Source organism: Vulpes lagopus, chromosome 8, assembly GCF_018345385.1.
Source record: "Vulpes lagopus strain Blue_001 chromosome 8, ASM1834538v1, whole genome shotgun sequence".
NCBI classification, from domain to species: domain Eukaryota; kingdom Metazoa; phylum Chordata; class Mammalia; order Carnivora; family Canidae; genus Vulpes; species Vulpes lagopus.
In genome coordinates this window covers 25,235,889-25,380,067 of record NC_054831.1, presented here as the reverse complement: position 1 = coordinate 25,380,067, position 144,179 = coordinate 25,235,889, and the positions used below count along the sequence as shown (strand labels likewise).

Sequence of the window (144,179 nt, the reverse complement as noted above, 5' to 3'; positions counted from 1 at the left end):
TTTAGAGAAGATGGATCAAAGGAAGCTTGGCTACTTCTAGGGACATACCCCTAACGATGTCAGCCAGCACGGGGGTTGGCACTGGGGCACAGTTACAGAGGCCTGATGCAGAGGGGACCACAAAATAGTAGGTGATAAGTGCGTGCCCTTGAACTTTGTTAACTATGTGATGTTAAGCAAGTTCCTCAGCCTCTAGTCTGGAGTTCAGTTTCCTCATCTATAAAACAAGGACAGTAACAGTGAGTACTCATCACCGTGGGGATTTCTGCAAATGATATGGCCAGAACTAGGCTAAAAGCTTTCCAGGGTATGTATTCAGTATATATTAACTATTCTACGGGTTACAACTAAGCCATAAAATGGCCTTCCCCAGTGTTAACAACTTCTGATGACATAAGAGAGATGAAGGGAAAGCCAGAAATATTAACCACTGTTTTCAATTTCACTAGTGCAAATCACATAGTGATTTGCAGGCCAGAGGCTGGTGCAACAGAAGTAAATCCAGCTGTGCTTTGGCAGATTTCATGCCAGGGGAGCACATCTATGAGCAGAAAAGCAGGTGTATATTCACCCCCTCCCTGTCCTGTTCCTTTTAAGTGGATGCATCAGGCTACATCAGTGGGCCCTAGGTAGGCGCCTTCATTGAGAGCTCAGTTATTCACAGCGTAAGAGTCTGGGCCGCCAAATAAAGATGACAACAGAAAATAACACAGAGCTTTATTTTCATAAATAAAGCTGTCCTACTTTCTTATAGCTGTTGCTAACAGCCTGACAGTGTCTCTACAACCCTCGATTCCTGTGCTGCTCAACATACCAACAGTCAAATATATCACCTTGAGGAGGAAGTAAGTGGCTTTTTCCTAAAGCCCCCTAGGCACAACGGGAAGGTGGCCAATTCCCCGGTCCCTCTCCTCCTCTGACCCTTCTCCAGGGGTCTCCACCCCATGGAAAAGGATCCAGGCAGGAGGCTCAATCAGAGCACTGCTCTCATGTGCTACTCCATCCTCTAGGAGAACAAAGAAAAAAAAATTCTGTTTTCCTGTGTCTTAAACAGAGAGACTTACAATCAACCAAGTTTTCAAACACAAAACCAAGCACCTGCAAAGTAACATTGAAGCATAGCTGCTTTCCATGTGCTTTCGCATCACCCCACTGGGTTTTTCCCTTTACTGTCGTCATCAGGATTTTTCTCATCTTTCCCAATGGCAGCATTAGATAGCAAGAATTAACCAAAACTAGAGAAGGAAAAAATGGAACCCTGCAGAAACCGCCTTCAACCTAACTCCAGCGAGATGGCTAGCAGCACTACTGACTCCATCCCCCTGACCCACCCTGCTCTCAAACTCCTGAACTCAGACCCAAACGCCGACAACACCTGCTTTCTTGACATTAAGGAATCACGGCCCCTTGAGGGCAAGGTTCTGTGAAGAAGGGCTGGAGCATGCTAGGAGAGCTGGGCCTGCTCTTGCTCGTTGGGTGGCAGCCTGGGCTGGCACTGAGGGCACCACCAGGTCAGCCTCTGGAAACCACCTGGAGGCCCGAATGCGTCTTTCATGACCGGATGCCCGACGGGACACTGCTCTTTCTGGTAGATCTGCGTGTGCTGCTGTTTGCCCTGGAACTTGCCCTGAAGCCAGTCTGCACTGAACTCCACCACGTGATCCACGAGGGCCTCAAGATGCCGAGGACTGAGGAGTGAACCAAGAGAAAGGGGATTGATCCCGGCTCTGTACAAGGCTTCATTCTTAATGATGTTCCCTGGGAGGAAGCAGGGAGAGGACAAGGGAAGGAAGAACAACACATCCATGATAAGCCCAGTCCACAAAGTCAACAAACTTCTGAAGCTGGTATGGCGGCAGCAGGAGAGATCCCTCAGAGGACCCAGAACCAACTCTACCATGGCCTGGCAAGTGGGCAAGTCACGTACTCTCAGTCAACTTCCCTGTCTGCCAAGTGAGTTTGCTAATACTTACTTACCTTGCAGGTTGTTGTGAAGGTAAAACCATGGACCATGTTACAGCGAAGAGGTTATCAAAACAGGCTATGGAACCTGACCGCCTGCATTTGAACCCCTGCTCAATCGGATCCTAGCCATGTGACCCTGGCAAGTTCCTTAGCTTCTATAAGCTTCACACTCCTCATCTGTAAAATGGGGATCGGTTACCTGGCTTTTGTGAGCAGTAAATGAGAATCCTCTCTCTCTCTCTCTCTCTCTCTCTCGCACACACTGACTGACACACACACACGCTGAGCACTGCGGCTGGTAACCACTCAGTAAATATTAGCTGTTATTATTTAAAATGTCAAGCCTAATGCCTGAAATATAAAGTATTAGAAAGTATTATTTCACTATTTGTCTACTACTGCCTCGTTCTTGGTGAAGCCAGCCTTGATCCCTCCTCCTTCCAGAATCAATAACTCTCTTCAAAACGCTCCAATGGCACACTTTCTTTAACCTCTACTAGGCATTTGTCATAATCTATCTGAAGTTGCAGTGAAATGAGCTCATGCTTGCCGGGCCATTAATAATCTCCTGGAGGAGAGAAGCTGAACTTGGTAGAATGCAAATGTTCAGCATGTGCAGGATAATGGATGAAGGACATCACCGCTCTTTGCAAGGGCTTCATAATCACACCCCTAGTCACACACACACACGTTTCTCTTCAGTTCCCTGGCAAACTACGTGGATTCGTATCTCACCTGCACCACTTAGCAGCAATGTGTCCTTTGCTTTGGTTTATTCATGTGAATAAAGGGAAAACTAACAAGTAGCTATTCTACAGACTAGCAGTTATAAAACCAGGTACCTGGCATGTTAGTCACTTGAAAGATGTCGGCTGTTCTTACTATTGTTAGTAACAATAACTACTTAAGAGAGCATTAGCTCCTGCTTATAAATATCCCACAGGCTACTCCTGAAGGCCTCTTTCTCCCTCAGGGTGCATGGGCTCCCACAGGTCTTAATGTGAAAATGCAAGGCCACCATCTGGCAAGCCCCTGGGCCTCCTCCCTGCTGCTGAGGGGAGTGGATATGAGGTGATTTTGTCACCAGCAGCTCACTCAACTGACTCAGTAGCCAGTCACAGAAGCACTTAGTCCTCTGTGGAGATAGTAGTAAGAGCAGTCAGGTCTTAGAATTCAGCTAGTTAGCTGTTCTAGTTTTCAAATTGCTCAGCTCTTTTCTTCACCTGAAAATGCTCATGGTTTCATTGCTCAGGACATCTGAACAGAGAGGGAACCTGCTTCTTCACTCATGGCTTTTAAGATCCTGATGGAGGCCTGAGGCATCTGTGCTTTGCCAGCAGGCAGCTCCATCTGCTAGATGCCCTGTTAGCAAATGCACTGCTCTCCCTCAGCAAATTGCACAGTGTCCCGTTCCCTGAAGACACTGACTGAGTAATCAGGTACCTCCTGTGTGCCAGGCACTGCACCAGGCACGAGAGGATTCAAAAAGAAAGAAGACATGACTCCTGCCCTTTAGGAAGTTATGCTATGGTGTGGCCATGGGCAGACTCCAGCTGATAATATAATTAGGATGTAAATTCGGAAGCCAAGAGAAAAACCAGAAATTGTCTAACCTAACTTTCTCAGTCAAACCTGAAAGAAGTGAAGCTAAGGCGAGTAAGTGATTGCCGCAAGGAGACCTGAGGTGGGTCTCATCCCTTTCTCATCAGTTATACCTAAGCCTGAGAAGTATCTTTGGTCCAATAGTGTATAGCAGACAGGCTGCTCCCGTCCCAGGGCTTCCAAGGCTTGTCCTCGATGGAACTTTTCAGACAAGATGTCAGAGGTGGGTTGGACCAAGGCCGAAGATCTCCAGGACATCTGACAATTATAAAATGCCAGGAAGCTGCCACCGCTAAGGTACAAGACCAACCTGGAAAGAAAGAAAAGATTCTAAGTACAGGTAATTGAGGGGATACGTACACACAGGTCCCACTCTAACGTCAAAGTTAACCCAGGGAAGCCAAGACTCCAAAGGAGAAAAGGGATGGCTCTGCCAGAATCATAAAAATCTCAGGGCTACATGCAGTAATTAAAAGAAAACATATGTATAGCTCCAACTTTCTGATCATAGCCATACAGGTTCACTGAAGATAACATGACGCACAGAAGTCTTAAAGCCCAGGAGGTGTGGCTACTTGCACAAAAGCAGTTTTTTAGGAAAGACAGAGAAATGGATGCCAAAGAGGCACCACTCCCAGTCCAGGCAAGATTTACCAAGACATACATACCCCTACATATATGCCCATGACTTCCTGAATTCCAAGGACACAGGAAAAACTTTGAACTTTGATAAAGAAATAATGGGTTACTGTGTAAGGGTAGATAACCAGACCAGACCCCACATCTGAGGCAGAATGGAAGATACATCCATGTATCTGACCTGGATGCTATTCTGATGTGGAAGTAAAAGGGCAACTTCGTTTACTTATTTTTTTAATTATATTTATTTATTTGAGAGGGAGTGTGTGTGTGTGTGTGTGTGTGTGTATGTGTGTATGTGTGTGAGAGAGAGAGAGAGATGGGGGGGTGGGGAGAGCAGCAGGGCAGGGACCAGCATATTCTATGTTGAGCATGGAGCCTGAGTCAGGGCTATATCCCACAACCTGAAATCACGACCTGAGTTGAAATCGAGAATTGAGCACTTAACTGACTGAGCCCCCCAGGTGCTCACCTGGAAGGACAACTTTAGAGGAAAAGGATTCAGAGGCACATCTACCACAGTCTCTGAGGTTTACTCAAGGAAAAATACATGCCCCACAGAAATGAGGTCAGCAGGGACCTCAAGCCGAGGGAACAGGGAAAGGAAAGGACAGAAGGGCAGCCCTAGGCTACATGTTTATTGTGAGAGATCTAAAGAGACCGTACAAGAGCACAGCTGAGAACTGTAATGTGTTAGGAAGGCATTCTTGAATCAGAAGCTACCTATGCTGACCGCCAGAAGCAAGTGAGGTGCCATGTGATCACTAAGGAGCTGAGAGGCACTTGGAGCTCCTAAAAGGCTGGGTTACCTCAGTGCTGATCTGCGGACAACCAGAGAATGAGGAGGAGGATGACAATGAGCCCATCTGAGGTCTGGGTGAGGGGGAGATTGCCTTGCTGAAAACATATGGTCAGAGCACTGACTCTAGGCAGATAAAGCAGGTTGAAGATGACATGCAACACCTTCTTGAGCAGATGAATGAACTCACTGGTATTAAAGAATCTGACACTGGCCTGGCCCCACCTCACTCTTGTGATTTGGCTACAGAAAAGTGAACACTGCAGAGTGAACAGCTTCTGCAGGCTGTGAGGTGCACAGAGATGATCAGCGCTGATTTGGAGGACCCAAAGTGCATTATCAACGTGAAGCACATGGCTACATTTGTGGTGGACCTCAGTGATCAAGTAGCACCTACCAACATTGAAGAAGGGAAGAGAGTTGGTATGGATGGAAATAAGTATCAAATTCACATTCCACTGCCTCCTAAGATTGACGCAATGGTTATCATGATGCAGGTGGAGGAAAAACCTAATGTCACATGCAGTGATGTGGCTGGCTCTAAGGAAGAGATTCAGAAACTTTGGTAGTTGAAACCCCATTACTTCATCCAGGGAGGTTTGTTAACCTTGACATTGAGCCTCCCAAGGGTGTGCTAATCTTTGGTCCATGGGTATAGGCAAAACACTCTGTGCTTGGTCAGTGGCTAACAGGACTGGTGCTTCTTCGTTCGAGTTATGGGATGTGAACTTGTACAGAAGTATGTCTGTGAACAGGGCAATCGAATGGTTCATGAACTCTCTGAAATGCCCAGAACAAAACAAGCCTGCCTTATCTCTTTTATGAAATTGATGCTAGTGGAGGGGCTCATTTTGATGCTGCTGCTGAAGGAGACAATGAAGTACAAAGAACGATGCTGGAACTGATCAATCAAATGGAGAGTTTTATCCTTGAGGCAACATTAAAGTGCTGATGGCCACTACCAGACCTGACATTTTGCATCCAGCACTGATAAGGCCAGGGAAAATGGATAGAAAGACTACATTTAGCTTACCTGATCTAGAGGGTTGGACTCCCATTTTTAAGATTCATGCTCGTTCTGTGAGTGTCGAAAGAGATATCAAATTTGAGTTGTTAGCATGACTGGGTCCAAATAGATCTGGTGCTAAGCTTAGAAGCATCTGCACAGGGGTGGAAGGGGAGGTGGGCGGGGGGTGGGGGTGACTGGGTGACGGGCACTGAGGGGGGCACTTGATGGGATGAGCACTGGGTGTTATTCTATATGTTGGCAAATTGAACACCAATAAAAAAATAAATTTATATATATATATAAAAAAAAGAAGCATCTGCACGGAGCTGGTATGCTTGCCATCAGGGAATGGTGAAAAATCGCTACTGAGGATGATTCCATGGAGGCTATAAATAAGTCTTATGCCAAATTCAGTGCTACTCCCTGCTCTATGACATACAACTGAACTCTGAAAGCTTTGATGGAAACGTTTTTTTTAAAGATTTTATTTATTTATTCATGAGAGAGAGAGAGAGAGAGACAGAGACAGAGACACAGGCAAAGGGAGAAGCAGGCTCTATGCAGGGAGCCTGATATGGTACTCGATCCTGGGTCTCCAGGATCATGCCCTGGGCTGAAGGTGGCACTAAACCTGCTGAGCCACCGGGGCTGCCCAAAAACACTTCTTTTAACTAGAATCTTAACCTTACTAAATAGACTTGTTAGTAACCATTGCATGCACAAAAATAAACGGTTTCAAAATTGAATAAAAACAAAGAGGAAAAAAAAAACAAAGAGGATACCCACATTAATGTGTTTTTAATATTAATTAATTACAGATAATTAATAATAATATATAGTTAACAATCTAGAACTAAAATTCTGAACTATCTCAGCAAACACAAAATATGGGGTGAACAGGACAGAAAAGAAGTAGTGAAGTAGAAATATTTCCAAGGGGATCCCTGGGTGGCGCAGCGGTTTAGCACCTGCCTTTGACCCAGGGCGCGATCCTGGAGACCCGGGATCGAATCCCACATCGGGCTCCCAGTGCATGGAGCCTGCTTCTCCCTCTGCCTATGTCTCTGCCTCTCTCTCTCTCTCTCTCTCTCTCTCTGTGACTATCATAAATAAATAAAAATTAAACAAAAAAAGAAATATTTCCAAGGTGTCCTCTCCAAAGGATGAAAGAAAGAGAGCAAAAAACCAGATTCAGTAAGAAGGGAAACATGTTACTAATGTTATTAAACATTTGGTCACTGTTAATGAAGAAAAAATACAGGTCTAATTTAAAGGGAACATTATGACCAACAGAAAGAAGATGAATAGCAGTACTTGCAATCAACAGGAGTAAAAAAATAAAAAAAAAATTTAAAAGAAACTTGAGAAACTCAACAGAAAAAAAAACAAACAAGGTATAATAAAATGGCAAATGGAAGAAAATCCAAACACCATAGTTACCCTATTTCAAAACAGAGTGTTTTGGTTTGACTTTAAAGAGATACAAAAGCTCAATACACTCTGTTCATAAGAAATATATCTAAAGTAAGTGAAAAAGCACACTCTAAGTGGAAAAAAAACAAGTAGGGGACCAACCAAGCACTGAGTGTCATTATGACTATCAAGAAAAGCAGAATTCAGAGAGTCCAAGATGGCAGAGGAATAGGAGACCTTAGTTTTGTCTGGTCCCAGGAACTCAGCTAGATAGCTATCAAATCATTCTGAACACCTGTGAACTCAACCAGAGATATAAAAAAAGAATCCTTCTATCAGAAAAATTAGACTTTAAACCAAAGACTGTAATAAGAGATGAGGAAAGACACTATGTCATAATTAAAGGGTCCACCCAAAAAGAAGATCGAACAATTGTAAATATTTATGCCCCTAACATGCGAGCATCCAATTACATAAGCCAATTAATAACAAAATAAAAGAAACACATGAACAATACAATAATAGCAGGGGACTTTAACACCCTACTCACTGCAATGGACAGATTATCAAAGCAGAAGATCAACAAGGAAACGAGGGCTTTGAATGATACACTGGACCAGATGGATTTCACAGATTCAGAGCATTCCATCCTAAAGCAACAGAGTACACATTCTTCTCCAGCACACGTGGAAAATTCTCCAGAACAGACTACATACTGGGTCACAAATCAGGTCTTAACTAGTACCAAAAGACTGTGATCGTTCCCTGAATATTTTCAGACTATGATGTTTTGAAACCAGAACTCAATCACAAGAGAAAATTTGGGGACACCCGGGTGCCTCAGTGGTTCAGCATCTGCCTTCAGCTCAGGGCCTGATCCCGGGATCCAGGATCAAGCCTGCTTCTCCATCTGCCTATGTCTCTGCCTATTTCTCTCTCTCATGAATAAATAAAATCTTTTTTTTTTTTAAAGAGAAAAACTGGGATCCCTGGGTGGCTCAGTGGTTTAGCACCTGCCTTTGGCCCAGGGCACGGTCCTGGAGTCCTGGGATCGAGTCCCGTGTCAGGCTCCCGGCATGGAGCCTGCTTAATCCCTCTGCCTGTGTCTCTGCCTCGTTCTCGCTCTCTCTCTATGTCTACCATAAATAAATAAATAAAAGATCTTTAGAAATAGCCTTCAATACTGTTTTAAAAAAAGAGAGAGAGAAATTTGGAAAGAACTTAAATACATGGAGGCTAAAGAGCATCCTACTGAAGAACGAATGGGGGGGCCCCTGGGTGGCTCAGTGGTTGACCATCTGCCTTTGGCTCAGGGGATGATCCCAGGGTTCTGGAATTGAGTCCTGCATCAGGCTTCTCACAGAGAGCCTGCTTCTTCCTCTCCCTATGTCTCTCTCCATCTCTCTCTGCATGTCTCATGGATAAATAAATAAAATCTTTTTTAAAAAAGATAAAGAATGAATGGGTCAACTGGGAAATCAAAGAGGAATTTTAAAAATTCATGGAAACAAATGAAAATGAAAGCAGAACTGTTCAAACATTTGGGATGCAGCAATGGTGGTCCTCAGAGGGAAGTATATAGCAATACAAGCCTTTCTAAAGAAACAACAGTTTCAAATATACAAACTAACCTTACACCTAAAGGAGCTAGAGAAAGAAGCAAATAAAGCCTAAACCAAGCAGAAGAGAATAAAGATTAGAGCAGAAATCAATAAAATAGAAACCAAAAGAATAGTAGAACAGATCAATGAAACTAAGAGTTGGTTCTCTGAAAGAATTAAGATTGATAAACTGCTGGCCAAACTTATCAAAAAGAGAAAGGACCTAAATAAATAAAATCATGAATGAAAGGGGAGAAATCACCACCAACACTGAAGAAACACAAACAATTATAACAACATATTATAAGCAACTATATGCCAACAAATTAGGCAATCTGGAAGAAATGGATGCATTCCTAGAAATGTATAAACAAAACTGAAACAGGAAGAAATAGAAAACCTGAAAAGACCCATAACCAGCAAAGAAATTGAATCAGTAATCAAAAATCTCCCAAAAAACAAGAGTCCAGGGCCAGATGGCCTCTTAGCAGAATTCTACCAAACATTTAAAGAAGAATTAATACCCATTCTTCTGAAACTGTTTCAAAAAATAGAAACGGAAGGAAAACTTCCAAACTTTTTTTTTAAGATTTTTATTTATTAAAAAAAATTTTTTAAATAAAAAAATAAAAAGATTTTGATTTATTTATTCATGACAGACACAAAGAGAGAGGCAAAGACACAGGCAGAGGGAGAAGTAGGCCCCATGCAGGGAGCCTGACGTGGGACTCGATCCCGGGTCTCCAGGATCACACCCCGGGCCAAAAGCGGCGCCAAATCGCTGGGCCATTGGGGTTGCCCTTCCAAACTCTTCCTATGAGGCCAGCATTACCTTGATCTCAAAACTAGACAAAGACCCCATCAAAAAGGAGGATTACAGACCAATATCCCTGATGAACATAGATGCAAAAATTCCCACCAAGACACTAGCCAATAGGATCCAACAGTATATTAAAAGGATTATTCACCACAACCAAGTGGAATATGTTCCTGGGCTGCAAGGGTGGTACAATATCTGCAGATCAATAATTGCAATACACTACATTAATAAAAGAAAGGACAAGAACCATATGATCTTCTCAATAGATGAAGAAAAAGCATTTCACAAAATTCAGCATTCTTTCTGGATTAAAACTCTTCACAGTCTAAGAATGAGGGAACATACCTCAGCATCATAAAAGCCATATATGAAAAGCCCACAGCAAAATCATTCTCAGTGGGGAAAAACTGAGAGCTTTTCCCCTAAGGTCAGGAACAGAAGGGATGTTCACTATCACCACTACTGATCAACACAGTACTAGAAGTCCTGGCCTCAGCAATTAGACAACAAAAAGAAATAAAAGGCATCCAAATCAGCAAAGAAGAGCTGAAACTCTCACTCTTCACAGATGACATGACACTGTATATGGAAAATCCAAAAGACTCCAGCCTAAAATGGCCAGAACTTATACAGGAATTCAGCAAAGTGGCAGGATATAAAATCAACGCACAGGAAACAGTGGCATATCTACACACTAACAAATGAGACAGAAGAAAGAGAAATTAAAGAGACAATCCCATTTACAATTGAACCCAAAACAATAAGATATCTAGGAATAAACCTAATCAAAGAGACAAAGGATCTGTATTCAGAAAACTACAGAACACTCATGAAGGAAATTGAGAAAGACACAAAGAAATGGAAAAATGTTGCATGCTCATACATGAGAAGAACAAATATTATTAAAATGTCTATGCTACCTAGTGCAATCTACACATTCAATGCAATACCTATCAAAATACCAGCAACATTATTCCCAGAGCTGGAACAAATAATCCTAATATTTGTATGGAACTAAAAAGACCCCAAATAGTCCAAGGAATGTTGAAAAGGAAAACAAAACCGGCATCGCAATTCAGGACTTTAAGCTACATTACAAAGCTGTGATCATGGTTCTGGCACAAAAACAGACACACAGATCAATGGAACAGAATAGAGAACCCAGAAATGGGACCCTCAACTCTATGGTCAACTAATCTTAGACAAAGCAGAAAAGAATATCCACTGGAAAAAAGACAGCCTCTTCAACAAATACTGTTGGGAAAATTGGACAGCCACATACAGAATGAAACTAGACCATTTCCTTACACCATATACAAAAATAGACTCAAAAATGAACGAATGTGAGACAGGAATCCATCAAAATCCTAGAGGAGAACACAGGCAGCAACTTCTATGACCCTGGCCATGGCAACTTCTTGCTAGACATGTTTCCAAAGGCAAGGGAAACAAAGGGAAAAATCAACGATTGGGACTTCATCAAGATAAAAAACTTCTACACAGCAAAGGGAACAGTAAAAAAAACTCAAGATAATCAACAGAATGGGAGAAGATATTTGCAAATGACGTATCAGATAAAGAGCTAGTATCCAAAATCTGTAAAGAACTTAACAATTCAACACCCAAAGAACAAATAATCCAATCAAGAAATGGGCAGAAGACATAAACAGTTCTCCAAAGAAGACATACAATGGCCAATGGACACACGAAAAAATGCTCCACATCACTTGGCATCAGGAAAATACAAATCAAAACTACTATGAGATACCACCTCACACCAGTCAGAATGGCTAAAAATAACAAGTCAGGAAACAGATGTTGGTGAGGGACAGGGAACCCTCTTACACTTGGTGGGATTGCAAGCTGGTGCAGCGACTCTGGGAAAATAGTATGGAGGTTCCTCAAAAAGTTGAAAATAGAGCTGTCCTATAACCTAGCAATTGCACTACTGGGAATTTATCCCAAAGATACAAATATAGTGATCTGAAGGGCCACCTGCACCCCAATGTTTATAGCAGCTATGTCCACAATAGCCAAACTATGGAAAGAGCCCAGATGTCCATCAACAGATGAATGGACAAAGATGTGGCTTATTTACATACACTGGAATATTACTCAGCCATCAAAAAAATGAAATCTTGCCATTTGCAACAACGTGAATGGAACTAGAGAGTATTATGCTAAGTTATATAAGTCCATCAGAGAAAGACAATTACATGATTTCACTCATATGTGGAATTTAAGAAACAAAACAGAGGATTATAGGGCAAGAGAGGGAAAAATAAAACAAGATGAAATCAGAGAGGGAGACAACCACAAGAGACTCTTAATCATAGGAAACAAACTGAGGGTCCCTGGAGGGTAGCGGGTGATGGGACAGGGTAACTGGATGATGTAATGAGCATTGGGTATTATATAAGACTGATGAAATCAGTGAACTCTACCTCTGAAACCAATAATATGTTAATTAACTGAAATTAAAGGAAAAAAAAGAAAAGCAGAATTCAAGACAAAGGCAAATAGAGAGTATGCTATTATTTTATTTTACTTTATTGTTTTGAGAATGAGACAGAGAAAAAGAGAGGGAGAGGTGGAGGGAAGGGGCAGAGGGAGAGGAGAGAAGAGAGAATCTTAAGCAGACTCCATGCTCAGTATGGAGCCTGATGTGGGGCTCGAACTCACGAGCCTGAGATCATGACCTGAGCCCAAATCAAGACCCTTAACTGACTGAGCCACCCAGGCTCTCCGAGGGTGTATTGTTATTTAATAATAACACTACAAAGAACCTGTGAGAGTCAGAGGCCTTGATGCTTTGGACAACAGGATAGCAAACACATGAACACATAGAAAGGCAAGGAGGAACTTCCTAAAACCACAATCACCCTAGAGGATTTTAATGCTCCTCTTCCCACGTTTGACATATTAAATAAACAAAAAATAAGTAAGGATGGGGAGAATTTGCATGAGCAAAGCAATAAAGCAATAACTTGTTCTTAACAGTTACATAATGTTTTACTTTTCATGAACATAACATACTATATCTTCATTTATGTACACAAAATATAAGCAAAGATCAATGATGTGTTTGGCTGCAAATTTTAATAGATGCCCAAAGTAGAAAACTTACAGGCTTGATATCCTGATCACAATCCAATAAAAAAATGACAACAAAACAAAATGATGACCCCACTGAAACATTTGGAAAATCAGAAAATACTCTTCCCATATAGAGTATATAAAACTAATATCATTTGTTTGAAAGATCAACAAAGCTGATAAAACTTTGGTAGGACTAAGAAAAAAAGGGGGGTAGGTGACAAAGGAAAATAAAAAACATGAAGAAGAAAAAAAAGGCAGATATAACTTCACAAGAATATATTTAAAAAATAAGAGAATGATGTGTATTAACTCTGGGACAATAAATTTGAAAACCCAGTTAGGGATGAGGCTTGTTAGTGAAGAGCATTTCCATTGCCCTGACTGGTGACTAATTCAGCCCATGAGCCAGCTTCATGCCATGAGAGGTTTGCTGAGAGTTTCTGAGAAAGCTCTCCTTGCTCATCTGAACTTCAAGAAATGACCTTCTCTTCCCCTCTTCTCTCTTCCTGTGTGGACATAAAGCCTGGACTACAAGGGCCTCTTGCTGCTGGTCTAAGGACGAGACCAACATGTGGATAAATGCACAGACAAGATAATCACAAGCACGTGAAGCCCATAGCTGGGAACTGAGTCAACACCAATGCCCACTGTCAATCAAAACTTCCCATTATGTGAGCCAAAAAATCTCCTCCCCACTCAATCCAGTCTGAGTTGTTTTTACAGTCCCAAAGCATCTTACCAGCCCTATGTCATACCATAAATAAACACTATAGTTCTGAACATAAAGATATGTAATTATGGAACTTTAGAAAATGGAAGAGTAGTGTGACTTTTAGGTAGAAGGGGCCTTCTTTGGCAAGAGGAGAAACCTTAAGAACTATCAAGAAAACTATGGACCAATGACCCCACAAAAATGTAAAGTCCCAAGGGGTGGGAGGATGGACAAAATAGGTACAGAGGATTAAGAGGTAAAGACTTGCAGTTCTAAAATAAGTAAGTCACAGAAATGAAAAGTACAGTATAGGGAATATAGTCAATAATACTGTAATAACATTGTTTGGTGATAGATGATGACTACATTTATCATCGTGAACACTGAGTAATGTCTAGAATTGTTGAATCATTTCGTTCTACACCTGAAACTGACATAACCTTGATGTCAACTATACTTCAATAGATATTTTTATTTAATTATTTATTCATGAGAGACACAGAGAGAGAGAAAGAGAAAGGCAGAGACACAGGCAGAGGGAGAAGCAGGCTCCATGCAGGGAGCCTGACGTGGGACTTGATCCTGGGTCTCCAAGATCATGCCCTGGGCTGAAGGCAGCGCTAAACCACTGAGCCACCCGGGCTGCCTGAGATATTTTTAAAAATTGTTTAGATTTATTTTAGAGAGCAGGAGTGCATGAATGGGGGGAGGGGCAGAGGGTAAGAATCTACAGGTGACTCCCCACTGAACATGGAGCCAGATATGATGCAGGGCTCCATCCCACAATCCATAAGATCATGACCTGAGCCAAAACCAGGAGTCCGACCCTTCATCGACTAAGCCACCTAAGCACTCCTAAAAAATTTTTAAATCTTGAATGCCAAAAAGCATAAACATTATCAAAAGACACAGGTAGGCTTGAAACAATACTGGCACTACATATCACAAAGGTTAACACATAATATACAAAGCCACTACAAATTGATTAAAAAGTATACAAATAATTCAAAACTAGTTAAGAATTCAGCTAAAGGGACATCTGCATGGCTCAGCGGTTGAGCGCCTGCCTTTGGCCCAGGGCGTGATCCTAGAGTCCCAGGATCAAGTCCGGCATCAGGCTCCCTGCATGGAGCCTGCTTCTCCCTCTGCCTGTATCTCTCTCTGCCTCTCCGTGTGTGTCTCTCTTATGAATAAATAAAATCTTTAAAAAAAATTCAGCTAAGTGAGCACTTCTCCAAGGCCATGAGAATGTTTATTCTCAGTGACCAGCAACGACTCCTGGGGGAAAATCTGCACTGAGGAAATAATCCTGAACATGGATGGGGTTTTACACACCAAGATATTCTTCCCACCATTCAACGGATTAAAATGGGGACAATTCTGTCCCTAAATTCAGAGTGCACTAGTCAAGCCATAAAATGTCCCATGCTTATTGGGAAAGTTCTTCCCTTTTCTAAGCTGTCCCAATACACTTCCACCCACTCTGAGCACAGACCTATAGGTGGCCAGCGAGGTGTCTTCTGTCTCTGAGGAAGAGGGCTGCTGCAGAGCTCACCTGAGTGAGCCCACAGAGCCCAGCCCCCGACCAGCACATGGGACCCGAGTGAAAACCCACAGGCCCTGCAGAGCCATGACCCACAGCATGTTCAACCACGCCATTACCTCGGAATGGGGTCCCGCCAGTCACCCCTCTTGTTTGCTTTCTTTGCTCTGGAGAACTCGTTCACCCAAATGCTGCCAAATAAACCGAAGCTGACCTGCAGCCACCTCTCAGCACCTCCTCCAGCAGAAGTGTCTCCCTGCAAACACTCCAAACCACTGTCTCCACTGGGAATGACAAGCTCCAGGGGCTGAGAGGACTCGTTAGAGATGTTCTGGCTGCTGGGCCTCAAGGCCTGCTTTTGGTCCTCGTCCTCTTCCTCCCTCTCTCCTTTTTGTAGAGGCTCAGGCAGTGAGACATTGCCAAGGGACCCAAGTTCTTCATCTGGATCAAATCTAAGGAATAATTTCTTTCCATGGACCTAGAAAAAAAAAAACCGAACACGATCTAAGTCTTTGCTATGGACTTGTGGCCACCTCCCCTCACACCACCAACCGCCTAATCTGTATGTTGAAACTTAACCCACAATGTGATGGTATCTGGAGGTGGCACCTCCAGGAGGTAATTAGGTCATGAGGGTGAAGTCTTCCTAAAAGGGATTAGTGTCCCTATAGAAGAGATCCCAGAAAGTGCCCTTGCCCCGGCATCATGTGAAGACAGCAAGAAGATGGCTATGAACCAGGAAGCAGGTTCTCACCAGACACCAAAACTGCCAGGTTGTCTCATCTTGGATTTCTATTCTCTGGAACTGTGGGATATAAATTTCTCTTGTTTATAAACCACCTACCTACCTAGTCTGTGCTATCCTGTTACAGTAGTCTGAATGGATGAAGACAGCCTTACAGATCCAGAAAAGGGAAGACTAGAAGTATATGCAGATATTAGGCCTAATGCAAACTTATCCCTTCTTGCCTCTTCCATGAAGCTCCCCAAGTTGAGTATTTTGGATCTGGCTTTGCTCTTAGCTGCAGTGATACGAGTGGTTAGCACATGGTTTTCAAAGTGATTGAAAGCAGGGATCCCTGGGTGACTCAGCGGTTTGGTGCCTGCCTTTGGCCCAGGGCGCGATCCTGGAGTCCCGGGATCGAGTCCCACGTCAGGCTCCTGGCATGGAGCCTGCTTCTTCCTTTGCCTGTGTCTCTGTCTCTGTCTATCGTGAATAAATAAATAAAATCTTTTTTAAAAAAAGTGATTGAAAGCTAGAAGAATTAGATTAGCAGTAACATAGGTCCATGCTAGACAGCAGGACCACCCTAGAATGACTGAGAAGATATGCTGCCAATGTTTTCACAGATTAGCTAAGAAATAAATACAAATTGTCATCCTTGTATTTTTTTAAAATTTTATTTATTTATTCATGATAGGCACAGAGAGAGAGAGAGAGAGGCAGAGGCACAAGCAGAGGGAGAAGCAGGCTCCTTGTGGGGAGCCTGATGCGGGACTCGATCCTAGGACCCCAGGATCATGATCTGAGCCAAAGGCAGATGCTCAACCACTGAGCCACCCAGGCGTCCCTAGTCCTCTTATTTAATTCATAATACTTTTCCTTTGTTAGGAATAATTAGCACACAGCGATGCACACCATACACAAACTGGCAGCAGTAAAATTCTGTAGAAGGAGCTTGGTGCCCGATGACCTCGTGTTCTCCCATATATCCTGGACCACCTCCTCAGGACTTCACGCTATGTCAATGGGCAGAGGCAAAAACCAAAGCTCCAGACATGAAGAAACTGCTCTTCTGAATCTGTCATAATTAAACACAATTCCAAATACAGAAACTGGAGAACCAACGAGGAAAGACACAGAAGAGACAGGCCAGAAAAACGGGTGGTAGAGGGTAGAACCAATCTTTTCCCTGCTTCATTAGCCTAGGTTGCTCATTCTATCTCCATTCGCCTGTGACTGCTTCACAAATCTGAAATGCCCTTTCTTTTCCTTCTGGTCCACCTAAATCTTTCATCCTTCAAGGTCCAACTCAAATCTTACCTCCTCCATGAAACCTTTTACTTCAGGCCACAAGGACCTCTTCTCTGCTGAGGCCCTCCAATGGGCATTATATGCTTCCCCCCTTCCCATTCAATTACCTAACAGGCTTCCCCGTTGGAGAGAGAGGTCTTCCTTTCCAAATTCAACTCAGATCCTTAGGAGGTAGAGGCACAGAGAAGGGAGCACAGTGATGAGAACTTACCAACCACATGCGAGACAGTTCTCTGTCCCTCAGGGTTCTCGGGGTCCCACAACACCAATTTCTGTGTCGGTTTACTAGGAACCAGTTCGCAGTTCCATCTCGAGGCTCCCTATCCACACATTCTTCTGTCCACTCAGCCATTCCGTAAATATTCTCTGAGAGCCAGATCTGGGACAGGCACGGGCTAAGGTTCCAGAGATGAAAGGATCCAATCCTACCCCTGTAAACCTTTCAGTAATCTGGTCAGAGTCCAAAAGCTCTCATGGGAGGAGCGCAGATCTGGAGGTCAGGTGGCCTGGGATCCAGCTAGCCCATATCAGGCTGACATATCAACTTGGGTGGAGTGTTCTCCCTCTCTGATTCTCTATCTCCAAATGTAGAAAATATAAGTGAAGGTCTAGGGGATCCCTGGGTGGCTCAGTGGTTTAGCGCCTGCCTTCAGCCCGGGGTGTGATCCTGGAGTCCTGGGATTGAGTCCAGCGTCGGGCTCCCTGCATAGAGTATGCTTCTCCCTCTGCCTGTGTCTCTGCCTCTCTCTCTGTCTCTCATGAATAAATAAATAAAATTAAAAAAAAATAAGTAAAGGTCTAGAAGATCTCTTTTCAGTTCTAACCAAGAAGGTTTTATAACCCACAAGATGTGTTTGAAGGACAAGGTGGAAAAAAGAGGATTAACCTTTATTGAGCACCTATGTCAGCCATAAAGTCTATTTAACACAATTTTAACTGCTAAGCAATTTATCTCCATTTTACAATTGTAGAAACTCCAACTAAGAGATTAAGTAATTTGCTTAGGAGCACACAGCAAAGCAAAGGAGCTAATTTACTTTTTCTATAGCTTATTACCATATATATGCTTCCTAAGAGCCGGCACTCAGCTAAGTGTTGGGCATACAATACTATGAGGGCTCAGGCCCTGCCTTGTCAGTCTGTCTCCTCTGCTCAACCAGTAGGACCAATTCAGCAATAAAGATCCAATAGAGGGAAGTACAGGGTGCCCTGCAAGCACAGAGAAGTCTCTCCCCACCCTTAGAAATCTCTTAACACGTGGGCATGTTTTTTGAGGGATGCTTATGGATGGGAAACTGGCCAGGCTTCTCGGAGGATGTAATGGCAAGGCTGACGATGACGACGAGGAATTACCAGTCACATGAAGGGACAGGAATGGGGGCAGAGGTGGGGGAAAAAAGGAAGATCTGCCCAAATGGGGGTGGGGGGTGGGGAATGTGTCAAAACCGTGGGCAAGAAGGATTGGTTGAGGAGCCCTGGGTAGTTCACCATGACTCGAAGAGTGATTTGGGATAGGGTAAGAAGCATGCTTCCAGAAGGAGGCACAAGTCAGACCACAGTAGCCCTGGAGGCAATTCTGACTCATGCTCAAGGTGTAGATGAGCCGACCTGAATCTAGATCAGAAGGCTAAGTGCCTTCCTTACCTCCTTGCTCGTTCCCAACCAGAGGCATACATCAGTCAGCTGGACCCTGGGTGACCAGAATCACTACACTCTGAATCTGAATCTCTAGCTCATGTGTGCACAGTATACATTTTAGAGTTCCACAGGCCACTGAGATGCCCACTTCTGGCTGAGAAACATCAGACCTAAAGAGGAGGAGCTGCGTGGGGTCCTAGCATGGTTGTCCTGGGCTCAAGGAAGTGCTAGTTTAAAATTCTTGAGAGAAGTTCTAAGGGAAGTCACAGGATGTGCTGATGGAGCCAGCCCATTTACAGGAGGTAGCAAACAAGCCCCGATGAACTCACCTGGGCATCCTGGAGCCACAGGAACTGAAAGCTGGCAGGATTCAGCTTCTTACTGCTGCCCCCTGTCTTGACCACCTGCTGCCCCACAAAGGGGGAGACCAAGTGGTGAAACTTCCTCACAGATGGTCCTTCCGGCATCCCTGCAGGCAGCTATGGGGAAAAGAAGCCACTGACTGAGCTAGTTTTTCTCTGGCATTTCTGGTGGGTGCAAAGTTCCAAACTTTTGAGCAGCTATTTTTTGCCATTGACTTGAAAAGTATATATGGTCACAGAGGGAGTGTGGCTGAGAAGAGGGGTCAGATCAAAGAGATGGACCAGCTATGGCAGGGTGTGGCCCCGTTTCCCAGCAATGGTTTCCCTTTCTGGCCCCTCTCACGTTTCTCCATGCAGAAAACACTTATTAAGCACTGACAGCATGCTAAGGCATCATGTCATGGGAGCCCCCTTCTTTGACGTTGCAGCAGCCTGAATGGGAGCTGGCCTTTGGTACTTACCACCTGCACCCCGAGTTGGGCCCCAAACTCGCCTCCAAGCTTTCTTCATACCCCCGCCCCTACTTCAGCCATACCAATCATTCCAGCCTATTACTGCTGATTTATCAGCAGCACTTTAGAGGAGAAATGGTGATGGAAGAGAAGAGTGTAAGGGACACAGAGACACAGATGTAGATCTCGTCTTCCCAGGAACACCCCACCAGGAGGGGCACCGTGTATGTGACGACAAGGCAGAGCTCAGAACTATGACAAGTGCAGACACGGGGTCATGTTAGTTCAGAGCAGGGAGAGGCCACGTCCAGCTTAACTGCAGATAATTATCCCTGGTAACTGATAACAGCTGAGGTTGTTTTAACCTTGATGTATGGCTATCTGTGACCCTCATCTCTCCCTGCCCCAAATCAAACAAGTTCACTAAGAGTTTATGTATAAAGCATTCAGATGTTGGAGTCTGAATGGCCTGAGCCCTGGCTTCTCACAGCTAGATGTCCCCCCGGGCCTGCCCCTTACCCAAGGTACACTACTTAGCCACCTGTTTCCTCACCTGCACAGGACTGTAATTTACGATGAAAACGCAAAGAACTAAGTAGGTACCTGGCAGAGTGGTTACTACTGTAGTTTAACAATTCTAAAAGACAATTAAAAATCTCCAAAATGGAGATCTTACTATATCCACGCTTTCTCACAGTCGAATTAGCAGCACATTCAATAACGTGTATTTTACGGGGGATGGTGCTTTATTTTCGCTAAAGGGTAGTGCTGTTTCTCCTTATCAGACCTTCAAGACATTGTCGAGGCTATCCTGACAAAAGTGTTGGGTTGCAAGACTTGCCTGACTTCAGGGGCCTTAACCTCAACCAGCTAGCTCTCAGTGGCCGCCCAGGTCATCTCCAACTGAGGAAGCTTCTGGAAAACCTTTCATCCGAAATGCATCTAACCCTTGAAATCTCTTAACGCGTGGGCATGTTCTTTTGAGGGATGCTTATGGATGGGAAACTGGGCAGCGAGCTGTCTTTGCCACAGCCTTAAGGGAGTGGAGGCAGATTTGAGGACACAGATTTGAGGGGGGCGTCTTGCCTAGTCTCAAGCCCCCTCCCTCCAGGGCTCGCGGGTTCGCGGCTCCCCAGCGGACCACACTGGAAGCGGCCGAGGAGAGGGGCTTCCGAGCGAGCGTCTTCCTCTCTGGGGTTAATCACTCACTCCCGGAGGGAGGCTCTACCCTGGCGGCTTTCTGCCCCTTTCTCTAGGTGGGGCGGGGAGATGCAGGGTGCGGAGACAGGGCCCCAGGGGAGCCTCCCCGGGGTAAATGCAGGGAGGTACACGGTAAACAAGCCACCCAAAACACGCGCCTGGGGTGCAGTTCCGTAAGGGATGCTTCCAGCTGCCGGTCACAGCGCGGTCCCGGCGCAGGCCGCGGGGAAGCGGGCACTCCCGAGCGCGGGGGCTGCGCGCACCGCCTCCCCGGCGGCTCCCCACCGCGCGGGCCACGGAGGGGCGGAGGCTGCACTCACCGACTTCGGGCCCGCGCCCCTCGACACCCCCAGCGCTGCGGCGAGGCCCGCACGTCGCCTCGGGCGCAGGGCGCAGCGCGGTCTCGGCCGCCGTCCGCGCACGGCTGCGCAGGGATGGACGCGGGAAGGTCCCGGGAACGCGCAGCGGGGATAGGTCGGGAGGTGGGCAGGGGAGGGGAGGCGCGGGGCTCCTCCTCCCGGGGGAAGGGCTTGGCCGGGGGGGTTCCGCCGGGGCGCGGGGTAGAGCGGGGCTCCGCCCCTGGGGCGGGACGGGGCGCGCGGGGGCGGGGCCGCGGGCGTGGGGGGCGGGACGGGGCGGGGGGCGGGGCCTCGAGGGGGCGGGGCGTGGGGCGAGGGCAGAGCGGGGCTCCGCCCCCGGGGCGGGACGGGGCGCGTGGGGGGCGGGGCCGCTGGCGTGGGGGGCGGGGCCTCGAGGGGGCGGGGCGTGGGGCGAGAGCAGAGCGGGGCTCCGCCCCCGGGGCGGGACGGGGCGCGGGGGCGGGGCCTCGAAGGGGCGGGGCGACGAGGGGGCGGGGGCTCGCTCTGGCTTGGGAGGACGCGAGGCTGCTCCCCAGGAGGTCGCTGAAGGCAGGGCTGGGGCCGCGTGTCAGGCATAAAGGCCGAGAGAAAGTGGGAGAAAAAGGGCTGACACAGGGATCCAGCACGTGGAGGAGACGAAGAATCCGACTTGGGAAAGTTTATCCTCTTAGGAAGGCAGGCGGTTATAGAAAAGAGTGAAGTTCCCGAATAGGAGAACTTTGGGTGCTTGGGGCGAGGTCTTTGAGTTGATTTGGAAGGCTTCCAAGCTCAGGTCATTTTGGAAAGGAAACAGGTTGTCAAGAAGTTCTCATGAAATATTTGAACAGTGGGGTCTTTCCCTTTGTATTATTTGAACAGTGTTACTTGATTTTGCCATAAGCAAATTTTGCTTTAAAAATAGTGTTTAAATTTTTGTTTCATAGCGTAATAAAGATAAAACGGTAGGCTCTTTAAAAAAAAATAAATATGTTCCATTGTTAGTTCTCCAAAGAGAGTGGGGAGCCAGCACTTTCCAAGAAGACAACAGGGAAGTTTGGGGAAGTGCCAGCCCAGGTGTTCTGGAAACTGTCCAGGATAGCAGGCAGTCCTGAGAAGGACGTGGCCAGCAGAGGAGACAGGCTGTGTCCTGCTGATCAGGAGGCAGCAGTACAGGTGGCCTTATACTAAAGGAATAGGGCAGGAAGTGAGGGGAGGAAGGCTAGGAAAGCTTGGGATACTGATGTTCCTCAGCACAGCGGGACCCTGAAGACAAAGGGGATGAGGTTTGCAGATGCTGAGTTTCCAGGACAGATCCCCTGAGAACCTTCTAGTGTCCCTCTTCCTATAGTTGGCCTCTTCTGGAGAATAACATCCCCACCAAGATGTCCCTGGACATCCCCTACCTGCTGTAGGGATTAGGTGTACACAAATGGTAGCTTCTGGAGCTCCTTAAGTCCCCATTCTCTAGACCCTGGCTGAGCTGGGAAGGAAGCCAGAGCCACAATCGTTGTCTCACCTCTTGAAATGAATGCCTGATGCCTAAGAAGGCTCTGCTGAGGCCAAAAGACTATAGAGTTAAGAAACCAAATGATTCACAGCTTCACTTTCTCATTTATAATTACAGCTACTTGCTGAGCACATACTATGCAGGTCAAGTAGCTGCTCAACGGCACTGCTGTAAGGTCTTTGATATACTGCCTCTTTGTTAGCTATGGGAAGACAAGCAAGCCAATCTCTCTGAAGCTATTCATATTTGAGATACATATGGCTTTATTATGGAAATATAAAGCAGGGTTTCTTAAACTTTAATATGCCTATGAATCCCCTGAGAATCTTATTTATTTATTTTTTTTAAATTTTTTTTATTTATTATTTATGATGGTCACACAGAGAGAGGGGGGGGGGCAGAGACATAGGCAGAGGGAGAGGCAGGCTCCATGCACCGGGAGCCTGATGTGGGATTCGATCCCGGGTCTCCAGGATCGCGCCCTGGGCCAAAGGCAAGCGCTAAACCGCTGCGCCACCCAGGGATCCCGAGAATCTTATTTAAATAAAGATCCTGACTCAGGTTTCTAGCAGGCGGCCCAAGATTTTGCCTTTCCCACAAGCTCCCAGATGCTGCTGGTCCAGAGACCACACTTGGAGCAGCAAGGACTTAGAGCACAGTGCTTAAGCGCTCAATCATAAATATTCTTTGAAAGAATGATTAAATGAGATATTAGATGCAAAACACTCATAAACTGTAAAGTGCTGTGCAAGTGTATGTAATCCTCATTCTAAGAAAATAAGACTGGGGAAGGAGAACCTCCTTAAAGAGACACTCTATAGAAGAGCAGTGAAGAATACTGCTTCTGCATCAGATGACAGGGGTCCAAATCCCACCACTTAGGGGGCAGAACTTCGGCAAGTAATTTACCTCTCTGTATCTCAGTTTCTTCATCTGTAAAATGGAGTGAAATGCCTACCTCACTGGGCTACTGTGGGATTTACTGAAATGATTCACATAAATCTCTTGGCACTGGGCCTGGCATAGAGTTTGATATGTTTTAGTTGTTACCAGTTGTCTCCTGGATTGGGGTCAACCCCACAGCCCACAGGAGCCTGGGTCTTGGCCATGGAACCAATTCCTCTCTCTTCCTTTCTGCTCCCCGATTTCTTCAACAAGATTAAGTTTACAGTGATCATGAAAATCGATTAAAATACAGCTACCTTGGGCGGCCTGGGATGCTCAGTGGTTTGGCGCTGCCTTCAGCCCTGGGCCTTATCCTGGGGACCTGGGATCAAGTCCCACGTCGGGCTCCCTGCATGGAGCCTGCTTCTCCCTCTGCCTGTGTCTCTGCCTCTCTCTCTGTGTCTCTCATGAATAAATAAATAAAATAAAATAAATACAGCGACCTCATGGGGCACCTGGGAGGCTCAGTGGTTGAGCATCTGCCTTTGGCTCAGGGCGTGATCCCAGGGTCCTGGGATCAAGTCCCACATCGGGCTTCCCACCAGGAGCCTGTTTCTCCCTCTGCCTATGTCTCTGCCTCCCTCTCTTGTGTCTCTCATGAATAAATAAAAATCTTTTAAAAATAAATAAAGTACAGCTATCTCAAAGACAGAAAAAAAAAAAGGAAGTGAAGGAGAAAACCAGTAGTATCTGGTGAGGAATCCTATTGCCAATAAGAGAGTTTGGGGAATTTGAACCATAGTAAGGGGATTTTATATGTCTCTACAGGCATACTAGGTCTGTGACCTTCAGTGAGTTACTTAAAATCCATGAGCTGTAACTTCTTCATGTTCAAAACATCACTGTGAGGATATATACATTTCAATGTGGATATATAAAGCTGCTAGTGGAGTCTGACATGCAGTAGTGCTCAATCCACAGTAGGTACTTTTTTTCCTCAAGATTTATTTATTTTTTCATGATAGACGTAGAGAGAGAGAGACAGAAAGAGGCAGAAACACAGGAGGAGGGATAAACAGGCTCCAAGCCGGGAGCCCGATGCGGGACTCCATTCCAGGGCTCCAGGATCGCGCCCTGGGCCAAAGGCAGGCACTAAACCGCTGAGCCATCCAGGGGTCCCCAGAAGGTACTTTTTAATTTTTTATTTATTTTTAATTTTTTAAATTTATTTTATTTATTTATGACAGGCACACAGTGAGAGAGAGGCAGAGACACAGGCAGAGGGAGAAGCAGGCTCCACGCACCGGGAGCCCGACGTGGGACTGGATTCCGGGTCTCCAGGATCGCGCCCTGAGCCAAAGGCAGGCGCCAAACCGCTGAGCCGCTGAGCCACCCAGGGATCCCCAGTAGGTACTTTTTTTAGCAGAATTTCCAGGAGGCCACAGGACAGTGGGAGGACGCTGGTGCCCCCACATGGTGAGTGCATTAACTGCAAGGGCAGGACCTGGATGCCACTCTCAGAGCCTCCCTTGAGGGTAGTGTTGGGAGTGTCTCTTCCTCATGCCAGCTCCATGGCTTTAGGCCAGTTCCCTCAACAGTGGAGGGACAGGAGGATTGGACCAGATGATCCCTGAGAACCCTCATGATCTGTGAGTCAGGCATGGTCTCCCAATCCAAGTATCCTTTTTCCTAATGGGGTTTGGTTTTCTTACAGTTTGACTCTCCCAGGCCAGCTATTGGAAACCTTAGCAATACTAACTTCCTCAGATCCTCAGCAGCTTGTGTCTGGTAACCCCAATGTATGACCCAAGACTCCAGACCGATATCCTGGAGTTCCAGGAAGAAGCTACCTGGAATTCCTCAGTCCTGTCCTTGTGCAAACAGCTGGATTTTAGGCTGAGGACCTCCTGGGAGCCTGGAGCAGTACCAGCCCTGATACCTGCCCGGGATTGTTCGATTGCTTGACTTCATAGCTTAAATGGGAAGGTTTACTCTGAGCTTATTTGTCCTACCAAGTGACAGGACACCTAGATGGAGCTGACCTGGTCAGTTTAATCAACAGAGCCTGGCAGCACTGACTAAACCAGAGTCTTGAGAGCAGTTCTTAACCTAGGGTGTATGGAGAGGTTTCCAGAGCTCATAAAACCCCTAAAATGGTCAATAGTGTGCAAAATCTCAGGGTATGGGTACCTTTCTAGGGAAGCGGATCTTTTATTTATTAAATATATTTTCAGAGGTGTCTGTGACCCCTAAAAACCACTGCCCCAAATTGCAGAAATGACTTACTTAGAATGTTCTCTATGCAGGACCCTGCAGGAAGCCTCAAAAGTGTGTTCCAGTTCCGCAAACTGTGATCCCTCTCAAACCTCTTCATTGGAGCTGGGTACTGGGCATAGACACCAATGTCGTTTGATGGATTTAAAAAAACTCACAGGAACTAATGCATAGCATGCTTTCCTCTGCAGCGTGGCAGCCACAGAAGACCTGAAATTGTTTCCCATTCCCCTGCTTCGTTTGCTGGAATCACCTTTCAGAGTCTACAGAACATTCCTCAATAGCTCTTCACTGATGACAAATTCCTACCCTTATAAGGGGCATTTAGAAAGGACTGGTGACAAATATTGGTCAGGTGATGTAATTCTACTTGGGGCCCCAAACTAAAGAAGCAATATGCCCGCTTCTCTTAGGTTGATATAAGCAGGTTCTGGATGGCATCTAAAGGGAGTTCCAACATATGTTTTTGCAGTGGCTGCAACATTAGAATAAGTAGTCTCCAAGGTGGCTATTTTGTGAGACAATATTGAATGTATAGCTTCTGAAACATTTTTAAAGCTCATTATTTAGGTCACCAAAAAAGGGCACAGTTTTCCACTTAAAGAACATCAATCTGGAGTCTCCAGAAGGAGCATTTCCAAATATTGGGAGCCATACCAAGAAAAGTATGTAAGATTGAAAGAGAGGTGGGGCACATAGGTGGCACAGTAAATTAAACGTCTGCTTTTGGCTCAGGTCATGATCTCAAGGTCTTGGGATGGAGCCCCCTGTCATGCTCCCCCCTTGGTGCAGAGTCACTTCTCCCTCCCCCTCTGCCCCTCTCTTACTTGTGCTCTTTCTCTCAAATAAATAAAATCTTAAAAAAAAAAAAAAAAAGATTGAGAGAGTTGAGCCATTTTCTTATTTCAGAGCTGTTGGCCCAAAGTCCCGGATGCTAGATCTAATTCAGTGTGTCTCTGGGGAATGATGTCTTTGTGTCTTTTTCCAGCCATCCTCACAACATGACAAAAGACAATATAGCTTGTGTTCCTTGTGTGGTACCAGATCTGGCAAGGACAATTTCAGATTATTGGAGCTATCATGACTGCGTAAAACTCAAAGGGTTTTGAGATCCCTTAGGTCCAAAACATTTTATAGATACAGATACTGAGATGAAGAGCATTTTGATGAACTGCCCCAACTCATGCTGCTAGGCAGCAGCCAGATCTGAACTACAGTTCTTAAATCTTGGATTCCATCTTTGACTTCCAGTCTGGTAGACTTTTTTGTCTATCATGTACAGGACACTGGTCCCCTTCTAGAGCCCCTGGGGCCCAGAAGTTCACTCAATAGGAACCCACAAGCCATTTTTAAATGGTCAAATATCTCCAAGGTAACCATCCATCTACTTGCCATACCAAGACCATAAAGCAAACTAAATTAAATGTCTTTGCCTTGGGTGGGAACTCAATCAGCTCAGTGTATCAACTATCCGGTACTTGTTAGCAGAGATTAGTTGTTACATTTTTGTTCTTTTTAAAATGGAGGTGTCACTTACATGTGGCTCCGATTTTGATCTAAGAAAAATGATAAATAATTTTTAAAATAAAACAATTTCCAAACGTGAGAATTATGGCAGGGGACTTTGGCCGTGATAAGGCCGGATGATATTAGGGAAATCTGCAAGGTGAGCCGTACCAGGAAACTGCCATCAAGGATGTCACAGAGCCAGGGGGGAAATAGATTGAAAGTATTTCCCACCCACATTGCTACGGCAATGTTGGGGGATTCTTTGAATAATACAGCAACACCTTCAGGATGAAAACACATTGTTCAGCACAGAGGCCTGGTCCTATGCCTATTGAGGATTCTGTTATTTCAGTCTTTTCTTATCACATCTGTCCCCCATCCCAACTCAAACATCTCAGATAATCAAGAACCCTAGAAATAATAGATATTGTCAATTTTTTATTTTCTTGAGGTCTAAAGGAAAAGAACAAGGGAGGAATGATAAATCTAATTTTTTTACATCTCTAATTAGAATTCATTTCATTTGAGCAAATCCATCTTAAAGAAAAGGCCACAAAAGAGACTACAGTCATTGTAAGGGGGGTCTAGTAGTATTGTTTACTAGAACTATTGAGCTGCTTCTGAATTAATTCCTTGCAATCAGAGATTCACTGTTTCAAACCTGCCACTGCTCAGTGATTAGAACAACAGATGCCTCTATTTAAAAACCTTTTGTAAACCCAGGGTGGAGGCCTTCACATCTTGGTTTCTCAGGTGAAACAAGGCCACCATAGCTGTACAACAGAAGGCAATCACCAAAGAGTGGGGAGAGGAAGGGATGAAGTGTGCACATGTGTGTGTGTATGTGTCTGTCTGTCTGTGTGGAAGGGAGGTGGAAGCAGAGGGGTCTCATTTATCACTCGGGAGGAGAAGCTCCCTTTTTGTGTCTATCTGACCTCCCAACCGGGAGGCTGGAACCACTTCTACAGCCTGAGCTCAAGAGTTCTGAGTGCCTTGAAGGCTTTTTCTGAACTCCTCTGTCCCTGGTGACCCCCCGCACCACTGTCAATCACTACTGTAAAATTGAGCCCACCCCCTCCCAGCTTCAGCCAGAAGAGTGAACAAGCAATCCACAAACCTAAAGAAAACCGGACTTTGAAAAACAAGCTCTAACATCCTCTTCACTTGGATTATTAATTTCTCCCCTGTTACTGAATAGTCTGTTTGCAAGCACCATGCCACAGCTCCTGGAGGGAAGAGAAAAATCATCCTGGAGCCAGCGTGGTTTAGAATAGCAGCATGTCCCAGGAGGCTGCAGGGCAGAGGCCTCCATGGCTGAAATGAGAGAAGCGTCCAAGGGCAGAGAGACCTTGAGAGTTCAGGTTCCACTTCCCAGGCTAAACTTTGAAACTCTGAGGTTGATCCTTGGTTATGGGATGACACATATTTGTGTTGTTACAAAGAGATGGCATTTTGGAGCAAGGCAAGGATGTGACCTAAGGAGTAGCCCCCAATGTCAGAAAAGGATTAAAAAGCCAAAAAACAATCACCTCCACTCCAAAAGCAGCTTTCCAAATGGCTATTTCTCATGCAGGCAGTTCAACTGTGTCAAGCTCTGGAGGCTGGAGGGGTGGAAGGTTCAACCAAATAACCCATACCCTGCTTCATTAGGTGCATGTTCAGTGAATATAAACGTGTATTCACTGTTGTCATCCCAAGGCAAATATAATTGCAGCTAAATGTGTTACAACTCATTCCCTAAAGGCATTCAAAAATGCTCTCCAACTGTTTCATTTAAACTGTGCTTCAAAAGGTGTTGGCATAGCAAGAAGTGAGACGGAAGGAATGTGAAGCATTTCTTAACTTGGACACATACATTGTCTGCTTCACTCACTACATCAGGCCAGACTTTGATTCTAATGATGCCATCATCGCTTATGCCCCCTACAATCCTTCGACACTGGCCACTCCCCAACCCTCTGGGAATTGCATCTTTTAGAATATCCTATTTAATAGCAACTTGTCCCCTTCTGAGGCGGGATGTGATTTGGGGAAGCAACCAAATCCAGTGTGCAAGGAGGCTGAATCAAGCTTGATTATACCATCTGGGCTGAAGCCCAACATGACTATACGGAATGAGGATGATGTGAGGTGTATGTAATTCTGTTCTGAAAGCCATTCCTAAAGGGAAGTGGCGAATGTCTTTGGCAAAGACTTCATCATCAGAAAACATGTACTTCCAAAGCCAGCATAAACCCTGGTAGGTTTTATTTATGTTTTTGGACCTCCTTTGTTACTTGCAGTTGTTAGTTATCTGCTACGTGTCCTTCAGGATGGTAGCTTCATTTAGTAGGTTTAACTATTTCTTAGCAAATCTAAAAGCTTTTCTGATTTTACATAAAATTATGGTTGCCATAGGTTTTTTCCTTATGTGCCCAGAAATAATAGGAGTGCTGTGAAAAGTCAAAGGGCACCAGTTGCCTGTGGGTTTGGCAAAAGCCAATTGAGAGCAGCAGGAAGCCACGGTGAACAGTTCTGAATGGGAGCAGGTTTGCTTGTCTGGGTCCCATCCCACAGGTACTGAGTCAGAGGGTGGACTCAGAACCACTGTCCCCACTCCCACCCCACTTTTAAAATGGAGCAATTAAGCAATTCTGTAGCATAAGCAGGTGAAGACAAACAGATAAAGGAGAAGTGTTCATCTCCTCTCTAGAAGCTTGTTTGGATCAAACCATAAGGGAGAAGTGGAAGACGGCAAGAACAGGGTGATCTTAAACCAATACACATTTTAAACCAGGGGGGCAAAAATAAATAAATAAATAAATAAATAAATAAATAAATAAATAAATAAAATAAAAAATAAAATAAACCAGGTGGGCTGGACAGACCACTGCCCTGTGATCTGCCTCATGCCCCAGCCCTGCTGGCCCTGAAGGAAGCTCTAGAATGCCCCTTCAGTAGGCAACAACTGTTGAGCCACAGGAACTTTAGTTAATAGCTGACCCAACCCTCTCTTAGGAAACGAAGGTCGAGAGGTTACCTGTCAAGGTCGCAAACTACTCAGTAGCAGGGCCAGGATAAGTGTTCTTTTCACTAGCCACCATCACATACAGAGGGAGTCTTGGCCAACTCATAAATGACTAAAGGGAGAAAACGATTTTATGCAGCCTGTGAGCAGATCGGCAAAAGGGCTTCCATGGCTTAAGACAGCCTTGCAAGGGCAGCATCAAACCTCCCAATAATGACCTCTGAGGGAGGAGAAAGAAAAGAGGAGTACGGATAAATTTATTAGTTAAATACTGATTTTACAGCCATTTCACCTTAAGACAATGTTAACAGGTTTGTGGGTTAGGGAAGGTATATGAGGGTGGCCTTCATGGAAGAAAGCAATGTAAATGATGATTAAAACAGAATCTTGGTTTAAAAATATTCTCTGCTACAGCCAGTAGGATTTGGGGATCGGGAGCTGAGTATCTGGGTGGGGGAGGATGTAGTAGGGCCACAGTCAGCTATAGGTCTGTTGATGATGAGGACCAGGAAGGAGGAGTCTCAGTGAGCCCCCACATCACCGGCAGAGATGGCAGCATGGAGAGAAGGCCGATTCCAGAATAGCACAGAGCCAGGGACTCCCTTAGGGCCCCCCCTCAGTGTCTTCTCTTAGGAGTTGTCGTCTTTCCATCTGAGTTTGGTTTTGTTGTGTTTGTTTGCTTTGAATTTATGTTGCAGGATCTCTAGCTCTCTGCCTCCCGGACAAGAGACTGGGGAAAAGATGCAGGTGCAGGTGCTCCCCACCCCTGGGATGACCTCGACCTGCTGGAGGACCGAGAGGTGGTGCATCTCCGCAGACCAAGAGCCACGTCCACGAGGTCCAAGCGCAAGCAAGCCAGAATCCATGAAAAGCCCCTGCCTGGCCCCGGGGATGAGGTCCACCAGACATGCTCTCCTGAATGATCTCAAGGCTTAGAAGAGTGTCTGTCAAGCTTGCTTTAGCAGCAGAATCTTTTTTGTACTTTCTTGGGACCCGCCTGTGTGTGATGGGGTACACGAAGGATTTGGGGGGACAGCTGTGGGGGAGGCTGCTGTGTGGCTCAACTGCCAAGCTCTTGTTTTGCAGAGGGAGAGACATGTTCAAGCTGAAGGCAGAGCTGAATCACTCATCAGCAGCAGGGATTTTTATTTTCAGATGCCTGGGGGGCGCAGGGTGAGAAGGGGCTGGAGGTTCGAGCCGTGAGCCCGGGGAAAGAAACTTGGGAGAGGCAAAGTTGCCAGGTCATGATTTTGCCACACCATGCAGTGGGTGAGGCGGCCCTTTCCTTCACCTCCCCATGAGGCTTCAGGAACAGCAGGGCTACACCCAATGTTTCCGGAGTCAAGATTCAGTACTGAGGAATGCAAGGGGGTACCAAGCCTGAAGGGGGAGTGCTGGACGGGGTAGCAGCGGCCCGGAGGGGCTGTTTGCATCCACATGCATGTCACACAGATGTCCTGGTTCAGGCTGGACTGGGGGTCCCAGCACCTTGCCCCCTCCACCCACCCTCTGATCCCCAGTGCGGGGAACACCACAGAAAAACCAGCCCCTTAGGCCCCAGTTGTAGAAAGTTAGGGCAGAAGGATGGCTGTGTCTTGTGGGGGAGGAGTGAGGTGGAAAACTAGAAACAAGTCTCCTTCTCCGCATAAGGGACTTAAATGTGCTCCTCGTGAAGGGTGGTTTCTTTCAGATCAGAGTTTGGGCTCTTTCCAGTAGCCCACTCTTGTAAAGGCATCCGGTAAAATCCAACACCCACATCCCCTAACCGAAATGTCAACTTCAAGTTTCTTCCCAGTTGTTCTTCTGGAGTCATTCCCCGACAGAGCAGGCTGGCTCCCGGGAGCCCAGAGCCTCATCCCTGCCGTCCTCCAAGTCCCAAGTCCGTGCAGGAATCTGAGGAGGGAAGGAGGTGACATTATGCAGTGATTATGTCCCCGTGACTGTCAGCCAAGGCCAGGCTGTTCCAAGGGTCCTGCTTGGAGCTGGCCTGTGGCGACTGGCTGACAGAAGATGTGTAGCCTTGTGGGGAGAGCTTCAGGGCCGAGAGGACTGGGTGGATGGAGGGCCCGTGGCCAGACATCGCACTGACTGAGAATGTCTGAAAGCAAAAAGCACAAGATGAGCTCAAGGGAATCACTCCTGAGGGCTCAGGATGGAGGTCTGGGCTGGAGAGGGGAGCACCATTACACAGGTGTCCCCGCTCCCGCCCCCAGGAAAGGGAGGAGGGGAGGGGGCTTGAGGACAAGGTAGCGTTAAGACATCAAGCAACACAGAGAAGTGTTTTTCCTAACCTCTGTGCTGTGGGATGTAAAGGGTCTGTGGGATTCATTTGCTTCTCTGAGCACTGGGACCCCATAGGTGTGTGGATATTCTGGTTTCTCAGAAGGCTCTGATGGCTACATGAGACATTTGCTATGATCTTATCACTATCAGATCTCCATGCACAGCCAGCTCTCCTGGCTTTATGGAACCAGCTTCTTTACCCTGACAGTAAAAACCCTTTATGGAAGCACCAGGATGGCTCAATTGGTTAGGCATCTGCCTTTGGCTCAGGTCATGATCCCGGGGTCCTGAGATGGAGCCCTGCACCGGGCTCCCTACTCAGTGGGAAGCCTGCTTCTCCCTCTGCCTCTGCCCCTTGGCTCCTGCTCTCTCTCACATACTCTTTCTCTATCTCAAATAAATAAATAAATAAAATCTTTGGAAAAAAAAAAAAGCTCTTTAGGATACAGCCTCCTTCAAGCACATGTGGCAGAACAGATCAGAATTAACTGGAAACAGTAACCAACCTTGGGACTATCCTAATCCCAAATATGGGAGCCAAAGAGGGAAGGGGTCGGGGAGTAGGAATGCCATCATATTCGGAAGAGGCAAAGGACGGTACTGCTGACCCATCTTCTGGACACATGATGGAAGCCAGACCTGTAGCTGACCCTCATTAAATGGCACCTTGCCTGTGACCTCCTCACCACCCCACTGCACCTACCCACTCTACCCTCTACAGTTTTCATACCTTTTCCCCAGCCAGGAGGGTCTTCTTCCTTCCCTTCCTCCTGTTGAAATCTTTCTATCCTTCAAAGCCAAGGTCAAGCCACCTCTCACTTGGGAGGCAGACTTGCCTAGAAAGCCCACGTGCCACCTTCTGCAGCCTGCTCCAGCTGTACCACCCTCCCCCAATGCACACAGTTTGATTCAGCTTGCGACTATGTCATAACACGTCCCTCCCCACTCCTTCTGTCCAAAGTTCCTGGCATGGAGGAGCTACTCGACATTTGTGTGTCCTAGTTGCATGCCCAAATCATTGTGACTCCATCAGATGTTCTGAAGTAGGCCCTCATTGGAACAGTCCCCAATTTCAGGCGGGACCCCAAGGGTACCAGCAGCTCCTGCTGCCACCTGCTGGGGCCCAGCTGAAGCTTTTTTCCCATGCTGAGCCTGCCACTTGCTCCTTGACAGTGTACCCTAGTCCCCCAGGCAGTCCTATGTCCCCGCCAAGGGGGTATACCTGGGACATGGAGCTGCTGTGCCCATAGTGGGACGACAGCCCGGGCTCTGTCTTGATGGGGCGCATCTCTTCACTGCTGCTGGTGGCCGCATTGCTGGAGTTGCTGGAAGCACTGCTGGCAGGAGGAAGGCTCTCACCGCCTGAGGGACCTGGAACAAGGCAGAGTCAGGACACCCAGACTAGGGGCAAGGGCAAATGGATGGCAGTCCTTTGAGACAACCAGGGTAGGTCTATGCTAATGACTTTATTTATATTTGCTGGGGAGTGAAGCAGGGTCCTTCATCAGTGCTGGGCGATGGTTCTCAAAATGGGAAAATTAAAATACCAGAATTTCAAGGGAACTTCTTCTATTGACAGGCTTGCCACCCCTTATTCCAAACCCTTGAGACCACACGTGTTTCTGGATTCAAAAGCTTTTAGATTTTAATACTGTATATTATAGAACACTTCCAATGGAGTCTGAGACGACACCCCATAATTAAATGCATTAATTGTTGTACAGCTAAACATGTGAATCTCCACACATGGGATAAATAAAGACTATAAATAGCCTGAGTCTGTTTAGATTAGGTTTTGCTGCCAAATCTAGCTCCCTGCATTTGGAATTGTGGAGAGGGGACTGTTCACCTGAACAAATGCTTGCTCACCCTGTCACTGCAACATGTAAAGAGACGAAGTTACCTCGGGGAATGTGCTGTGCTCAGATTTTTTTTTTTTAAGATTTTATTTATTTATTCATGATAGTCACAGAGAGAGAGAGAGAGAGAGAGAGAGGCAGAGAGAGAAGCAGGCTCCATGCAGGGTGCCCTTCGTGGGATTTGATCCCGGGTCTCCAGGATCGTGCCCTGGGCCAAAGGCAGGCACCAAACCGCTGCGCCACCCAGGGATCCCTGTGCAGTGCTTAGAAAACAGTGTGTGCACAGGCAGAAAGACTGAGGACCACTGGTGTGAGACATGGACAATTTTAATGAAACATGCTGCCAAAAGGGGTAAACCGTTGTTGAATCTGGGAAAGGAGAAATGTATCTGTTTGTCATGCCTTAGATTAAAAGATAAGCTTTCCACTGGATCAGCTGATTTACTTTCTCTGCAATGGCAGCATTTTCCCCATGAAATTTTTAACTTGGTAACAGTATCAAGGCGGGGGGGAGTGCTCTTGATACAGGAGCATGAGTCGTCCTCATTCTTAATCTAGAAACTGAGAAGGCAAAGTAACATATGGGACAAAATATGGATCTGAAGTGTAAAAACTTGGGTTTTAATTCCAAGTCTAACCATTCACAGCTGTGGGACTCTAAATCATTAACCTCTCTGAGCCTCAGTTTCCTCAGTAGTAAAATGGGGATAGTGGATTGCATGGGGATCTTTAAGAACCAAGGAGATACTAATTGAAAAGCAACTTTCTAAAATGTTAAGTACTAGGGTGCCTGGGGAGCTCAGCTGGTTAAGCATCTGTCTGCCTATGGCTCAGGTCATGATCCCAGAGTCCTGGGATCTATCCCCATATCAGGCTACCTGCTCATTGGAGAGCCTGCTTCTCCCTTTCCCTCTGAACCAACTTGTGCTCGCACATGCGAGTGCACTCTCTCTCTCAAATAAATAACTCTTTAAAAATTTTTAATAAAATGATGTTAAAAAATACATGATGTTAACTGTACATTGGCTTACAAATCAAGCTGTTGTGAACAAGACTAATGGGGGTCCTGTCCTCCTAGATCCCAGTTATCTCAGGGAGAACAGAAAGGAACTGAGCTCTTGAGATGGAGGGACGATAGTGTTCCTTTTTCTTTCTGGCCCTCAACCCATCCAGCTGGCCTACTACCACCTTTGCAACTGGCAGTAATCATGCAACTTGAATTGTACCTGCTTCAAAAGCGCCTAAAATGTTGTATGCCGGTGTTACTTTTCACCAGGTTTTCATTCTGTCCTGAATACCTGGGGTTGGACAATGCTATCATACCTCAGTAGCCTGGGCTGGCCCACCTAATGAAGAATACATGATTTTCACATACTCCAAGGGCCACTGAGTTATTTAGATAATTACACACAATTCTTTTCCTCACCTGCTGGTGTCTTAGATTTATTAAGGTTCTTGGGCTTCCGTTTTCTGGTTTGAATCCCCTCTTTCCGCATTGCAAGAGGCCTTGGAACCTAGAGGGTTAAAAGTCAACATATATGGTTTTCTACCTTGTACATAATCTGCTACAGTATTTAAATATGCACACACACTATGTGAAGGAAACATCTAAGCAATTCCTCTACACACCTTGGGGCTGGGACTGAATCAGCCCCTGGAACTCCTGCTGAGAAAGAAATCAAATATGTATTGAGCTCCTATACCACATGCTGTGTGTTACACTCACCCTGGAGAAATGGAGGCTTAAAGACACTGTTCCTTCCCTCCAGAGCTTCACATTCGACTGGGAAAGACAGACAAGCAGGAAACAACCAGACTCATAAGTGATGTGGGAGAATGGAGAAGAACCACTAAACTCTGTCCTGGGCTGGGTGGGAGGGGAAGTGGCACATGACCATATCAAGGAAGGCTTTGCTCAGGAGGTGATGCCTAAGTCGTGGGAGGTTGTCAAGTAGACAAGGGGCAGGCATTTCAGGCAGCAGGAACAATATTTGCAAAAGCCTTTAGTTTAGCAAAATAAGGACACTATAAAAATGGAAAAGGAGTGCTATTAATAAATATGCCAAGAAAATAGGCATTAACTGGGACAGTCCCAGTGAATTGAGATGTCAAGTCAAGAGGAGCTTTGCACTGCTCCAACTCTGGTTAGAGCCAACCGTGGTCTTTCCACAGGTGGTGGGGACCAATAAGAGATCATGTTGGGGAGACTGCCCTATGGCCAGGTCCTGACATACACTGTCCATGGACAACACTTTAATCATACTGATGTCTCATAAATAAGCAGTGACTCTCAGGTGTCACGCTCTTGAACCATTCCCAGGTGCCTAGACAATTGTCTGGGGAGTAGGCTCACTGGGTCATCTTTCATGTATCTTTTAAATATTGTGCCTTTTCCACCACATCTGGTTTCTCTTAGGCCAGACCAACCAAATCTTTTGTCTCCTGTATGGGCCTAATAGAGGCAAAACCCGAAACACTGAAGGAAAAGTAATAACCACTCCAGAGAATTAAACATGCAATGGTTAAGAGAGAAGTGCAGCAGATCAGCTGAACTCGAACCTGCCTTCTGATCCCCTGAGGGTCAGATCCAACAGCGTTCCCACCTTTGTAGGTAAGTTTCCACTCCTTGGTCCAACCTCGGACTCTGACTATGACCCACCTGAAGCCCATCCTGACCTCAGAAGAATAGAGCCCTCATGTTTATCCCTACCAACCTCAGTACTAAAATAATCATGGCAGGGGCACCTGGGGGCACTCAGTCAGTTAAGCATCTGCCTTCAGCTCAGGTCATGATCTCAGGGTCCTGGGATTGAGTCCCACAACAGGCTTCCTGCTCAGTGAAGAGCCTACAAGAGCCTACTTCTCCTTCTCCCCCACCCTTTGTGCTCTTTCTCAAATAAATAAATGAAACCTTTTAAAAAATTAATTAAAAAATAAAACTAAAAATTTTGGTAAAATACACATTAAATTTGCCATCTTAATCCTTTGCAGTGTTAACTATATTCACATTTTTGTGCAACCACCACCACCACTGTCTCCAGAACACTTCTCATCTTGCAAAATTGAAACTCTGTACCCATTAATACTAACTCTCCATTTCCCCCTCCTCCAGCCCTTGGCAGCCACCATTCTTTCTGTCTCTATGGGTTTGATTAGTCTAGGGGCCTCCTATAAGTAGAATCATTTGAGACTTGTCCTTTTGTGATTGACTTCTTTCACTTAGCATAATGACTTCAAGGTTTATCCATCTGGTACTATGTGTCAGAATTTACTTCCCTTTAAAGGCTGAGTAGTAGTCCATTGCATGGACAGATCACATTTTGCTTACTCAACCATCGGCACTTGGGTTGCTTTCACCTTAGGCTGTTGTGAATAATGCAGCTGTGGACATAAGGACACAAATATCTGCTTTCAATCATTTTTGGAACTACACCCAGAAGTGGGATTGTGGGGGTCTTATGCTAATTCTATTTTTTAATTTTTTGAGAACACAATCTTTTTATTTTTAATTTTTATTATTTTTAAAAAGATTTTACTTATTTATTCATAAGAGACACAGAGAGAGGCAGAGGGAGAAGCAGGCTCCCCACAAGGAGCCTGATGTGGGACTTGACCCCGGATCCACACCCCAAGCCAAAGGCAGATGCTCAACCACTGAGCCACCCAGGCATCCTGAGAACATAATCTTTTTAATACCTGCTAAATATTCCTTTCTTGGTTTCTTCCATCATTCCCCTATTGAAGAACAAGAGTTTCTTTAACCATTTTCCTACTGAAGGTTTTTTTTCCTCCATTTTCTTATTACAGTGATTCACCAACATCCTTGATACACTTTTTTTTGCAGAAAGAAGTGTATTTTCTTATGAATGTTCATAACTATATTTTTTGGCTGCTTTTCTGTCTATAACAAGAAAACATGGTACACTTCTCATGGTGAACACTGAATAATCTACAGAACCTTTGAATCACTAGGGCACTGGGGTGGCTCAGTCCACTGAGTCTGACTCTTGGTTTCACCTCAGGCATGATCTCAGGGTCATGAGATCGAGCCCTGCGTCAGGTTTCACACTCAGCGTGGAGTCTGCTTAAGACTCTCTCTCCCTCTCCCTTTGCTCCTCCATCCCCCTCAAATAAATTTAAAAAAGAGAATTGCTTAATCACTGTATTGTATATCTGAAATTAATACAACACCGTGTGTTAACTACACTGAAATATTAAAAACTTAAAAAAAAAAAAAAGGAAGGAAACATGAAGAGTCATGAGACTAAGTTAGTAACACCCCTTCCACCTGACTGCCATCAATGGGGCAACTGCAGGACCAGTCTGTTATGTTTCTCACATTTTAAAACATTCTCAAACTGTGTGCACACGTACATATCTATACGTTTATGTACTTGTTTATTCATCCATCCATCGATCCATTCATATCTGTATGCGTATTTAACACACCCTCACCCCCACAGTATGGGGTCACACTATGTATATTACTTTGCAATGTGCTTTTTTGCTACTCCAGGTCAAGATACATGCTCTTAGTATTTTTTAAATTTCTGCACAACATTCCACATCATACTATTACCATAGTTTAGTCAACCATTCCTTTTTTTTTAAATTTTTATTTATTTTTTTTAGTCAACCATTCCTTTATGAGATTTTATGATTTCTTCTAGTTTTTGCCACTACAAATACTGCAGCAATAAACAGTTCAAACATCATTACATACCGATTCTTTTATGGTTTTATAGGCTAGTTTCCCAAAGGCAGAGCTGCTAAATCAAAAGATATGTGTGTTTTTTATCCTTAATAAGTACTGCCAGGTTAAGTTCCTAACAAATACTTGCAGTAATTCACATGAAAATCGATAACATATGAGAATATTCCCCCAAATCCATAGCAGCATTTAAGCACCTGAGCTTGGATTTCCAGCCTCTAAGAATGTAGAAATAAACTAGTATTGTTTATAAGCTACTCAGTCTGTGGTATTTTGTTACAACTGCCCAAACAGACTAATACAGCCTGTAAGGTCCCTTCCAAATCTAAGAATCTTTGCTAAGAAGGAAACAATGAGGGGCATGTGAGTGGCTAAGTTAAGTGTCTGCCTTCAGGTCAGGTCATGATCCCAGGGTCCTGGGATTCAGGGGGAAGCCTGCTTCTCCCTCTCCCTCTGCCTGCCCTCCCCCTGCTTGTGTGCTAGCTTGTGCTCTCTTCTTTTTCTCTGTCAAATAAAATCTTTAAAAAAGAAGAAAGAAAGAAAGAATGAATTTGAATTTGAATTTGTAAATGGGAAGGCAGGTGAGGCTCTTCCCCTTCCTGCTAAGGGTTACTTACACCATGGAGCTTCATGTAGAGGCCGCAGGCATTGCACACTGGCTCACCCTCAGCATTGCGGCGCCACAGAGTGGTGGTGGTGGTCTGGCAGTTGGCACAGGACAGGCCCACTCGGCGGGAGGCGGACTGCAACAGAGAAGACAGACTCATCAAGTCCAAGTAGAAGGCAAGTGCTGCAGCTTTTACTTCACTGGGAGCTCCGAGGGGCTGGCCCACCATAAATGGTTGGCAAAGTCAGCTGTAAGAGCCCTGAATAAGAATCTCAGAGCAGCTGAGGTGCCGGAGTCTCCCTTCACCTAAGCCACTCCTGGGGGTGAATGAGAACAAGGATTTCAGCAGCAGGAGAAGTAGAGTGAATTCTAGTCCTAACTGGCATTGGTGGCATTATCAGTCATTCATTAGACGAAGGGCCCTGGAGGCAGGAAAGCTTTTTTCCAAAGTAGAAAAAATGTAGGCTTCAGGTACCAAACAAGGTACCTGAAGCCAAGAATCATTGGAGAATCATTGTATTCAAGTGTCATCAAAAGCTGGATGGGCCTTGGGACCTCAAGAACCGTAAGCATCAGAATTTAATCCCTCTGTTCCTCTCTCCCTAGTATACATGAAAGCTAGTTTGTTTTAGTCAAAATTAAACTATACTAGAAAAGAACACAGGGCCAAGAACCAAAAACCCCATTAGAAACTCTTTCCCAGCCATAGGGCTCAACACACTGCTTAATCTCCCCACTGGGCTTTGGGTTTTATTAACTGATCAGTTGAAAACAGGGTAAAGAAGAGTTTCCCTTCTCCATGGGGTTGATGTGAAAACAGGCGATGTCCAAGGCAAGCTGGACTGGGAACCAGGAAGCCTGGACTCTGGTTCTAGACAGGAGATTCAGTATCCATGTGACGACCATGGGCAAGGCTGTTAGCTTTGCTGAGCCTCACTTTTCCCTTCTGCATAATGAAGGGGTTAAACCAGATTGTCTAGAACATCCTATAGCTCAAGGTAACTCTGAAGCTATCAGAAATTACTGTGTTGCTACCCACCTACCCAAACCCTCCACCCACACCTTCTTTTAAAAGATGACTTGGGGGTGCCTGGGTGTCTCAGTTGGTTGAGCATCTGCCTATGGCTCAGGTCATGATCCCAGAGTCTCTGGGTGAAGCCTTGTATCCGGCTGCCTGCTCAGTGGGGCATCTGCTTCTCCCTCTGTCCCTCCCCTCTCCCCTGACTTGTGCTCTCCTATTCTCTCTCAAATAAATAAAATCTTTTTTTTTTTAAAGATGACTTAAAATCCAAAATTCAAAACCTGGAAACTTCCCACCAGAGCACAAGCCCCGAAGCCAGATGTTGAAAGGAGAGAAGGGTAGGCTTGAGCAGTCAGGGTACTTGCTTACCAGCCGGCGCTGAGGCTTGATGAGGGGCCGGTTGATGCCATTCATCTTGTGGTAGAGGCCGCAGGCATTGCACAGGTAGTGCCCCGTCCCATCACGCCTCCAGAGCGGGGTGGACATGGCCCCACAGTTGACACATTCTCTACCTTCTGAGAAGTCATCAAACATATCTACTGGGCAGAAAATAATACAGAGGATTAATTCTTTGTGCCTAGAAATCTTACATTGGAGAATCCAGAGGCCAAGGAAATAACACCTTTTCCTTGCAAGGAGTACAAGATGGATCACCGGGGGCTGCCTCCCTTTTCCTGATGCTGTCCTCAACCCCTGGAGGCTTGGCTCACATGATCGTCAGGGGAAGTGGACATTCTTAGTCTTGGGTACCCCAGACACAGTAAGGCTCTCCCAGATCACGAGAAGAGTGAAAGTTGTGCAGCAACTACCAGCAGCCTGGATTTTAGGCCCTCTCTCTCCTTCAGAGCCGGTAACCCTGAGGTTCTCAACCAAAACTGACTTCTGCCCAAAACTTCTTTCTCTCTTTTTGCCCTTCAATATTGATATTCCCTTCCCCTTTCAATAAAAATACAAAAACCAAAAAAAAAAAAAAAAAAAAAAAAAGAGAGAGAGAGAGAATGAGATTTACTCTAGGAAAATTAGAAAATAAAATGTGTGTGTGTGTGGGGTGCCTGGGTGGCTCTGTTGATTGAGCGTCTCTTTGGCTCACAGGTCATGATCCCTGGGTCCTGGGATCGAGCCCTGCAGGGATGGGCTCCCTCTCTGCTCAGTGAGGAGCCTGCTTCTCCCTCTCCTCCTCATTCATGCTCTCTCTCACTATCTGTCTCTCTCAAATAAATAAAATCTTAAAAAAAAAACAAAAGAGAAAATGTGTAAAGAAAATACAAAGTCATATGTAATCCTGTGACTCCAAGATCACCAGCGTTATTAACATTTTGTTCCATGATGTCCTTTTCAGTACTTTATATGGTGACATATGTTTTTGCCCAGTGCAGGTCAAGCTATAACATTTGGAGCCTTTTTTTTTTTTTCATGTAATGCCAAGGCATTTTTCCACCTCAGAAATTCTTCATAAACTCATTTTAGCCTAATATGTTATCCCATCATATAAATGGGCCACCCTTTATTATCATTAAACTTTTACTTAATCCCTACCCAGTTTCTGATTTTTGTTTTGTAAACACTGCTCGTTTTGTGTGCGAATCTTAGCATTTCTGCTTATTCCTTAGGATGCTCTTCTAGGAGAATTACTGAACCAAAGGAACTACAGCTTTTAAAAGTCTTTGAAATTTTCAAAGTACCCTGCAAAAAGGGCTGAAATTAATTTTCGTTCATTTTTGTCATTTCAATATATCTGTATGATATGCTGTTTCATAGTTTGACACTTTTCCTGCTTATTGGTACCTAAAATAAAGGTCCATATATTAAGCAACCGTGACTTAGAGTCACACACACTTCCATGGGCACACTGCCACCACTGACAATCTCCTGGACTCACTCACCCCCCCAACCCAACTGTTCCCCACCATCTTTATTGTCCAGGTCCATAGAATTTTAGAATTGAGAAATTTCACTCATGCCCATTTCAGCTGCCCTGGTGAGATAGGCTGGGCCAGATTTCTTATTCTCTATGATCTATATAAAGCCTGGCTCAAAACTTTCAGAAGTCTCCCTGACTCCATGTACACTGCTTCCTGTTGCAAAAAAATATTTTATATCCCATCCAGATTTTATGTCCCTAAATGCAGCTACCCTGGTGTTCAGATTATTCTTGTCCTACTACCAGAGGCAAGAGTGGATTCTTCTCTAGTAATGAGGTGGGGGATATTTGGCGAGGAGAGGTTTTTAGAGTTCTCCCTCCACCAGGACCTAACCTTGGGTTTTAAGGTCACACATTCTGCTAGTTCTATGGCCCAGCCACTAGCTCTAAAGGAACGTGGGCTGAAGAGGAGGATGGTGGGGGGCCCTCCCCTCAACTCTGGGTACACAAACAGTCATTTGCACCTGCAAACAAGTAGCTGTGTGTCCACACCGAGTCAACAATGTGCAGGTGTGAGGGGCTATTTGCTCAGGCCAGGGAGCTGAGCACACACCGGTCACAAGAGAGGCTATTTTTGCACCTGGGTCACGCTGAGAACCCTCTGGCGAGGTCACCGGCTTTCAGAGCTGCATACAAAATGACAACTCCCATTCCAGTTTGCGTCCCCGCGCCTGGGGGAGGCAAGGAATGAGCCCACACGCCACCCTCACCACCATCATAGCCACCTCCGCCTCCAAACTGGCAGATGCTGCCTTTGGTTTGGGCCACTCAACCCTGGTCCCTTTGCTAAGGTCTTCCCCAGAGGCCAGGGGAGTTCACGGAAGGACCTTCCAGCATATTGTCCTTCGGTTGGGTGTTTGCAGTAAACACTAGATGGCACTACAGCCTCAAATTTTAACCAAGACAGTATTCTAGCCTAAATCATGCTTGGGGATGGAGGACTGTTTCAGATCATGTTCCCAGTCCAAACCTAAACCTCTTATTCTAATTCTAATTCTTATTGTTGTTGTTATTATTATTATTATTGAAATATTTAAACACACTCAAAAGTGGAAGCACACTCCAGCTTCCAAAAAATTGTAGCCCGCCTTGTCCACGTATCTCTCCACCTTTCTTCTGTCTTGTATAACTGAAGAAAATCCCAGACACCTTACCATTTCATTCATAAATATTCCAGGATGTAGCTCTCACGCTCTCATCCTTTTAAAGACAGGCAAAACGGCCTCTTTCCTGTATTCTGGTTTATCTAAAGAAGCCTCCACAGACAAAAATCTTATAAGTTGTTCCTCTCTTTTGAAGGGGAGATCCCCCCTTTCTCTTCATACCATTTTATATGCAGGAGCAGAATCTTATTGAAGGAGTCATCCTGGCCTTACTGAGACCCCAACACAAAGGTTTGCCTTCGAATGTCCTTCACACTTGCCTCACAGAATAGGTTACACACTCAAGACGATTATTTTACTGGCCAGGGAAAGGCACTGGAGGTTGGCAAGTAAGTATTTGTCACCAACAAATATTTACTGAGCATCTGCTATTTATGCATTCTGATAGATGTCCCAGAAGCTAAGAGGGAACCTTATTCTCAGAAGGCCAATAACCTAGTTGGGCAAATTGAATCAAATATCAATAATGAGTAACAATACTATTCAACTCATTTTCAGAACGTACCTTAACCAAATTGGGGTTTGGATGGCAGATACTTCTCATCTAGGGTGCGAAGTGCGGAAGTCAGACCCAGATTGAAGGGTCAGTTGTTAACAGTAGCCAAAGAAACTACATAAGAAGTCAAAGCCATGCCTCCTATAGGCATCCTGTCAGATGTACCAAGTCTCTCTGCAGTCCACTGAAACTCCAAATCTACCAAGGTTTCCATGTTTTCTACCAGAATGTCTTGCCATCCTACCTACTCAAATGTTATACTCAATAAAATGTTATAAAAGTTTGAATGATTATTACAAAGACACTGTTAACAATCAAAGGAAATGTTTACCCCTCATGTTAAATGAAAAATGCAACACATAAAATGCCATATCCAGTCTTTTGACAGCTAAGGCCACCAGGAAGGAGTTTTTGTTAGGCTAGTTATTACAATGTAAACTTTTTTTTTTCTTTTCTTAAAAATGCCATTCTGGAATGTCATGGTTACCTATTTTTAAAAATCTGATAAAAATTTAAAACAAAAGCAAAAAGACTTTTGATCACCTTAAGTAGCTCCCAGTCTACTATGGGGGGATTATTTTATTCTCTTGTATCTCTCTCTCTTACACATACACACACCCCTACCTTGGATTGAAGAGAGAACGAAGTTCAAACCCTGCTGCTTAGCAGCCACTCTGCCAGAAGTGGGAGGTGATAGGCAGTGAACCCACCAGCACAAACATCTGGTAGTGTGAACCCTGGTAACAATCATCTCTTATTCCTTCATTAGAAATGCACTGGGTGGAACTTCCCAAAGGGCAAGTGAGCAGTGGCCTGAAGCCAGTTTCTAAGCCTGATTTCTAAGGGCACAGCTCTGACCTTATGAAAAGCCACACCTATCCAGTGCTGGGCATCACAGGAATTGGTCCAACCACCAATGAAGGCAGTGGGAATCCAACATTCTCGGAAGTGGGTCAGCATTACCCCACACTGGAGGAAAGACTTGTAATAATAGTTGTAAAGTACTTTGCAAATAAGAGGAAAAACTCACAACAATGGCTGTAAAGTGCTTTGTAAACACCAAATGAGATAACAATGATGGATTATTGTTAGGTTTGGAGGGGTGGAGAGGGAGTGGGAAGACCAGGGACAAATCTTGGTGCTGGGTTTTTGCAGGGGGGTGGGATAGATAAAAGACCTAGGAGATTTGGGAATCTGACCTTTTTGAAAAACACTGGGGTAGTGCTCAGAATTGTAAATTGTAGCTCACTCTCAGACGCGGCCAATTTGGAGACTTGCAGGCAGGGAAAGGTGGTCAGTGCATACTTATGAGATCACGAGGCTGCTGCTCATGGGAAATTGTAATTAATGATTATTTTCACAATCAGAAACAGAAAATGAATTGGGTCCTTGCTAGGAAACGGGGATCTAACTCCTCACCTCCATCTACGACTTACTGAGGAAAACATTGTTTTAAAGAGAGAAGCAAACTGAGCCTGATTTTGAGGCATCCAATGTAGTAGGGATGTTCCTAGGGATTATGGCAGATTACTGCTACCCAAGTGCCTAAAAAGAAAAATGTGGGCCAGGAGGTTGAAGGATCACACCCCTGACTTCCCCACAGAGAACTGACGCAATCAAAGGCAAAGACTCCGACCTCTGCCCTGACCTGCTCCATCCATCTTGGGAAACCCACCCACAGGCAGGGCGAAGCAAGTCCGGGCTGGTGAGAGAGGAGTTCGGCTGCCTCCACTTTGACCTCAAACTTTTTAACTGGGCTCTTCTTTCCAGCTTGTCTCTGGGCTCAGATGGGAGACCCCAAGGGCAAAGCATCCCAGTTAGGAATCAAAACTCCCTCACTTACGGAGGACTACCCTGAGCCAGCAAGACCCTGCCCATGACGGACTCCAGGACAGTGAGGGGTTTGGCTTTCACTGCCCACCTGCACGCACCCACCCGTGACTGCTCCACATTTCATTCCCCTTAGGTAAACCTGGAAGTATTTTCTGACCTTCGGAGACAGTCTTTGAAATGCTAGTCTACTGTCTTCCCCGTGTGGGCCTCACTCAAAATGAATCCCTTTCTTGTTCCATCACCACTCCACCTCTCTGCCTTTGGATTTTGTCAGCGGAGAGTGGTCAAACCTGGTCTGTTTGGGGGCCCCAGAGCTAAGTGTTCTTGCATCCCTGTGCCCTGGCTACACTGGGAGAAGGAAAAGAGGAAAAAGGAGAGGACAAAAGTAGGAGGAAGAAGGGAAAGGAATCAGAGGTTGGGGTCATGGTTGGTGACACCTGCTGGGCACTTTCCAGAGAGCTGGATTTGTCTCCAGACTGCTGGGGAGCAAGCTCAGGCTGGTGGATGTGGCTGACGTGAATGCCAGCCCACCAGCTTGGTGCTACAGAGCCTGGTTCCGCTCTGCCGTGGAGCCCCGCAGGCCTTCTATCTTTTGAGGGGCTGGCCCCTACTAGGGAAAAGTGGGTCTCGAGCCAGAGCCCATGCTGAGCCCTCTCCTTTGCCCTCAGAGGCTGACACCATCTGACCTTAGGCGCTCCACCAGTTCTGTGGAGGGTACTAGAGCCCAAATAATTGTCATGTGACTCCTCTACTGGCCCCTGTGGCAAGTGCTGGATGGAGAGACAGATAAGACAAAGCTGGGGCTAAATCCCTGCTCAAAGTTGTTTTGGTCTAACTCAAAACAGATGATGATATTATACGTGACAAATTGGGATGCCTGGGTGGCTCAGCAGTTGGGTGTCTGCCTTCAGCCCAGGGCATGATCCTGGAGCCCCAGGATCGAGTCCCACATTGGGCTCCCTGCATGGAGCCTGCTTCTCTCTCTGCCTGGGTTTCTGCCTCTCTCTCTGTGTCTCTCATGAATAAATAAAAATCTTAGAAAATAAATAAACGTGACAAATTGCAATGGCGCCTGGGTTCTATCACCTACCCCGACCCCTCCACCCTTAGCTGCACATCTTCAGTTGTCCTAGACGACTCCTCAATCCAACTGGGGAGAGAAGACACACAAACACAATGGAAATTACCCGTGCTCTGGGCAGCTAAACTATTTGATGCTACAAAGCAGAGGCCAGAGGGGCTCCAAGGCCTGGGCAGTGAGAGAGGAGGTACTTGTCCCGAGACTTCCCCAGAGCCAAAGGGGCTTCAGGAACAAAGTTCCTAGCCCCACCCATGTGTCCCGTGCTGAACCCCAGCCCTGTGTCCCATCCAAAGTTCACCAGAGATTGTGCATGGATTTCCTGACAGCCCTGGATCTGTCCTCAGGGCTGGCGCCTGGGGCACAAGAAGCAAACAAATCCTGAGGTTTCTCTGGCAGCCTGAGCCTTCGGTCTTCTGGGCCTTGTCAGGCTTGGCCTGTGACAGGGACTGCCAAAGGGATGGTGGACACAGCTCAGACTGTGTCCGGGCTGGCAGGGATTACGCACCTAATCTGAAAGCTCCTTGCAGCCACTGAAGAAGAGCGGTTGCCGCCAGGCCAGGGCCACAGTGGCCCAGCAGGGTCTGCGTCTGCCACTAAAGGCCAAACTGGCGGCACCTCACAGAGATTATCTATTACATTCTGACTGCAGTTCTCTGGGATGTGGAACACTTTAGAATTGCACGAACAAGAAACGGAAGATAATCTGTATGAAACACTGAGCGTGCTACATTTCTTAATAATCACTGAATAGTATGAGAGACCTTTACACTTTTCTCCAGGTGAATACTGTCATTATGCTGGAAATAAACTTTCACCTTCACACACATGCACATACACAAAAAACACTGGTGTTCATCTAGGGGACTGGCTTCAGGCTTAGGAGGAAAGTTAAAGAATGCGATTTAGGTTAAAAACAAAAACAAAACCCACAAGGAAGCAAGAACATTCTGAAAGGAAGGAAAAAGCACCAAAAACAAGAAGGGAGGAAGAGACAAAGAGAAAGCAAAGGGAAGAGATTGAAGAAGAAATGAGACTGGAGAAAAATATTTACAGCATGTTGCCAAGAGTTGAAACCCACCAATATGCCAAGAGAAATTACAAATAACAAAGGGAAAGATGAGACGAAGGCCCCACTAGGTGACTGGCACACTGTCATTGAAGGGATTATGGAAAAAGTCAACCATTTGTCTTTCCTTTCTGTGACCAACTGTCCCTCCCTTGTAGATCTACAAGCACCCAGATATCTGCCTCTAGTCCTTTCTGGTTTGTACTCCTAGTAGGGGCAGAGTGGGAAGTTAGCTCAGGAGGGCAGGCAAGAGAAGAAGGTTAACGTGGTCAACATGGCTCAGGAAAGATCTTGCCAAATAAACAGCAGAGCTAGAATTAGAAACCCACACTTCCTGATGAGTCTCTTAACTGGGCCCCGAATCCCAGGAGCTCCAGCTCCTGACTTCACCATTCTGTTGGGGACACCCAATCTTTTCCCCAGTAGCAGACAGTGGCAACATGAGTAGTTCAAAAATCAGTATATGAGGCAGCCCCAGTGGCTCAGCAGTTTAGCGCCGCCTTCAGCGATCCTGGAGACCCAGGATCAAGTCCCGCGTTGGGCTCCCTGCATGGAGCCTGCTTCTCCCTCTGCCTGTGTCTCTGCCTCTGTCTCTCTTTGCATCTCTCATGAATAAATAAATAAAATCTTTAAAAAAAAATCAATATATGGAAGATAGTTTAAGGGCACAATATAACATGTTAGCAGAAGTCCACAACCCACGTGTGCTCTGTTTTCCCAGCTCATCAGATCACAGAAGCATCTGAAGGCACATTTGTTTCCATGCTCTTCAGCACCCCAATTTGAGAAATGCTCCCTCCCCTTCATCTTTGTGAGGATTAGATGTTGAGAATATAATTATAGCATAAAGATTTCCCCCATGAAATGTAGGGTCACTCACTAGCTCCAGGAGAAATTTCTTGGTGTTTACAATTCAAAGTTGATTCTCAGTGATCATTTGGTCTTGGCCCTTTGGCATTGTGCAAAGTTGAGTCCATTAATGACACAGATTGCCACAATGCTATTAAAAGTTCTATGGTGGGCAACCCGGGTGGCTCAGCCGTTTAGCGCCACCTTCAGCCCAGGGCGTGATCCTGGAGACCCGGGATCAAGTCTCATGTCAGGCTCCCTGCATGGAGCCTGCTTCTCTCTCTGACTATGTCTCTGCACCGCCCCCCTTCTCTCATGAATAAATAAATAAAATCTTAAAAAAAAAAAAAAAGACTCAAGCAGGGCCCTCTCACCTTCTGGCACACATTTATAAATAAATAAATAAATAAATAAATAAATAAATAAATAAATAAATAAATAAATAAAGTTCTATGCTGTTAGGTACTGACAATATGACTTTTTTTGCCAGACCTGGAAATTAAACACTCAGACTCCCAGGAGAGAGTCACCACAGCCCCTTCCCACCTTTAAAGTAGGCAAATGAACAAAGCAAAGAAAGGAATACTCAAAGATTGTGTTATAATTTTTATTGATAAAACTTTCCCTAATGTTGATATTTTGTCCTTCTAACAGTAAATGCTTTTACAAACACTGTTTTGCCCAGTTGTCTCCTCATGCTATCTGGGCTTATCTCTCTGGGCTTTGCTTTCCCTGCCTCCTGCCTGTTACCATCCAGTGAAGGAGAAGTCTACAGAGTCTTCCCTGTGAGACCTCGGAAGAGGCCTGAGGAGTGTGAGCTAAGACCAGTTAGTGTGCAAGAGCCTGAGTCTCTACAGGCTGCTGTGTCCAGCTGGCACTGTCCTGAAGACTGACCCCCACACTAAACCCTCTCTTAAAAAAAAAAAAAAAAGATTTTATGTATTTATTTGAGAAAGAGAGAGAGAAAGAGACAAGTGGGAGGGAGGGAGGGGCAGAGGGAGAGAGAAGCAGACTCCCCACTAAGCAGGGAGCTTGACTCAGGGCTAGATTCCAGGACCATGGGATCATGATGTAAGGGCAGATGCTTAACCAACTGAGCCACCCAGGCACCCACACACACTGACCCTCTTAAATCTGGAACCACCAGCTTTCTTCTTTTCTGCCAGGGCTGACTAGGATGCCACATAATTCATCTTCCATAATGGGACACTTCTGAAGAAGAGCTGCTTATCACTAATTACTCTGGGACAACAGATTGAAAATCAGGATGTATGGCCACTCTGGGTAGAATGCTGCCTGTGAGATCTACATTACATCTCTGACACTTACTCCCTCTGTAGTCTCTATACTCCTTTCTCCCCAATATCACTGATAACTGATTTATTCCCTCCCAAAGTACATACAGAATGCAAGGAAAAGGTGTGTAAAATCACTGTAAATGCTGGATTCCCTAGTTAGCCACGGACAGCTCACAGCTGAGTTCTGGTTGGCTTCAGCTCCCTGCGTTTGGCCTTAGGCTCAGCAACATCTCAAAGAGCCCTGACTGCACATCAGCAAACTGAAAACCTTTGCCACTTTCTGGACTCTTGGTACTGAGCCCAAACTGTATCTTCCCTTCTCTACACCCTGCCTTGTTTCATGACTATGGCCATTGGTTAGCTCTGAACATCCTCATCATTGGTTCCCCTGTGCTGATTTGTCTCAATTAAAACTCTAAAGTCTCCTGGAGGGCAGGTGGCCCAGAGTCTTAAAAACTGGAAGTGATGTTTGGGTGATTCCATGAACTTTCAGGGGAAGAAACCAAGGTCCAGAGGAGGTCTGTGACTCACATGAGATTCCAGAACGTTCTGTGACCTGATCCTTGCCCTCCTGAGCACCACGCTGCTCTTAAGCTGAATCACTCTATCTGCAGCACTGGGCATACAACAGAAACTCAATGCACATTGATCAGATTTCAGCAAAATCCAGCATCCTAAAGTGTCTAATGAGTCAGCAATAATGCCAGGAGAATGGTATAAATCTGAGGGCTCTGCTTGACAGCCTGGCTATGTTCCTAGACACACATAATAATTCAACTGAGAGAGTTAACTATGCAGGGCCAGAGGTTTCTCATATGTATATAATGTGTGTATATATAATTATACATAACAGATAGAAAAATAGATACAGAAAAGAACTCCATGCTGCAGTGATAAAACTGCTAATAATACATTGGAATACACCAAAGGCACCCCCCTCTGAAATAAGGGAGAGAAATGTTTATTTCTAAGATGTTCATGGTAAAATACTGGAAACAACCCAAATGTCCATGGATAGGGAAATGAGTAAGAAAACTGAGCTGCAGTTAAAAAAAAAAAAAAAAAAAAAAAAAAAGGAAAATTTGAGTTGATTTTTAAAATAATTATATGGACTATGTTAAGATTTTCTCTTCCTGTAACACTGTTTAAATTCATTAGTTAAGCAATTAATTAAACAAGCATCTCTGTATCTGGGGAAGAGAATTGGAGGCACTGGGAATAGCAGTGCAAAGGCCCTAAGCTAGGGGGGAAATGGACAGTTAAAAATAACACCAAGAGACCACTGAGTCTGTGGTTCCATTTATATGAAATATTCAGAATGAGCAAATCCACAGACAGGACACAGAAAGTGGTTGTCAGGGGCAATGGGGATTGGGTATGGGAGTGACTGTTACTAGGTATGAGGTTCTCTCTGAAGTGATGAAAATGTTCTAAAATTCTTTGGGAGATGAATGCACAACTCCATGAATACACTAAAATCCACTGCATAGTACACTTTAAAAAAAGATTTTATTTATTCATTTGAGACAGAGAGAGAATGAGTAGGGGGGAGGGGTAGAGAAAGATGGAGAAGCAGATTCCCCACTGAGCAGGAAGCCCAATGCAGGACTCGATCCCAGGACCCTGAGACCATGACCTGAACAGAAGGCTGAGCCATCCAGGTGCCCCCTTAGTACACCTTTTATTTTATTTTTTAAGTAGGCTCCATCCCCACTATGGCGCTTGAATTTACAACCCCATGATCAAGAGCTGCATGCTCTACTGACTGAGCCAGCCAGGTGCCCCTGTATAGTATACTTTAAATGAGTGAGGTTTATAGAATGTAAAGTACCTATTAATAGTTAATAATTACAACATAACTAATAGAATATTAGAGTTTAAAAAAGCATCTTTGCCTAGGAATTGGAGGATTGGAGATGTCTACTTAATGTCTTCAACTTCCTAGGGTCATCTCATTCCAAAAACAAAGTGCCTTCTCTATCTTGGGCCCAAGTGTGTCCCCTCCCACAGGGTCAGCCCCCTCTAGGCTCTAGGTATCCACTATGGCACCAACTATTATTCCCATCCCACAGAAGGTAAGAGAAAGGTCTCTTTCCAGGGTACAGACGAGAGAGCGTGGGGATATACATGATGAGCTAATCAAAAGCTGCCAATCACACTGTGGACAAAGTCTAACACTGGTCCTGCATCCTCCAAGTCACTGGGGTGGGTCAATGTCCCTCTCTAGGCCTCCTGCCAACCTACGTCAGTCAGCCATTCAAATGTGCCTGGGAGTAGGAGTGTGGGGAAACAAGCAGTCCCCGGGCTGATGGTGAGTGTGACATGGTACAGCCTGGGGCTGGAGGGGGGGGGGGGTGTGGGGCAATTTGACAGTATCTTAACAATAGCATGGGCCATATGATCCAGAAATTCCACTTCCAGTAATTTATCCTACAGATGCACTGGCACTTGTGTAAAATGGCTCATATATGAGAATATTCATTGTGGGATTTTGTTTTTTGTTTTTGCAATAGCAGAGAACTGGAAAGCAACTTATATGTTAATCAATACGGAACCAGTTAACTCAATTAAGTACACTATGTAGCCATAAAGAATAAAGATCTTTCCTATATGAATATGGCATTCTTTCCAAAATATGCTGTGAAATATTAGAAGCAAGGTACAGAACAGTACATATGACACCTTCTTACAAAGAGGAGAAGAGGCTATACACACATTTATTTGTATATATTAATAAGCATCTATAGAAGGACAAAAAATTGATAATATTGATTGCTTCCAGGGAAACATCCTGGTGGCTCAAAGATGCTTTTGTTCATACATTCTTGTGAATCTTCTGAACACTGAAATATGTCAATTTTTTTTCCTATTTGCAACAAATAATTCTTTTGTATGTATTGGTAAGTAAATAAATAGGCCCTAACATCACCATTGTTTCATGTAGCATTACTTTTAATTTAGGGCTGGTTCTACCTAGGCCAGGTTCCGTTTTCCGATTTCACAGAAAAGCATCTTGTCACCTCCCATTTTCCAAATGGGTTCTGTCTCATGACCCACTCTTTTCCCACATGGTGCCCTAGTTCTTGTCTCTAGGGGTCCCCAGACAGACTTCCACAGGCAGGCAGGCAGGCTCAGGCTCCAGCCCCCACTGGATCTGGCTTGGCTTCTAATGCTCAATTATACACATGCACATTGCCTGTTTAGATCTTGTTCCTTTTATTATAATTAGGAAGGCTGAGCAGGAGCTTTGGCCAGACCCTCTATCAGGGCCATTTGAGTAGACTTAAACCAGGCCAGTCTAGGCCTGTTGGACTCCGAAACTCCTCTCCAGCTCGTTATAAGCTGGCAAGATAGAAAGGAAATACTGAACAAATTGCCAGACCAGCTCCCTCAGGGACCAAGACAATAGGTCTGGAGGGAAAAGGCTTTTCCTTCCAGCCCAGCGGCTGTCAAGAGGAAACAACTTCCCTTTCGCCTCCTAGAATGGCAGCAGCCAGCCAGCCAGCCAGCCAGGGAGATTTATGGAGTTATAATGTGACCTCTTTATTGCTCTGAATGCTAGGGAGGCATTTCAGGGGAGATTTACGCCTTTTAGAAGGGGAGGGAAGCAAAGGTGTAGAAACATATACATGGGGACTATTTTCCCCTCTGGGGGTTTCTTGAGGATTACTTAATCAAATCAAGGTTAAATTAAATCACCACCACTTTACATCTTCTACTAATCCACCTAGTTTTCCGGCAAGCTTTTTGCATGAAGTGTGGAATCTAAGGAGAGTCAGGAGGGCTCTGCTTTTAATTTAGTTAAGACAAAACAACACAGAAAAGCAGGATGAAGACCTTGTTCAGCAGTGCCAGGAAACTCTCTAGCAACGGACCCTGGGCTACATACATTTTGCCTGCCAATGCCTAGGATCATCTTTGTAAATGAGGGCATTAGACCAGATAATGTAGATCCTTCCTAGTTTGAAAATTATTCAGATTGATGTCAGATCAAATGTACGAATTACTGTGCACCAGTGATTTTTCTGTCAATTGCTTTTTTGAGCTGCAGAACCCTTTCTTCAAGGATAATTTTATTTGACGAAGCCCGACATAAGACATCAGAAAAGTAGAGCTAATTAGGTGAAAGGATGTCGCAGACTCTTCCCAGATCTCCCTCTACACAGTGACATTCACACACCCAGTGGCCCTGAGGAAAGTCCTCCAACAGCTAGAGGGCACAGGAGCATAGCTGCAGGAATACTACTCAGGACTGGACCAGTGATGTGAATGGGGTCCATCCATTGCTTCAGGATCACAAACCACATTGACCAAACCTAAAGCCTGGAAGCAATGAGAACCAAATCCACAAGCAATCAGAGGTGGAAATGTTTACCAACAGTACTTCTACGTCTCTTGCTCTGGTCTCCACAATTCAAAAATGGAATATTTGGGAAAGATGATTTCTAGCTCCCTACTTTTGAAATCATCCAATTTGGCACTACATTGTAACTCTTCTCATTTGTGTATTTAAAAATATATCCCCCCTAACTTAAGTTGTATAGTTTGTAACTGCTATAAAAATTCAAACACTACAGAAGGATGTCACATAAAAGATAAAAAGTCTCCACCATTACCAATATCACACTCTCTTAGAGGCAATGGTGGCCAACAATGTTTCTATTTCTTTAGACATCTTGTACCTTATTATAATTTTTTATGTTTAGAAATTTAGAAATCACATAGAAGTACCAAGAATGATATAAAAATCCCTCGTATTCCCTGTTACCATCTCTTATCCAATCACTATTTTGAATTTACAATATATCTTTCCAACTCATTTTTGTATGTTTACACACATGAATATGCACCTCTGAACATCCTAAGTTTGGTTTTGAGTTTTTTAAACTTACTTGGATGCCCTCACACTGTATATCACATTTACAAAGTTACTTTTTTAAAAATATGAGGTTTCAGGGCCACTTGGGGTGGCACAGTGATTGAGTGTCTGCCTTCAGCTCAGTGCGTGATCCAGGGGTCCTGGGATCGAGTCCTGTATCAGGCTCACCACAGGGAGCCTGCTTATCCCTCTGCCTCTCTCTCTGTGTCTCTCATGAATAAATAAATAAAACCTTTAAAATATATATATATATATATATATATATATATATATATATATATGATGTTTCAGTAATAGAGAAAAAATAAAACACTCTTAAACTCACCACTTAGGTTTGTCAATCTTAATGTTTTACCACATTGGCTTCAGATAATTTTTAAAGAGCAACAACAAAAAAACCACCGCAAATACAGTTCATTCTCATCATCCCAAGCCACTTCCTTCCTTCAGTGGAAATAACCTCTATCTTGAATGTCATTCTTATGATTCATGTGAATGTTTTTACTCTTGCAATATAGGTTTGTGTTTTTTCAAAAAAACACATAATATTTTTGCATGTTTTAGACTTCATATAAAAAATAATAAACTTCATATAAATCACATGCTATGTATCCTCCTGCAAGTTTTATTTTTTTGCCTATTATTGTTTTTGAGTTTTATGTTGATAAATGTGGAGGTACTTTGAGTTGCTTTTATAGTTTTCCATTATATTAACATATCATATTTAATTTTTCATTTCCTTATTGATGTATAGTCAGGTTGTTTTCAATTTTTATTGTAATAATGCTAAGTAGGCATCCTTGTCCATATCTGTTTATATATATAAGAAAAGTTTCTCTAGGATATATTAGACATGCTATAGACATGCTCAAAAAAATATTTATAGAACACTTATGTTTGGTTTGGGTTCTGTTTAACATTGTATCAGTCAGCTTTTGCTAGGTTATGCTATAACAAACTACCCCCAAATCCCAGTGGATTACTATTTTAAAGATTTATTTTTTGCTATTTCACATTGCAGGTCAGCTGCAAATTGGCTGAAGTTCTGTCAGACATGTGTGCTTCACTCTGGGATCCAGGCTGAAGGGACAATCTCCATCTGGGTCTTGCCAGCCTCATGGCAGAGATCAAAAAGTTATGTCAGAACCATGTCATGGCTTTTGCAACCAATGCTTGGAAGCTGTACAAGTGACTTCGAGTCACATGTCATTAATCAAAGCAGGTATCATAGGTGAGTTTATGTGGTCAGGGTGGAGGCTATAACCCTCCCCCAGGAAGCGGCTCCTGAGAATAGTGCCATTTGCCTGAACACAAATGAGGTCATACCATAAGAACTCTTCTGCAGCTTAGTTTCTTCATGGAAGCACATCTATTTGGACTTTCCTCCATATCGGTACAGATCTACCTCACTCCCTTAAGAAGATTTATTAGTTCTACATTTTAAAGGTACATAACACTTACAGGGCTCCTGGCTTGCTCAGTTGGTGGAGCATGGGGCTCTTGATCTTGGGGCTATGAGTTAGAGCCTCACGTTGGGGGTTTACTTTAAACACACACACACACACACACACACACGGTATATGCCACTTACATTCTACTCCATACTTGCTACAATTGTTTAGCTGTACTTTGATATTTGAAAGGATCCAATGCATAATGGCCATCTTTTTATACCACAGCTTCCCCTTTTCTTATGCCTTGGTTGTGTTTAGGCAGGCAATTTTTCACTACTGCACACAAGAGGGTTGTAATGAACATCACTGCATTAATTTCTGAGCCAGCACCTATTTATTTTCATTTGTTCTGATTTCTGACAGGGCAACTTCTCCCTTCTTGTCTTTTTAATAAAAATTATCTAGGCTATTCTTGTACAATGACTCTTCCATATAAATTTGACAATCAGCTTGACAAGTTGCACTTAAGAAATCTTGGTTGGGGTGGGAGGGTGCCTGGATGGCTCGGTCAGTTAAGCCGCTGCCTGCAGCTCAGGTCATGATCCCAGGGTCCTGGGATCAAGCCTTGTGTTTCTTACTCAGTGGGGAGTCTGATTCTCCCTCTGCTCCTTCCACCCTGGGTCGTGTCTGTGCTCTCTCTCTCAAATAAATAAATAAAATCTTAAATTAAAAAAAAAAAAAGAAATCCTGTTGGGATGTTTCCTGGGACTGCATTAAATTGATGGGTTTGCTTGGGGCATTTGGAAGAAAAGCACTGCTATATTTTCCATCCAAGAACATAGTATCTTTGCCATTTAATCATGTCTTCTTTTATACCCTTTAGCAAAGTTTTGATAGCTTTCTCCATAGCACTCTTACAGATTTATTTCCCAAAGTTCATTATTCTTTCATTTGCAAATAATGAAAAAAAATCCCCCCTTCCAATCCCATTTACTTTCTCACCTGGGAAATTTACAACCTGCTGGAGATCTGAGAGACATAGATCCTCAATGTGGTCCAAATTTCTATTGTATTTGATAGTATTTCTGTAGATGCAGGTATGAGTTTTTTCCTAGCCTCACTGGATGTGAAATTTTTACTTTTGGGGATTTGGTTTGGTTTGGTTTGTTAACCTGATTCGTTGGTATTCAGGGAGATTTGGGAGAAAGCATGACTTTCCTCTGCTTCTTTCACAGGAAGGGTCCACCCCCTTCTTCTACAATATATTCTTCTCAAATCCTATTACCCGCTCCTCTCCTCTCACTAGACTTCCTAGACAAGCCCAGTGCTTCCATGCATTTACTTGGCAACTAATCACATTGATACTGAATTACCTATTTTATCCTTGTCAGGGAGAATCATTTAGATCATTCAGTGTTATTTTATTCTTTTCTACCAGACTACATTTTGCTCCTAAGCCAAATTATAAGCACATAGAGATCAGCGTATATTTCATACCTTGCTTATTGAGTTAGTTTTATTTTCTCTCTCCTTTTACACTCTAGTCTAGAAGTGGAGATTCCTTGCACCGGAGGCTATGCAGAGCTCAGCTCTCAGCCTTTCTCCCTCCCATCCAAAACACCACGGCTGAGTCTCAGTGCTCCTGGAGCATATTTGATGAACAAAGGTCTAGTAGTTGAATGCATCCTTTTACAATTTTCACTTACTTAGCAGATATCTAAGGAAACGTGTGAAGCTGCCTCAGAAAAGCAATCTGATACAACAAATGCAGGAGGGACAGTACTACCAATTATTAAATTAATACTGCTCACACCTTTTTTTTTTAAGATTTTATTTATTCATGAGAGAGAGAGAAGCAGAGCGAGAAGCAGGCTCCATACAGGAACATAACATGGGACTTGATCCCGGGTCTCCAGGATCACGCGCTGGGCTGAAGGCGGCGCCAAACCGCTGAGCCACCCAGGCTGCCAGCCCCTGCTTACACCTTTGAAGAAGGAAATAGAATGAGGTCTTGAGGAGAGAGAAGTTTTAGTTTACTCTCTATTTACTAAGATTTGCACTGTCTCTTTATTTTTTATTTTCAATTGTGGTAAAATATACATAATATTAAAGTACCATTTATTTTTTTTCATTTAACTATTTTTAAGTGTATAATAGTGTTAAGTATATTCATATTGTTATGCAACCCATCTCCAGAACTCCTTAATCTTGCTAAACTAAAACTGTACCCATTAAATAACTCCTTTCTCCCTAGTAGCCCCTGGTAACTCCCATTCTACATCCTGTCTCAATGGATTTGACTACTCTAGGTACCTCCTATAGGTGGAATCATAAGGAATTTGTCTTTTTGTTTTTGTTTTTTTTTTTAGAGAAAGAGAGAGAGCATGAGTAGGGGTGAGGCAGAGAGAGAGGGAGAGGATCTCAAGCAGACTTCCATGCTGAGTTTGGAGTCTGATGCAGGGCTCAATCTCACAACTCTGGGATAGTGACCTGAGCCAAAATCAAGAATCAGACGCTTAAACAACTGAGCCACCCAGGTGCCACAGAATTTCTCCTTTTGTGACTGGCTTATTTCACTTAGCATAATGTTCTCAAGGTTCATCCATGTTGTAGAATATGTCAGAATTTCCTTCCTTTCTGAACAAATATTTCATTGTATGTATATGCCACATTCTGTTCATCCATTCACCCACCTATGGACATCTGAGTTGTTTCCATTTTTTTAAAGATTTTATTTATTTATTCATGAGAGACCCAGAGAGAGAGGCAGAGACACAGGCAGAGGGAGAAGCAGCCTCCATGCAGGAAGCCCAATGTGGGACTCAATCCCAGAACTCCAGGATCACGCCCCAGGCCAAAGGCAGGCGCTAAACTGCTGAGCCACCCAGGGATCTCCTAAATTGCTTCCATCTTTTGGCTACTGTCTCTCTCTCTCTTTTTAGTCAATAATGTATTCACCTTTACAAATTTTTTTTAAGAAAGGAACAAATGCAGAGCTGTCCATTAAACAGTAAGATAAAACAATCAGATTTTTTTTTTTTTAAACAATCAGATCTTGACCACTATGGCTACAATTTGCTGTCCCAGCTGAGAAAATTCCACATGACAGATTCTACCTAAGACTCAGTCTTCTAGGAGAGAACTCAGAGTTGGCAGTAACTGCAGAAAAGCCAGGATGAAAGAAATATGCTGTGATGGCAAGATCCTGAGGGAAGGAAGACAACCCAAGTAGCTCAGCCCTGATAGAGCTTGTCAGGAGCACATCTGGAGACCTCAGTGTGTACAATTCACTGAAACGGGAGGGCATGCACCATCAGTGCAGCCGACACAGGGGACGGGAAGGGCACCGGCCCTGGAAGTCAGGCTGACCTGAGGCTTCCAGCCTCAGCCCCTTAGTGGCCTTGGGCACCTCAGAGCCTCAGTCTCTTCTGCTAATGGACACTGCAACTCCTGCCTGTAGGACAGTTGTTGGGAATAATAATAAAACAATGCCAGAAGAGAGCAGTGAACACCATAAGCTCTCAGGGTGTGTGCTGGGCCTTGATGCCATCACCAAATCTCTCCAAACTGCTCAGCAGCTAGTCAGGTGGACATGGCTGTAAATGGAGACCCAGGCTTCATTGCTGCCTGTGCTTCTAACCAGTTGCTGTCCTTAGTCCCTAATGGAAGGCCAGACAAAGACCCCTGTTTCTGATAACATTGGCACAAGTAATTCACTTGTTCCTATTTTTCACATTCTATTTCTATTTTTGGTAGAGTCATTAAAACACTCCCACATGTCTTCACCTGCCTGTTCCAATTCATTCATTTTTGCAAAAGAACTGGAAGCCTAGAAAGCCCATAGGGACAGTGCAGCTTCCACCAATACTCCTGGCAAGACAGTCAGATCACTTCTGCTTAGATGGACACTAGGTCCACATCACTCCTATCAGAGAGGCAAAGGCACGAAGAAACCTGGGTCCTGGCTCCAGCCTTCAGTATCAGCCAGGGATGAATGCCCAGGGAAGTGGGTTATTCCCAATAATTCCCAATATATTGGGTTATTAGAAACACCACAAAATGAACAAATAAGCAACCCCTCCTTTTCTTCATATCTTTCTCCAAAACCTCACAGTTTGGCAGCCACTATGGCTTAGATGCATTTCCTGGCAGAAATCCACAATGCAAGTGACTTGCCCCCTGCTTCTCGGCAAACACAGTTTAGCGCCATGATAATGTTAACCACGGAGGTGCTTGAATCACACCCAAGGAGAGAGTCTAGGAAAGACTCTAGGAAGCAGTTCCCGGTGGAAGGGGGTCTCACTTATTCTCAGAGATTCCCAAGGACAGACCCCATCAGGGCTTTCTCAGAGCGTGCTCTCCCTAGCAGTGCCCAGGCAACCTTTCCTTTCTGAGCACAATTCAACGTGTTTTTTTGTTAGTGGTGGTTTGTTTGGATTTTTTTTACACGTTTTGTTTAGATCTCACTGGAAGCAGACAACTGGTTCCACCTCCTTTAGGAGGATTTTTAAAAATATTCTAAAGCTATGACAAAAGTCACTCTTCAAGAATCTACAACCCCAATTTGCCTCTGCTGTTGCAAAAGGCTCCCTATGTAGAAGCAATTATTGATACTATGTTGGATGTAGGCTTTATGTCCCTAAATGCATATTAACACTGAGAATGAGGGCAAATTCTAATACAAAACTCATTTAATTAGGGGCACCTAATTAAATTAATTAGGGGAGCCCAGTGCTTGAGCATCTGCCTTTGGCTCAGGTCGTGATTTCAGGGTCCTGGGATCGAGTTCCGCACTGGGCTCCCCGCAGGGAGCCTGCTTCCCCCTCTGCCTGTGTCTCTGCTTCTCTCTCTGTGTCTCTCATTAATTAAAAAACAAAAACCTCATTTAATTCAACTCGGTAGAAACCTAACCCTGCGCAAGCTAGTCCTTTATTAGTAGATCCTACTTTAATGGTAACAGCAACCATTTATTAACGGGTGACTAATGGCTAACATTTAAAGATATGCCCTGCACGTCAAATACGATGGTTTATGAACATTATTTCCTATTACTCACAATAACACTATAAAGTAGCTTCTTTCTGCTCAATCATATGAATATAACTGGGGAATGCTGCAGGAAGAGCTAGAACTTTATTTTTATTTTTTAAAAGATTTGTTTATTCTTTAATAAATAAGGAGAGAGTCAGAGACATAGGCAGAGGGAGAAGCAGGCTCCTCGAGGGGAGGCCGATGTGGGATTCAATTTCAGGACCCCGGGATCATGCCCTGAGCTGAAGGGCAGATACTCAACCCCTGAGCCACCCAGGCCTCCCAAAAGCTAGAATTTTAAATCAAGTGCTGACTTCAGACCTTAGCCATGAGATTCTTCTGCCCCTCCTACTATCAGCTGCTGTATAGTAAAAACTTGGAAGTCCCAACAAGGAATATAAGCAAAAGTTTTGAAAATGATGAAAGAATGGCTAATGGGCTCTGCCTTCATCACAAACAGCTGGTTCGATGGTCAGCTCTTCCCCTTCCCAGCAGATCTGCCTTCTTCATCCTTCTCCCCGACTGCCCCCTCTGCCTTGCCCTGGGGAAAGGGTCCCCTTTATTAATGCCATTCCTGGAGATGTGTTTACACAGGGCAGGAAACTTAATATCAACATTCCCCGAAGGAGAGTGTCTTGTCACTTCTGTGAAGCACTTCAGGCAGGGAGAGACCAGCCTCCTACCCAAATCAAAAGGCACTTACAACCTTTAAACAGAGTCTGGAGGGAGAGTTTGTTTCTACAGAGCCTCTTTGAGTTCCTGAGCTTGTCTGTTATGATGAGGTTGAGAGGCAGTTATTCGTATACACAAAACTCTCCCTGATGCCTCAAGAGGCTCTCTAAGAAGGATCTTGCGAATCTATTCAAAGCGGGGAAGAGGGAACACAGTGGATTCGGGTGCTCAATAGGTAGGAAAGGACAAACTCGATGAGCAAAATTCTACAAGTCTCTGTAAACTAGTAGGGAAAGATTATAATCCATCTGGCTCTGGGGCCAGAATACTGATAGGATGTGATGACTGGCAGGGTGGGGGGGTGCTTAGGAAGCCTAAGGGGGCACCATCAGGACCCAGCAGAGCACCATAGGATCAAAGAATGAACCCAGGTGATTTTTATAAGGTACGACATGGAGGCCACCTAACCATTTTTTTTTAGCTTCCTTTCCAGGCTCCTCCTACCCAGCATCTGTTACCTGGACTGCCCCACACTCTCCTCTCACCTTCGGTAGAGGTCAGCTCTGTGGAGCTCCTCTACCCCTATCACTCTCCCCTGTACCCCAGGGGTTCTCTCCTGTTCCCAAGGCTTCAATCAGGGTGATGACCTCGCAGACTCAAGTCCATCCCGCCTGTCTCCTGGAAATCTCACCTGCATGTCTCTCGCCCATGCTTCAGACCCAGCACTTCCAAAATACTGGTCATACCCTTAGGTACTTGTTTCCTTGTTGTTACCTTTGAGAATACTACTGGGGTCTTCTAGGTCTGGGCTGCCTTTCCAAGATCCTTACAAGCCCTCAATCTCCTCATTCCCCCTCCCCCAAATGGTCATGGAAGCGGACACGTTTATCCCTGGACTTCTGTTTCTCAGGTTCCTCTACAAGGATGCATCCTCTCCTCCTGCTCAACATCTCAGAAGGGCCAGACTGCAAGTGTGAGTATTTGAGCTCAAGGGCCCATACACATACTCTACGATGAATTCCAGATTTTATCTTCTCAATGAACATTTATCTAGTATTTATTAGGTGATTGTATGTCCAATGCCAAAATGAATGAGGTATACCCTGAAAACACTTTCAGTCTACTAAAACTATAATGCAAAAAATAATAATAAAAATAAAATAAAACTATAATGCAAGTTGAAAGATAGCACCATAAGATACAGTGAGAACACTGGCCCTGTTTGATTCTTGGGAGTTCTGTCTGGAGATATACCAAAGGCTGCCTGCAGAGATGTAAGCCCACTGCAGAGATGCCAATGAGAGATTCCATTCCAGCCTTCCTGCATTCACAAGATCCACCTTCTGCTCCCTCTTTGATACCAAAAGGCAGTGCAATCCTGTATTCTTTGATTCTTCCTTGTTTGTTTCCAATTCTTCCACAGTCAACTGAGTGAGAACAACAGAAATAAGTTGTCTGCATAAAAAGCCATTATGGAATTATTAGGGTAGAAAGAAAAAAAATGAGACTATCAGATACTGGACAGTTTGCCAAGGTGCTGGGTTATAATTGCTAACATCGTGATGTACTCCCAGTGTGTCAGGGCTCCAGTGTCCATGCCCTTCACCACCATGACAACAAGAGCAAGTCTGCCCTTCTAGAATCAAGAGCTAGGTTCAGAAGCTCCAATTATCCTGGCCTTCCCGTCAAAGACCAAGATCCACTGAGCCTAAGCGGTAAAACCCAAGGGACTTTCCAGAAATACAGAATTTGCTCTACTCTTCATAGAAAGGCAGTCAAATAAGAGACTACCAGTTCCTGCCTGGTGCCCTTCCTAGAAGTGCCATTTATTTTCCAGGCGGACCCAGGAGTCAGAGACTGCCAGGTAGAAGGGGAAAGTGATGAGTTAGTCCTGGGCCATGGAGGGGCTTTTTTATTATTATTATTATTATTATTATTATTATTATTATTATTATTTTATTTATTTTATTTATTTTTTCATGGAGGGGCTTAAATGGGAATGTGGGGTGAGAAACTGTACTCAACAATTTACTCAATTCCCTATTCAAAACTTACTCCGAGGGCAGCCCCGGTGGCCCAGTGGTTTAGCGCCGCCTTCAGCCCAGGGCATGATCCTGGAGACCCAGGATCGAGTCCCACGTCGGGCTCCCTGCATGGAGCCTGCTTCTCCCTCTGCCTGTGTCTCTGCCTCTCTCTCTCTCTCTCTGTGTCTCTCATGAATAAATAAATAAAATCTTAAAAAAAAAAAAAACTTATTCCGGACTTTTTCAATTCAATAAATTAAGGTACTGGGGGGGAAAAAAAAAGACAAGTTTGACAGGAAAGTAGAATCCCACAGAAATGAAGAAATGACTTGGCTTGGTCCACATGACTGGTCAGTGACCTGAGTCCTCAAATCCAGAGTTCCTGCCTTCATTTTGTGTCCCATTTGCTACTGTGTGTCTCCTCTTTCACACTGCCACCACACCAGGAGATTATCAGCTAAGCAGGAGAGCTATAGAGTAGGACTTTCCAGGACAACATGGAAGAACGGCTCAAAATCTAAAAGAAATGAAGCAAACTCAAATGCAGTTTCCAGGTGGCAACTTCAAGGTGACCACCCCTGGCCTGTGTAAACTGGGGGAGGAGGGGTGCATGGAAGTAGTCTGACACATACTCCCACACTGCTTTGTCCTCAATCTAAGGCTATAGAGACTCCAAAGAAAGGTAATGACCACTGTTTTCCCCCATGCTCTTCTTTGGCCAATCTGGCCTGGTAATTTTCTCTGGCCTTTCCTTCCATGTCTTTTGCCTTTGCTCATTCTCCAGGGTAGAGAATTCTTCTGACAGCCTCTTACTGAGCCACTTGCTTTCTGTCTCCATGCCAGCCAACACACACACACACACACACACACACCCCTCTGTGTGTACATATTCCCAATTTACTGATTCAATATGTTTACACTCTATTCATAAAGCCCCAATTTACTGATTCAATATGTTTACCTTCTATTCATAAGGCCCCAAATTCCTCTGCCCGATTTCAAGGCATTGCATATCTGGCCCCAACTGTGTCAACTTTGTCAACCCCTAAAATGGAACCAGGCTGCTGGAGTGCTGGGAAAAGTTTTGAGATATGGGTGATAATGTCCAAAATGCCCAACATGGCCATCTGGGGTGGAGCACTGCATCAAGAGGTAAGGGGCAGGGGGAGTCCACCAGGAGTAACCCAGCTCATGTAGTTGAAGAGAAGCACAAAACCAAAAGCTGGAAACACCGGTTGTAACTTCAAAATCAAAAGGCAAGGAATGATCAAAACAAACACATGAAACTGGTTTTAGTAACAGATTGTTAGTCAAACAGATTGTTGAGGGCAGCCCAGGTGGCTCAGTGGTTTAGTACCACCTTCAGCCCAGGGTGTGATCCTGGAGAACCGGGATCCAGTCCCACATTTGGCTCCCTGCATGGAGCCTGCTTCTCCCTCTGCCTGTGTCTCTGCCTCTCTCTGTCTCTGTGTCTCTCATGAATAAATAAATAAAATCTTAAAAAAGAAACAGATTGTTGATGTTGTTTCTGAGATTCTCTGGATGTTATGGCATATAGTAAATGTGATATTATGGTGGGATTGTTGAGAATGTAATTTTTGGTGTGGATGAAAAGATTCATAGCTGTAAAGATGCACAAAAGATGCAAAAAGGTGCAGCTTCCCTGGAAAACAGTATGGTGGTTCCTCAAAACAACACAGAATTACCACATGATCCAGCAGTTCCACTTCTGGGTTTATGCCCAAAAGAACTAAAAGCAGGGACTTAAACACATATGAGTAGACCTATGTTCACAGCAGCATTGTTTACAATTGCCAAAAAGCAGAAGCAACCCAAAGGTCCATCACAGATGAATAAACAAAATGTCCTATATACATACAATGGGATATTACTCAGCCTTTAAAGGAAAGACATTCTGACACGTGCCACATTGTGGATGAACCTGGAGAACATTATACTCGGTGAAATAATCCAGACGCAAAAGGACAAATACTGTATGATTTCACTTACATGAAGTAACTAGTATCAAATTCATAGAGACAGAAAGAAGAAAGGTGGCTGACAGGGGCTGGGGAGGGTTGGGGATGGATATACAGTTTCAGTTGGGGAAGAAGTTCTGGAGAGGGGTGGTGGTGATGGTTGCACAAGAATGTGGATGCACTTAATGCCACTAAACTGTCCACTTAAAAATAGTTAAAATGGTCAATTTTATGTTGTGTATATTTTAGCACAGTTAGAAAAAGATGTATAAAAGGAAGTAAAAGCATTTTAGTCCTAAATTTCATTTGGACATATGGTCTCAACACACAACGGCTTTTATCTTATCTTTGGGTAGGATGGGGGAAGTTTTTCTTAACACTATATGGAATGACTAACCCAAGAGCAAAAAGCACCCAAGAGCAAAAAGCTAGCAGAGCTACCTCTAGGAGTGATGTTCAAATACCATTCCTCACTAAAAGGAGCCAGCGCTTCCTTAGAGGAAAAGGTCAAATCCATGCCTGGGAACAGAAAACGCTAAGAAGAGCTTGGGATATTTTGTTGTATGGAAAGCAGGAAAGGATCAAACTAAGATTTTGTCAAAAGAACTCAGGAACTAATTTGGACAAGTTCCCACTGACAAAGACCGAACAATCTGAGCATCAATTAGGATAATAGCTGCATGGATTATAACACATCATATATGTTTAAATCTCGGAGTTCTTAATGTTACTAAAAAAAAATCATTGGTAATCTCTGAAGGATGTCAGGAGGCTAATTTATTATTTTGAAAAGTAAAGTGAAAGAAGCAAGCACTCATCCTGGCATTTCTATACAAACTATATCTCAGGGTAACCAAATATTTGGTAAACTGAAGTATTTTTTATTGTTACAGATGTATTTCAGCTAATAAATGAGCATTAGAATGTCACCATTTGCAATCCCTAATGGAATAATGGATCTAGGCAATGCCCCTCACTAGCTGCTGAATGTGATCAAGCCTATTTTTCCAATTACAGATTTACATGAAAAACAGGACTAAGGGGACGCCTGGGTGGTTCAGTGGTTGGTGTCTGCCTTAGGCTCAAGGCGTGATCCCAGGTCCTGGGGTTGAGTCCTGTATCAGGCTCTGCACAGGGAGCCTACTTCTCTCTGTGTTTATGTCTCTGCCTCTCTGTTGTCTCTCATGCATAAGTAAAATCGTAAAAATAAAAAATAGATTAAAAGAGGGCAGCCCAGGTGGCTCAAGCAGTTTAGCACTGCCTTTGGCCCAGGGCCTGATCCTGGAGACCCGGGATCGAGTCCCACGTCGGGCTCCTTGCATGGCACCTGCTTCTTCCTCTGCCTGTGTCTCTGCTTCTCTCTCTCTCCTCTCTGTGTATTCTCAAATAAATAAATAAAATCTTAAATAAATAAAAGAAACTTGAGAGATACATCGACAGAAGCAGCATATGGACCTGATTTGAACAATCTAAGAAAATTAGAAAAGTGGAAAATGTGAACACTGACTGATATTTAATGATAGTAAGGAGTGATAGTTAATTCAAATCAGAATATCACTGGCATTGGGGCTATATATATTTTTAAGTGTCCTTGTATCTTTTCATACAGAAGTATTTATAGATGAAATGATAAGTTGTCTGGAATTTCCTTCAAAATAACACAGTATGGGGGAAGGGGGGTATACAGGTAAAATACAGCTTGTCATGAGTTGATATTTGTTGAAGCTAGAGGATGAAGAGTCACTCTCTACTTCTGCATACATTTGAAATTTAATATTACAAAACTTGTCTAAAAGGCAAGAATTGAACTTAAAACCTTTATCTTCATCTCTCAACTGTGTGGGAGGTAGGTGAACTGGCTAATCCATCCTGTGGGGTCTAGTGGTACATTCCTGCATAAACAGTATTCTTCCTTGTAATTATCTATATTCCCATCCGAGGCCACTCCTGGCACCTACCTCACCTCTAGAGACAACACCAGAAGTGGGTGAGAGTGGGACCCTGCCTCCTGGATTAACATCCCCACCCCCCACCCCCATCTTCCCAGGGCAGGGATCTGGCTTGGGAATTGGAGTTGGCCTGGAATTTTGCCACTTCTTTCATTTCAGCCTAAATACCCACCACCCAGCCACGCTGTGCCCTCCTGCTCATGCACATACATAAGGTCCTCCTTTCCATCAGAGTTCTCTAATTGGAAATGGGTGCAGAAAAAGAGAAGAGGTAGTCACGGTGTTGTCAGGGGGAGGCAAACACAAAACTAAGGGCCAATGTGTGAGCCTTGCTACACTATAATCAAAGTGATATGCCCAAAATGCTACTCGAATCCTGCCCACGGCACTGCTCTCCTTTGTCTGCTCTCAACCAAGGCCAAGTTCAAACTCTAGATGCCTCAGCTGCTTTCCCGCCTTCCATCCTCCCACCTACATGGCATAATGGCCAGACTCAAGACACATCCGCGGCTTGGACTACCCTTCCCCTTATGCAGCACACCCTTAATCATTGTTTAGGGTACAACACAGGAGTTCCCTCCACCAGGAAGCCTGCTCTGAGGTGGCAGGGCCAGTTTAAGTACACTAAGGGCTCCCGTGGAACCCAGGTTTACCCTGTTAGTGCCCTCCGTATACCAGGAGGGTGCATTCACTTTTTATCTCTCCTAACACACTGTAAGCTCCTGGGATATAGAGGTCATCTTGTTCATTTTTTTTAAAAGGTTTTATTTATTCGTGAGACACACAGAGAGGCAGAGACACAGGCAGAGGGAGAAGCAGGCTCCCTAAGGGGAGCCGGATGCAAGACTCAATCCCAGGACCCTGGGATCACACCCTGAGCCAAAGGCAGGTGTTCAACCACTGAGCCACCCAGGTGCCCCATCATCTTGTTCATTTTTTATCTCCAGAGCCTAACAAGTACCCAGCTCACAGGAGGTGGGCAAAGATATTCGTTGGCTGGTTAACTGATAAAACAAATGATGTTCTGGAACTGGTGTTTGGAATGGAGCTCTACCCTCTATGGATCTCCACTGACTCCTAGAAACTCAGACACTGAAAGGGCTCAGTAATAACAGAAAAGCCAAACCAAAGGAAATATAACTGAGACCAACTCTGAGGTAACTTGAACTGTGGTTTCCAAACCGCTGGGCCACCAGGGCTGCTGAACCGTGGTTTCCAAAAGTTGTTCTTACATTTTAGTAGTTAAGTATTTTATTATGTATAAAAAATAAAACTGCCCATCAAACCCCAAATTTCACAGATACTGTTCCTTCAAATGAAGCAGGAAGCCATGGAAACCTACATGAAGAGACTCCATGAATTTGATGCCCAGGCAAAGCTCAGGAAGGTCACAAGTTACTATGATAGCTCTGGTATAAAGAAAGACAAAACCAATATGAACTATCATTCTGGGGGGTATATAATACCCTGGATTTTAAAAAGCCCAAAGGGCCCTAGAGCAGCCCTTCTTACCATTTCTACTCCTGGTCTGATATCTGAACCTTACAAATGCTGGCACTCAAGCTAAGAGAGGCATAGGGAGCTGTCTAAAGTCATGCTGAGGAAAGGGAGAACACAGGATAGGGTTCTAGGGAACCTCAGTGCCAGACTGATTGGTGGGCCTTCACCTCATTGACTTCTCTTTCTAAAAAAGTGAGTCGAACCCTACTGCTCACGGTTCCTAGCCAATCAGAGCCTCACAAATCAACACATCCTGCAACTAACTGGTTGCCTCACTTCAAGGGGAAATCACTTAAAATGTATAAATGTATAAATACATTCTGGGTTTTTTTAAAAGATTTTATTTATTTATTCATGAGATACACACAGAGAGGCAGAGATATAGGCAGAGGGAGAAGCAGGTTCCCTGTGGGGAGCCTAATGTAAGACTCGATTCCAGGAACCAGGGATCACAACCTGAGCCAAAGGCAGACTCTCAACAGCTGAGCCACCCAGTTGCCTCTATGTTTTAGCTTTAAATTGGCTATATACTCAATAAGCCAGAAGATTGAAAAACTAAGTCTTTACACACAGCTCTCCCATTTGATTGGCTGTTTATTATTGGTAGTTCCTTCTGTCAATTTCCCATCTTTGCTCTACTTAAGGGATCTGACTTCAGGAGCCAGTCTGGGTCACTGATCTTTAAAAACTTTCTTCAATGCTTTAATAACTAAACAGTAACTTTTACGACTGTTTAAATATATACATATACACATGCCTGTATATGTATGGTAACTAAGAAGTTAAGGATTAAGGCCTAACAGTGGTTATCTTTGGGTGGTAAGATTACTATTTGTGTGCACTAGTTTATATGACTTTTTCATTTTTCCATATTAAACACATGTGGAGTTTAATAAAAGACAGATAATTAACTTTTACTGATATGATTTGAAAAAAATATACTATTTGCTTTTCTGAAGCCATCTTTGACCTAGAAAACATTTTCTTTTTTAAATAAGCAGTATTTTCCTATTAAGTGTGTACTCTGAGAACCACATTCTTTATTTAGGGTCAAGTTAAGTTCTTTCTATGTGCTAGGGAAAGGTTTTATTTGTTGTTTGTTTTCCCCCCACCTAGTTAATTTCGTGGGGTAACTTGTATTATTGCCTCTCTTTACCTGGTTTGATTTATGATCTTGGAAGTCAGGTCATTCTTTGCTAGGTCGACGAGAGAAAGAAAAAAAAAAAAAGGTTTCCCCACCTAATACCTGATAAAATATCTGAAAAGGTCATTGCAGACCTTGACAGAAACATACAATTTCAACCAAATCTGATAAAACAACAACTAGAAAACTTTTATCATAAGAACATAACTTGCTATTTCCCAGCTCAATTGACTGAACTTTTTTTTTTATCTGAAATGACAGACGACATAAGATAGGAAAAGCTGCAGATAAGAAACCAAACTGAGTTGTCTTGAATCAGATCCGATTGTCTGCCCCTGGTTCAAACTCCCACACCTGCTCTGAATGGGTCAATGAGAGTCTCTCTTGGCACGGTCCCCGAGGGGTTTGGAAACATTGCAAAAGTGGTGAACTTTGAGACTTCAGCGTTTATTCTGCGATTATAATTAACCTGCTCACCAGTTGCTATTGATCAATTCTGAATGGAGGTGATAAAGTTTGACTGGATTTCTAGAAGTAAAAATGGAGCTTTAAACTGGGAAGAAAAAGGGAAGACTACAAAAAAATAATTTAAGAATCAATTTCCGTTTTAAGATCTGCAATTAGGGAATCCCAAAGCTTTTGGTTTAATAATCTATCAAACTGTGGCAGTATCTCCTTAATTTCTCATTCTCCAAAATAAAGTACATCTGTGATTCATCAGAGTGAAAGATACCCTTAACACTCAACTTGCAGGAGCTTTTCAATGACTTTAAACGTATGGAATGGCTTACCTGCCTGGATTATACTCCTCTGGTAGAAAAAAAGATACTTAGAGCACTGAAGTCAGTTTTGGGACTCCTGCAAAATGCTGAAGGCCAGAAAACCAAATTCCCTTTTTCCAGATAAGAGGCTTGAATATCCTGGCTCAATTCTGATTACAGAGCAGTAATAGATAAAACCATAGGCCCCCTGCCAGAAACGAGAAAGCTTCCACTGATCGCTTCTGGGTTCAGCTCAGCCCAAGTCCATGGGGCTCTTGCAGCCAGAGGTTTTAGACACTGTCCTCATATATCCCCCTATTCTCATCTTCATTAAAAACATAATTACTACAGTGTTTTTCTCCCCTCCTTTCTCTGCTCCTACCACAAATACATGTCAGAGAAGAGGGACTACAGAGATGCTGCTTCTAGTTTTCTTTTAGGAAAAGGATTTTTGAGATAGCCATATGGTTTTGCTTTTTATTCTTTTGCAGCCAGCAATCCCTCAAGAATGAGAGAATCCTCCAGTTTGGAGGTTGGAATTCTGGGAAATCTCTCTTTAATTCTCTGCACAAGAGAATCAGGAGGCTGAAAAAGATGTTAGAGCAAGGCAGGGATTCCTAATGTTGTACTCTCCAAGAGCAAGATGCACAGAATCAGAGTGAGATGGAAGGCTACTAGAGAGGCTATTGGACCTGGAGAAGAATTGGTGGGAAGCAGGAACACAAAGGGAAAAACTATATTGGGGAGAGGGTGCAGGTGGAGACCAAGTAATAGAAAATCCTAAAATTTGAGGGGCACCTGGGTGGCTCAGTCGGTTAAGCGTCTGCCTTCAGCTCAGGTCATAATCCCGGGGTTCTGGGATCCAAACCCTGCATAAGATTATCTGTTTCCCCCTCTGCCTTTGTGTCCTCTCCCCTTCATGCTGTCTCTCAGTAAATAAAAAATAAATAAAATAAGAAAAAGAAAGAAAGTAAATTGTAAAGTTTGACTCTTTCAACCACCATGCATGTTATGGTCCTGAAGTGCCCTCATCGTAAATTTGGCAAATACAAGGGAGGTAAACGAAAGGAAAGTATGGAAGTCCAGAAGTTGGACTTAGAGGAGTTCTAAACCAGAGCTGTTGCTTACTACCAATGGGAACTTGGGCAGATTAATCTTTCTGAGGATCAGCTACCTCTCCTGCAAAATGGAGATATCTGCCTCTCAGAAAGGACTTAAAAGTCCCTATCACCTGGCAACTTCCCCACTGACCCCTGATAAAGGATCCAACTTACTGTATATAAATTGCATTACAGAGAGCAAGATAGAGGCACATATGTAGCACAAGATAAAAGCTACTGTCCCTAAAAAGTTGTTAGCTAGTTTCCAAACATTAATGTATCCAAATTTGTAAATTTATTTTGTACAAAATAAAACAGATTAGAGGTTATTCCTATTATAATCTCACTCATATTACCTTACCTATTTTCTTTAGGAGACAAATAGCTGTGTAGATAGCCAATAAAATATTTAAATAATCCTTCATAGAGTGTATTACATGAGAACCCGTCATGGACCATAGAAAGCCAATAGAACAGAGTGATACCCATTCCCAAACCTTGAGACGGCCTTATTTATCACCTGCATCTTATTCAAGTTGTGCAGACCGGGATCCCTGGGTGGTGCAGCGGTTTGGCGCCTGCCTTTGGCCCAGGGCGCGATCCTGGAGACCCGGGATCGAATCCCACATCAGGCTCCCGGTGCATGGAGCCTGCTTCTCCCTCTGTCTGTGTCTCTGCCTCTCTCTCTCTCTCTGTGACTATCATAAATAAATAAAAATTAAAAAAAAAAAAAAAGTTGTGCAGACCAAAAAAGTTACCAGGAGACAACTCCTTTCAGATGTCAAAAAAGCTCCTTCAAGTTTTTTTTTAAAAAAACAGCACCCAAGGGCCTCCAAGAACCTCTCTCCTCTAGAGCAAAGCAATGGAAAAACCCGCAGTCCTTCCTCTTTCGTATGCAAACAAAAGCAGCAACATTTGCAACTGGCTTCGGCTCTACATTCGGTACAACTCAATTGCCTTAAAAGGACACGCTGAACAGAATTGGTTAAAAGACTCACCTGGCCTTGGGGGAAGGTAATTTGTCTAACATAATTCTATCACTGCCTTAGTGGTTCTCTGGTTCTAGGCCCAATACAACCTGAGGGAGAAATGCCACTGCAGGAGAGGGCACCTGTGTATGTCAGGTGCCAATGCCAGTAATTTGACAATTGCTTAGATTTGCTGCCAATAGACATTACTGAGCATAGGATAAGGGTTTTTTGTCCCCTCGGTAAAGCAATCTATTGGATAAGCAAAAACCGAAAGCTAAATTCAATAAACAACAATTTACATTACAAAGCACTTTTCTTGTGCATCCTTAACTCTAAATATAGAACTCTGTTTTAGGGGCACCTAGGTCGTTCAATTGTTTGGGGTTTTTTGTTTGTTTGTTTGTTTTGTTTTTTTGGTCACTCAATTGTTAAGTGGTTGCCTTTGGCTCAGGCCATGATGGGGGTCGTGCGATCCAGCCGGAGCCCCCATATCAGACTCCCTGCTCAGCGGGAAGCCTGCTTCTCCCTCTCCCCATACCCCTTCACCTGACTCCACCCCATTCGTGCTCTCTCGAGCATGCTCTCTCTCAAATAAATAAATAAAATCTTAAAAAAAAACAAAAACAAAAACAGAACCCTGTTTCAGACAAAAAGGGAGAGGGCCTCTCAGGAAGTTAAGTCATGAATGCTATATGTCTCTTTAATAACTTAATTGGTTTAATTTTTTTAAATTGGTAATATATTCACATGGTTCAAATTCAAAAGGTTCCCTTGTCACACCACTGTTCCCAGCAATGGTTATTCACAATTATTCACAAGAGGTGGAAACAACTCAAGTGTTCATGATGGATGAATGGATTTTAAAAATGTGATAGATACATAAAATGGAATATTATTCAGTGTTGAAAAGCAAGGAGATCATATGACAATACAATGTGGATGAACCTTGAGGGCATTATGCTAAGTAAAATAAGCCTGTCCCGAAAAGGTGAATGCTATACATGAGGTACCTACAGTAGTTAAATTCACAGACAGAAATTAAAATGGCAGTTATCATGGGCTGGACAGGAGGAAATAGAGAGCTATTATTCAATTGGTATAGAGTTTGCAGTCTTGCAAAATGAAAAGTTCTGAAACCTGTTTCACAATGATGTGAATATATTTAACACTACTGAACTGTAAACTTAAAAATGACTAAGATGGTAAAGAATAAAATCAAATCGAACTCAACTTTAACATCCCTATATTTTTTTAACCTCCCACTATTTCAAAAGTATTTTCTTATTTAATGGGCTTATAAAGAAGCACAGAAGTGACTATTAAAAATGGCTAAGTTGGTTAAAAATTCAAAAATTCCAGTGGTGCCTGGATGGCTTAGGGCACCTGACTCTTGGTTTCAGCTCAGGTCATGATGTCAGGGTCATGGGATGGAGTCCCGCTTCAGGCTCAGCTCTCTGCAGAGTCTGCATGAGATTCCCTCTCTGTCCACCTGTCTCCCTGTTAGCTCACTCTCTGTCTAAATTAAAAAAATAATAAATCTTAAAAAAAAATTCAAAAAGTTCCAAGGCATATGTGGCAAAAATACTTTCCCCAACTTTATCTTTCACCTACCCAGTTATCCTCTCCATAGGCAATCGACATCAAATGCATATATTCTTCTTCTTCTTCTTCTTCTTCTTCTTTTTTTTTTTTTTTTTAGTGGGCTCTACACCCAACACAGGACTTCAACTCAGGACCCAGAAATCAAACACTGAGCTGAGATCAAGAGTCAGACCCTTAACCAAAAAAAGCCATCCAGGGCTTGTTTTTTTTTTGTGTTTTTTTTTTTTGTTTGTTTGTTTGTTTTTAACACAAGTAACATACAATATACATATCTTGTACTTATAAATATCTTGGAGACGACTCCATACCATAATGAATTTCCTATTTTTTAAAGCCTACATGATACCTACTGTTTGCATGTATGATATGTATATCAACAGTCCCCTGATAATGCACATTTAGGTTATTCACAATTTTTGTTATTACAAACAGGGCTACAACTGTGCCAGTGTATTTGGAGAATAAATTCCTAGAAGTTAAATTTCTGGGTCAAGGGTATCTACTTTGACATTTGTTGGATATCACCAAGGGCTCTCCTTAAAAGTTGTACCAATTTACACTCCCACCCACAGGTATCAGAGTTCCTGTTTCCCCACGCTTCAGAGTATGTTTGTTTTCTTAGCTCATTTAAGTTTAAAAAAAAAAAAAAAGGAAAGGGATACAGAAGAAAGTGTTATCTAAAACTGTCTCCTGTGCATCATTCTACCTGAGTGCTTAGAAAGTGCCCAGCAAATGTGGCCTGACCTTTCGATGGGACACAATTGGGCAGGTGACAGATCTCACTGGAAGCAGTGACACACCCCTGGCCACCCCGCACACACCTTCTCCATTTAATTGGCTCTCAATCTAGCACCACACACCAGCCCCAACTCTGACTGACCCGCTCAGGGTGGTAACCGGAAAGTCAAACAACTTTGGTTTTCTCAAAGACTGACAAATCATTCTCTGGCCAAACAAGCTACTTCAGAGTTGATCTTGCAGAGTTCCCTATATAAATGAACTGGCTCTGAAAGAAACTGGCTTAATTGATAAGCAGTTTCCCAAAGATCCAGAAAACACTTTGGAGAGTTTTCCACTGACCTATACCATAAACAAACTCTCACAACACCATGAATGAGGCAAAGCTTTTAAAGGAACCACCTGGCTGACACTGGGTGATATACATGTATTTCACTGTTATTTTTTTTAATCAACCCTTAAAATTATTTTAAAAATCTGAGATCCAAAAAAAAAAAAAAAAAAAAAATCTGAGATCCTGGGATGCCTGGGTAGCTCAGTGGTTGGCTCAGGGTCAGTGATCCCTGAGTCCTGGGATCAAATCCTGTATCAGGATCCTTGCAGAGAGCCTGCTACTCCCTCTGCCTATGACTCTGTCTCTCTCATGAAAAAATAAATAAAATCTTTTTAAAAAAATAAAAAAATAATAAAGATCTGAGATCCTCTGGCAGTATTAGAATTGCTTATTTCACTATTACCTCAAAGAATTGTTATTTCGTAATAAAGCACATGTTCCTCGCTTTTCCAGTAACATCCACTACAATGCTATTTCCTTCATGGTATATTTACACATAATTTCCATGGTCTCCTTTTATGCTTTAAGTATTTGCAGGCAGTAATTAAAAAACCAACTTCATTGTGGTATAACATACATACAACCAAATACTCCCATTTTAATAGTGTATTTCCACAAGTTTTGACAAAGTGTTATACCTGTGTAACCACTCTGATTGGTTCCTTTACAAGGAGACACAACTCTAGTACCCTGCCCTAGCTATCTCTCTCACATGCACATGAACATGGGCTCTAGCCCTTGAAATGCAAGAATTCCCTGAGCAGCTCCACTGGCACACAGCAATGCACCCTCTCCTTAACCACTTTCAGTACCCAAGGGGTTATTATTAAGAGAAGCCATGTTCCATATTCTAATTCAACAACTACAATCATGTGAGAAGGTGTTCTTGCCAATCCTAGTGTTCGCTTACCTGGAGCAACACAAGGTTAAAAAGTCATAGACTTCTGCCTTGCAAGACATTTTTAAAAAAGATTTATTTGTTTATTTATTGGAGGGGAGGGGAGGGGCAGAAGGAGAGGGAGCTAGAATCTCAAGCAAACTCCCCACTGAGAACAGAGCCAACAGGGAGGGGCATGCAGTTGGGTGGGGGTGGGGGTGGGGCTTCTATCTCAGGACCCTGAGACCTTGAGCTCATCTGAGTTCATAACCTGAGCTGAAACCAAGAGTCAGATCCTTAACCGACTAAGCCACCCAGGCAACCCATTAAGTATTTTTATACAGTCATTCTCCTCTCTCTTTCTCTCTCTCTTAGCCACCCTGTGACTTCTCCAACCTAAAACAGCTCCAGTGGTTTCTCAAGAGTTGTAGAACCCTCTTTCATCCTGCTCCCTTTTCCTCAAGGCTCCCCAAGGGGCCTGTGAAGCAGCCACCCATGTGTTTTTTGACCTGGGCAGAGTACTGCGGCAATTGCCTCCTAGATCTCTACTCAAATATTTGCCAAGTGCCCAGCATGTGCCTGGCACTTAAATATGAGTAAGACTGTACCTGCCCTAGGTAAGGTCACATAATTCCATTAATGTAGCCTAATTGATGATTTCAACAGTTGTTTCAGGGTCAGGCACATATTGAACTTGGAATGAATTGAAGTTCATATACATTGCCATCAAGGCAAAATAACTCCCTCCAACCCAAATGCAGGGCTTTACAGAGGCCTTTGTTAGCTTTTATTACTTTGAGTTTTGTCTTTTCCAATAGCCAACATAAGAACTCTGACAAGATATTAACTATATTGTTGAAAGTTAGTACTGAAAGTTAGTACTGAAAGGCAGTTAGTACTTCATTAAAAAATAAAGCTGAGGCAGCCCAGGGTGGCTTAGCGTTTTAGCGCCGCCTTCAGCCCAGGGCGTGATCCTGGAGACGTGGGATCGAGTCCCGAGTCAGACTCCCTGCATGGAGTCTGATTCTCCCTCTGCCTGTGTCTCTGCCTCTCTCTCTGTGTGTGTCTCTCATGAATAAATAAATAAAATCTTAAATAAATAAATAAAGCTGTTCTCTTATTTCTTCTCATTGAAACTGAAACCAGTTTCTGAGGTGAAGAGTGACTTAGTCTGTGTGGTTTTACCTATGGCTGTAAATATATTATTAACGCAAAAGCTAGGCAGTATGGTATCATTTCACAGTACTACGAAATGTGATGGTAAATGAGGGTGTAACTTTTTTTTTTTTCCCCAAATTGCAGGTGCTGTGCTTTTCCTGGCAAACTCCTACTTACCCTTCCAGACCAAATGCAAATGATACCACTTAGGTGGAAACTTCAAGATTCCCAGACATGGGGCACCTGGGTGGCTCAGCAGTTGAGCATCTGTCTTTGGCTCAGGGTGTGATCCTGGAGTCCCAGGATGGAATCCCGCATCAGGCTCCTTGCATGGAGCCTGCTTCTCCCTCTGCCTGTGTCTCTGCCTCTCTGTGTCTCTTATGAATAAATAAAATCTTTTTTAAAAAAAAAAAAAATCCCAGACAGGAGAAAGAGCCATTTCCTGTCTTTTCTCCTTTGCTCTTAGACAATACTGCAGCATGCTACTGGGTCGTGTGCCTAATTTCATATCTGTTTAGGATGACAGCCATCCCTGTTTACTGGGGACTGCCCTAGGCTTCACACCCCAAATTCCAAGTCCTGGGAAACCCCTCAGTCCTGAGAAAATCCGAAAAAATAGGTCACTCTACATGATAGTGAATAGCAGTTTAACAAAATAGCTATCTCTTAGGAGAGGCCAAAACCAACTACTTCATAAACACTGCCTTATTTTTCTAATTTAAGACAATGCTGAAAGTAGTTAAGATTATCCCATTTTACAGAAAAAAAAAAAAAGGAGAACTAAGAGAGTTAAGTAACTTGCCCAAGATTGAAGGGATACCCGGAATTAAATGAATGTTCGCCTGTCATACTACCAAACTGTCTTGCCATCTGAGGGCCAGGTGGCAACTCCAAACTGCAGGGTCTCAATAAATATCATGGAATCAGTAATCACTTATCATCATGCTTCAATCACTAGGAATCAGCTAATATGCCAGAGTTGGTCCTTGATAAAGCCACCAGGCATTTACAGGAGGGTGCCTGGGATAGGAGGAACAGGATAAAAAATATTTATTTACATGCACTGCTTTTAAATTGACTTGCTTTTTTATAAGTGCCACCTGCAGAACATACCGAAGATGTGAATGCCAACACTTTCCGCACGCCTCATATTCTCTCACAAAGATAACGTGGAGGCTTTCATGACCACCATTTAACACACTTGGCTATGTATAGAGGAGATAATCCAGCTGCTAGGCCAGACCCAAGGACTGTCTTCAGGTGGGGCTTCCTGTACTAGTGGGACAGAGCAGAGTATTGGGAAGACAGGCCACACTTCTCAGCAAGGGAAGTGCTCCTTGGAGGTCAGCTTGTCCTTTGCTGACCTTGAAATCTGGGAAACTTCTTACTTCAGCACTCTCCTAAATGGTATGGGTTGCATTTTAGAATTTAAATACCGGGTGCACTCACACAGTTTTGCGTGTGTTGTTGTTATTGTTGTTGTTTTTAACATTACTGTGGTTGTAATTCTGATGACCAGAAAAATATTTCCTCCATTTTTGGACTTTGAACTTTTTTTCCCTAACCAAACACCAAATTCTCATTCCAGGTTATAGGGGTTAGGCAGCAGCCTTTCCACTCCCACCACAAGTTAGTTTTTTTTTATTATTATTATTTATTTAGGATAGTCATACAGAGAGAGAGAGAGGCAGAGACACAGGCAGAAGCGGGCTCCATGCACCGGGAGCCCGACGTGGGATTCGATCCCGGGTCTTCAGGATCGCGCCCTGGGCCAAAGGCAGGCGCCAAACCGCTGCGCCACCCAGGGATCCCCCCCACCACAAGTTAAAAGAAGTGGAACTATGGGGGCCATTCCTCCCTATTTTAAAACATAAGTTCTAGAAAGACTTCTAGAGACGACTGAGAGTTCTGAGAATGCAGGGCCAAACGGCCGCCGCCAACACACCCATCCACAGCTGCCATTGTATGGAGATGCTTCACGCGAGCTATCTCGCTCAGGCCCTCCAAAAGGCTCCGGAGCCAGTTACCCCTCCTCCCCTGGGGGGTGCCGTCTGGCTCCCCTGAGAAGGGGAGGGGGAGACCAGGAGCCGCAGACCCTGCCCGGCGCCATTTCCACGGTTAATCAGTTTACCTGGGATGTGTATTTGGCTGGACCCCCCTGGGGACCCTCCCTGGCCACCCAGGGTCAGAGGATAATTTAAAAGCTCTTCAAAGCCGGGACCCTTCTCAGAGCCAGCCTAAGACTGGAAACCCGGGAGGGACAGGCTTTACTCTTCAAAGTGAGAACAAATGTGAAAGGATTTAGCACTTAGTAGGTAGTCAATAAATGTTAACTTTGTTTCTCAGGTCTGGGCTTCCCTTCCCCCCACCACCGCAGCCATCTCCAATCAAACCCGATCCCGTCCCTTCCTGAAATTCCACAAGACCCACAGGTCGTTTGCATTTTGAACTAGTGGTTGCCACTTCCCTTTCCAGACCCTTCCCCAGACTTCATTTCGTTCATCTGCAGGTCGGCGCAGGGGAGCGCCTGTTGGCCGTCCTTCCCGGGGCTGACTGTCACAGGAAATATTAAATTGTAGCCGTTACGATTGTTACTTGTAACCTCAACCCTCGGGACGAGAGGACGCTCAACTTACAGAAGCTGCTGCCAAGTCTCCATTTAAGTCAGGTATTACAGAGAAGCCCCTCTGGGCTTCCGGCGTTCCTGGACGCCGAGGAGGCGCGCGCTTCCAGCGCAGCCCGTGCCTGTGCGGTCGCAGACCCGCGCACTGCGCAATACGCTCTGGCCCGAAGGCACCCACAAGGTGCCAGCCCCAGTTCAACCCCTCTCGCAGCTCTAGTTCCTCCTTTGTTCCAGGTGTGAAATCCCGACGGGAGCGTAATGTGCCGCTCGGAAGGATCCTCCAACTGGGCCGCCAAATGGCCCAGAAGATCTTGGGCTCTATCTAGCCACCGTAATCGGTTTCCCCGCTGAGGACGCTAAGGGAGGGCCGAGGGGACGCGGGAGCCGGGAGCCCGCGATCGCTGACGCTGCGCACCGCGGGCTCCCGGGGCTGCTCCTCCCAGCTGCCCGGCGAGCCTCGCGGGCCCCCCGCAGCCACCTGCACCTGGGCGTGCTGGCTCAGACGCACTCGGCCCCTGACACCCCGCAGTCCTCTCTCCCAGAGAAGCACGCACAGAGCGGGCTGGCCCTCCTGGAACTGGGTCTGGGCTCCTTGGGGCTGTGACCTTCTCCGCCGCCAGCTTTGGCACCTCCAGCTCTGCCCCCACCCGGTCTGCTTCCTCGGAGGCTCCCGCATCCCGCCCCCATGCACGCACCTGTGAAGTTAGGTGCCCCCCGCCCCCCCGCCGCCCGCCCGGTGCCCGCGCTCAGTACTCACCGAGGTTGGGGTGTCGCGCGGCGGGGTTGGCCCTGCCGGGCAGGCTGTGCAGGACCGGGCTGTCGAAGGGGCCGGCGGAGGCGGCGGCGGCCGCGGCCCAGGACGCGCCCACGTCGGCCATGTAGGCGGGGTAGGGGCTGGAGTAGGAGCCCGCGAAGCCCGCGCGCCCGTACTGCTCGCGGCCCGCCAGGCCCGCGCCCGCCGCCCCGCCGCCCCCGCTGTAGGCCGCGGCTTCCCGGGCGGCGGCGGCGGCGGCGGCGGCGGCCAGGGACCCGGTGGTCCCCGGGAAGGAGAAGCGCGGCGACACGGGCGGGGGCGTGTAGGCGGCTCCGTCGGCGCCCGCCTGGCTCCAGCCCGGGCTGCCCTGCTGGGCTCCGGGCCCGGCCGCCGACGGGGCCGCGCCGGAGCTGCCGCCCGAGGAGGCCCCGGACGCCGCGGCCCCGCCTCCGCCCTGCAGGTAGGACAGGCCCAGCACGGACGAGGGCACCCGCGGCGTGGGCACGTAGACCGGCGAGGACGCGGCGCCCGCGCTGTGCATGAAGGCGCCCGGGCCGCCCGCCTCGTAGGCGCCGGGAGGGGGGCCGTGGTTGGCGGCCATGGCCAAGCTCTGGTACATCGCCCCTGCGGGCCCCGCGCCCCCGGGCCCCGCGCCCCGCGCCCCCGCGCCCCGCGCCCCCGGGCCCCGCGCCCCCGGGCCCTGTCCCCCACTTGCGCGCCGAGGCGCGGCGCGGGGAGAGAGCAGAACAACAATTAAAAAAAAAACAAAACGGTAATAATCGTGTACAGGCGAGGGGCTGTCGCGCAAACGAAGGTCAAAAATCAAAAGTGGAGAAAAGCAGATCTCTCAAAAATACGTAAACGTGTTAAATCCAGAATCGAGCCAAAAAAAAAAAAGAAAAACAAAAAAGAAAAAAGACTCTCTGGTAGGCTCTGGTTTACAGGAAAATCCCAAATTGAAATTTTGGTTCTTCCCGGAGGTGCTGGAGGAGGGGCTGCTGCATCGACCCCAGGGCCTAGAGGTCCCGAGCGCCTGCGGGTGGCAGCGGGTTCCCGGGGTCCCGGCCCCGGCCTGGGGGCGCGCGGGGGCGGTCGCGGCGCACGGTCTTCAGGACGCCCGCAGACTCCCTTCCTCGCTGTGGCCACGGTCCTAAAGCAGGAACGACAAAACAAAAAGGGACAGAAGTTCAATCGGAGCCTTCACGCCCCACTTCCCCTGCGCTGCGAACCCAAGAAACCGCCGCTCTCGGCGCCCAGCTTTGGAAGCCAGGCGGTTCCCAGAGCAACTGAGGTCTGCGCCTTGCGGAGGCCGGGAGGCCTGGCTGCTCCAGGGAAGCCTGCCTGGGGAGGGCCGCTTTACAGACAGGGTTATTGGGCATGTAATTACTGATTGTGACCTAAGTCAAATTTTTTTTTTTTATTGCTTGTCAGGGAGGACTTTAATTTTTACCTTATTTTTCAAACAGAAATTCTTGTCCCAGTATTTTCTAAGTTCAAGGGTTTCGGGTTTCCAGCAGAGTGGCCGGGACCCAAGAAATCTGGCTCATCTTCGTCCAGAGTAACCCTCAGCGTCCCTGGCCGTGAAAAAACTTTAGATTGCCCGAGAAAGACGACAAACTTTATAAAAACCAGCAACCTAAGAAAATTTTGTTTGTGACTTTTTTTTTTTTTAACTAGAGGTAGAGTCTAAATGTTTATACATGAGCACAGTGTCTGCTAAATCTCTCTTAAAGGATTGTGAGATCTCTTATCCATCCACACACTTTACCATGTAGAAGTCAAATCAGAGGAGATAATTTGTTTCTTGCAGTTATATTTTAGCGATTTTGCAGACTGGATATCAAAACCAGAAAATTGAAAGGGATGTGCAATTCACTTTACAGAACTACTCAATGGGCCATTCAGACTCACTGAATGGGTTTTTCCATATAGAATCACTGGTCCACCCACGTAGGGAACCAGAACACCAATGCCACCGCTTGAAGGGGAAGAACAGTTCATAGGACTTGGTTATATCCTTGTATCCTGTGTTTTTATTTTCTCAGGCAACTTTTCTGATAAAACAAGAGCTCTATGATCTGAAGCACCTGCTCTGTTCCAGGTCCTTTTTGCCACAGCTCCACTAAGGAAAAGTGTGTCTCCTCATTTTACAAAAGCGGGAACTCCTGAAGCATTGCAAAGTTTTGAAACTTGTCAAAGACCAAAATACAATTAAAGGGTGGTGGGGGACAGAAGCCGTGGGCCTCCAGGGTTTGAGGCTCACCACTACACTCCCACTTTTCTCCTTAACAATCAGCAGCTACTTTTAACAGTGGTTTCTTTTTCATTGCAATAGTAGAATTGCAAAGATATTAACTGACCTTTATTACACTAAATCCAGGCTCTGTCACTTATTGAATGACTTTAGACAAATTACCTAACCTCTGTGCCTCAGTTTCCTTATTTGCAAAAATGCAAACGTTAAAGGTATCTATCTGTGAGGATTATGAGGATTAAAATTAATATATATAAAGCATTTGTAACAGGGTTTTATAAAACCTGTAACAGGCACAAAGTTCTATACAATCGTTGGTCATTATTATAGATTTCTACTGTGCCATAAGACAGTGCCTCAGATATAATCATACTATAATAAATGGGCATCTTAAGTATTGTAAAAAAAATTCCGAAAATGGGATTTCTAAAACACTATATAATGCTTTTAAACATCTTTGCAACATCACTAATGATAATGGAGTTAATAGCACTGTATTCTATAGTCACATGTTAATTCCAAGACTGTTCATTATTTGCTTTCAAAGCTATACAATAAATTATTGGTTTGTTGGACATTTTCTTCCAGTACGAAGTTTGGGGTAGAGGGTGGATACGAAAAAATTTGATCTGAGGGGCATCTGGCCGGCTCAGTTGGCAGAGCATGTGACTCTTGATGTCCAGGTTGTGAGCCTGAGCCCTACGGCTGGGTGTACCGATTACTTAAAAATAAAATGTCAAAAAAAAAGAAAAAAAAAATCTAAGATCACCAACTTCACTCTTTGTGAACAAAGGCAAAAAAAATCAATACCTCATAGGAATCTCTGGGCTTCAATAAGTAAATACATAGGTTTACCTTGATAAAATATCCAGTATTTAATTTTTATATCAAATAGTTGACCATATCATTGTATTTTCTGTAATACTCAACTTCTGCAGTTCTAAAACCTAACGTCATACTTTTTTTCTCACATAACTGCAGAAAAAGAAGATTTATAATTTTGTAAGCCAATTCCCAATATGCATACAGACGCTAATTTACAAGCTTTAAAATGTAAATGTTAAAAATGCCATAAATCTAACATTTGTCTTTATTACATGCTCTGCCTTTCTAAAGCGGCTGGTACATTACCTGGGCGTTGCATTACTGAACAATAGAAGGTGGAGAAAATACCACTCTATACCTTTCTGGAAAGACGAGAAATCATTCTGCTCATTTTTGATACTAAGCCTTGGTTCAGGCATCCGCAGAGATAGCCTCGGGAGCTACTGAGAATGGCGGGTCTGGCCTCACCATGGGGCTCAGGCCTGCTCCCCATTTTGTCCTCTCTTCCTGATCACTCATTCCAGTTCACTTCAAATTCACAGAGCAAACAGGAAATGCTTTCTTCGTGATTTCGCCCACAGCCCTTTTCCAATCTATTTCTGATGGTGGGAGGATCCAAAGCTTTGCCCTCCTGTCCGCGTCTATTTGCAAGTCACTCCGGCTCTTGGGGCTCAGCTCACACCTCGGTTCTCGGCCTGCCGCGCACACAACTGTCACACGCGAATGCACACACTGGCCAGCGAGAAGAGAGCGGGCCCTGCAGGGGAACGTGGAGCCTCGGGGGTGGTGGGGGTATCCCTCCGTGATCCCTGCCTTTAAAAACCTGCAAACCTGCTCTTGGCTGTCCATTCCCTTTCCGAGAAACTCAGGAAATACTGCCCTGCGGCGCTTCCCCAATCTTCCCCGAAGAGCCAAGCCACAGTGCTGCCCCGAATCCTCCCAGCCCCGGGTACGCCTCCACTCTGGTTCCCAACCGAAAGGCCTCCTGGTCCCCTCGGCCTGGCGGCAGTTCCGGGCATCCTCCTCTTCCCTGAAGGACCCCCACCCCCACCCCCACCCTCAGCCCAGAGCCAAGCGACATAATACCGTGGAAGGGCAGCTACCGTGGCTGGCGGAGGGACTTACTGCTTTCCTCCCAGGTTCCGGCCTTCAGCTACTTTCACCCGCAGCAGTGTGAGTGGGTGGGGTTGCTAGCTTCGTGGGTGGGTCTGACTCCCCCGACCCCAGTCAGGGAGGCTAGGAGGCTGGCCAGAAGGGCATCAAGAGTCCGGGCGCTCAGAGGCCCCGTTCCTGCCTTGGAGGCGCGTCCCTGGGGCCCGAGGCCCAGTCGCGCTGCCTTCCACCGCCACTCTGAGTCCCCGCAGTCACCGACGGGCGACACTCCGCCGTCTGAGCCCCCCGGGCGGCCTGCCCCGGGTCAGTGGGTCAGTGTGATTTAGCACGGCCATCACCCCCATCCAGGCCCTGGCCTGGGAGGTGCAAACAAGGTCTGGAGAATGTGTGCGGGGGGGGGGGGGGGGGCGGGGATTAAAAACGTTCAAGTTCACACACACACAAAAATCAAAAAGCACTTCGATTACCCCTCTCCGCCTCCCCCTCCTCCTCCTCACTTGGAGTTAAAGACGCTAGTAAGTCAATGCCCAAAGCTGAGCAGTCTCTGGCCAACTCGGGGGCGGAGGGAGTGCCCCACGTCTCCTTCCTTCCATCCACCAGTTACCTCTCCACTCCCGGGCAAACGGCGCGAGGAGCTCTGAGTTTCGCTGACGGCGGGCAAGAGCCCGGCGAGGAAAGAGAAAGCCGTACCTGCCGGGACTCCGCTTCCTGGAGGGCCGGCGCGCGCCCCCCTGTGCGCCCGGGGAGCTGCTGCGGCGGTGCCTCTCGCGGCCACTGTGCCGGCCGCCTCCGCGTCCCCCAGGTCCCGGCGCGGGTCCCCTCGCCCCTGCGCCCCGGCTCCCGGGCGCTGACTGGCCCGTGCGAGTCACGTGCAAGGGCGGGGGGCGGGGGTGCGCCGCAGAGGCTGCACCTCCGCTCTGCGCCGAGCTGCGGGGCTGTTCGAAAAACTCCCCTAGCAGGCAAAGTCCAGGCGCACGGATCTCGGAAAGCGCCGAAGTGCCAGTGCCGGGGCGCGGGGCTTCACCCACCGCCGCGCCTGAGGTCGATTCGCTTTGCAGTTTTACCCAGGGTCGGCTTTATTCAGGAGCCCCCCTCGCCTCCCTCCTCCCTCCACCCCATCCCCCACCCCCGCCTCCCGGTGGTCCGGGTCTCGCCGCAGTCCTGGACTCCCGCGGCCAGGGGCGGGGCTGATAGAAGGAAAGGTGACCTCTTGGGCAAGACCCCTGATCGGCTGTGGTGCACGGGGCCATCAGACGTGCCCGGCTGGCTGCGAGTCTCCGCGAGGTAGTGGATAGTGGGGATCCCGCTAGCCCCAAACTGCGAGTGGGAAAGACACGAAACCTGGGACTGGCCCACTCGAGTCAGAGCGCAGGCACCAAAGCTTCCCTTTAACCTTCCCAGAAGCCTGGGGAGTCCGCAAGGTGGCCTCTCGAGTCCTCAATTTTATGTATTTATGCAGAACGTGCACCCCTTCCTGGCGACGCTTCCCATCTCCTACGGCCTCCCACCTTCAGATCTTTCCGTTTTCCCTGCAGCCTGCGGCGCCGCTGCACCAATCCCAGGGACGTGGCCGGGGCGTGGGGAGCCGAGCAGTCCAGCAGGGTTTCTCTGCAGAGAGGTCTTCCAGCCACCCCAGCCCCCTCCCTAGAGTTGGGGGCGGGGAGGGTGGCAGGCCTGAGTCTGGAGTCGGCGTCAGTGCCTAGAGGCCCCAGCGCAGCGGGGCTGCGAGCCGGAGAGTCCCTCAGACAGGTCTAAAGGTTAATAGAGCAATCACAGGGCCCTATTACCGCGTAAAAATAACCCATCGATTACCGCAGCCTTCAGCCCCAGATAACAGCCGGCCGGTCGCTCTCAGGCTTTCGGTTAAACACCCCCCCCCCCCCCCCGCAGAGCCGAGTTTCTCTCTCTAGAGCAGGTTTTTCATACCAGATTAGAGGGGTCGGGAGGGGGCCGGGATACCATCCTACATGAAACCCGTGCGGCCGCGAAGGAAGGGTAAAGGGTTGCGCCAGCTTCCGCTGTGGGTAATCGGCCGTGGGTTCCCGGCCTGCGCGAGGGCAACCCGGGCGCTCCGGACGAGACTAGCACGCGGGGCTGATTAGAAGGAAACCCCCAAAGGGATCGTGGCCAACTCATGGGGATTCTCAGGAAAATCCCGGAGGAAGGATTGAGCGCGGCTGCGCGGGGAGTTCTCTTTCCTGAGCGAAACGTGCGGAGGTTCAGACCGGCCGAGCCTTGGGGACCAAACTGAGGCGCCTGGCGGAGCCGCGGAAGGTCTGCGCCAGGGCTGGACGCACCCACGCGGCCCCGATCCCGACCCGCAGGCAGCCGCTCGCCTAGGCCCCTTCCCACCCCGGAAGCTTAGGACGGTCTGTTTAGGGACCCTGCTCCGGCTTCCCTCAACTCCTTGCAAGCGCCTCTGCAGAACTTGGCGCTGACAGATCACAGATGTCTGGGAACCTAAGGGGCTCCTAGGGACGCGAAAGCTGGAGCGGTTTGGGGAGGACCCTCGGTGGGCGCACTCGCAGACGCATGGCGGAGAAGGGTATGCGACCCCTGTTCTGTCTGAAACGACATCCCCATTGGCCTGTGAGGGCTTTCTGGAGACTTAAACGCGTGGGCTCGGACAAGCGACAAGCTGTCCGGGCCTCCGTTTTCGGTGGGGATTTGTGTTTCCAGCGATGCCGGAGGTCTCAGAGCTGCTTTCTGCACGCGACCCTCAGAGCTGAGCCTGCAGCCTGGGCAGTGGATTTTCTTAGCAACAAGCCAAGGGCTTGGGGCTTAGCGTCTGGTGGAGCGGCCATCCAGGCGTCCTCACCAAAGCCAAGGGCACAGACCACCCTCAGGCGGGCTTCTACCAGTTGTGCGGGATGGCCGGCAGTGCAAGAGCTTGTGTGCTGAGGTTCGCAGCAGCTGGGTGCCCTGGGGCGACCCCGCACACACACTAACCCCCACTCCAGGCCCGGAGAACTTAAGTCTCCTCCTCTGTACTGGGATGGTGGAGGTGGGGTGGGGTGGGGGGGTGCACGACAGGCCCAGCCTGCTCTACGTGGCCATTGTAAGACCTCAGATGGAAGAGCTTGGTTTTTCTAAGGGCTTGCTTGCTAGGAACCCCGGATTCCCCAGGAGTCCTCTTCTGGCAGGGACCCGACAGAACTGTTTTACCCATGCCCGTAGCTGGCGCTCTTCAGGTGGGCTGAGGCCTGGGAACCTTGAGAGATTTGTTCCTTCTGGGAACGCCCCTGAAATAGAGAGTTTTTTGTGTTTCCTCTGGCTTTTTTCTCTGGACCCGGAGCCCCAACTTTCTCCCCAAAGGGCTTAGCTCAAGGTCCAGAAGGTGGTTGGCGAACGGTCTGTTCTTTCGGGGTGTTTGATTTTCCCTCGCTCCCTCCCTCCGTCTCTCTTTCGATCGGCCCCCCTCCCTCGCTGGGGCAAGGCGGGAGCCCCTGGGCCGCCGCGCGCGTTGCCAGGAGCAGGGAGCATTTCAAGGCCTCGCTGGCCCGCCGGCTGGAGGAGGTTTATCGGCTGCCGCTAAATTCCCAGGCTTCTCTCCCGTTCGGGAGGCCGCTGGGAGGGGGGTGGGGGGGCGGGCGGTGTTTGAGGTTCGGATTCTTGGCTATTTTTAAGGACAAGTCCCTGGGCTGGCCTGGGATGGTGGCCCAACCCCACTCACGTCCTCTTTCCGCTTTTCTTTCCCATAGTCAACAGGGAAATTTTAATACTGTAAAAAAAAAAAATCTTTGATCTCTTTTTACTAAGGGCCTGCGTCTAATGAAGAGTCAAATCATGAGATTTTAGACAGATAAGAATTACTTAGATGTATTGCATACTTAAAAAAAAAATCTCCCCAGGACACAAAAATGAATTGCAGTTTCTTGCTCTCTTCAGGCCTCTGGGACTTGAGCTGGTCCATACCCCAGTAAAGACGCAATTGTAGGCTAGACATGGTGTAAGAGGAATCTGAACTCTAGTTCCCTGAAAAAAAAGAGTGACTAAACCATGAATAAACCGTGGACGACAGACTTCAAGGTGACACCAGGGAGGGTCTCCCCTTGCCGGGGTAACCGGATTTCCTTGCGGGACCCAAGCCAGCTCATTTTAACCTCAGGTGCCAGAATCTCAGATTTTGGTTTGTAAAGCCATTTGGCACCCTGCGGAAACCAGCGTCCGCGGTTCCCTTATGAAAACCAACAACACCTGAAAAAACACGGGGCCCCCATAGTCTTATAATCGGAACAAGAGACCCCCATAAAGAAAAAGAACCAGAGAGGGAACTAGGAAGTCCCACCTTGTCCTTTATAACGAATTCCTCCAAGATGTACACGTTTCTCTGCGGACGTGGACACAAGGGCTCAAGACAGATATGCAAAGTGACCCGCGCTGAACGTATGCTGGCTCCGTCCCATGCGGCCCTTGAATTCCCCCACCGGGTGCCCGTTTCCTCCTCTAAGACTCACAGCCTCACGCGAGTTACCCACCCTGCCCCCTGTGCAACCCCCCTGCAGACAGACGACCGGAGCTGGGAGAACCAAATTGCCGGGCAGGGCTGGTCCCCGTTGACACAAAATTGGAGAATGAATTAAGCTGCAAGCCTACATAGACCTTTCCCTCCTCCAGCTTGGCATTTGAACACCCAGAATTCTTTGTGGGGTGGGGCTGGGAGTGGGGACATAGAGACCCCCGCTCCCTCCCACCAGAACGAGCTCAGCACCTCAGGAAGTGATCATCAGACTCCCACTGGCAGATGAGAGGAGAGAAGGCAGCAATGCTTTTTGATTCTGTCTTGTTTTTAAAAATACTATTTCATCTGTCTCCGGGGTGGCTCACTCCTTAAGCGTGGGACTCTTGATTTCGGCTCAGATCATAATCTCAGGGTCCTGAGATTGAGCCCCTCATCAACCTAGAGTGGGGTGTGGAGCCTGCTAAAGATTCTTTCTCTCCCTCTCCTCCTCCCCTACCCCCTCTCAAAAATAAAATAAATAAAATAAAATAAAATAAAACTATTTTAAAAATATTTGATGTTGCAAAGTGAAGCCATGGTTTCACAGACCGCCTCAAAAGCCTCCTTGGTGCTTCCGGGCCGAAGGATCAGAGGTTTTGGCACACCCTCTAATATTTTATAATCATTTCCAAATTACTGAACACTCTCAAATTCCATTTTTTTTTTCTGGAGGAAACAACAACATCGGGGAGTGAGAGGGAGGAAGAAATGGTTTTACCGTCTCATTCATCTCATTCGAACAAGAACTCAGAGACAAAGAGAGGTTAAGACACTTTTCCCAAAAAAAAAAAAAAAAAAAAAAAAAAAGACACTTTTCCCAGGTGGCAAAGCCAGTGCACTGGGCAATAATAGGTCATGAATCTAGATTTCTTAGAAGTCTTATTTTTTCCACCTTATTTAATATTGAGTTTCTATCATGAAACACTCTTCTAATTGTTTTTTTAAAGTAGTCTCCATACCTAGCTCAGAGCCCAATATGGGACTTGAACTCAGCACCCTGAGATCAAGACCTGAGCTGAGATCAAGAGTCAGATGCTTCACCGACTGAGCCACGCAGGCACCCCAAAACACTTTTCTGAAACCCGCATTTTGTTTTTCCAATATTTCTAAATATCCTTTAATGAGTACACCTGACACTTAAAAATTAAAATCAATTTAAAATAAAGCAGGTCGTTGTCTTCTAATCTAAGATCCAGTGAGAAGGGAAAGAAAAACATGAAGGAGGCTCCCCATTTTCATTAAATTGGGGGAGGATGCCAGAGGCTCTTTAAACTGGGAAGGCGCTCATCAGGTCCCGGGGCTGCAGACGCAGAACTGAAACCCGGCCTCCGTGGCGCCCACAAGTCCCGGCACTTGAGCCAGCGGGCGCTGAGTGGAGAAACTTCGGCTGGCAGTGGCCACGCTGACGCTTTCGCACACGCCCCTTTCTCCCCTTTCCCAGCCTGGCTCCCTCTCTCCCTCCTCACTCAAGAACCTTATGAAAACAGCAGCAAACGGGAGCTTCCTGTAACCACTGTCCAAGCTTCGGGGAGATGGGCTCCTGGCCTGCAAACTCTTTGAGGTGTCCGGAGGTACCCCCTCTTTGGGCACCAAGCCTGTCACATCTGGGGCCTGTCTTGGTGACGCGGACTTCAATATTTTCACCCGTGGATCCTCCCTCCCTCCCTCCCTCACTCCCTCCCTCCTTCCTTGTCAGAGACTTTTAGAAGTTGCTGTGCTGGCACTGCAGGATCCAGAGAAAGAATTTGATAAATGTTCTTGGAATACATAAAATGTCAATTTACTTTACTCACAGGCCTTACATTCCCTAGAATTATAAATTCGTTTATCTGTGGTTGGTTATACACCTGCATCCCACACACACACATCCCAGAAAGTAAGCTCCATAAGGGCAGCGGCCAAGGCTGGCACTAGGTAGATACTCAATAAATGTTTGTTGAATGATTAAAATTACAAAAGGGATTGCTAATGGCATCTCTCAGGGCTGATGGGAGTTGGAGAATGGAACAGTCCCCTTTCAAAGGGAAATGTGTCCCTTGGCACACAGTAGGTGCACCAAGATGTGGAGGCCCAGGCTGGACACCAAGATTTGGGTCACTCAGGTAGCGTTTATCTGCGTGGCTCAGCCCCACCCTCACCAACTACAAAATCTCTTGCCCAAATCGAGGTTACCCCTAAGGAAACCCCGTAGTCCCCGGCCTCCAGAATCTGCAGCAGGATGGGATTTCTGGGTGCAGGCATGCAGTCGGGATTTTGGAAGTTGAGTTGAGCTAGACAACCTGATTAGGCGCTGAGACGGTGGTGATTGTCAAGGAAGGCTCCCTGGCTCCCTGGAACAAAGACCAAGGACGGGACAGAGGACGCGGGGAGCGGTGACTCCGGAGGCACGGAGGACCCAGACCCATAAATCTTGAAAAGATGCAAGGTCCCAGCCAAATACTAGGACCAAGAGGAAATGAAGGAGAGGGGGAATGGAGAGAAACAGAAACAAGAGAAAGGAGAGACAGAGGAAGGCAGGCAGAGACGAGGACAGAGAAAAAACTAGGGAGCACCTGGAGAATGAGACAGGACTATGAAAGCTGGAGAGGAACAGGGTCCTTCCTTCCTTCCTTCTTCCCTTCCTCCCTTCCTTTCTTTTCCATTTATTGATAACCTACTCTGTGCCCTGAACTTTCCAGGCACTTGGAACAAAATAGAGAAAATTGTGTCTCCAGGAGATTCTAGAAGAGGAAGCCAGACAATAAAAAAAAAAAAAAAAGTCAAATATATGGTGTTAAATGGTGAGGAACAGGGTATGACCATGCAGAGAGGGGAATTAGAGACGGACACCAGAGAAAGGAGAGAGGGGTAGATAGGAGAGAAAAACACCAAGCCGCGAGAAAGCAGGCTAGATAGGAGTCAGGAGTCGAGGTGACAGAAATAGAGATCGAGACCCCCCAGCAAGAAGAGAAAGGCAAGAGAAATGGGAAGGAAAGCGCCAGGGCCCACTGGAGGGGGGGGACCAGATAGGGATGAGGTCAATCCCGAGGCGAGGGCTCCCCACCCCCACCCGGCCCAGCTCCCAGGGAGGCCGGTGGTGGTGACCGGGACACCAGCGGCCGCAGGGCTGGAGCGCTGCCAGTCGTCAGACCCCGACGCACAGATCGGGGGACTTGTGGGGCCACCAGAGACACGATGTTCCCATCGCCAGCTCCGGCGCGTTTCCGCCCAGGCTGCCCCCTCCTCCGCCAGCCCCGGCACCCTTCCCCTGGCTACGGAGCCCGAGGTGACCCGGAGCTGGAGAAGACGCCCAGGCAGGCGCCGCGACCTGGCGGGCCGAGCGAGAGACAGGAAAGTGTCAAGGAAGCAGAAGCCCAAGTGCGAAAACAGCGGGGGGGGGGGGGGGGGGGTGGAGAAGGCGGGGGCGGCAGAGGGTGCTGGTGGCTGGAGCCCTCGAGGTCCTTCACGCCCGTGGGCTTCCCCGCAATGGACAATAACATCGCTTCACACGCCATCACCCCACACTTGTAGCAGGTGCCCACAGAGAATGGTCTGGTCGTTCTTCTAACGCCTATCCCGGCTTGGCGGTATTTTTTATTTGGGAATGATTGGGGGTTTTTGCAACAGCAGGAGGAAGGGGGAGGCATGGAGCTTGCAATAACTAGACTGACGTATTTCTCTCCAAAGATATGCATTAAACTTCTGACACGAGAGAATAAGAAGACCAAAAGATCCCTGGCATTTCATTTCTTTCCCACCAGTTTCAACTTTCCCCCACATTCAGCAGGATATCTGCATGCTTGATTGAAAGACGAGGGTGCTCTACCTTTAAAGTGTGCTTTCTTCTACAACCCCAGGCCCTCTTCGGCAGAGGTGCTAATAAACAGCAAATTGCCACAAGGCAAGGAAGTACAGGGAGACAAAGCAGGAAGCCAAGGTCTGAGTGAAATAGAATAATCAGCACCTAGATAGATACGGGCGGGCGAGCTTTTTGCTCCTCGGAGTTGCCGAGCTAACCCCAGCACTCTTTGCTAACCTTCTCCCATCCTTCCTCCTCCATCTCATATCACGCAGCCTCTGGAGCTGGAGTCTTTCTCTGGTGAGCAGAAGAATCTTCCACCCACCCTCCATGAAGTCTCCGGAGAAACCCACACTCTGCTCAGAGGACTGAGAGCAGATAGTATAAGACACAGCCTCATCATCAAAAGCGATCAATTTCTCAATTGCTATGTGAAAAATGTCTTTACTCCGCTTTCAGAAGCCCTAAATTCTCATCTCGCCCCCCCACGTTTCTCTCTTTCCATCCCTCCCAGGTTCAGTAGCTAACACACAGGCATTCCTCTCCAGATTCATTCATTCATTTCTTGTTTTCTCTCTCTTCCTCCCCACCCCACACTTCCGTATACCACTGTTGTCAGGGACTCTGACATCCTCACCCCAAACTCTTTGAATGTGGCTGTTCAGCAGATGTATTATTCTCAGTATGCTTCAGGATAAGACACGCTAAATGTAAGTTATGTTTTATTTATTTATTTTTAAAGATTTTAGGGAATCCCTCGGTTGCTCAGTGGTTTAGCTCCTGCCTTTGGCCCAGGGTGCGATCCTGGAGTCCCGGGATCGAGTCCCATGTCAGGCTCCCTGCATGGAGCCTGCTTCTCCCTCTGCTTGTGTCTCTGCTTCTCTCTCTCTCTCTCTCTCTCTGTGTGTGTGTCCATCATGAATAAATAAATAAATAATCTTTTAAAAAAAAGATTTTATTTATTTGACACAGACACACAGAGAGTACAAGCAGGGGGAGCAGCAGAGGGAGAGAGAGAAGCAGGCTCCCCTCTAAGCAGGGAACCCTATGCGTAGGCTCCATCCCAGGACCACCCCCACCCCCATCAAGACAGAAGGCAAACACTTAACAGACTGAGCCACCCAGGCACCCTGCTGGTACCCTCAAAACCTACAGTTGTTTACATAACTGACCTAAACTTAAAACCACAGAAATGATCCCCAGCTGGGGAATTGATAAAAGGATGTACATCCATACAACAGAATACTACTCAGTAACAAAAGAGAATGAAATGCCAATGCACACAACATGAATGGATCTCAAACACACAAGAGGCCAGACTCAAAAGACTAAATGAATCCATTTAGATGGCACTGATAGGGGTTGGGGGGAGAGGTGACTACAAAGGGGCGGGAGGAAATTTGGGGGAGTGCTGGAAATATTCTCTATTTTTAGACTGTGGTGGTAATTACACCATTTGTGTGTTTATCAAAACACAAAGAGCTGTACACTAAAAGAGTGAATTTACTGTAAGTAAATTTCATCTCAATAAATCAGATTCTTCAAAAAGCAGAGGGAAACTAGAGTTTTGCTGGGGTAGCATAAGATTCTTTAGCCCCTATACTCTCCCCCACACACACCCTCCCCAATCTTGTTGCACACACCCATTCCCAGTCCTTATCGAGACTCCACATCCCTGGTACATGTTCAACTCCCACTTAAAATACTTCAGAAGAGTGATTTATATACAGAAGAAAGTCTTGCATCTTTTTCAAAAGGATTCAGTTTCCAAGGTTGGTCCTCCCTATTGCTCATCCTTCCTCGAGGCCAGCAGGAAATACTACAGCAGTCTATCTCGGACACAGCTCCAGTGCCTGTTTCACACATGTCCCATGCATGCATCCATGTTTCAGAATGGGCTGCAGGGAAGGTGACATGTGAAGGAGGCTTATACTGTTCTCTCATCCTGAGGGTCATGGAGCCAGGTATCAGAAGCTCAGAAACTGCTAAGTCACTTGCAGCAACAACCGTTACTCCCCAGGGAACCTACCAGGGTGGTAGAGGATGGAGAGTGAAAAACCTAGCTGGCCATCTGTCTCTCTAGACAGACTGGGTTTTGTCCAGCTGATCCCATGAGGCAAGAATAAACCAAACCATGGCCTTGCAAAAATGAGTTTACCACTGAGAGTAGGACTGTATTTTTAAATGGACTAAAGGAAAAGCATTTGCTGAAACATGGCCTTTCCTGTACATGATTCTACTCAACCTTCACAACAGTTCTGTGGAATAAGTCATTTTGACTCTGATTCTTACATCAATTTTCATTACACTCAGCTGCAGTTTATGGTGTGCACAGGGATGGGCAACCATCGGGTGGATGGTAATGGGAAGAAATTGTGCCCTGTGCCAGATAAAACCATACTTTGTACTTGTTTTTTTCAGAAATCAAAGTCTAGTGAACATCACAGGGGAGCCCAAAAGCCACTGATTGCCTGGGCCATACAATGGCTGCGCTACCTTCCCTGCTCAACATAAGTGTGTGTGTATGTGTGTGTGTTGATGTGTATCCTTCCCCAGAGTTGTTGATAATGTCATTGTTTCTAACTCCAGGCAAACCACTGTGGTCATGGGGTTAAAATAAATGTTAGACTTAACAGACACCTGTTGGTCATTGGCTTTAATCTTATCCTTTTCACTTGAATTAAAAAACCCAACACTAATAAAACACCACCAAACCAAAAACAGAACAAAACTCTACAAAATATTGTGTTTCCTGTTATAAACAAAGCAAGCAGTTTGGCTTTGTCCATTTCCCTGTTACTTTCATCCCATCCCCATCCTTGCAGAGCTTGCTAATTAATCAGTGGAAGAACCAAAAGGTGAGAAAGGAAGGAAAGATGTGAAATGGATGCAGGAATCACAATTAGAAGAGCATGATGGCAGGCAACATTCTGGGGAAAAAAGGAAAGGAATCCTGAGGACCACCAAGGATCTGATCTTACTCCCGGGGAGGCCATGGGTAAATCAAGGACTGGGGCTGTGGGCCACAGTCTTCCTCTTATGAAATGAAATTGGACACCGTGATCTGAGAGTGCTTTCAGCCTGGATGCCTTCTGAACCTGAATTATTTAAATTCTCTTACAAGTGTTGGATTCACAGAGTGAACATTTATTGAATACTTACTATGCGCCAAGCACCCTGCAAACCTTTGGAGTGATGTAAGATGAACACGAGTCTCTACATTCAAACAGTTCAGATCAGTGAGAAACGGTCCAGCATAGAGAGAGAGAGAGAGAGAGAGAGAGAAACGGTCCAGCAAAAAGGCAACAGAAGAAAGTTCTGGAACAGATAAGTGCATGAAGAGAAACCATGTAAACTCCTTGTGTGTGTGTGGGAGGGGGTAGTTGGGAGGAGGAAGTAAATTATTTTAAGGAACTGTATTATTTGTCAGTGTAGGTGTCCCAGACCTAGGGATGTAGTGGTGGCCTGACATGGGAATAGGAATTGCGAGGACCCTGCACGGTTCATGTGCTGACAGGCACACCCCAAACTTCCAACTTGCACGACCTTGCCCATTCCTTACATTTGATGCTAAACATGCATATCGGGTCATGGCTCCTGCAGAGTGCCAGGGTGGGGCTGGCGCAGGGCCTGGGAGTCCCCGTGGGGAGATGTGGGCTCTAGTTCCTATTACCACCCGGCAGAGTGACCTCAGGCATGCCCAGTCCCAGACACTGCCCGCCATCTGGCTCTCAGTTTCCTCATCTGTGAAATGTACAAGTTGAGCTGGATCATTCCTAAGCTCCCTTGCAGCTCTTTGAAAACAAATGAAAACATCGTTATAAGACACTAGGGTTGGGGCAGTCCGGGTGGCTCAGTGGTTTAGCGCTGCCTTCAGCCCAGGGTGTGATCCCGGAGACCCAGGATCGAGTCTCACGTCGGGCTCCCTGCATGGAGCCTGCTTCTCCCTTTGCCTGTGTCTCTGCCTCTCTCTGTGTGTGTGTCTCTCATGAATAAATAAATAACATCTTAAAAAAAAAAAGAGGGATCCCTAGGTGGGTCAGCGGTTTAGCGCCTGCCTTTGGCCCGGGGCGTGGTTCCCTGCGTGGAGCCTGCTTCTCCCTCTGCCTGTGTCTCTGCCTCTCTCTCTTTCTCTCTGTCCCTGTCTGTTTCTCATGCATGAATAAATAAAATCTTTAAATAATAATAATAATAATAATAATAATAATAATAATAAGACACTAGGGTTGGACGCCTGGCTGGTTAAGCCTCGCCTCTGCGATTGGCTCAGGGCGGGATCCCGGGTGCCGGGATCGAGTCCCAGGCCGGGCTCCTGCAGGGAGCCTGCTTCTCCCTCTGCCTCTCTGTGTCTCTCATGAATAAACAAATAAAATCTTAAAAAACAAAAACACCAACTTAGGCTAAAGGGGTGGGATAAAGTCAAACATTTGTTGATTGATAGAAAAATGCTTCCCCCGAGCCACGCCTGTTGGGGCTTCCCTGAAGTCGCCAGGCCCCCTGGTGAACGCGGCCTCCCCCGGGCCTCCCTCCTCCCGCGGGTGCCCCGCGCCTCCGCCCGCGCCGCCGGGGTGATGGATGGCCGCGGAGCCGGCGGCCCGTCAGGCCTTATTGATGAGGTGCGCGCTGACGGCCTCCGCGTAACCCGAGGCGGCAGGAGGCGAGCGCGGGGCGGCCGGCGGCCGCAGACTCCGCGGCGCTCGGGGTCAGCCCCCGGCCGGCTCCGCCGAGGGGGCGGCGGCTGCGGAAGCGCCTCCCGGGCCTGGCGCCCCGAGCGCGGGGCCCGCTTCCTCCGCGCGGCCGCCTGGCTTCCCGCGCCCCCGCCCTCGGGGCCGCAGCCTCCCCGCCCGCCCCCCCCGCCCCCCCCCGCCCCCCCCGCCCTCGGGGCCGCAGCATCCCCGGCCGCCCCCCCCCCCTCCGCCCTCGGGGCCGCAGCATCCCCGGCCGCCCCCCCGCCCCCCCCCGCCCCCCCCCCGCCCTCGGGGCCACAGCATCCCCAGCCGACCCCCCCCGCCCCCCGCCCTCGGGGCCGCAGCATCCCCGGCCGCCCCCCCGCCCCCCCCCGCCCTCGGGGCCGCAGCATCCCCGGCCGACCCCCCCCCCCCCCGCCCTCGGGGCCGCAGCATCCCCGGCCGACCCCCCCCCCCGCCCCCCCCCTCGCCCTCGGGGCCACAGCATCCCAGCCGACCCCCCCCGCCCCCACCCCCGCCCTCGGGGCCACAGCATCCCCAGCCGACCCCCCCCGCCCCCCGCCCTCGGGGCCGCAGCATCCCCGGCCGCCCCCCCCGCCCCCCCCCGCCCTCGGGGCCGCAGCATCCCCGGCCGACCCCCCCCCCCCCGCCCTCGGGGCCGCAGCATCCCCGGCCGACCCCCCCCCCGCCCCCCCCCCTCGCCCTCGGGGCCACAGCATCCCCAGCCGACCCCCCCCGCCCCCACCCCCGCCCTCGGGGCCACAGCATCCCCAGCCGACCCCCCCCCGCCCCCCGCCCTCGGGGCCGCAGCATCCCCGGCCGCCCCCCCCGCCCCCCCCCGCCCCCCCCCCCCCGCCCTCGGGGCCGCAGCCTCCCCGCCCGACTCCCCCCCCCCCCCCCCCCCCCCCGCCCTCGGGGCCGCAGCATCCCCGGCCGACCCCCCCCCCCGCCCCCCCCCCCCGCCCTCGGGGCCACAGCATCCCCAGCCGACCACCCCCCGCCCCCCGCCCTCCGGGCCGCAGCCTCCCCGGCCGCCCCCCCCCCGCCCCCCCGCCCTCGGGGCCGCAGCCTCCCCGGCCGCCTCCTTCCCCCCCTCCCCCCGCCCGCCCCGACCTCCGCTCTTCCCCCAGCCGCGAGGCGGGTGCAGGCGCCCGGACAGCGGGGCCCCCGGCGCTGCCCTAGCTCCCCAGCCCCTCCCAGGGCAGGGCGCGCCCCGCGAGGCGGGACTCCACAGTGTAGTGTCGGGGCGATGACGCCGAGCCCGAGGGGAGAAAAGTCAGGACGCCCGCGAATATCCCATCTGAGCTCGCTAGACATTTATATAGTGAGAGTTAGGAAGACAGGCAGGTAAATGAAAGTGAGTACACCGACGTGTAAAGATGGTAATGTGCCCACGTGGCATTCCCCCCCCCGCCCCATTTTTGGACACTTTTTATTTTTTAATTGAGCAAGCTTTTAAAATAGATTTTATTTATTTATTCATGAGAGACACAGAGAGAGGCAGAGACAGAGGGAGAAGCAGGCTCCATGCAGGGAGCCCCATGTGGGACTTGATCCTGGTACCCCAGGATCACGCCCCTGGGTCAAAGGCAGACGCTCAACCGCTGAGCCACACAGCCGTCGGGGTTTGCTTTGTTTTGTTTTTAACAATAGCAAAGACGCTTCCCTTGCTCTCATTGTAAAAAACGATGGAGCTTGGTTCATTCTCACGCTTCCTACTTAATTTCTGCCCAGTTTCTCCTTCTTCCATCTTGCTTTACCTCCTTTTCCATCCCCTGCCCTTTCAGAAAGAGAAGAAAGGCTGCACGGCCCCTAAGGTGAGCGACTGAAGGCTGCAGAACAAGGGCAGGTGGCTTTTAGTTCCTCTGCCTTTCTAGTGAAAGCGCCCAGGGTCACCTCCTCTGTCCGAGCAGTGAAGGTGAGGATCTGGACATGAAGCCTGCAAAGCACTTTCAATTAATGAGAAATAAAGGCGTAAGTCAACAGGGAAGGCAGCTTAACCCCAAGAGCTAAGGGGCACAGTTGTTTTCCACATTTTGAGGCAGGGACTAGCCTTGACAGGTAGAGTCCTAATTCTGCATTAGATGTAACTTAACAACTGGAAAAGGGGTAGTCTTTCCTCTGGGGGACAGTAGAGAGAGTGGTGATTGATGTGGCCCAAGAAACTCACTGGAGAATGCAGCTTAGGCCAGGAGAGTCAGGGTTTAGGCAGCAGGTGGTAGAAGCTCCTTGAACTGGGAGTCCCCAGTCTTGGGTTCTAATCTGGCAACTGTTACCCAGTGAGTGGCAGGACTGCAGGCAAATCACTTAACCTGTCTAAGCTTTAATTTCCTGTCCATAAGATAAAGAGACTGGACCCCTCCCTACATCAACATTTGTAACTTGGGGGCTCTAGAAGTAGGTATCAGTGCCCCCCAAAAGCTGTGATACAAAGGGGCTCACTCCTGGTCCTGCACAGTGGAAGGGTGGGAATGCCAGGCCTCTAAGTCTGAACCTAATCTTAATGAGCTTGTGGAGCGAGGAACCCAAAATATGAGGCCAGTCTGAGTGTGTATGATAAAAGGCTTGGACTACAGATGAAAACTTCAATCCATTTACTAGGCAAACATTTATTGAGTAACAGCTAACACTGGGCACTTACCATATGCCAGGCATGGTGCCAAGTCTGTTGCATGGATTGATGAGCTCATTAATCCACACGATCACTCTGTTTCCCCCATTTTATAGATGAAGAAACTGAGGCACAAAGTTATTAAGTAACTCACCCAGCTTGATAGGTCACGGGGCCAAGATTCACAAGCAAATAGTTTGCCTTCAGAACCCAAACACTGCCCATATAAAAAGGCACTGGTTTATATGGACACAAAAGGGAAAAAGCAAGGGCTTTCTTCTTATATATACTCCTTTAAATTTTTTAAAAAATACTTTAAACTTCCATTCCCAAAATCAATCCCTTCTCTCCCTCTGGTTTCACAATGCTTAGTGCATTGTATTTCAGTTTACTGTCTCCCCATGTCTGCTGTCTACATCTCCCCATCTCCCAAATTTCACTCTTCTTGAGGGCAGAAAGCCTATATTTGATATTCCATAGTTCCTAACAGGTAGTGGATGTTTTAAGGAATTTATTGAAGGCACCTGGGTGGCTCAGTGGTTGAGTGTCTGCCTTTGGCTCAGGTCGTGATCCCAGGGTCCTGGGATCCAGTCCTGTATTGGGCTCCCCACAGGGAGCCTGCTTCTTCCTCTACCTATGTCTCTGCCTCTCTCTGTGTGTCTCTCATGAATAAATAAATTAAATCTTTAAAAAAAATAAGTCAAAAATAAAAGAAGTTTGTTGAGATAAACTCAGAAAATTGGAGTTTCAACTTGGCATCCCGTAATATAAAATCCCTGTCCTTTATGACTGAAGATGTAGTATCAGGGATGTGACTGAAACACATGCGCCATGGTCTCTTCCACCAAGTGCAAACATAGAAAAAAAGCTCACGTGCAGGAGACATCATGTGACACCTCACCAGCATCTCAGCTTGAGTGCACCTGTTGTGGGGTGACTATGGCTCCATGCATATTACTGGTCTCAGGACAGCCTCTCTCTGACACTGACATCGATGTGGTGTGCTGGAGTTGCAAGGGACAGCAAGGATTCTGGTCCAATACACTCATTTACTAGATGAGGCAGTGAGGACCCAGAAAGGGCTACAGACTTATCCAGAGTCACATAGCTATTGCATGGCAGGGCTGGGAGCAGGGGCTCTGGGACCCTGCTTATATACCGTGTTCTTCCATTTCAAAATGCTGCTGTAGGAACTGATATCTCCCCTCTATAAATCTGAACCCCAAGGCCACACTTTCCTCACCCTGATAAAATCACCAGGGTGAGAGTATTGGCGATAAGGCAGCACTGAGCTCTGGGGTAGTCTGGGAACCTGGTTAGCACTGTTGGCCCCGCCCTTTCCAGGAAGGTGGCAACAGTGACCCGGACTAGTCTCCAGTGGGGGCAGGTGGGGGTATGAAGATGTGATACAGGGTCTCAATGAATCATAGCCTTTCAAAACTATAGTCATCTCATGCCCCTCTTAGAGTGAAGATAAACCATCCAAAAGGGGCACTCGATACATTTTTACATTTCCAAACTGAATATCTTCCAAATATCTTGTGGAGTCATAAATATTCCAGCCTTCACAATAAAGAAAATAAGACGGCAATGTTGGAGGGCACATGATGGGTAGGGTTCTGGACTTTATCGTTGTTTTGACTCCCACCATTTCATAGGGTGATCCTATGTTCCAGTTTATGCCCACCAACCTGGGTAATTGTCAGTAGCACATATAAATCAGTTTCACATAAATTAAATGATCCCTCTTTGTCACTTGAACTCTCTAAGCCTCAGTTCCCCATCTACAAAGTAAAGGGTTTTGAGTAAATATCTTTCATTTTCTTTTCTCTGGAAAATGCTTCAATTTTATGAATGTGGGGCTCTAAGAGATGTCTCATAGCTTCTTTTGTCTAGGCAGCTGAGAGCAAAGTCACTTATGGATTGGTGATTGCTGTTATTGACATTGAACTTTGGGCTTCAGGTTCACCAATGACAAACTGGGATTGATTAAAAATAATAAAATAAGCCAGCACTTCGGAATAACCAGAGCTCACCTCCCAAAAAAGCAAATCATGTTATTTTTTTTTTTCATTTTTGGGATATGTTACTGCTCTTGGCACTCTTTGAGTCCCTCCTTCATCTCTCTACTAGTTTGTATTTAATATCTAGCTAAATGGGAGAGGATTTTTTGATTTGGTTCTTAATTGGGTAATCAATTCACTGTCTCCTGTTTGTTTTATGAATTTTCCCCTGCTCATGACGTTTCCCAACTCCATTCTCATGATAAAGAAATGGTGTTGGGGACAAGGTTGTGGCAAGGCCACCTCCTTACTGTGCTCCTTGTTATGGCTACCCCAGCAGTCAGGCAGTCTCCCCTTTCCTCCTATTCTCACATAAACATCTCCCTTATGCCGGCCTGACTCTTCGAAATTCAAGTGCATGTGTGTATATGTGTGTGTGTATGCTTTATTTTGTCGCTTCGTTAAGCTTAAAAAAGTCATTGATGGCTATAATAATATTTAATAATGCTCCAGATCTCCCACAATGCTCTGCACAGAGTAGGTGCTCACATATACTTCAAAAAATTAATTAATGCTTGAAGAAATCTGGAGACTGAATTCTCTGTATAAGAAATAGTCTATTTGTAAAATGCAAAAATCTGCCTCAATTTCTCTCTTTTTTCACATTTCAGGAAACCTCAGGCACAGCCACATTGTAAACGTATGGCTTTGTAAACCACTTTATTTTTTACTGTTTTAATCTCACATGTGTGGAGGCTCTTAAAGAGCTATTTACTTCACTTTATACCTTGCACCTTGGAGAGGCTGGATGATAAATGAGAGATGAATAATTCCTTATTGCTACTTATCTGCTAAATCTATAAACTAGTGTCAGCATTTACTCAGTTGGGTTTAAAGCTATGTCTGGTATACTTATTAACCTGCTTAAAATAAGCCATAAAAATGGGCTTGGTAGGCAGTTTTTTAAACTAATTTTTAAAAATCACATTGGTCATTTTCCACTAACTCATGGGGTAACCTTTGGCAAATCACTTAACCTCCTTGTGCTTCACCTGCAGAATGAAGGGGGTGGGTTCCTAGATCAGCTGTAAGAGACTTGCAGCTCTGTTATTCCTAGATTCCATGATTTTCAAATGAGGAAATTAAGGGATCCTGATAACACCTATTAGAACAATTACAGATCAGTTCATATTCATGTCTCAAGAATCCTTGGCATATCCCTGGTGGGTGCGGGAGGCAGCACTTGGTAGTTAGAGCAGAGCATTTTCAGTTGTATTCTGTTACTTATTAGTACTGTGACCTTTGGCAATGCAGCACTTCTGAGTCTCAGTATCCTCATCTATAAAATGGGCACAATACAGTGATACACTGATTACTCCAGAGAGCAATCAAATGTGAAGATCAAGTGTGACATATATGTAAAAGTACTTTGATGAATATTATTCATTGTCCCCAATTTACATATGAGAGCAATTTACAATTCGAGGTACTGTTTGGTTAATCAGTTTGTAGCAGGGCCAAGGGAAGGATTATTTGACTTGTCTTATTCTACTTTTTTTTTTTTGTCTTATTCTACTTTGATGACATGTTGAAATCATTTAAAAATTATATAAAGATTACATAATCTTTATAAAGCAAATATATAATGGTTGAGTCTTCAAGAAAAACCTGTGTCTGATGAGACATTTCTGAGAACGCTAAATGGCATAGTGTTAAGAAAATCAGTCAATATCTTACTGGCCTACAGACCTAGGAACTCCCAGTTTCTCCCAGTAGAAAATAAAGCATTTTCCAAAGGCTTCGAAAATATGTACCCTTCCCAGCTCTGGTTTTCCTCATACCCATTGCTTTGGGATGCACCCTGGCCCGGCAAGAGTACATGTGGTCTGCCCAAGGCTTTGGGTTTGATTCCCTTCAGGGACCTGTGAGAGAAGCCAGTTGTTGCTGAGGATTTTTGTTGTAGAGAATTCAGTCAGCAAAGGTGTCTGGAACATGTCCCTGTGAGAATTATTCTTCAGGACAGTACTACCATGTCTGTACTGTGCAGGGGGCTAGCAAATGTGACATGAAGATAAACGTGATGCTTAACTGGGTCCTGCTTGCCTTGTAGAGGAGAAAGGCAGAGATGAACAGTCTACAAAACTGTAATCCTATAAAAATTAAAGTTCTGTGGTTCTACCAAAATTCTATTCAGATTCCCTTGTGGCCTGCCAAACAAACAAAGGCTGACCTCAATGTTAAAAAAATTCTAAAAAGTGGGGTGCCTGGGTGGCTCAGTGGTTGAGCATCTGCCTTTGGCACAGGGTCTGATCCTGGGGTCCTGGGATCCAGTCCTATATTGGGCTCCCTACAGGGAGCCTGCTTCTCCTTCTGCCTATGTCTCTGGCTCTCTCTCTGCCTCTCCTGAATAAATAAATAAAATCTTTTGAAAAATAAATAAATAAAAAAGTATAGAGCATAAAGAAGGAGAATAGGAGAGGTATTTTAAGTCTATATTTCTACTATACTTAGACTACAATTTTTGTTAAATGTTTACTTGCTAATTAACAACAATGAAACTGATCTTTAGTTTGATGTTACTTTTATCTTCTGTTGACCAAATGTGCCACATTTTAATTAAAAATCTCAGTACAAGGTCTTTTGAAGTTTCACTAAGTTTTAGTATATACTTTTTAAAAGATTTTAAAGTAATCTCTACACCCAATATGAGGCTTGAACTTACAACCCCAAGATCTAGAGTTGCACGTTACACTCAGTGAGCCAGCCAGATGCCCCTAAGTTTCCCTAAGTTTATGGTGGGATTTTGTTCCTTTTTGTTAATATTCTCACCCCCCCATACACACACACAAGCTCATTTCACACTCTGCTTATAAAGGGGGAGGAAAGCAGCCTTCATCTTTATAAAGTGCTACTCCTTTTAATAAATTAAAACTATTTCAGTTCAATAATGGGAGCTGACAGTCATTGAAACATGTCCTGTAATTCATATGGTCTTCAGTCCCATTCTTAGGGGTTAACTTTCTTGCTTTCACAAAGGTTTTCTTTTTGAACACCCTCTCCAGCTTTGGGGCACCACTAAAGGTCTGTCTTCCCTCCCCTGTCCAAGCTCTCCTCCCCTTCTCCGGGGTCTGAATAATCAGCTTTTATTTGCAGCTGGACCAGCACCTGGCCTTACATTCCAGCACATATTCTGCCAGCAAAGGGAGTTTTGAGAAGAGGAAAGTTACAAGAAGTTAGACTATTGTTTTCAATTTCAGAAACACTCAAGGTTACAAGTGAAATTCTGAGACAATCTGGATGGCTGTGAAAACATTTTCTAAAGGGGGAGGGGAGACCTCTGTGGAAAAATCACTCCTACCAATGGTAAATGTCTTCATCCAGGAATCAAGAGTCTGAGACTATACTTGGAGTTTGAGTCCATTGAGTTTTAGAAGTCTAAAGCAGAATTCTCTAAAATGGATATGCTTTTGTCATAAGCACAATAGTCACAAAATCAAAATCATAGGAAGAGGCATATCTTGGATTTGATCAATCCTCCCCATGCCTCTCAAAACATCTCTTTTTCTAATGTCAAGGAAACAGGAACTCATTGTAATTCATTTGGAAAATACAGGAAAGCATATCAAGAAAGAGAAAATCTATCCTTCACTGCATCAGCCAGAAAGAACCACTGAGAACATTTGTTTTCTCCTTCCTCCCACCTCTCTCCACCACTTTCACACCGCATAGAGTGTTTTTGCAGTCTATTTTTAATTTTTTAAATACGACAATTTCCATGTCATTAAATATTTTTAAAGATTTTATTTATTTACTTATTTATTTGAAAAAGAAAGCACGAGGGTGCGGGGGAGGGAGACGAACAAGCAGAGCATGGAGCAAGCTCTGCGCAGGGCTCAATCTCACAACCCTGAGATCATGACCTGAGCTGAAGCCAAGAGTCTGGGGCTGGCTCTACTGACTGAGTAACCCAGGCGTTCCTCTGTCATTAAATATTTTAAGGAAACAGTGTGATGGCTACATTATAGGTTTTGCATTGTTTATGTAAATAAACTCTTACTGTTCATAGTTTGTGTTGTTTTCTACTTTTTGCTATAATAAATAGAAGTTTGATGTGCCCTTGTCAAATTGACATACATTTTGGTAAGTAGGGCACCTCATAGACCTCTGATTCTTTCCTTGGGGTAAATTTCTTTTTTGGGGCGGGGTGTAAATTTCTATTACTGGAAAAGTGGGCCCAAGAATGTGAACACTTGTAGGGTTTTAGATCTGTATTGCAAGATTGCGTTCTAGAAATGTTGCATCCAAAATTTCCACCACCAGCAGCACTCAATTTTGGGTCAGATAACTTAAAAATACATCTATCAATTTTTCAGGTAAATTTCCACATTTTATCAGACAAATTTAATTTCTGAAGGGCTTTGAAGCCAGAGGTAAGAAACAAACAAACAAAGCCAAATGAAATCAAGGAGGGACATTGATGCCCAACTGAATGAATCACCGCTGTAGAGATTATTTCAGGGACTGAGGAGAGGTCCTGTTTGTCTTGTAAAGTTTTTTTTTTAATTTTAAAAAATATTTTATTTATTTATTCATAAGAGACACAGAGAGAGAGGAGAGACACAGGCAGAGGGAGGAGAAGCAGGCTCCATGCAAAGAGCCCGATGTGAGATCCCCAGATCACGTCCTGAGCTGAGCGAGCGGAAGGCAGATGCTCAATTGCTGAGCCACCCAGGCGTCCCTGTCTTGTAAAGTTTATGGGAATTTCAAAATATAAGAAACTGAAGCACAGAAATGTTAAGAAATTTGCCCAAGATAACACAGCCAGTAAGTAGTGCAGATGAGATTCAACATATTATTGTAACACTGGAGTCCAGACTCTTACCACTGACCCAGGGACAATTTGCACTTAGTATCTCATCAATCTAAAGTTTCCAGAACATTCTTTGTCATGAGCTTATTGTCCAGAAGTTGCCTTTTGTAGCCTTTACCTTTTTAACCAGCAAATGAGAATAATCTCAGATTATGTACGAAGGGAAAATTTATCTTGGAAAAAGGTGGCACTCAACTATTGAGAAGTACATTCCATACATCTTATTTCTAGGATATGCCAGAAATAGAAGAGAAATAATTTGCTTGCGGTCACCCAGTTTGCAGCTGGTTGCATCAGGACTAGAATCCAGGCTCTGGTGATTCTTTGGCTATTGCCTATAGTGTTTTCTCTGCTAGCAAATATCCTCTGTGGGCAAGTGAAGATTTGCCTAAGGCCCATAGAGCCTTAAAGTTTCATGGGGTTAGTGTCTAGCAACTGGGATTTCCCTCTCCAGGAGAAGTCTGAAGGGGAAGTGGCACAGCTGGGTTAGTGGGATGTGGGTTGCAGCAGCATGAGGGGCTTAGCACCCTGAGTTTAGGTGTGGGCAGGCAGAGATGATCCTCTCTCAGGGAAAGACCTGCCAGTCCAGTGAGTCACTTTCAAGCGGAAATCTCAGGCAGGAGTGATTATTACTAAGGGTAGAGACTGTTGCTGGCCTTCTGGGGAGGGGATTCCTGCATTGAATGGAAGGCTGAACCAGATAACCTCTGGGGCCCTTCTAGCTCCCGACCTCTCTGATTTGTATGTGTTGGAGTAAAGAAGTGAGCAGTCACGGGACTGGAATAGTTGATTTAGGGTCCCACCCCAGTCGCCAGTGGAGTTCTCATCTTGGGCAAATAATTTAACCTGTCAGTACAAGGCACAATGCCTGGCCCAGAGTAAAGCTTTGTAAATGTTTGCTGAATGAATGAACGAAAGAATGGAGGATGGATTTAAATCTCCCAAGTCCGGAGGAATATTGGTGAATATAGGATTCTTACAGTGCCTTTTGATTATTGTGGAGTTTGAATGAGACTATGTAAACTATATACTGAACTTCTTAAACTATATATTGAATTTCTTTAAAGGAAATTTGATCTGCCAAACCCAAAGGGATTCTAATTCATCCTTATACTGACAAAGGATAGAAATATAACATACCAGCCTCAGGAAGCCTACTTCGCAGTGGTCAGTTTTGAGCCCACACCAAACTCTCTATTTCATTAATCCCTCCTGTCGCCAAATGGGGCAGCTCAAAGCCTCCCAGAACAGGGTGGGGCAGCCAGATCGCATCCCTCCCTCCACCCCCGCCCCGGATAAATGCCGAGGTCTAATGGATTGTTCAAGCTGCTGTCCAGATTAGATAGCAAGCCCCTTCGTTATCGCGGCTGGAGCAAACTCGGGCGGCCACTAGGATGAGAGCTTTCTAAAGGCAGCCCCGAGAAGCCTGGGGAATCCAGAGGGCAAGAGAGAGCAGAGAGCTGCTGACAAATCCTGGGGCCCCAAGGCTGTTTCCACAGAGCGCCTCTTCCCAGAACTTGCCCGGACCCTAATCCTGCCCCTACTCCTATAGCATTTAAGGAAGCAGGTATCCGATGCGATTGGTTGTTACTAAGACAGTAACTTGTAGATTCTGCTTGTTAACCTCAGAGAAGGTGGGAACACTCGAATGACACCCCCCCTCCTTGATACCAGAGAGATGCTTTTGCACAGTGATGACTGCATCAGAAGGGCTGTACCTTTCCTCATTTTTTTGTTGTTCCTGAGTCACTGCAGGGGAAGCAGAGCTGACTTTCTGATTCCCCCTTCCTAATTCTCCATGGTCAAGTTTTTACCGGTTAATGACCCTGTTTTTTTAAGGAAAAGTTTCTTTGGAGTTTTAAGTTTCTTAAATAAACCTTAAGGTTTTTTTTTTTCTTATGAGCTATTTTTGTCTTCAGTCATTATCCAAAAGCAAAAAAGATCTACTATTTATCAACACTTATAAAAATAAAATTTCATATACGCTCTCACAACAAATTCTACATAAAACAATGATAAATGCTCAAAATCATTATTTATCTACAAGGATATACTAATTGCTCTATCATTATTATGATAGAACTACTGTGATATAACAGAAAGCAAATAAAATCTTAGCTGGTGAACAAGGAAAAGTTATCTATTTATGCCATATCAATTTCCTGTTAAATCTTACAGTTAGTGAAAAGCCATAATAAATGGTGTGGCAGGACAAATCATCTGGCTCAGTATGAAATGTTTCTACAACATAAAAAAAAAACCTCTGCATCATGTTTTTTTTTTTTTTTTTTTTTTTTTTTTTTTTTTTTTTAGTGAATCAATCTTGGTAGACATCCACCTACGAAAATGATTGTATAGTGTGGTATTTTAGAGGTGGAAATTTAAGACCTTTCTTAAGGGCAAACAACACAGCTACTGTGTAGTTTAATATCCAGAAATTAAGATAAGTCGCCAACAGGACGGCTTCTGATTCACCCAATAGGACATCATTATCCAGTGCGTTCTGCATGCAAGGATCACACTCAAATTAGTTTAAAAACGAATTTACCATGAGGAGTAAGGATCTACGGTTGGGATGAGAAAAGAGCAAGCGAGAGTCGGGGGATTTTGGATTTTAAAGGTGGCACGAATATCTGGGAGCACCCCGGAGTCACTAAAATCAGCCAGGTCTGCAGCCGCCAAGGACCGGCAAAAGAGAAAGGTACTCAGGTAAAAAATAAAAAAAAAAAAAAGAAAGAAAGAAAGAAAGAAAAAAGAAGAAAAAGAAAAGAAAAAAGAAAAAAAGGAAAAGAACAAATTTTATAGATAAAGAACAAAGTAGTAAGGGGAAAGGATTTTGATTAAGCAAGAAAAGGAAACTCAGGCATTGAATTGGAGGGAGGAGAACGAGAACCAGAGAGGGAGGTGGGGGTGGGTGGGGATGAACGAAAGAAAGGAGAAAACAAGGAAAGTTAAGACAATACTAAACGAATAAAGAAAATCCCTAAGACCTGTGGGTAGGGTGGTTGAGGGAGAACAACACATCACCGTATCTAAAGAAAAGCAGCAGCCATTCCAAACTCCGCCCTGTCAAACACCGACCCCGGGAACGCCGCACCGGCGCCTGGACACGCGACCCCCGCGCAGGCTTCGGCCCTGGGGGCTGCGGCCACCGCCCCCCGCCCCCCCGGGGCTTAGCCAAACGTGCTTTTGGAAGGCTCTGCGGGCAGTCTTGTCTAAGACCAATTGGACGGGTGTTGGGGAACGGTCGAGTGCGCGGCCCAGAAATGATAAAAAGACAGTGCTCTCCCCCCAGCACTTGAGCTTGCCCAGGCCTGGGAATCCAGTGGCTTCTGCACAAGTCCCAGGTCCCGAAGCTTCGAGAAATCTCTACTTCCGGCCCCTGCGCCAGCCGGGGACCGTGCAGAAAATGTTAAAGCTCTTCAAATCGGGCCGAAGGAGACTTCTCCAATTCCGTGTTGGTAACCCACTAAGCCCACGAGCTAGGGGTGCCATCCGCGCCCCTTAGAAGCCCCCCAGACCCGGCCCAAGAAAGGACTGAAGCAGTGCCTTGCGGACTGGAGTCGGGTCCGCGGAGACCCTCGCTCGACTAGGTAGCGGGGAGATGTCCTTGTGCACAGGGATGCTGACACGCACAGCAGCCTAACTCGGGGTAGGGCGCGCGCGCGCGCAAGGGATACCCGTTTTGTTGAAACTCCTACTGTAGTTCTTGGCCTGTTCTGGGACCTTACTGGGAGCCACTGGGTAGGCAGCAGAGGGACGCGGCTTCCTTATGCCCTTCGCAGCCCAGCCCAGACGGGGCACCGCACTGGGGCGAGCGGGGCCAGGGTCGCGCCAGCCCCCGCACTGGGAAAGGCGCGGGCAGGCTGTGGGTGGAAGCCCTGCCCACCTTCTCCTCCGCCCCGGGTCCACCTGGGTGTTGAGAATGCCCCGGCTCGGAGCTCCCCAAAAAGGGTCTCCCGCGGAGAGAGCGATCTGGGACCCGTTTTGAGCAGCATCAGGCCCAGGCCCGAGGTCACACGGCTGATCCCGACCTGGACTCTGGGGTCTGCGGCCTGGGCTCTGTCGCCCACTAGCCCTGCTCGGGCACACTGGGTCCCGCCGGGATCCCGGGCTTGGAGACGCGACCCTGGAGACCGCTGGAGCGACAGGCACCCGAGGTCGACCTGCCCTCTGCGGCGCCGTAGTGGTTGGAAGCATTCAGACCAACCCAACCGCAGCCTCGCCGGGCAGAGACCCGACAAGAGGAAGTTCCGCTGCAAAGTGGCATTGCAGGCCAACGGTCTAGTTCGCTTGCAAAGACCCGCGGGTTCTAGAACGTGGTGCCGCGCGCCGGGGTTTGCTCCAAGCCTCGGGCGGCTGCAGCAGCCCTGCTGGCCGCCACCGCCTCCTTCCCCACCTGCTCGGGCTCTGCCCACGGCCGCGCCGCAGGGACCACACGCCGGCACCTTAAACGCACCCGAGGCGGGAGCAGCCTTCTTTGGGGCGCCCACGGCAGTTTTCCGCGAGGGCGGCGTACTTCTCAGTGGGGTTTTTTCCTTTGGGGAGATCGCCTCCAATGCGGATTGGCAAATGGTCTGAGCCCCCTTTGCGGGACAGCCAGGCAGAGTAACTTCTCCCAATCTTTCTTCTCGTCTTGCGGGGTGTGGGAGAAACACCACCTCCCACACGGAGATGAATTCGCAAACTTCTAAAGCGCCATTCAGAAGGGATTGCAATTGATCACTAATTAATACCTTTTTTTTTTTTTTACTTTAGGAGCAATTATCTGCCTCTTTGGGGGTCCCTGAAGCTTTACTGGGTGTTCCCCTTATTTGGGAGTGTCCATTGCCACCACCCCCCTCCCAGCCCCCATTCTGTCCCTTAAAAAAAAGTTACTTTTCATTTCCTTCTCCAAACTCTCGACGCGGTTAGGACTGCTCGCCCCAGGCCGGGCCCATGAAGGCCAGGGACACTCTCAAGGTCGTGGGTATCCGCGCTGGGCCGCGCGCGGGGACCCCGCCCAGTCCGCGGGTGCCCACATTCGGAGCTCAGCAGTCCTCGGTTCTTTTTCATTTCGCCGACAGCCCTAAGCCTGGTCTCTTCCCTTCCCTCCCGTGTCCTTTCCGACCCTCCGCCGGAGCCTGACGCCTCCGGGTTTATTGACCTTAGATCGGCTTCGGGGCTTTATCAGGCCCGGCGGAGTGTCCCGCGGCGCCCCCCCCCCCCCAGTGGCGCGGTGGGAGCCCTTCTTAAGCTTTTCTAGAAACGTCTTTCCTGCCCCGTCTCCACTCGGCTCCGAGAACCTACAGAAAAATCGTCTGAATTCTGGGGATCCTGGGGAGAACCGAAGCAGAGCCTTGGGGGCCACGGATATTTTCTGTGTCGCCCCTTTATAGATAACGCCGGTGAAAGTGCGTGCCTCCCTCCCTCCCAATTATTCGGATAATTGTCTCGAATCTCCACTTGGTGCTGTGTTTAGACAGTTGGAGATGGATCGTTTGAATTTCTTCAGTATCTGTCCTATCCCAGCCCTCAACGCCCTCTTCTCTACTGTCCCCAGCCCTAAAACATCTCTGGACTTACACATACAAACTATAATTTTACATCCTATAAATCACTTGGCAAATATAACTAGGCATTAGAAGGTCGTTTGAAATGGATATTTTATTGAGCTTGAGAAATAGAACAGGGATAAAGAGCAACTTCATACCATTTCCTCAATACCAGCCCCACAAAGCTGTCTTAAAATCTCCCCCCATCCCCCGCCCCCCTCAACTGAACTTGGCCAATGCAAAAATCACCTTCACAGACAAACTCTTTAGAAGACAGAGGAAATGTCTATGTCACTAAAAATGAACTGCAATCTAAAAACTTCTGTAAAAAAAGTTCATGAACTGGGACTTTCAAATATCCTTTTACTCTAAGCAGATTTATCCAAATAAGACTAACAGAAACAAAACACTTATCACTATAACGGGAAAAAAAAAAAGCCAAACCAATTTTGTGATAATAGGTCATAGGATTCTAGGAGCCTTTCGCAGTAAGGTTTTCCCTCATTTCAGATCGGCACTTCCTTAATCTTGCCCAGCTAAAGACCTTTCAATTCCCTTTATTTTTGACGAATACGCAGAAGACTGAGAATGTCCACTCAAAGGGGGAAAATGGGAAGGAACAGGAGAAACATGAGCTGGGCAGGGGAATGATAAGTAAAGCAGGTGAATGTAAGTTTTGAGACAGCTTTTGAATTTGTCTCACTGGAAGCTGGCAAGGCTTTGGGAGAGGGAAACACAGAAGGAATAATTTTCCATTCCCTGTTAATATTTGTAGTAAGTGCACAGACATCAAGAGACTTTGCACTAAATCGGACCCCATTCCCAAAGAGCACTTGATTTGTCCTCAAGAGGCTACAGAGTTAAAATATGCCCTTGTCTGTTTTTAACCTTTGGGCAAAGGGAGGAAGCTCAGACAACTGGTTGGTTTTGAACTCTCCCAGAGCAATAGCTGTTAAATAATGCTTCACTGTCTTCTCATTCTCCACCTCTGTCTTTTCAAAGCTACTCCTCTGTCTTTACTTTTCTTTCAGACTCACCCCCTTTCTCAGCTACAACTAAAATTCAAAGCTCATTTGTCCCAACTCTAGATTTAGAGAAAGCAGAGGTAATTTTGACTTGGATGAAAAAGCATATGCAACCAAGCTCTTCAAAGCACGACAAAGCGTGCTTTGCACAGTCATTACGGTACACTTGCAAAACCCACCTCTACTCCTCCTTCCCACCACATGCCTGGCTCCAGAATAAATGAAAAATTAAACCCTACACCTAACCTGGCTAACCCTTGACCTGTAAATAGGCAAAGAAAAATATCAGATCCTGAAGGCCGAGAGGCCTATTCCCTAACAAACCAATGAAGACAACAGGAAACGCTGGTGAGACTTTCTGCCCTGAAAGCATACTGAGCACGTCTGACATAGATCAGGAAGGGTTTTCCTAAGCTTTCTCAAGGGGTTCTCAAGACTGAGCATCAGTGGCCTCCTGGGGTGAGGTGGTGGTGGTGGGGAAGCCGAGAGATCTGGGTGTGTTGGAAGGAGCAAAGGCAGGAGGGTCCGGGACACCTGGTCAAATCCCTTTGAGTTTTTGTGTGGTATGTATTTATTTACTTTTTCTTAGGAGACTGGCCATCCCCATCGATTTCTGATTGTTGGAGTGGGAGGCTGAACCCGGAAATAGAAAAACTAAAACACTACCAAGTTGTGAGAAAGAAAAAGAAACAGAGGGAAAAAGTGGGAAAGGAAGCCTTGCCCTGTGGTTTGGCCTGGTAAGAATCTCCTTTCTTCCTGTCCTCAAAGGTCTGAGAGCCTCCTGCTCATCCTCAGTCACTCACTGGTAGGTCCTTGCCCCTACCTCCCCTCTCCCCACAGGCTCCCGACTCAGCGCTCCAACCTTACTTAACCGACCTTCTATTCCTCTGCGGGGCTGTGGGCCCCCCTGGGCTCCTCCTGGGCTCCTCCCGGCGCCCTGCATCACCCCTCTGCCCAGACAGGGGTCCCCAGGAAGGCCAGGAAAGGACTCACCCCTGGTGGGATCGGTGCCCCTGTAGCTCCCCGTGGGCCCAGTGCGAAGCAGACTCTCAGGGACCGTCTCAGTTCCTCAGTCTCTCAGTCTCAGGGATTCCAGGCTGTTCTCAGCGGGGTGGGAGGGAGGCGTTGTGAGCTGCGTCTCCCAGCTCCCTCGGAGCTCCCAGCTTTCCCCTCGGAATTAGATAACAGGAAAAATAGATAAGAGAAGTGGTTCATTAATTCAGCAAGCATTTTTTTGGGGGGGCGGTATGTGTACAAGTGGAAGGAAATCCTGTTAGGGAATGAAGCCCTGGTTGGACATTTTTTTTAAAAAGTCAATGTTCAGAAGGTTCCAGAGATGCTTCTGGAAGGTCACTCAGAAGGACCCAGATGGGCAGGAAACAAACCTAAGGAATCACTATTTGTGGGGAAAAGTGCTGACTTCACAGCAGGGCGGCCCTGCACCCCAAGTCTCTCTGAGGCTAGTCCTGCCTTTCTGAGGAGTGGGCTGGCTGCTTCACAGTTGCCTGCTTAGGTAGGTGCTGTCATCCTCCGAGGGTAGAAATCACAGTCACTGCAGTACTGCTCTTCCTAGTACAGCAATACAAAATCAGAGATTTTTTAAAAAAGATTTTATTTATTTATTCATGAGAGACACACAGAGAGAGGCAGAGACATAGGCAGAGGGAGAAGCAGGCTCCCTCCCAGGGAGCCCGATGCAGGATTCAATCCCAGGAACCCAGGATTCTGACCTCAGCTGAAAGCTGAGGCTCAACCAACTGAGCCACCCAGGTATCCCCAAATCACAGATTTTCAAAGCACTTTTTGTGTTGTATTGCCTGGGCTCCTCACAACGGGAGCAGGTAGGCAGATTATATAACAGTAAGAGGAAGTTGAGACAGTTGAGCTCCAGGAGGTTAGAAATATGTCCATGGCCCAGTCATACAGCAAGGAAAGGGGTACATGATTAATTGATGATTCCTCATCAAGCCATAAAGAAGTCACTGAATTCTTAGAGTTAGAAGATACCTCAGAATTCCAATCTTCTACCCAAAGCAGAAAGCACCAATGAGGTGATTATCTGTACTCTGGATACTCCTGGTATGGGGAGCTCACCACTCTACATTGCATGGAGGTACAGCTCTACTGGCCACCACACTTCCTTGTCTTCCAGATGACCCAGGATGGTGGGGCTGTGCCACGAACACAGGAAGAAGCAGGGAGCAGTGGTTGTGGCCTGACCAGAGGTATCAGGTAAACCAGGGCAGAAGCCTACCCTGTCAGGCCCGGCATTATTTAGAGTGAGTCTCACTCAGCTGTGGAGTCAGTATCTCCCAAAGGCACTTAGTTCTTAAGAAGCCGCAGAAACACAACACCTTTATGTTTTAACCTATTTCCCAGTTCCCAGTCTCCCAAAATCCTTACCATAGTCTCTCTGGAAAGTGGAGAGAGAATGTACAAGGGATGACTTTTTTCCAAATGGAGACCAGGAACCTGAATCAGCAAAGGTAAGCGAACTGCCAGAGGTCAAAGAGCAAGTATTTGGTGGAAAAGAAATCAGAGAGATGAAGGCCTGGGAAAAAAAGGGGAAAATGTAAGGGGATAATGAATTTTTTTTCCCTTCTAAGAATTTTTAGTTACTAATGTTTTTGTAAGTGATGAATAAGGTGTCTATTATTGTTATCTGCCTTTACACTCTTCCCCCGCCAAATAGCTTGTAGAAACTATGCCACAGGAAGATTTTAGTGTAAAACTCCCTGTGGTGTCAGATCATTAAAATTCCTAAAGAGTGAGCTGAACAGTATAAGGTCTGGATGCAGAAGCTTGGGTCCTTCTTTCTCCATGACCGGGGTTATTTCACAAGAGGACTGCCTTGTTCCCACATAGCTTCTCTTTATGGACTTTTAAAAAAATTATTATGGTAAAATATATATAACATAAAGTTTGCCATAGGAACCAGTTTTAAGTATATGTCCTCTTCCTAAGCTGAAACTCTGTCCTCATAGAACACTAACTTCCCATTCCTCCTCTCCCCTGGTGACCCCCATTCTACTTTCTGTCTCTATGGCTTTGACTAGTCTAAGTGTCTCATACAAGTGGGATCATATAGTCTTTTTTTTTTAAAAAGATCTTATTTATTTTTCATGAGAGACACAGAGAGAGGGGGAGAGACACAGGCAGAGGGAGAAGCAGGCTCCCTACTGGGATCTCAGTGCGGGACTCCATCCCAGGACTTTGGGATCATGCCCTGGGCCAAAGGCAGGCACTAAACTGCCAAGCCACCCACGGATCCCCTCGCTTGTTCTGTTCAGTCAGAAGGTAACTCCTAGAGATGATGGAACTGCTGATAAAAGCAGCCAGAACTCTAAAAATCAATCAAAACCCACACCAAGGAGAGAGCCCGAGACTTTCTGAGATCTGAGGAACACCTGTTTTTAGGTCTCCTTTCCCTATTCCTTAAAACACACACACACACACACACACACACACAGTTTTTATTAGTTTTTCTATTATCAAAGTGTTACATATTTATTGCTAAAATTAAAAGTACTACAGAAGGTAGAAAGCAAGTCTTTCTTACCACCTGTCCCTCTCTCTCACCAAATAACTCTTAAATTATGACTTCCCTTCTAAAAACTCTCCTTCCTCTGGGGTGTTTGACATTGAACATATGATGAAGAGACAGTCTCCAGAAATTACATTTCTTCTTCTTGTGTGAGTAAATTAATTAATATCTTTAAGACTCAGTTTTCAAATCCGTAAAATGGGCATGATAACAATTCTTATAGGGTTCCTATGGAGGTGAAATGGGAATCACTTAGTGTGAAGTCTAGAATTAAAATGAATGACTGAGTGAATGAATAAACTGTTATTAATATTATTAGCTGTGGGCAGAAGAGGAGGCTTGCTGGAACACTACTCAGCCGTTAAAAAAAGAAAAAGAAATCTTGCCATTTGCAATGATGTGGATGGAACTAGAGGATAGTATGCTAAGTGAAATAAATCAATCAGGGAAAAACAAATATGTGAAATTTAAGAAATAAAACAAAGGATCATAGGGGAAGAGAGGAAAAAATAAAACAAGACTAAATCAGAGAGAGAGACAAACCATAAGAGACTCTTAATCATAGGAAACAAACTGAGGGTTGCTGGAGGGGACAGGAGTGTGGGGAAGGGGTAGCTGGGTGATGGGCATTAAGGAGGGTATGTGATGTAATGAACACTGAGTGTTATATAAGACTGATGACTCACTGACCTCTACCTCTGAAACCAATAATATATTATATGTTAATTAATTGAATTTAAATTTTTTTTAAAGATTTTATTTATTTATTCATGATAATCACACAGAGAGAGAGGAGAGAGAGGCAGAGACACAGTCAGAGGGAGAAGCAGGCTCCATGCAGGGAGCCCGACGTGGGATCTGATCCCAGGTCTCCAGGATCACACCCCGGGCCAAAGGCAGGCGCTAAACCGCTGCACCACCCAGGGATCCCTGAATTTAAATTTTTAAAAAGATTTTATTTATTTATTCATGAGAGACACACACAGAGAGAGGCAGAGACACAGGCAGAGGGAGAAGCAGGCCCCACGCAGGAAACCCCCGATGCGGGACTGGATCCCAGGACCCCAGGACCACAACCTGGACTGAAAGCAGGCACCAAACTGCTGAGCCACCCAGGGATGCCCTTGAATTTAAATTAAAAAACAAAAAAAAGAAGACGCTTGCCTTTAGCCCAGTGACTCAGCTGTGGCCTCCTGCGTCAACCTATGTCCACGCAGGATATCTGTGGACAGTTGCCTGGCAGGTGTTGACCAGCTGCCCAAGAACCCTTCCAGGTTCAAGAGGAACTCATGGCTGTGCCATGCTTAGCAGGCAGCTCTTCCAATTGTGTTGATGTTACTGTTGATAAGTGTGTCCTTGTGACTGGGAGGCCCTAGGGTGACCACCAGCTTTTGGTAAAGGTGAGAACTTCGGGCCTGGGCCTTTAGAACATCTCATTGACTCTGGAAGTCCCTGAAGTCTGTGTGGCACGGGCAGGGTTAAGGATAATTGGAAAACAAGTGGCCTGTCAGGCCAGGTTCTGACTTAATTGCATTTCCACCCTGTTGACCTATCTCTCTTCTCTAGCTTGTCAGTTTCCGATTTTTATTTTATTTTATTTATTTATTTACTTATTTTTAAAGATTTTATTTATTTATTCATGAGAGAGAGAGAGAGAGAGAGAGAGAGAGAGAGAGAGAGGCAGAGACATAGGCAGAAGGAGAAGCAGGCTCCTCACAGGGAACCTGATACAGGACTTGATCCTGGAACCCAGGAATCACATCCTGAGCCAAAGACAAATGCTCAACCACTGAGCAACCCAGGCATCCCCCAATTTTTTTAAAATTGAGACCTAGCTCACATATCATGAAACTCACTCTTGTCAAATGCACCATTCAGTGGCTTTTAGTATATTCACAAGGCTGTGCAACCACCACTACTATCTAAATCCAGAATATTTCCATTACCTCAGTTGCAATTTGACTGGATCAATAGATGTTTCCTGAAAGTTTCTTTCTTTTCTTTTTTTAAAGATTTTTATTTATTTAGACATGAGAGACACAGAGAGAGGCAGAGACATAGGCAGAGGGAGAAGCAGGTGCCCTGTGGGGAGCCCGATGTGGGCCTGGATCCCAGGACCCTGGGATCACAACCTGAGCCAAAGGCAGACGCTCAACCACTGAGCCATCCAGTGTCCCTCCTGAAAGTTTCTTAAATAAAACCCAGGCTGTCTAGTTAGAGAGGTCCCTGGGGTTTTATTAGTGTCACTTCATTCTAGCTTGATCTTCTGTGTCTGCACCCTCAGTCTCCCACCCTCTTGTTCTGCACATCGACTTGATGAGCCAGGACTGTAGCTATGAATGGAGACCATTCCTCGGGTTCTCATCATGGTACCAAGTACGATGCTGAGCACTTTGTGTGTATTTTCTCTCACCCTTTTTTATCTAACTTTATAGAAGGGCCTTGAACTCAGGGCTACTAGCTTCAACCCTGATATGCTTCTTGCCTTGCCAGTGGACTCTGAACCGCTCACTGGACTTTTCCTCGAGGATGTTCTCCTCATGCTCTCTGCTAGATAATACCTGTGCAGCAGTTTACAATTTGGCAAGCATTCACCTCTGTTCTCTCATGTGACCCATTAACCTTGTGTGTTCAAGAGCCAGAATCTTTCCCTCCTTGGAAACTCGATCCCTCCACCCTAGATCGATCGGATTCCAGGCCCTCTGGTCATGTCCAAGGCCAGTGCAACATTTCGTTACTCACACTTTACCAACATCCTACTCAGATCAGTCTTTTCATAGAGTTGGGGCTCAAGGTGGACATATTTGCAAGCTCCTGTCTCTTGTGTTGATAAATAAATTTGCATGTTTGGTTTTGGCTTGTTTCTCCTTGTGGAACATAAAGCCTGCAGGGGTAGGGACTGTCTGAAATTTTCCTTTTTAAGGGCAGAGAAGACCTTTTTGGGGGGCTGATTTCCGCGCTTGGCCTCTCTTGTCCCTTCTTCCAGTGGGAGAATCTTCCTTTCTATGGGACATCCTTTTTTGTGGTGTAGTTGGAACAAGTGCCCTAAGTTGGTCAATTTGAAGATGCACTCAGTTTTCCTGAGACTTTCCAGCCAGGGCTAGTGATGAAGAAGCCATCTGTATATTGGGCTTCCAAAGTTGGTGGGATGTGCATCTTCAAATTCCACATGTGGAAGAAGGTCTGCTAGGTAACAAGGACTATGATGACATACTTAGAACCCCTAGATTCGGCTACAACTTTACTAAGCGAATATGAACTTTTTTAGATACTTGCCATGAGAAGAGTACCAACAAAGGGCTGCACACACAGAATAATCTGGAATTCTATGGACTGGCTGGCCTGCAAAATATATATATATTTTGTGGAGGCTGTGGAATTGAAGAAACCGAATCTCCATAAGTGATCAAGGCTCCTTTGACATTACGTATTTTATTTTATTTTTAAGAGATTTTATTTATTTATGAAAGACACATAGAGAGAGAGGCAGAGACATAAGCAGAGGGAGAAGCAGGCTTCATGCAGGGAGCCCGCTGTGGGACTCGATCCTGGGACTCCGGGCTCACGACCTGAGCTGAAGGCAGACGCTCAACCGCTGAGCTACCCAGGCATGCCTCACATTATGTATTTTATTTATTTATTTATTTATTTATTTATTTATTTATTTACATTATGTATTTTAAAAGGAAGACAGTGCAATCATTGTTGTCATCCTCCACAGTTTATTAAAAGAGATGAGTGCAATCGAAATAGAGGAAAGGACTCATTATAACCCACGTGTTCTTCCCTTTACCGGCCTTACTCATAGGAAAGTCTCTTGGCTGCTAATACACTGCTGTGTATATATAATAATATAATGTATTATTATAAGATTATATATATTCACAGAAAGATGCAAAGACAGTACATTTCTTGTATTCTACTCTGTTTCCCTCAGTGATTGCATCTTACATAACCATGGTACAGTATCAAAACCAGGACATTGACAATATGTGTGTATCATTCTTTGTCATTCTATCATATGTAAATTCACGTACCCATCCCTGCAGTCAAGATACACAATTATTCCATCAGCACAAAGACCTCCTCCCCCTTGTACTACTCCTTTCTAGTCACACCCAACCCCCTTCCTCACGCCTGGCAACCACCAATTTTCTCCACCTGTGTAATTTAATTTTTTTTTAAATTATTTATTTATTTATTTATGATAGTCACACACACACAGAGAGAGAGAGAGAGAGAGAGAGGCAGAGACACAGGCAGAGAGAGAAGCAGGCTCCATGCACCGGGAGCCCGACATGGGATTCGATCCCGGGTCTCCAGGATCGCGCCCTGGGCCAAAGGCAGGCGCCAAACTGCTGCGCCACCCAGGGATCCCAATTATTTTGAGAATGTTATACAAATAGAATCATACAGTACCTGACCTTGTGACATTGGCTTTTTAAAATCAGCATAATGTCCTTGAGATCCATCCAGGTTGTTGCATTAATTCATTAATTCATTTATCATCAATTCATCATTAATTCATTATTCATCATTAATTCATTTCATTGCTGAGTAGAATCCCATAGTATGGGTGCACCACTGTTTATTTAACCATTAACCAACTAAAGGACATTTTGGCTGTGTTGACTATTACAAAGGAAGCTGCTAAAAGTAATTATGTACAGCTTTTTGTGTGGACATAAGTTTTCGTTTCTCTGGGATGAATGCCCAGGAGTGTGCTGTGTCACATGATAATTGTATGTTTAGTTTTGTAAGAAACTGCCAAACTGTCCTCCAGAGTGGCAGTACCATTTTATATTCCACCGTCAAAATGTGAGAGATCCAATTTTTCCACATCCTTGTCAGTATTTGAGATCTATTTTTAATTTAAGCTCGTCTGATAGGAGTGTAATGATATTTATCAGGTCTTAATTTGTGTTTTCCTTATGGCTAGTGATGTTTCTTGAAAATCTTTTCATGTGCTTATTTGCAATTGTATATTTTCTTCAGTGAAATGTCTCTTCACGTCTTTTGCCCATTTTCTAATTGGGTTGTTTGTTTTTTCAGTGTTGAGTTTGAGTTTTCTTTATATATATATATTTTTTTTTTAAAGAAGCCCATGTTCTTTTTTTTTTAAGATTTTATTTATTTATTCACGAGAGACAGAGAGAGAGGCAGAGACAGAGGCAGAGGGAGAAGCAGGCTCCATGCAGAGAGCCCGATGTGGGACTCGATCCCAAGACCCCAGGATCACGCTCTGAGCCAAAGGTAGACGCTCAACCGTTGAGCCACCCAGGCGTCCCTCAAATGACCTATTTCATATTAAGAAAGTTGTTGTCGTTTGTTTTTTGAGGAATTGGTCCATTTCATCTAAGTCTTCAAACGTGTGTGTAGAATGGATCACAGTATTCACCTTTTGTCTTATGATTTCTGTAGGGTCTGAAATAATATTCCTTGTTTCATTCCTGATCTTGGCAATTTGTATCTTCACTTGCTTTTAACATTTTCATTTTTGTTAGAGTTTTGTCAACTTTACTGGTCTTTTCAAAGAACAAGTTTTTTGTTCCATTGATTTTTTTCTCTATTATTTTTTTGGTTTTCAAATTCCATTGGTATCTATTCTTGCCTTTGTAATTCTTTCCTTCAACTTGCTTTGTATTTATTTCACTTTGATTCTTATAGCTTCTTGAGGTGGGAGTTTAGATTACTTATTTGAGAGGTTTTTCTCTTTCTAATACAAACGCTTAGTGTTACAGATTTCTTTCTTAGCACTGATTTAGCTATGCCCCTCAAAATTTTTCTTAAAAAAAAAACTATATACTCCTTTATATATTGGCAAACTGAGTCAGAACAAGATTACATGTTCAAGACACACAACTAGTCGATGGCAGAGAAACCTCTGTCTCTGGGACTAGTTATTTCTCCTATATTCCACAGTTTACCTGGTGATTTTATTTTATTTTACCATAGTGCTTTTTTTTTCCCTTTTTTTTTTTAATGAATTTTTTTTTAATTTTTATTTATTTATGATAGTCACAGAGAGATAGAGAGAGAGGCAGAGACACAGGCAGAGGGAGAAGCAGGCTCCATGCATCGGGAGCCCGACGTGGGATTCGATCCCAGGTCTCCAGGATCGCGCCCTGGGCCAAAGGCAGGCGCCAAACCGCTGCGCCACCCAGGGATCCCTTTTTTTTTTCCCTTTTTAAGTCATTATTTAAATTGAAGTATAATTAGTATACAATGTTACATTAGTTTACGGTGTACAATATGGTGACTCACAATTCTATACATTACTCAGTACTCATCAAGATAAGTGTACTCTCTCTCTCTCTCTCTCTCTCCCTCCCTCCCTCTCTCTCTTTTTCAGTTTCAGAGATAGAATTTTAGTGATTCTAAAATTCTAGTTGCATATAACACCTGGTGCTCATTACATCAAATGCCGTCCTTAATGTCCATCACCCAATTATCCCTTCCCCTCACCCACTTCCCCTCTAGCAACCCTCAGTTTGTTTCCTAGAGTTCAGTGTCTATGGTTTGCCTCCCTCTCAGTGTTTTTTAAAAACATTGAGATATAATTGTGATATAATATATTAGTTTCAGGTGAAAAATGTAAGGACTTGATATTTGTATATATTATGAAATGATCACCATAAATAAGTCTAGTTAACATCTTTCACCATACAATTTTTTTCTTGTGATGACAACTTTTAAGATTTACTCTCTTTGCAGCTTTCAAATAGGCAATGGAGAATTATTAGGGATAGTCACCATGCTGTACATTATATCCCATGACTTATTTTATAACTAAAAATTTTACCTTTTGACCTTCTTCACTCATTTGGCCCACCCCTCATCCCTCACCTCTGGCAACCACCAATCTGTTTTCTGCATCTATGAGTTCGTTAAAAAAAATTCCATGTATAAGTGAGATCATATTGAATTTATCCTTCTTTGTCTGACTTATTTCACGTGAAATAATGCCCTCAGATTCTATCCATGTTGTCATAAATGGCAAGAATTCTTTTTTATGGTTGAGTAATATTTCTATTGTGTATTTATCATAACCTTCTTTATCCATTCTTCTGTTGGTGGACACAGCTTGTTTCCATGTTTTGGCTACTTTTTAAAAAGATTTTATTTATTTATTAATGAGAGACACACAGAGAGAGGCAGAGACACAGGCAGAGGGAGAAGTAGGCTCCACGCAGGGAGCCCAATGTGGGACTTGATCCCAGGTCTCCAGGATCAGGCCCTGGGCTGAAGGCAGTGCTAAGCCACTGAGCCACCTGGGCTGCCCCAAATTTATCCTGTTTTGAGGTTCACTCAGTTTTTTGAATCTCTAAGTTTATGTCTTTTGCCAAATTTGGAAAATTTCAGGTTTTTAAAAATACTTTGTAAGCCTTGCTCTCTTCTCCTCTTTTCCTGGGACTCCAGTGACATGAATGTTATTTTTGTTGTTGTCATTATTGTCCCATCATCTCTGAGGTTCTTTTCATTTTTTTAAGCCTCTTTTCTGTCTATTGTTCAGGCTGGGTAATAATTTCTACTGTTTTATTTTCTTTTTCCTTTTTTTTTTTTTTTTTTAAGATTTTACTTTTAAGTAATCTCTATACCCAATGTGGGGCTTCAACCCACAACCCTGAGATCAAGAGTTGCACTCTCCACTGACCAAGCCAGCCTACTATTCTATTTTCAAGTTCACTGATTCTTACTTTCGTCCCCTCCATTCTGCTGCTGAATCCATCCACCACGTTTTTCATTTTGGTCACCGTATTTTTTAGTTCTAAAATTTCCATTTGGTTCTTCTTTATTTGCTCTTATTTACTAAGAGTTTCTGCCTTTTCATTTGTTTCAAGTGTTTGTAATTGAAACCTTTCTTTTTTTTTAAAAGATTTTATTTATTTATTTGAGACAGAAAGAATAAATGGGGGGAGGGGCAGAGGGAGAGAGAGAAGCAGACTCCCCACTGAGCAGGGAGGCTGCTGTGGGGCTTGATCCCAGGACCCTAAGATCATGCCCTGAGCCTAAGGCAGACAACTGACTGAGGCACACAAGGTGTCCCTATTGAAGCATTTCTATTGGCTGCTGTTAAATCTTTGTCAGATAATTCTAACATATATGCCATCTTGGTTGATTGTCTTGCCTTATCAAGTTGAGTTTTCCCTGGTTCTCAGTATAACGAATGATTTTCAATTGAAACTTTGGCATTTTGCAGGTTACATTACAAGACTGGATTTTATTTAAATCTTCTGTTACAGTAGTTTCTGGAACCACTGGAAGTTTGGGCTCCCCACTAAGCCTCTACTGATTCTACTCTGTCTAAGATCACTAGAGGTGTGTTGTAACTTTGTGTGGCCTCCACTTATACCATAGGGAAGAGGGTGGTCTCATTATCAATGTGTGGTGGTGAAAGTCCTGACTCCATTAGGTTTCTCTGACACCATTCCAGTTGAGAGTGTGGTTGCTGAGTTGCTATTGGGTGGGATTATGGGACAAAGATTCTTACATGATTTTCATTGACAATGCAAAGTGGGGGACTTCACAAAAAAAGGTTAAACTTTATTGAAGGAGAAAGAAAAGATGAAATAAATGAAGAAACATACTATTCTCTTAGGTGAGAAAACTCATTATTGAAAGATATGTTGATATTTTAGAACTTCACAAATTTGTCTTAACATTTATTTGAAATAATAAAGGGACAAAAATAGCCATGAAAGAAAAGTAATCAAAAGGACTTGACCGCTAAATGTTAAAATGTATTATAAAGCTGTAATGATAGCAATGAGGCATTGACTTAATAATATGCAGATTGATCAATGGAACAGAAATAGGTAGTCCAGAAATATACATAGGGGTTTTCTACATTATAAATGTGGCATTTTATAAAGAACAGATTATTCAATAAAAATGTGTGGGCACCCCAAGATTGCCAGAACTCATACAGCAATTCGGCAGTGTGGCAGGATACAAAATCAATGCCCCAAAATTAGTGGCATTTCTATACACTAACAATGAGACTGAAGAAAGAGAAATTAAGGAGTCAATCCCATTATCAGTAGCACCCAAAAGCATAAGATACCTAGGAATAAACCTAACCAAAGAGATAAAGGATCTATACCCTAAAAACTATAGAACACTTCTGAAAGAAATTGAGGAAGACACAAAGAGATGGAAAAATATTCCATGCTTGTGGATTGGAAGAATTAATATTGTGAAAATGTCAATGCTACCCAGGGCAATTTACACATTCAAAGCAATCCCTATCAAAATACCATGGACTTTCTTCAGAGAGTTGGAACTAATCATCTTAAGATTTGTGTGGAATCAGAAAAGACCCTGAATAGCCAGGGGAATATTAAAAAAGAAAACCATAGCTTGGGGCATCACAATGCCAGATTTCAGGTTGTACTACAAAGCTGTGGTCATCAAGACAGTGTGGTACTGGCACAAAAACAGACACATAGATCAATGGATCAGAATAGAAAATCCAGAAGTGGACCCTCAACTCTATGATCAACTAATATTCAACAAAGCAGGAAAGACTATCCACTGGAAAAAAGACAGTCTCTTCAATAAATGGTGCTGGGAAAATTGGACAGCCACATGCAGAAGAATGAAACTAGACCATTCTCTTACACCAGACACAAAGATAAACTCAAAATGGATGAAAGATCTAAACGTGAGACAAGATTCCATCAAAATCCTAGAGGAGAACACAGGCAACACCCTTTTTGAACTTGGCCACAGCAACTTCTTGCAAGATACGTCTATGAAGGCAAGGGAAACAAAAGCAAAAAAACTATTGGAACTTAATCAAGATCAAAAGCTTCTGCACAGCCAAAGAAACAGTCAACAAAACTAAAAGACAACCTACAGAATGGGAGAAGATATTTGCAAATGACGTATCAGATAAAGGGCTAGTATCCAAGATCCATAAAGAACTTATTAAACTCAACACCAAGGAAACAAACAATCCAATCGTGAAATGGGCAAAAGACATGAACAGAAATTTCACCAAAGAAGACATACACATGGCTCACAAGCACATGAGAAAATGCTCTGCATCTCTTGCCATCAGGGAAATACAAATCAAAACCACAATGAGATATCACCTCACACCAGTGAGAATGGTGAAAATTAACAAGACAGGAAACAACAAATGTTGGAGAGGGTGTGGAGAAAGGGGAACCCTCCTGCACTGTTGGTGGAAATGTGAACTGGTACAGCTACTCTGGAAAACTGTGTGGAGGTTCCTCAAAGAGTTACAAATAGAACTACCCTAAGACCCAGCAATTGCACTACTGGGGATTTACCCCAAAGACACAGATGCAATGAAAAGCCGAGACATCTGAACCCCAATGTTTATAGCAGCAATGTCCACAATAGCCAAACTGTGGAAGGAGCCTCAGTATCCATCGAACGATGAATGGATAAAGAAGATGTGGTCTATGTAGACAACGGAATATTACTCAGCCACTAGAAAGGATGAATACTTACCATTCACTTAAATGTGGATGGAACTGGAGGGTATTATGCTGAGTGAAGTAAGTCAATCGGAGAAGGACAAACATTATATGGTTTCACTCATACGGGGGAATACAAAAAATAGTGAAAGGGATTATAGGGGAAAGGAGAGAAAATGAGTAGGAGATATCAGAGAGGGAGACAAACCATAAGAGACTCCTAACTTTGGGAAACGAACAGGGGTAGTGGAAGGGGAGGTGAGTGGGGGAATGGGGTGACTGGGTGATGGGCATTGAGTGGGGCACTTGGCAGGATGAGCACTGGGTGTTATACTATATGTTGGCAAATTGAACTCCAATAAAAAATATACAAAAAAAAAGAATAAAGTAAAAATTGTGTGGGCAATTGCAAACCATTTGTAAACAAATGTAAACATTTGATGGCAAATGTTATCTCACACTGTATGTTTAAATTTTAGTTGGATCAAATATCTAATTAAAAACATAAAACCACAAAAGTTGTGGAAAAAATATGCTGAACATTTATATAATCTCAGGGTAGGAAAGACCATTCAATGCATGACATCGAAGGTGCAAACTATAAAGATGTATCTTTATAGATTTAACTAGATAGAAAATTAAAACTCTGTATGGCAAAAATTATTATGATTTATTTGCAATTTACATGTCAGATAAGGATAAACATTTTAAATATACAACAAACACAAATCAGTAGGAACAAGACAAGGCTTCAGTACAAAATTAGATGAAGGATATAAATAGACATCTTATACAAAAAAAGAAATAAAACTTGCCAATTAATGTGAAAAAAGTTAAACTTCACTAATAATTTATATGAATGCACATTAAAACATAAATGCAATATTACTTTTGTTAATTGAGTTAATAAAGATGAAAGATGGTTAATGTGGCTGAAGAACAGAATAAGGTGGGCAGTGATTGGACCAAGATGAGCCTGGAGAAATAGGCTTGGGCCAGCTTGTGGCCATGCAAACCATGAGAGGATTTGGAGTTTTATCACCAGAAAACGTTAAGTTTTTGAAGAGTTTTAATCAAGAAAATTACATGCTCAGATAGATGTTTTGAATAGCTCACTATAGCTCACACACGTGAATAGATAGATAGACACTATCTATTTAGGTATATAGCTGCATTATCTATTTGTGTTGGAAAATGTCTGAAAGGAGATAGTTAATTCTAATATTTTAATAGTAGCTGGTTTTGGGTGATGACATATCTGGTGATTTACATTTTTTTCTTTTTTCTAATTCATACTTACCAATTTTTCTGCAAATATTATGCATTAAGAACTTATTTATTTTTTTTTAGATTAAGGATGTGTGGAGATAAAGAAGCGCAAGATTTAACACCTGGTTTTCTCACTTACTAGGTGTTCAGCTATTGAACAAGATACTTAATTCCTCTGAACCCAGCCTGTTTCGTATATGTCCCTGTGAATAAAAATAAATATAAAATAACAAAGTTTTATACTTAAGAGTGGTAATGATAAAATAGTTGTCTCACAGGGCTTTTATAAGCATTATGTGAAATTGCATACATAATTAGTATTTTATAAACTACTATGTAAACATTAGTTGAGATGATGTTTATATCACTCACAGTTTTCCAATACATAGTTAAGATATCTGTTAAGATATCTGTGTAATTTATTTCACGGAATAGATGAGATACCACTGTACCTTTCTGATTAAATGTGCAAAGAAACTACTTTAAATTTATTTATTTTAACAAGGATTTATCGAATGCTTGGATGAAGTTGGGTAATGTCAATACTGTGACAAATTTTGCATGTTTCTAAAGATTATTATTTGTAGCAAATATTCCCAAGGGAGTTTCCATTTCTGAGTTGGTATCACCCATTCTTTGTACTTAAAAACATTTATTTTTAAAGATTTTATTTATTTATTCATGAAAGACAGAGAGAGAGACAGAGACATAGGCAGAGGGAGAAACAGGCTCCATACAGGAAGCTTGATGTGGAACTCGATCCCGGGACTCCAGAATCACACCCTGGGCCAAAGGGAGGCGCTAAACCGCTGAGCCACCCAGGGATCCCCATCCTAAAATTAAAAAATTTATTTTCTTTATTTATTTATTTATTTATTTATTTATTTATTTATGAGACAGAGTGTGAGAGACAGGGGAGGAGCAGAGGGAGAGAATCTTCAAGCAGACTTCCCACTGAATGCTGAGCCCCACCTGGACCTCCATCTCGCGACCTGGGATCATGACCTGAGCTGAAACCAAGAGTTGAACACTTAACTGACTGAGCCACTCAGGTGCCCCTAGACTGTGCTTTTTGAACAAATAAAATTATCAGACAAAATTGTCAAATCAACTGGCCAGTAGAGAGTATGGCATTTGAATAGAATTGCCAGGTAATCTTCAGGACATATGAGACCTACTTAGACTAAAATACAATGTGTTATTTGTCTGAAATTCAAATTTAACTGTGTATCTTGTGTTTTTATGTGCTAAACCTGGCAACTCTGAATATGGAGAGCCCACTATTTTGGGGTCAATAGAGGGGATGTGTATATTGGTGAGGATAGCATGTAAGTGGGAGGGTACCTAGAGCACTGCATTATGAAAGTACCCTTTTCCAAAATTTGGATTAGTGCATTATGACAGCCTAGAGTTGAGAATAAATGAGTATTTAATGAAAGCGACATTTGAATCGATTCATGAAGGATGGTGGATTTCCCAGGAATAGTATCCATGTTTATAACATATATGTTGGACGTAAGGCCTGCGTGTTCCACCCACGATTCCCATAATTCCTGTTTTATGATTTGTTTTTCTCAAGTCACTCATGCACACTGATTCACTGATGTGTCAGAGCCTCCCTCTATCAAGCTGGCCTGTGACTAAGCTGATGATGATTGAGTCCACAGACCAACACACTTGGTGCTTTAGGCTGAAAGGGAAGGAGCTGGGCCAGGAGACGCCATGCTGAGTTGGTGTTTTTCTGGGAGTAAAGTCTCCTCTCGGGAAGGTGAATGAACTCTTTTTCTGCCCTGCTGCACAAGTCACCTTTCCCTGGTCCCTTGGTAAAGAGTGTATCTTCCTCCCTTTGACAGCTTATTGTCACCGGATGGTTTGTTCCCACTTGTTGAATAGTGTGATGGACACTTGAGAGTCACCACCTCACGCCCTTTTCATTAAAAACAAAAATAAAAACAAAAACAAAAAAACAAAAAACAACCAACCCACCCATAAATACCAACATTGAGATTTGGGTTTCTATCTGAGAAAGATCTGGAAAGATACTGCACATTTAAAGCTAGTTAATTTGGGAGAATGGGATTAAGAGATTGGGGAGTGAGAGTAGGGTAGGTGCTTGTACTCTTTTTTTTTTCTTTAAGATTATTTATTTATTTGACAGAGAGAGAGAGAGAGATTGAGAGAGAGAGAGAGGCTTGCACAAGCGAGGGGAGAAACAGGCAGAGGGAAAGGGAAAAGCAGGCTCCCCATTGAGGGAGCCTGACATGAGGCTCCATTCCAGAACCCCAGGATCATGACCTGAGCTGAAGGCAGACGCTTTACCAACTGAACCATCCAGGTGCCCTGGCACTTTTACTTTTTATAGCCTATACACTTTTATATTGCATGCAAAGAAAAAATCTCTTTACATAGAGAAAGTCATGATATTTCAATAGACCAGTAACAAGGTGGTAAAACTAGAGACCCAATTCTAAACTAAAACCCACTCCCAAACACACTTATTTTCATTCATTTTGAAGTACTGCATTTCTCATGGCACAGCTACAGTCATAGATTATGTGCTACTTTGTATTCTGCTGTGTTGCTCAAAATTTTATCACGGCTGTTCCTTTATATTGCTGTAAATTCTAAGTGTCACTTTCAGGGCTAGAAGGTGGACTTTGAGTTACCAGTGACTTGCATCACCAACTTGTCTTCCCTGACCAGCTGAGGAAGGGCAGGGGGTGTGTTCCTTGTTTTTTTTTTTTTTTTCCATCTGGAAAATGAGGTATCGGAAGTAGGTTTGCTCTGGGGTCCCTTCCAGGTGTCATCTATTACCTTCATGAAGTACATCATAAATAATGATCCTTTGGACATAATTCTTTGTAAATCTTCATTTAATCCACCAGCTTTTCTGTTTTAAGATCACTTGGTGTAACACAGCTCATTTATCCTCATGATAGATACACTGTGGTAGACAGAATTTTCTCTTTCAGAGATGGAGAAACTGAGTCTGGAGGTGTGGGATGATTTACCACAGCATTGGCCTCTTATCAGGGCAGCCCCGGGATTCGGCTTCTCCGTGTTATGGGTGATGGATAGCAGACGAGATCTCCAAAGAGCAGACAATACGAGGCGGCTTAGGTATGATTATTAAATAGATCCATCATGCTCCTGTCATCTCCATTTTTCCTCCTTTTAGATTCCAAGTCACGATTTTTCTGTGGCGTTACTTTGGGACATATTCATGAATGGACCCTTGGAACCAACACACACACACACACACACACACACACACACGGCAATTTGGTCACACCTACTGGGCAGATAAAGCCAAAGGGAGCCTGCAAAAGGATCTGTAGATAAAAAGTCCGGTATCTGGGCAGGTAACACCCAATTACAACAGAGCAGTGTTGACTTACACTTTTCCTTATCGGGGGAATCAGGTATTTGTGTAAATCAGAAAAGGATTTGATGGATACTACTTCATTGGAGTTTCCAGCCAAAGGACAGGTTTGGTTAAACAAAATATATATTCTTCTTATCTACAGTGGCAACTATCATGCAACTCCCCGTCTCCCTTCTACTCCTCCAAGCCTTATAAAAACGAGGGCCTTATCTAGAGTTTGTAAGAGCCTAATGTCTAGCAGAGTCTGTGCTAAAATCACTCTGACAACACTGCATCTCAGGCCCAGCTCAAGCCATCCGGGCAGACAGATGATCTTTCCTTATCTCCAATTGTCCTGGCAATAAATGTCTTTTTTTAAAGATGCCTGTTTAGACTACCCCAGGGGAGGAGAACAGGTACCATCTCGCTTGCTGGGAGAAGATCTGGAGGCTTGCTCTGTGGCGTTCAAGGGCTGTGCCAGGAAAGCACAGCTCAGAGGAGGAGGCTGCGGGTCCCCACGAGTCCAGAAAGAAGACCACCTGAAACAATGAGGAGATGGGGAGCCTCGGGCAGGGTGGGAAGTCTGAGTTTGGGTAATAAATACATAGGGCTGGAGGCAGACACAGGGGAAGAGGGTCAAAGTGGGGAGAGTGATTTGCATCAGGCAAGACAAAGTTGCTGAGATTTGGGTGTCGCTTCTCAAAAAAGCTGGTGGCCTTTCAGGCGTGGTGTCAGGCACTAGCTGGGGATGGTGAGCAGACACAGACGGTGGAGTCCAAGACCTGAATGAAGCTGTGCCCCGGAGCTGCTGGAAGGCCTGGATCAAGGCCCTCTCCCTCTCTGGGCTCTGGAATTGGTCTTTCTGGAGCACACTCCATGGTGCCCGGGACCCCGGGTGCAGGAAGGCAGCCACCTGTGCCTGCATTGCTCGGGCTTGAGGCGCGTGGCCCCGGAACTCACATGGGGTGGGCTGGGAGCCAGGCGAACACTCTTCCGGCTTCAGCCTTTGCCATGGATCCAACTTGAGTTTGCCTCTCCTCTGGCTTCTAGAGCGCTTGGTTTTTGGATACAAGTAATGAGCTTGTCGCAGTGAAAATCCTGGGGCGGCCCAGAGTCTCCCCAAGAGCTTCCTGTGAGAACCAGCACATCGGATGTATGGGTGGCTCAGCTGGTTAAGTGTCTGCCTTTGGCTCAGGTCATGATCTCAGGGTCCTGCGATCTAGCGCCGTGTCCAGCTCCCTGCTCAGCCGGGGAGCCTGCTTCTCCCTCTCCTGCTCCCCCAGCTTGTGCTGTCTCTCTGTCAAATAAATTAATAAAATTAAAAAAGAAAGAAAGAAAGAGCACATCATCTCCACCTTTCCCCCTAAAAACAGCATCTAATCTCGTGCTTCAGATGACCCAGTGACACAGATGCGTCTCTCTTCCTGGGAAAACCACTTCAGAACTGCACAGGGCGTCCACATCTTCCCTCTAGCTACTTAGTCTAAATATAGTTCCTCTCCATAGTTTTGTTTTGCATTTCCCTAATAATTAGTGATGTGGAGCATCTTTTCAGGTGCTTATTGGCTTTTCCTATGTTTTCTTTAGAGAATGTCCATTTAAGCCCTTTGTTCAGTTTTTAATGGGGTTGTTTTTTCATTGAGTTATAGAAATCCTTTTTTTCTCCAAGATTTTATTTTTAGGTAAGCTCTATACCCAATGTGGGGCTCAAACTCACTACCTGGAGATCAAGAGTCACAAGTTCTACTGACTCAGCCAGCCAGGTGCCCCTAGTTGCCAAAATTCTTTAAGTATTCTGGATATTACTCTGATGTGAGACATAGGATCTGCAAATATCTCTCCCATTCTGTAGATTCCCTTTTTACTCTTTGGATTGTGTCCTTGGATGCACAGAAGTTTTAACGTTTGATGTAGAGTCAAATTTATTTTTCTCTTTTTGCCTGTGCCTGTTGCCATCCTTTCTTAGTTTTAATTCATTCTTTTTGGTCCTGCTAAGGCAATCAGGGCTCAGAACATTGGAGAGAGGAGCATTCAGTCATGTATCTCCTTGGCATTTACTGCAGAGTACTTGGAGGGAGCAGACGGTGACGATCCAGGGCTGTCCTCTGTCAGAAGCCACGGGCAAAGCTTGAGATTCACTCTTGGAGTTTATTTCCTCTCTGCTCAGCCAGCTCAGCCTTATTTCAACTAAGTGCTATCACCTTTCTTCCCAAAGCCACAATTCTCTGGATTTTGTGACCCTTGCCTTCCCGAGAGACACACAGCATAGCGGCCACACTTGTGGACAATTTCAGGGTCCTTATGATGTCAAATGGATGGACTGTGAGACGTGGGCTGGTCTTGGAGAGCCAGGGGCACAGAGATTTTCATGATCACAGGATCCCAAACAGTGGGGGAGAACAGAACCTCATAGCCCTGTGCTCTCCCAGGCTCAATAGCTCCTGGCATATGCATGCGTGCGCATGTCCGTGTGTGTGTGTGTGTGTGTGTGTGTGTGTGTGTGTTGACAGAAGAGAGAGAGAAAGGGAAAGGCTGTAGCCACTTTGTTCCTTCCCTAGGAGGAAGCAGACCCTTATGATCACATTTGGGACAGAATCTGCCTTTTCTCTTCAAGGCTGACTCTGGTTTGGGACTCTCCGAAGCTGTCCTCTAAAGCGACTCTTTTGTTCAACTTCAGATATCGGCCTGTAACTTATTTTGTTTTTACTATAAAAAATTCCAATTTTTAAAAAAGATTTTATTTATTTATTTGAGAGAGAGAGAGAGGCAGAGACACAGGCAGAGGGAGAAGCAGGCTCCATGGAGGGAGCCCGATGCGGGACTCGATCCCGGGTCTCCAGGATCATGCCCTGATCACTCAACTGCTGAGCCACCCAGGCATCTCAAAAAAATTCTTCTTTAACTATTAAATTAATTCACACATCCTGGACAAATTTTGGAAAATATAAACATATACAAGGAAGAAAACAGGAGCCATCTATAAAATCTCTATTGAGAGGCAGCCTTACATTACAATCTGAGGTATTTCTTTCCAGGTTTGAGAGGGAGAGGTGGGTTGGTAAGCAGAAAAACAACTAGATAGACAGACAGGCATAGCTACTTCAGTAGGCATATATTTTCTTGGTTGATGTCATCCTATATTTCATTCCTTCTCTCTCCCCAGACCTCCTCGTCTTCTCTCTCAGCTTCTTAGCTAATTGAGAAAACAGAAGCCATCCATGTGCTCTCACCCCGCTGTCCACCCACCTACCTCTCTCAGGGCTTGTCTGTGACCCTCCTTCCCATCTACATGTGGCCACACTGCCCTTGGTCTTCTATAAGGCCGTTCTCTCCTCTCCTGTGGACTGGACCCCATTCCTTCCTGATGCTTAAAGGGGGTGGGTCCTACAAATCTCCCCTCTCTTCTTTGACTCATTCATTCTTTCTTTCCTTCTGGATCATTCCTGCCACCATCAGACACAGTATAATAGCTGCCTTCTTTCAAAACTAAACTCCCCCTTACTTAATTGCACATTCCCCTGAAAGCAGGGGATAAACCATGCCCATTCTATGAGGGATGAGTAGGTGCATTCAGTTGTAGTATAAGGTACACTGAGATTGTGGGAAGTGATTCTGGAAGGGGAGGCTGAGGTCAGAGTGCTCAGGGCTTAGTGTGATTTATTCTAGAAATGACAGGGAATCATTTAGGGTTTTTGAGGAAGAGGGCCATGGAGGCTTCCTGTGTTGGCTTACAGCAATGAGGAATGGTGGGGAGGGCCATTGGGTGGCAGGGGTCCCAGCTCAGGCCAGAGAGGACTAGGTCCTCAGTGACCGAAGTAGCCATAGAACCCAGAAGAAGCACTCTGCCAGAGACCTGGTCTGGTGTGAATTTTTAAGTCACAAAAATAGGTTGGACATGACTGGAGAAGGAGTGAGGGGTAAAAAGATACCTCCAGCAGTGGGACAGAATATTTATGAAAATGGAGTTCTCTCACTTTTTAAAAGAAGGCCTGAGAGGAAGATAACAAGGCCGATGGTTTCTACAATGTGGAGGTGGGATGCTGGTTCTGGAATGCTTCCACCAGGGAGAGAACCATGAAGGTTTTGTCTGCTGGGCCTTCCCAAGAGTAGGCTAGGGTGACTGATGGTGGGAGGGGGGTCGGAAGGGCTCTCTAGGGACCTGCCCCTCTGCCAGTGGGGCCTCCTATGGACGGCAGCAGGGGCAGGCAGTGTGCAGTGACGCCCAGTGCTCAGCAGGTGTGGAGGATGCTTCTGTGGAAGGGCTCTTAGTTTGATTCTCCTTCATTTACAAACAAAGGGAGAAGGGTCCCATGGAGGGGATTTGTGGGGGGAAGCAGAAAAGTCTCTTGGTGAAAGGAAAAGTCTGGGATTGGGCAGGGGGATGGGTGGTGGGGAGTGGGTATGGTGGGGATTGGGGACAGCTCTCAAAACTTACAAGTAACCGGGCAGCTGGGAGTGAGAAGGTGGGAGACATAGAAGAGTCCAGAAGGAGTCACTCAGGGAACAAGTCCTTTTGCAAGCAGACCAGAAGGGCTTGGAGGGGAGCTGTCGAGCTCTGCAAGGCCTCTTGGGTTCCTCTCTTTATTTAGATGAAAGGTAATATTTTCACTTCTGAACCTGGAAAGTAGGACCCCTCCCAACCTCTTCCTTGAAAAGGGAGCACCAACGGCCAATTGGTTATTTATTTCTTTCTAATCCTGTGGTTTTATGGGGCCGTAAATGAGGGCAGCAGGGAATTAAAGAAAAAGGTGTAGCCAAGACAAATAGCAGAGTCCTTGCCCATGTGGCACTTGCAGTCTAAAGGTGTGCATGATGCAATCTCATGGTCGCTGTGTTCCCAGGAGGTCAGGGGGAGGCTACCCGGGGCAGTCCCGGGGGAAGCCAGGACATATTTGGGAGGGACAGGTGGCCTCAATCCACAAAGAATAACTGAAGGAAAGGCTTCTCCTGGAGCAGTGAGGGGACACATGGCAGGTCAGCGCAGGTGGGCACAGGCAGGTGGCTGGATGGGAGATAGCTGGAATGATGCAGGATGGAAGGGACCCTGAGCTCATCTTCATTTTGGAGAAGTTTTTGTTTTGGGGTCATAGTTGAGCAGAGAGAACTGGGGAGCAGGAGACTTGAGTAAGGCCAGCAGGTGCCCAGCTGTATGACAGAAGCTACCAAGAGTCCCCTGGCCTCACCAGGCGATTGGCGATTCTGGGTGCCTCTCCCAAGGGAACCACCTGGACTATTTGGGGATGTGTTTAACACTGATGAGATGAAGAGCCCATGCATCTGTGACAAGGAAGTACTCCCCGAAATAAGTTAGTGAAAAGTAATCTGGATATTTGGAGACTTTAGCAAGTTCTGGAAGGCTAGAAATGAAGAAGAGGCTGTCCTGTTAACATGGCTTTAGTGGAGGTGTGGTCCCTGGGGAGAGAGGCCAGCCTGGGTTTGTTAGCAGTTTTCTTTTCTCTTCTCTTCTCTTCTCTTCTCTTCTCTTCTCTTCTCTTCTCTTCTCTTCTCTTCTCTTCTCTTCTCTTCTCTCTCTTCTTTCTTTCTTTCTTTCTTTCTTTCTTTCTTTCTTTCTTTCTTTCTTTTCTTTCTTCTTTCTTTCAGATTTTACTTATTTATTCACAAGAGAAAGAGAGAGAAAGTCAGAGACATAGGCAGATGGAGAAGCAGGCTCCCTGTGGGGAAGCCAATGTGGGACTCGATCCCAGGACCGTGGAATCATGCCAAGGCATGATGGCATCATGCCAAGGACCTGTGGCCAAGGCAGACACTAAACCACTGAGCTGCTCAGGTGCCCCTGTTAGTGGTTTTCTAGTGCAGGCCAATTGGCATTGGATTCCTCAGCAGAGAGTGGTGACTTCCCAGGCCACAGCATATTGTGCAAAGGATCTTATAATCCATACATTCAACCTTGGGGACATCATGCTGAGTGAGATAAGCCAACCAGAAAAGGACAAACACTGTATGATTCCACTTACTTGAGGTTCCTGAAATAGTCAAATCTAGAGAGACAGGAAGTAGAACGGGGGCTGCCAGGGGCTGGGGGCAGGGGGAGGGGGTGTTAGTGTTTACTGGGGACGGGTTCAGTTTGGGAAGATGAAAAAATTCTAGAGATGGATGACGCTGATGGCTGCACGGCCATGCATGTGTACCCAATGCCTCTAACTAGTACACTTAAAAATAAGATGGTATAGGGGCACCTGGGTGGCTCAGTTGATTAAGCAACTGCCTTTGGCCTGGGTCATGATCCTAGGATCCTGGGGTCAAGCCCCACATCAGGCTCCCTGCTAAGTGGGGAGCCTGCTTCTCCCTCTCCCTCTGCCCTTCCACCTGCCTGTGAGCGTTCTCTCTCTCTCTCTCATATAAATACATAAAATCTTTTTTTAAAAAAAAATGAGACAGATGTCTTACATGTAGCATGCATATGTAAATCTGCAAGTCACTTGGGATGGACTTTCTTCGCATCAGTCTGGTTCTGACCTGGATTTGGCTCTCTGAGCCAGTAGATGGTGGCTGATGGGGAGTCAGGCAGCTCTTCTCCATTGGGTCATGATAAATGGATAAACACCACCCTGTTTTTAAGTCAGTCTCCTCTGCGTGGGGGGCAAACCTCTGGAGCCCACTCACCTCTGGGAGAAAGGCAAAGGGCGCCCCTGTAATATGCAAAGTGAGGCCCAGGGTCTGAAGCCACAGCACCCCCTCATCCCTTCCCCTCCTCCCCACTGCGGAAGAGGCAGGGAAATGCAAGTAGATGGTGCTGGCCATTTGGAAGCACGGGTTTCCACGTCTGGGTCTCTATCGCCATCATTAACCGGTGAGCTGCTAACCCCCCATGCACCTCAGCTTCCTAATCTGTAAGACGGCCTCCTTATTATCCATCCCTCAGGATTTAGAGAATTCTGTAATATAAAATGTACAAAGCACGGAGCAAGGGGCTTGCACGGCGAAGCTGTTCAACGATGCCACTTACCTTCCTCAGCCACCTCCCCGCCCTGTAGCCATGTAGTCCTGGGGGGTTCAGGCTGCGGTCACGGAATACCGCACCCGGAGTGTCCTAAGCCCCAGACATTTATTTCTCTCGGTTCTGGAGGCTGGGAAGTCCAAGATCATGGTGCCAGTGGATTCCGCGTCTGGTGAAGACCCACTTTCTCCCAGATAGCTGCCTTCTTGTTTTGTCTTCAGCGGGCTGAAGGGGTTAGGGAGTTCTGTGGGATCTCTTTTTTTTATTTTTTATTTATTTTAATTTTTAAATTATTATTTTTATTGGAGTTCAATTTGCCAACATATAACACCCAGTGCTCATCCAGTCAAGTGCCCCCCTCAGTGCCCATCACCCAGTCACCCCAAACACCCACCCCCCCATCCCCTTCCACTACCCCTTGTTCGTTTCCCAGAGTTAGGAGTCTCTCATGTTTTGTCACCCTCACTGATATTTTCACTCATTTTCTCTCCTTTCTCTTTATTCCCTTTCATTAATTTTTATATTCTGTGGGGTCTCTTTTATAAGGGTACTAATCCTGCTTATCACTTCCCAAAGGCCCTACCTCCACATATCATCACTTGGGGGCATTAGGATTTTAACATATGAATTTCAAGGGACCACAGATTTTCAGGTCATAGCAGTATAATTTAAGAAATACACAGAAAGCTCCTTCCCTTGAGATTTTAAAGAAGAAGGCAGATGTCTTTCTGCCGTGGAGTTCTGGAGGGAGGGGGGGGACAGAAGGTCTTCTGCAGGTCCTTCGCCCCCAAATCCTGACTTTCACAGGGGTGGCCTTTCCATGAGTGAGGGCTTCTTCGGGACTGTCTTTTCCTGATGATGTTTATGAATATGTCTGTGAAAATGCCCCATTCCACCAGTGGGCAGAGAGTTTACTTTTTGGCCAGTTAGCAGCTGGATAAAGACCTGGTCATGGCCTTTGGCTCACAGCCCCTGGTTAGGTGCTGAGGGCCAGGGTTGGTGGCCATCAAGAGAGGTGTCCTGACCCTCCCGCAGTCGGGTCAAAGTGACCTCCAGCCAGCTCCAGGCCAGAAGCCAAAAAGGATGAAGCAGAAAGTGTTAAGTTGTCTGGATTCAATTTGATTTTTCGTTTTGTTTTTGTTTTTATTGAAGTTGGATTTGCCACCATATAGTGTAACACCCAGTGCTCATCCCATCAAGCGCCCCCCTCAGTGCTCATCACCCAGTTACCCCATCCCCTACCCACCCTGGATTTTATTTTATATGATGTAAAACATCTGAGCACCAGGAACCAGAAGTCTAGAAATTGGGAGTCCAGAGGAAAAATACATTGGAAGGTTGTACCTTGCCACTTCTCACTACCATTAGTAAGGAGAGATTGGGAGTGATACAAAGGTAAAAAGAGCCGAAGGAACAGAAAATCATGAGAGCATGTGGAAGAATTTGGGCTCTTGTGCACTACTGGTGGGAGTGTAAAATGGAGCAGCCACTGCCCCATTTAAAGTTCTTCAAAAATAATTAAGCCTGGAATTGTCATTTGATGCACAAATCCCACTTTGGGACACATATTCAAAAGAATTGAAAGCAGGGCCTCCAAGAAATCTTCATGCACCCACGTTCAGAGCAGGATTATTCACAGTTGCCCAAAGGTGGAAGCAACCACGTATCCATCAGCGGATGGAGGGATAAATGAATGTGGTCTGTGCATACAACGGCATAGTATTCAGCCTTAAAAAGGAAGGATGTTCTGACACAGCCTCCTGCATGGATGAACCTCGAGGGCATTCTGCTAAGTGAAGTAAGCCAGCCACGAAAAGACAAAGACCGTTGATTCCACTTACGTGCGGTATCTAGAATGGTCAAATTCACAGAATTCAGAAAACAGAATGGTGGTTGCCAGGGACTGCAGGGGGGACAGAGTGAGCAGTCGTTTAATGGATATACAGTTTCAGTTCAAAAAGACACAAAGAAGACTGGAGATGGATGCTGGTGATGGTTGCACAACAATTAATGCCCCTGGAGTGTACACGTGCAAGTGGTTAGGAGGGTAAGTTTTCTGTTATGTGTGTGTTTTGCCTTAGTTAATTTAAAAAAATAGAGCTGAAGTTGTGCAGGGGTGCAGAAGCTAGTGAGGTGGTTGGGAGGGACGGGTAGCCTCTATTCTTAAGGAACGGATGATGGAGTTCTTCTCCCTAGAGAAGGTGCAAGTGGGCACAGGCAGGGAGGGAGGCAGTGGGGTTTGAGAGAAGCAGGGTGAGGAGGGACCCAAAGTTCAACCCCTTTGTTTTAGAGAAGTAAAGGAAGAGGTTTGTGGTTGAATGGAGGGAGCAAGCGGGCAGAAGCCTCAGTTTCCACATCTGTACAATGGAGTTTGTGAACCATCTTCCTTAGCAAAGTCCCTGGGACACAGGTCCTCTAGGCTTTTGGTGTGTGGCTAATCCTCTGGCTCTGGTTCTCGAAGGAGTTCACCAGGACAATCCTCAGTAGGATTTCTGGGGGATGGGAGAAGATGTGGGCAGAGCCCAGGGGCTGATCGATGCTGCCACCGATCAGTTTAGGTTCTCTCTGGTGTCCCTTGAAACTCTTTATCATCCCACCCACCTGCCTGCCTTCTGTGTTACTGCTCTCAGCTTCCTTGTCTGCCACCTTTTTAAAAATTTTATTTTATTTGAGAGAGAGAGAGAGGAAGAGGAGAGAGAGAGAGAGAGAGACAGCATGTGCTCAGGGAGAGGGGCAGAGGGAGAAGCAGAGTCCACTGAGACGTGAGTCTGAGCTAGGGCTCAATCCCAGGACCCCAGGATTGTGACCTGAGCTGAAGGCAGATGCTCAACTGACTGAGCCACCCAGGTGCCCCATCTGCCACCCGCTTTTCTTTCTTCTCCTGGGTGCCATTCCTTTTCCTTCATGTCCAAAAGCAACAAAGAAATACCATTTTTGTTGAGGCTGACTTTTACCGAAGGCCTGGGTGCCAGCGAGGAGATGTTCGCCTCTCAGGACAACAGGGCAGACACATTTAAATGCAACATTGGACAGTATTGTTCTGGGGTTCTGCGTAGCCTTGCAAGAGAATTTTCCCTCACATGAGAATTTAGCACCGACTGCCATGCTGTACCCCCTCTCCACAGACCCTCCTCCTACTCTTGCCTTTCGTCCTGCCCTGACCTTTATTTCTTCCTTGTCAGATTGTGCAGACACTGAAAATTCCTTTCACCATACCATGCACGGTGGGGCAGCTCTGTGTCTGGCTGCCATGCTTCCTGAGGGCAGGGGTTGGGGATGTGGGAGGTGCTACTCACCTTTCTCTTCT

The 144,179-nt window shown here is 45.6% G+C and overlaps 2 protein-coding genes, 1 long non-coding RNA gene and 1 pseudogene across 10 annotated transcripts; 2 read left to right on the top strand and 2 right to left on the bottom strand.

The window, feature by feature from the left end:
* Window positions 1-703: 703 nt before the first annotated feature.
* On the bottom strand, window positions 704-21,359 carry NEIL2 (nei like DNA glycosylase 2). Its single transcript, XM_041767978.1, has 5 exons — window positions 21,210-21,359; window positions 19,205-19,354; window positions 15,322-15,680; window positions 3,681-3,877; window positions 704-1,758 (listed from the first exon to the last, which is right to left on the bottom strand). The coding sequence occupies exons 2-5, from the start codon at window positions 19,340-19,342 to the stop codon at window positions 1,445-1,447; spliced, it is 1,008 nt and encodes a 335-aa protein (XP_041623912.1). The 5' UTR covers window positions 19,343-19,354; window positions 21,210-21,359; the 3' UTR covers window positions 704-1,444.
* Window positions 3,900-7,052, top strand: LOC121498048 (annotated as a pseudogene).
* Window positions 21,360-30,649: 9,290 nt separating the features above from the next.
* GATA4 (GATA binding protein 4) lies at window positions 30,650-116,867 on the bottom strand. 8 transcript variants are annotated; one of them, XM_041767306.1, is made up of 7 exons: window positions 116,283-116,867; window positions 82,091-83,237; window positions 41,260-41,429; window positions 39,880-40,005; window positions 35,978-36,065; window positions 33,915-34,063; window positions 30,650-32,507 (listed from the first exon to the last, which is right to left on the bottom strand). In XM_041767306.1, the coding sequence occupies exons 2-7, from the start codon at window positions 82,704-82,706 to the stop codon at window positions 32,325-32,327; spliced, it is 1,332 nt and encodes a 443-aa protein (XP_041623240.1). In that variant the 5' UTR covers window positions 82,707-83,237; window positions 116,283-116,867; the 3' UTR covers window positions 30,650-32,324. The 8 variants fall into 8 exon arrangements, with proteins under 8 accessions (XP_041623240.1, XP_041623243.1, XP_041623239.1 ...); XM_041767309.1 differs by lacking the exon at window positions 116,283-116,867 and adding an exon at window positions 87,788-88,003; XM_041767305.1 differs by lacking the exon at window positions 116,283-116,867 and adding an exon at window positions 86,970-87,123.
* Window positions 116,868-117,048: 181 nt separating this feature from the next.
* On the top strand, window positions 117,049-131,072 carry LOC121497576. Its single transcript, XR_005989510.1, has 3 exons — window positions 117,049-117,521; window positions 127,034-127,152; window positions 130,632-131,072. It is a non-coding gene; the product is annotated as an uncharacterized LOC121497576 (long non-coding RNA).
* Window positions 131,073-144,179: the final 13,107 nt, after the last annotated feature.

Bases quoted from the DNA above. Each gene is read 5' to 3' on its own strand.
- NEIL2 (XM_041767978.1), bottom strand. From the start codon at position 19,342: ATGCCGGAAGGACCATCTGTGAGGAAGTTTCACCACTTGGTCTCCCCC. The intron at 15,681-19,204 runs GTGAGTTCATCG...TTTTTTTTCTAG, and splicing joins TGTGGCTCCAGGATGCCCAG to GTCCATGGAAAGAAATTATT. The intron at 1,759-3,680 runs GTATAACTGATG...GCTTCCTCCCAG, and splicing joins AAGATACTTCTCAGGCTTAG to GGAACATCATTAAGAATGAA.
- GATA4 (XM_041767306.1), bottom strand. From the start codon at position 82,706: ATGTACCAGAGCTTGGCCATGGCCGCCAACCACGGCCCCCCTCCCGGC. The intron at 41,430-82,090 runs GTGAGTACTGAG...TTTTCTGCCCAG, and splicing joins CGCGCGACACCCCAACCTCG to TAGATATGTTTGATGACTTC. The intron at 32,508-33,914 runs GTATACCCCCTT...TTTTGCTTTCAG, and splicing joins ACAGCAGCTCCATGTCCCAG to ACATTCTCAGTCAGTGCGAT.